Source organism: Orcinus orca, chromosome 17 (assembly GCF_937001465.1).
Source record: "Orcinus orca chromosome 17, mOrcOrc1.1, whole genome shotgun sequence".
NCBI lineage: Eukaryota > Metazoa > Chordata > Mammalia > Artiodactyla > Delphinidae > Orcinus > Orcinus orca.
The window spans coordinates 39,692,027-39,836,205 of NC_064575.1; the positions used below are offsets into that span (position 1 = coordinate 39,692,027).

The 144,179-nt window shown below is 38.6% G+C and overlaps 1 protein-coding gene and 1 long non-coding RNA gene across 6 annotated transcripts; one reads left to right on the top strand and one right to left on the bottom strand.

The window, feature by feature from the left end:
* Window positions 1-14,497: 14,497 nt before the first annotated feature.
* Window positions 14,498-101,585, bottom strand: LOC125960276 (uncharacterized). 5 transcript variants are annotated; one of them, XR_007472581.1, is made up of 8 exons: window positions 101,286-101,573; window positions 53,080-53,206; window positions 42,954-43,007; window positions 40,418-40,553; window positions 40,058-40,163; window positions 29,946-30,418; window positions 25,409-25,509; window positions 14,498-15,887 (listed from the first exon to the last, which is right to left on the bottom strand). It is a non-coding gene; the product is annotated as an uncharacterized LOC125960276 (long non-coding RNA). The 5 variants fall into 5 exon arrangements; XR_007472580.1 differs by lacking the exon at window positions 25,409-25,509 and having other exon boundaries at window positions 101,286-101,567; XR_007472582.1 differs by lacking the exon at window positions 25,409-25,509 and having other exon boundaries at window positions 14,498-15,803; window positions 101,286-101,566.
* Window positions 101,586-136,333: 34,748 nt separating this feature from the next.
* LOC125961632 (DPEP2 neighbor protein-like) lies at window positions 136,334-137,779 on the top strand. The gene is made up of 2 exons (XM_049700424.1): window positions 136,334-136,400; window positions 137,517-137,779. Exons 1-2 carry the CDS (start codon window positions 136,334-136,336, stop codon window positions 137,777-137,779), a joined length of 330 nt encoding a protein of 109 aa, XP_049556381.1.
* The last annotated feature ends 6,400 nt before the right edge of the window (window positions 137,780-144,179 follow it).

Consider the following 144,179-nt stretch of genomic DNA (forward strand, 5'->3'; position numbering starts at 1 on the left):
GTTGCTTAGCAGACCCAGGTGGGCTGGGGGTACTGTGTTCCTGCCGGGAGCAGGGTGCCCACGCTAGCCTCCTAGGTGTCCAGAAAACTGTGCTGCCGTGGAAGTTACCCAGAGCAGAGGCCACCGCCTCACGAAAACTGCTGCAGGCCTCCGCTTCTGCACGGCAGGTCAGGGCCTTACTTCCAGGCATCTGTTCATGCTGGGTGTGCCGTTAGCGATATCGCACGGTAAGATGCTGACTTTCTCCTCGAGCAGAGGGACTTCGGGTACGAGGTCCTCGAAGTATTCAAAGCACACTGTTTTCTCATGGCAGCTCACACAAGGGCCGTGACAAAGTCGGACTCACCAGAAATGTTGTCCTGAGTCTGTTCCAGGACTCTGGATATGTAGCTCTCCTCAAGGAATGTACAGTGTGTTGCCCATCTCTCGACCGGCACAGAGGGCATCCGAGGCATTAGCCAACGTGTCTCGAAGTGGCTCAGCCGGCCCACGGGCGTCTGGAGGTACTCAGTGAACTTGGAGGGAAAGTGATGCATACCCGAATGGCCTAGGAGTCCTCCAAAGTGTACTTGCTTTCACATCAAGCATATAAGCGACTAAGAACTCATGGAAACAACTGCCCGCTTCCCTTCTGCACGGCTACTGGGGGCCTAACCTGGAGGCAAGTTTTCACGTTGAGATTCCCTTTACCTCTAGAGCCTGTCAGGCGGACCACAACTGCAGCCACGGAAGCATCTGGTTCAGACAGAATAGACTCATACTTTTCCGTGAAGCATTCTTACAGGGTTGACAGGCCTGTCAAGAGCAGGGAATGTCAGGTAGCTTCAAGGCAGCATGAAAGCATCCTTCAAAGGTGAAAGAAAGGCTAGTTCTAGCAGGCCCCCGTTTCCATGGGCACACTCAGCATACACCCCTATGGTTTCTACCAAGTCTAAAGGCACACAGGTTACCCTGTGTTTCCTCCCCTGAATCAACTTCTCAAAGTAGGGTGTTCTGCATCAAGCGAACTGCCTCAACCAAGGAAGGCCGCAGCTGCTCCTCTGGGCCTGTGGCTATTCCAAAGCCTGCAGTGTCACAGGAAGAGCAGGACTTACTTAAATGGCAGTAAGAACGCACGCACACTATCTCTGGGAGGAACGGTGATTTCAGGCAGGAGCTCCTAGATGGAATGCGAAGCCGAGAGTTACTCTGAGTTCAGCTCAGACTCGGGCAATGCGTCAGACTTCGACGCCATGACGGACGTGCCACAACGGTGTTCGTGAACGTGTGCGAGTGCTGAGGAAATTAAGCTGCTCCCAAATGGAGTGCAGTGCGTTTCCCTACGCTCGGCATACACAGAGGGGCTCTAAAGGGCTACGGGCCCGGATGTTGCTTAGCAGACCCAGGTGGGCCTGGGGGTACTCAGAGTTCCTGCCGGGAACAGGGTGCCCACGCTAGCCTCTAGGTGTCCAGGAAACAGTGCTGCCGTGGAAGTTACACAGAGCAGAGGCCACCGCCTCACGGAAACTGCTGCACGCCTCCGCTTCTGCACGGCAAATCAGGGCCTTACTTCCAGGCATCTGTTCATGCTGGGTGTGCCGTTAGCGACACCGCATGGTGAGATGCTGACTTTCTCCTCAGGCAGAGTCACTTCGGGTACGAGGTCCTCGAAGGATTCAAAGCACACTCTTTTCTCATGGCAGCTCACACAGGGCCATGACAAAGTCGGACTCACCGGAAATGTTGTCCTGAGGCTGTTGCAGGACTCTGGACATGTAGCTCTCCTCAAGGAACGTACAGTGTGTTGCCCATCACTCGGCCGGCACAGAGGGACTCCGAGGGATCAAGCAACGGGTCTCGAAGTGGCTCAGCCGGCCCACGGGGGTCTGGAGGTACTCAGTGAACTTGGAGGGAAAGTGATGCATACCCGAGAGGCCTAGGAGTCCTCAAAAGTGTACTTGCTTTCACATCAAGCATATAAGCGACTAAGAACTCACGGAAACAGCTGCCCGCTTCCCTTTCTGCACGGCTACAAGGGGCCTAAACTGGAGTTAACTTTTCACGTTGAGATTCCCTTTAGCTCTAGAGCTTGTCAGGCGGACCACAACCGCGGCCAGGGAAGCAGCTGGTTTAGACAGAACAGACTCATAATTTTCCCCGTAGCATTCTTACAGGGTTGACAGACCTGTCAAGAGCAGGGAATGTCAGGTAGCTTCAAGGCAGCATGAAAGAAAGCATCCTTCAAATGGGAAAGCAAGGCTAGTTCCAGCAGGCCCCCGTTTCCATGGGCACACTCAGCATACACCCCTGTGGTTTCTACCAAGTCTAAAGACACACAGGTTACCCTGTGTTTCCTCCCCTGAATCAACTTCTCAAAGTAGGGTGTTCTGCATCAAGCGAACTGCCTCAACCAAGGAAGGCCGCAGCTGCTCCTCTGGGCCTGTGGCTATTCCAAAGCCTGCAGTGTCACAGGAAGAGCAGGACTGTCTTAAATGGCAGGAAGGACGCACGCCGACTATCTCTGGGAGGCACGGTGACTTCAGGCAGGAGCTCCTAGATGGAATGCGAAGTCGAGGGTTACTCTGAGTTCAGCTCAGACCAGGGCAATGCGTCAGACTTCAACACCATGAGGGACGTGCCACAACGGTGTTCGTGAACGTGTGCGAGTGCTGAGGAAATTAAGCTGCTCCCAAAGAGAGTGCAGTGCGTTACCCTACGCTCGGCATACACAGAGGGTCTCTAAAGGGCTACGGGCCCGGATGTTGCTTAGCAGACCCAGGTGGGCCTGGGGGTACTCAGGGTTCCTGCCGGGAGCAGGGTGCCCTCGCTAGCCTCCTAGGTGTCCAGAAAACTGTGCTGCCGTGGAAGTTACCCAGAGCAGAGGCCACCGCCTCATGGAAACTGCTGCACGCCTCCGCTTCTGCACGGCAAATCAGGGCCTTACTTTCAGGCATCTGTTCACGCTGGGTGTGCCGATAGCGACACCGCACGGTAAGATGCTGACTTTCTCCTCGAGCAGAGGGACTTCGGGTACGAGGTCCTCGAAGTATTCAAAGCACACTGTTTCTCATGGAAGCTCACACAAGGGAGATGACAAAGTCGGACTCACCGGAAATGTTGTCTTGAGGCTGTTCGAGGACTCTGGAAATGTAGCTCTCCTCAAGGAACGTACAGTGTGCTGCCCATCACTCGGCACGCACAGAGGGCCTCCGAGGGTTCAACCAATGGGTCTCGAAGTGTCTCAGCCGGCCCACGGGGTCTGGAGGTACTCAGTGAACTTGCAGGGAAAGTGATGCATACCCGAGAGTCCTAGGAGTCCTCCAAAATGTACTTCCGTTCAAATCAAGCACATAAGCGACTAAGAACTCATGGAAACAGCTGCCCGCTTCCCTTTCTGCACGGCTACTAGGGGCCTAACCTGGAGCCAAGTTTTCACGTTGAGATTCCCTTTAGCTCTAGAGCTTGTCAGGCAGACCACAACCGCGGCCACGGAAGCACCTGGTAAGAAAAAGAATTTCATTCTTTTACATGTACCTGTCCAGTTTTCCCAGCAGCACATATTGAAGAGGCTGTCTTATCTCCATTGTATATTCTCACCTCCTTTATCAAAAATAAGTTGACCATATGTATGTGCGTTTATCTCTGGGCTTTCTATGCTGTTCCATTGATCTATATTTCTGTTTTTGTGCCAGTACCACACTCTCTTGATTATGGTAGCTTTGTAGTATGATCTGAAGTCCGGGAGCCTGATTCCTCCATCTTCATTTTTCTTTATCAAGATTGCTTTGGCTCTTCGGGGTCTTTTGTGTTTCTGTACATACTGTGAATTTTTTTGTTCTAGTTCAGTGGAAAATGCCATTGACAGTTTCATAGGGATTGCATTGAATTGTATATTGCTTTGGGCAGTATCGTCATTTTCACAATGTTCATTCTTCCACTCCAAGAACGTGGTATATCTCTCCATCACTCAGCTTTAATTTCTTTCACCAGTGTCTTATAGTTTTCTGCATACAGGTCTTTTGTCTCCTTAGGTAAGTTTATTCCTAGGTATTTTATTCTTTTTGTTGCAATGGTAAATGGGAGTGTTTCCTTAATTTCTCTTTCAGATTTTTCATCATTAGAGGCTAGGAATGCAAGAGATTTCTGTGCATTAAATTTGTAACCTGCTAATTTACCAAATTCATTGATTAGCTCTAGTAGTTTTCTGGTAGCATCTTTAGGATTCTCTATGTATAATATCATGTCATCTGCAAACAGTGCAAGCTTTACTTCTTCTTTTCCTATTTGGATTCCTTTCATTTATTTTTCCTCTCTGATTGCTGTGGCTAAAACTTCCAAAAGTATGTTGAATAATAGTGGTAATAGTGGACAATCTTGTCTTGTGTCTGATCTTAGTGGAAATGGTTTCACTTTTTCACCATTGAGAATGATGTTGGCTGTGGGTTTGTCATATGTGGCCTTTATTATGTTCAGGTAAGGTCCCTCTATGCCTACTTTCTGGAGGGTTTTTATCATAAATAGGTTTTGAATTTTTTCAAAAGTTTTTTTTGCATCTATTAAGATGATCATATGGCTTTTCTCCTTCAATTTGTTAACGTGGTTTATCACTGGTTGATTTGTATATATTGAAGAATCCTTGCATTCCTGGGATAAACCCTACTTGATCATAGTGTATGATCCTTTTGATGGGCTGTTGGATTCTGTTTGCTAATATTTTGTTATGTTTTTTGCATCTATGTTCATCAGTGATATTGGCCTTTAGTTTTCTTTGTGACATCTTTATCTGGTTTTCATATCAGTGTGATGGTGACATTCTAGAATGGGTTTGGGAGTGTTCCTCCCTCTGCTATATTTTGGAAGAGTTTGAGAAGGATAGGTGTTAGCTCTTCTCTAAATGTTTGATAGTATTTGCCTAGGAAGCCATCTGGCCCTGGGCTTTTGTTTGTTGGAAGATTTTTAATCACAGTCTCCAATTCAGTGCTTGTGATTGGTCTGTTTATATTTCCTATTTCTTTGTGGTTCAGTCTCGGAAGGTGGTGCTTTTCCAAGAATTTCGAAGTCCATTTCTTCCAGGTTGTCTAATTTATTGTCATATAGTTGCTTGTAGCAATCTCTCATGATCCTTTGTATTTCTGCAGTGTCAGTTGTTACTTCTTCATTTTCATTTCTAATTCTATTGATTTGAGTCTTCTTTTTTTTCTTGTTGAGTCTGGCTAATGGTTTATCAATTTTGTTTATCTTCTCAAAGAAGCAACTTTTAGTTTTATTGATCTTTGCTACTGTTTCCTTCATTTCTTTAACATTTATTTCTGATCTGATCTTTATGATTTCTTTCTTCCTGCTAACTTTGGGACTTTTTTGTTCCTCTTTCTCTAATTGCTTTAGGTGTAAGGTTAGGTTGTTTATTTGAGATGTTTCTTGTTCTTTGAGATAGCACTGTATTGCTATAAACTTCCCTCTTAAAACTGCTCTTGCGGCATCCCATAGGTTTTGGGTCTTCATGTTTTCATTGTCATTTGTTTCTAGGTATTTTTTTATTTCCTGTTTGGTTTCTTCAGTGATCTCTTGGTTATTAAGTAGTGTATTGTTTAGCCTCCATGTTTTTGCATTTTTTACAAATTTTTTCCTGAAATTGATATCTAGTCTCATAGTGTTGTGGTCGGAAAAGATACTTGATACGATTTCAATTTTCTTAAATTTATCAAGGCTTGATTTGTGACCCAAGATATGATCTGTCCTGGAGAATGTTCCATGAGGCTTGAGAAAAATATGTATTCTGTTGTTTTTGGATGGAATGTCCTATAAATATCAATTAAGTCCATCTTGTTTAATGTATCATTTAAAGCTTGTGTTTCCTTACTTATTTTCATTTTGGAATATCTGTCCATTGGTGAAAGTGGGGTGTTAAATTCCCCTACTCTGATTGTGTTACTGTTGATTTCCCCTTTTATGACTGTTAGTGTTTGCCTTATGTATTGAGGTGCTCTTATGTTGGGTGCAAAAATATTTACAGTTGTTATATTTTCTTTTTGGATTGATCCCTTGATCATTATGTAATGTCCTTCTTTATCTCTTGTAATTGTCTTTATTTTAAAGTCTATTTTGTCTGATACAAGAATTGCTACTCCTGCTTTCTTTTGATTTCCATTTGCATGGAATATCTTTTTCCATGCCCTCACTTTCAGTCTTTATGTGTCCCTAGGCCTGAAGTGGGTCTCTTGTAGACAGCATATATATGGGTCTTGTTTTTGTATCCATTCAGCCAGTCCATGTCTTTTGGTTGGAGCATTTAATCTATTTACATTTAAGGTAATTATAGATATGTATATTCGTATTCCCATTTTCTAAATTGTTTTGGGTTTGTCATTGTAGGTCTTTCCTTCTCTTGTGTTTCCTACATAGAGAAGTTCCTTTAGCATTCATTGCAAAGCTGGTTTTGTGGTGCTGTGTTCTCTTAGCTTTTACTTGTCTGTAAAGATTTTAGTTTCTCCATTGAATCTGAATGAGATCCGTGCTGGGTAGACTAAACTTGGTTGTAGTTTTTTCCATTTCATCACTTTAAGTATGTCCTGCCACTCCATTCTGGCTTGTAGAGTTTCTGCTGAAAGATCAGCTGTTAACCTTATGGGGATTCCCTTGTATGTTATTTGTTGTTTTTCCCTTGATGCTTTTTTTTTTTTAACATCTTTATTGGGGTATAATTGCTTTACAATGGTGTGTTACTTTCTGCTTTATAAAAAAGTGAATCAGTTATACATATACATATGTTCCCATATCTCTTCCCTCTTGCATCTCCCTCCCTCCCACCCTCCCTATCACACCCCTCCAGGCAGTCACAAAGCACCGAGCCGATATCCCTGTGCCATGCGGCTGCTTCCCACTAGCTATCTACCTTACGTTTGTTAGTGTGTATATGTCCATGACTCTCTTTCGCCCTGTCACAGCTCACCCTTCCCCTCCCCATATCCTCAAGTTCGTTCTCCAGTAGGTCTGTGTCTTTATTCCTGTCTTACCCCTGGGTTCTTCATGACATTTTTTTTTCTTCTTAAATTCCATATATATATGTGTTAGCATACAGTATTTGTCTTTCTCTTTCTGACTTACTTCACTCTGTATGACAGACTCTAGGTCTATCCACCTCATTACAAATAGCTCAATTTCGTTTCTTTTTATGGCTGAGTAATATTCCATTGTATATATGTGCCACATCTTCTTTATCCATTCATCCAATGATGGGCACTTAGGTTGTTTCCATCTCTGGGCTATTGTAAATAGAGCTGCAATGAACATTTTGGTACATGACTCTTTTTGAATTTTGGTTTTCTCAGGGTATATGCCCAGTAGTGGGATTGCTGAGTCATATGGTAGTTCTATTTGTAGTTTTTTAAGGAACCTCCATACTGTTCTCCATAGTGGCTGAACCAATTCACATTCCCACCAGCAGTGCAAGAGTGTTCCCTTTTCTCCACACCCTCTCCAGCATTTATTGTTTCTAGATTTTTTTCATGATGGCCATTCTGACTGGTGTGAGATGATATCTCATTGCAGTTTTGATTTGCATTTCTCTAATGATTAATGATGTTGAGCATTCTTTCATGTGTTTATTGGCAGTTTTCCCTTGATGCTTTTAATATTTTCTCTTTGCATTTAATTTTTGATAGTTTGAATCATGTGTGTCTTGTATTTCTCCTTGGATTTATCTTGTATGGGACTCTCTGCACTTCCTGGACTTGACTAACTATTTCCTTTCCCATATTAGGGAAATTTTCAGCTATAATCTCTTCAAATATTTTCTCAGTCCCTTTCTTTTTCTCTACTTCTTCTGGAACCCCTATAATTCGAATGTTGGTGCCTTTAATGTTGTCCCAGAGGTCTCTGAGACTGTCCTCAGTTCTTTTCATTCTTTTTTCTTTATTCTTCTCTGCGGTTGTTATTTCCACTATTTTATCTCCCAGGTCACTTATCCATTCTTCTGCCTCATTTATTTCACTATTGATTCCTTCTAGAGCATTTTTAATTTCATTTATTGTGTTGTTCATCATTGTTTGTTCTTCTTTAGTTCTTCTAGGTCCTTGTTGAACATTTTTTGAATTTTCTCCATTGTATTTCCAAGATTTTGGATCATCTTTACTATCATTACTCTGAATTCTTTTTCAAGTAGACTGCCTATTTCCTCTTCATTTGTTTGGTCTGATGGGTTTTTACCTTGCTCCTTCATCTGCTGTGTGTTTCTCTGTCTTCTCAGTTTGCTTAACTTATTGTGTTCGGGGTCTCTTTTTTGCAGGCTGCAGGTTTGGAGTTCCCATGGGTTTTGGTGTCTGCCCCCAGTGACCAAGGTTGGTTTAGTGAGTTTTGTAGGCTTCCTGGTGGAGGGGACTGGTGCCTGTGTTCTGTTGGATGAGGCTGGATCTTGTCTTTCTGGTGGGTAGGTCTGTGCCTGGTGGTGTGTTTTGGGGTGTCTGTAACATTATTATAATTTTAGGCTGCCTTTCTCTAATGGGTGGGGTTGTGTTCCTCTATTGCTAGTTGTTTGCATAGGGTGTCCAGCACTGTAGCTTGCTGGTCGTTGAGTGGAGCTGGGTCATAGCATTGAGATGGAGATCTCTGGGAAAGCTTTCGCCATTTGTTATTATGTGGAGCTGGGAGGTCTCTGGTGGCCCAATGTCCTGAAATTGGCTCCCCTACCTCAGAGGCACAGGCCTGACACGCTGCCAGAGCATGATGACCCTGTCAGCCACACAGCTCAGAAGGGAGAAAAAAGGAAGAAGGAAAGAAAGAAAGAAAAATAGAAAAACAAGAAAGAAAGAGAGAAAGATAAAATAAAAAATAAAATAAAATAAAATAATTAAAAAGTAATAAGAAAAAGAATGAAAGAAGAGAGCAACCAAACCAGCAATGATAACAAGTGCTAAAAATTAAATTAAAAGAAAAAAAACAAGAAATGGTCAGACAGAACCCTAGGACAAATCATAAAAGCAAAGCTATACAGACAAAATCACAGAAAGAAGCATACACATACAAACTCACAGACAAAACACACAAAGCAGCATACACATATACACTCAGAAAAACAGATACAGAAATACACACACACACATACAGACACACACACACACACACACACATATATATATAATAAAGGCAGAGAGCAGCCTAATCAATAATCAAATCTACATACTATAATAAATTTTAAATACTAAACTAAGATGAACATAATACCAGAAACAAATTAGATGCAGAAAATAAACCCCAATTCTACAGTGGCTCTCCAAGTCCACCTCCTCAATTTGGAATTGTTTGTTTATTCATGTATTCCACAGATGCAGGGTACATCAAGTTGATTGTGGAGATTTAATCCACTGCTCCTGAGGCTGCTGGGAGAGATTTCCCTTTCTCTTCTTTGTTCACACAGCTCCTTGTGTTCAGCTTTGGATTTGGCCCCGCCTCTGTGTGTAGGTCGCCTGAGGGCGTCTTTCGGGAAGTCTGAGGTCTTATGCCAGCATTCAGTAGGTGTTCTGTAGGAGCTGTTCCACATGTAGATGTATTTCTGATGTATTTGTAGGGAGGAAGGTGATCTCCACGTCTTACTCCTCCACCATCTTGGAAGTCCTCTTCTATCTTATTTTTTTGTCTAGTTGAATGGTTGCAAGTAAAAAAAGTATTAATTTCTGACAAAAGGGTTATTTATATAAATCTGTCTTTTTTTCTAATTGACTCTTTATGTAAAACATGGAGTCATTACTATTATGCATTTATTAGTACCTACAACTTTTTATTATGAAGTTATTCACTTAATTTTATCTAATAAATTGTGCTTTGTATTTTTACATTTTAGACAACATTTTTGTCACTCATTCCTAATTTTGTAGTTGTTCCTTTTATCTTTCTCAAGAAAAATTCCTGAATTTCTCTCAAACAAAAGATGTATACTAGTCAGTGTTCTCCAGAGAAACAGGACCAATATATGTCACTTCTCTCTATATTAATCTAAAGGTGGAAGACGGAAAAAAAACCTTTACAGACACACCCATAAATAGTATTTAATTAGCTATGTGTGCATCCCTTGGCCCAGACAAGTTGACACAAAATTAACCATCATAGACGTACTGTGAGCATATATGTGCATTGAAATCCAAAATGGAAATCCTTTACAGCAGAGGTTCACAGGGGTTTTCTGTAAAACTACAAAAAAAAAACAACCCCAAAACAAACCACTTTTTTTTCTGTTCAGTATTTAAGGTTTTGCAGAAAGAATTCAAAATTGAAGATGATATTTATGTATTTATGTAAGAGAGAAAATAAATTTCCTCAAAATTTAATAAAAGTTGAATAAAATTGTGTAATACAAGTTTACTAATGAGAAGAGTTCTTTTCTGAGGGGATAGCATTCCTTGAATTTGGACTCAGAGTTAACGATCCCTATCATCAAAATCATTTGCAAACTGCAAAATTTAATGATGATCTTTTATAAGATTTTACACCTTTCATCTTCGAATATATGTGTCCTGTCACACATCATGCCTAAAAACACTAAGTTTTAACTGCACCTCATCAATTTGCAGTGCACCAAGCATCAGTGCAAAGCGATGCAATCAACACACACACACACAAACACACACAAAGTCTCTGAGGCAAATATTCAACCAATGTAGCATAGAAACAACCATAGACAATCCATAAACAAATGGGTATGCCTATGTTCTAATAACTTCATTTATGGACACTGAAATTGGAATTTTATATATTTTAATTCATGACTAAATATTATTATTTTGATTTTTAAATTATTAAAACTGCAAAAAAATTACTTATTTGTGAGTAGTACAAAAAAAGGGGGATGGCTGTATGTGGCCAGTGGGCTGTAGGTTACTGACCCCTGCTTTAGAAATAGAGGAATTTCTAATGAATGCCTAATTTTTAAAATCTCTTGTGGGTCATTTGCTATTTTTCTCATATCTCTGCTTCTCTCTGATTTTCATTTCCTGATTCTGTCTACTTATCCAACTCCTCATCCCCTCCTCAAAATATCTTTTCCCTTTCCCTCCACTTCCTTCTTAATTTCCTGATTTCCTGTCCTTCATGTTACCTATGCAGTGTACGTTTCATTATGACCTTGCCCCTACTCTTCTTCATAGAACCTTTTTAGCTTTATTGCCCCATTAACTCATTTTTTTCTAGGTCAATATACCAAGAGAGAGAATTTGATTGATCTCATTCATGATTTCATCATACCCATGTCATTCATAAGCCACACATTTGCCTGAGAACTGATTGCCCTTGGATCTAGAATACATCCTCAATTCAACCAGACATGCGGAAATGGTGATGGGGGTCCTGCACCCCTAAATATGTCCATTTCTTGAACATGGACATGTGCTGGACATGTCTGCTTAGAAGGAACCTCATAGTGAGACACACATTTTGAAGCTTGATTTGTCCTAAGAGCCTTTTTGTTTCTTTATACTTGCATGTTAAATCTGAGTATGTACTTTCATTTTAAATGATCTACATCACTTTGATTTTAAGTGGGATTTTTCAAATATTTGATGGCTTAATTCAATCTTAGTATCTTTGTCTTTTAATGGATTTTCTGACTTGAGTCTTAGGTCTATTATTTACTCTTGCAGACGAATTTTATAATCATTTTGTTAACTCTCATGAAATTTCATACTGTGATTTTAATTGTAATTGTTTTTAATGTTTTTAGAGTAATTTAGAGAGAAGTGAAATTTCTTACGAAATTTTATCTTCTCATCCGGAAACATAATAGAACTTTTTATTAAAGGCTTTTAAAATACATTTCACCAAAACTTTGTATTTTTTTATATTGGGTACGATTCTGTGGTTTATTTTGATTGTTATTTCTATTTTAAACATGAGGTTTTAACTATAATTTTCAAAATTATTTACAAATTATATATATGAATTGCCATATACATATATGTATGGATTTATATTTTTTCTAGTCATAATAGTCTAAGACCTCCAGAGTAACATGTAATAATAGTAATGTAACATGCCTCTTATATTTTTTTCACTTTAATAGGAATGCTTTTTATGTTCATTCATTTTTTTATTATTATTCAACAAAAACTTTTGATGTTTGCTATATACTAGAAAATGTCCAAGATTCTTGGGATATATCAGTGAACAATACAGACAAACAGCTTTGAGCTTTTTTTTTTTTTTTTTTTTTGCTGTACGCGGGCCTCTCACTGTTGTGGCCTCTCCCGTTGCAGAGCACAGGCTCTGGACGTGCAGGCTCAGCGGCCATGGCTCACGGGCCCAGCCGCTCCATGGCACGTGGGATCCTCTCGGACAGGAGCACGAACCCACGTCTCCCGCATCAGCAGGTGGACTCTCAACCACTGTGCCACCAGGGAAGCCCTAGCTTTGAGCTTTTGATACTACACTCTAGTGAGGGAGACAGTCAACAACAAGCATAATAAATAGGTAAGCAGTATAGTATCTTAGACATTGATAAATACTGCTGAAGAGAATTAAAAGTAGGGCAAGGTCTAGGGGTTTGAGAAAGAGGAAATGAGTAGAGGGGCTACAGTTTTAAATAGTGGTCACAGTAGATCTGGTGGAGAAGGAGAGATTTTAGTAGAGGCATAAAGTACAATTTCTAACATATTTTCTATAGTCATTGGTCTATTCTGGTTTCTCAATTTGACCTAATTTGATTTCAGCATTTATGTGTGTCTGAAATTTTTTTCATATAATATTATCTTTCAAATTTATTCACAGCAGATTATAATTAGTAGCCGCATGGTTTCTCAGTCTCTTTCAAATCGCAAAACTAATAGCCTTTATAAAAACCTGGTTTACATAGAATGTATCTTTGGTCCCTTTAAAGCACTGGATTTAGTTTTCTTATATTGTTTCTTATATATATCATTCTCAATTATAAATATTTTATATTTGGTTAATTGTTATCTTTATTATTAATTACTTTAAACAATTTTCATGCCTGTCATTTTTTTCCAGCTACTTGAATGGTTTACGTAGTTTACTTTTTCTAAAATATTTATTTAAATATAGAGTAGAAGCTCTTAATAATCAATATGAGAACAAAACTAATATGATAGCATTGGATTTTACCCTTTAGAATAAAATATATATCCATGAGTCCATACTGATATAAATTATCAAATAAGAAATTCACACATATTTTCCAAGAAGTATCATTTGGCCACATCTCTCAGGTTTACATATAAAAATATCTCTTATTGTTCTTTAGTTTTGTTTTTCTTTTTTTTTGAAACTGAAACTCTGAAAATATTGCTAGATTTATTTGGCTAAAATGTTTTTCTGTAGCTATTTTCATTTTAGTTTAACTGAAAGTTTGTCTTCTTAGAGTTCTCTTCCCTTATAACCAGGCTTTATTTTCAGGCTCTATAAGTCTTTGGGAAAAGTCCAGATCTTTTCTGACCACTTTATGCAAGGCATATTACCGAATTCATAATCATTTTTTTATGGTCCCAATCCCCTGCTGCAACCAGTGACATAAGTTTAAACTGATATTTCTCTCACATCACTGAAGAACAGAATTGGCTCTAAATGCTGACATATCCTGTATAAGAAAAAAAGAAGTAAGCAAGTAGAATCCCAGAAGGAAGAAATAATTAAAACCCATAGACCTACATAGTAAGTTACTTCAGTCACAACAACAATTTACTGTGTTTCTTTCCGTTTTTTTGTTCACATGTTCGCGTGTGAACAGAGTAGAAGGCCACCCATTTCTGCTGCACCACATTTACTCACAGCTTAACTGAAGGCAAGGTTAATTCTGTAGCAAGGTGGTGATATCACCATTAACAGAAGGTACAAAAATTCTTTAAACACTATAACAAAAATATCAATAAATACTAGTGTCTGAGGCATGTAGGACTGAACAGATTTGTCAAAAAAACAGAAAAAAATGATAAATAATTTTTCTCAATTTTTACAGACTATTTTCATCAACAACTATGAGGGCAAAGTGGCCAGAAAATTCACTAAAATAAACTGAAAATTAACTGGGAATCAAATGTGTTGTTAGAATACGTGTAAACAATAGAAAGATTAGTTAAATAACTCTGTGAGACATTTTGTAAACGTGTGAGACAGTTTGTAAATTTAGTCTTAATATTCACAGGGGTCTTCAATAAACATTTTTTGTTGTTATTAAATTAGGGCAAATAACCAAGTCATCAAGAAAGTAGAGAAGGCATTATACTAAGTGAAATAAATCAGAGAAAGACAAACAGTGTATGGCCTCAATTAAATGGAATCTGAAAAGAAAAAACTCATAAAAAGGCATCAAATCAGTGGTTGCCACATGTGGGAGCTGGGGTGTAGGGGAAATAGTTGAAGGTGGTCAAAGGGCACAAACTTTTAATTATAAAATAAAAAGTCTTAGGGATGTAATGCACAGCATAATGATTAAAGTTAACAATACTGTTTTGTATATTTGAAAATTGCTAAGAGAGTAAATCTTAAAAGTTCTCTTCACAAAAAAAATGTTGCAACTATGTGAGGTGACAGATGTTAACTAAATTTATTGTGGTAATCATTTCACATTATATGCATGTATCAAATCATTATGTTGTACTCTTTAAACTTATACGATGTTATAGTCAACCACAACTCAGTAAAATTGGGGAGGGAGGGAGTAAAGAAAATACAGAAGCTATCACACTATACCCCCCCAAGAATCAGTGATACAATTAAAAAAGGATTGAGACATTCATTCCCTCTATTCTCTTTTTGGATGGCTTTTTTTTCCTTTAAATTATATGCAGGAAATGTAAGAAAACATAAGATATCCACTTAACAGAGTTGTATATGAAACAGAAAAAAGATGATCCTTCTCCCATGAATGCATGTTAAATGTGCTTGAGACAAATGCAGATTTTTAGGTCCAAAAATTATCTTATGATCAATTTTCCTTAAGAAATAGTGATATCTAATTTGTCAGAGTTTTACATTGTTAGGGATAGTAATGATTCTGCATTTGTACAAGCTGGGGGTTAATCCATGCATTTTAATTGTTAGGACAAATAAAAATTTGTATTTATTACACTCATTTCAGAAAACAAATTAACAGTTGAAACAAAATGAAATATTTTAAGCAAAGGATTTACTTACATCAACTAGAGAAACGCAATTATATTTAAACAATAATAGAATTAATGTGAAAATAGTGCTAAAGAAGTATCTTTGCAACTAATCTAGGTAGGTTTGAGTACTGTAATCACTGCAACTGTGTGTCCTTGTGTCTTTGGAGCCCTTCTAGAATGTAGACTTCCACCAGTGCGGGCTTGGCTTCATTCTGACTGGCCCACACGCTTGAGATCTTTCTGTATACACAGGATAGATTCAAAAGAAGTTGTACCAAGAGGAAAACACACTGTGGAAAACCTCTACTTGCAATTGTTAATGTACTAAAGTGACAGAAGTACAAAGGAGAAACAGTTCATAGATTGACACGTAATTCGGTAGGAATGGAGAACATGATGTGAAAAGAAGTAAGCATCTAATATATGCAAATGGAGCCCTTGAAATGTTTCAAGGAGAATGTAGAATACAATGGCACATTTTGAGATGAAAAACAATCTCCGCGTATACCTCCCTCTTTTCAACCCCACTTCTTTGCTCTCTGCTTCATGATCCTCTGTCGGATGCCTTCTCTGCACCATCAGGTCTCTTTCAGGGGTTCATCCGCATTCCTATGATTCTCCCAGGAGCACCCTGAGATCCCAGAGCTGGCAGGTGGCAGGGGACTGAAGCCAGAACTGTTCCACATGCAGCTAGCTGGAAAAGGGGTTAGCATTCATCTCCTGTGTTAAGGGAAACAGAAGGCCAACAGCTAAATACGGTCTGGGTTTGCCTAAGCCTGTGATCACCTGTGGCAAGGAAACAGTCTGAAAAGGCAAAAAACAGTGAGGTTCATCACTACTTGGCCTAACAATGTACATATTCATAATAAAATCAATTTAAAATTCAATGCTCCTTGATAAAGTTTCACGCATACTAAAATTTAACCAGTGCTGGATAGCACTTTACAGTTTTACAAACACATTCACTTATTTTATGGGTCATCATTATTAACCTACTTAAAGATGTAAGTGAAGTTCAGCCCCAGGCAGTAAACCACAATGTACTTGAGAAGCAGTCATTCAGCTTCCTTGTCACCTCACTTCTCGTGTGATTTGTTACCTGCTTACCATGTAATGGTCCTCTGCCACATGCAAGGAATTCAGGGACAGATAAAACACAGCCCTTTTTCCTTGAAGAGTTTACAGTGCCCCAGGGAAAAGAAGAGACGTTGACAGTACTTTAGAATACTGTGTAATATGAAGCTGGCCCAGACAGAGGGGAAGGAAGCTCAGGCACTATCAGAGGACAGATGTTACTCATAGCAGAGTGCATGTGTCTCCAGGGGCAAGGCTTCAATGAAGAAGTGTTACTTGACCTGAATCTTAAAAGGCGATTAAAAATTAATAGGTGTGGGCTTCCCTGGTGGTGCAGTGTTTGAGAGTCCGCCTGCCGATGCAGGGGACACGGGTTCGTGCACCGGTCTGGGAAGATCCCACATGCCACGGAGTGGCTAGGCCTGTGATCCATGGCCGCTGAGCCTGTGCGTCCGGAGCCTGTGCTCCGCAACGGGAGAAACCACAACAGTGAGAGGCCCACGTACCGCAAAAAAAAAAAAAAAAAAGAATTAATAGGTGAATGAGAAGGATTGACAGGACAGGGAGATGATGAACCTATAAACATATGCACTGGTGTGTGCTGTAAGACACCCAATTCCTGGTCACAAGAGCACAATAGCAATTGTAGGTTTGGGATGAAGTTGGAAGGAAGGAACAGGTAAGATCAAAGAGGGTCCTATCACAGCTAGCAAGGATTTCAGGTTCGAATCAATATGAACAGACTACTTCTCATTTTAGAAAGACACCTTATATTTTATTTATTTATTTTTTTAGTACTCAGTACTTAATTTTTTTATTTTTCAAAATTTTTATTGAAGCTGATTTGCCATGTTGTGTTAGTTCCAGGTATACAGTAAAGTGATTCAGTGATAAATATTTATACATATATTCTTTTCCATTATAGGTTATTACAAGATATTGAGGATGGTTCCCTGTGCTATACAGTAGGTCCTTGTTGTTTATATATTTTATATACAGTAATGTGTATCTGTTAATCCCAAACTCCTAATTTATTCCAACTCTCTCATTTTCCTTTGGTAACCATAAATTGGTTTTATGTCTGTGAGTCTATTCCTGTTTTGTAAATGAGTTCATTTGTAGCATCTTTTTAGATTCCACATATAAGCTATATCATATAATATTTCTCTTTGTCTGACTTGCTTCACTTAGTATGATAATATCTAGGTCCATCTGTGTTGCTGCAAATGACATTATTTCACTCTGTTTTTACGGCTGAGTAATATTCCACTGTATATATGTACCACATCTCCTTATAATTTAAAAGAAGGATGGCTTTTAGTGAGATAAGACTCCTCATAGTCTTACAATGAAAGTTAGCATTAAAAGGACTACAGGGGTTAAAAGAAGACATATCCTTTGGTCCCAAGCAATTTACATTTGATTTAAAAAGCAATTTATGTATTTGTACATGCAAGCACACAATCTAGAACAAGAGCAAAAGTAGTATTAAATCTATTAAGTGCTATTAAACTTGTCTGAAATCATTAAAGAAAGCTTCAGAGAGGAGTTCAGCTATAAATATTGCTAGGATTGTCACTGAAGAGACGAGAGAAAGAATATTTCAGAGGGCAGTATAGACTATAAAAAGCATAGAGTGGAAAATAGAAATTAGATACTTGTAACAAAAGCCCAGGACCAGATGGCTTCACAGGAGAATTCTATCAAACATTTAGAGAAGAGCTAACACCTATCCTTCTCAAACTCTTCCAAAATAGAGCAGAGGGCAGACCATTCCCAAACTCATTCTATGAGTCCACCATCACCCTGATACCAAAATCAGACAAAGATATCACAAAAAAAGAAAACTACAGGCCAATATCACTGATGAATATAGGTGCAAAACTCATCAACAAAATACTAGCAATCAGAATCCAACAGCACATTAAAAGGATCATACAACATGATCAAGTAGGGTTTATCCCAGGAATGCAAGGATTCTTCAATATATGCAAATCAATCAATGTGATAAACCATATTAACAAATTGAAGGAGAAAAACCATATGTTCATCTGGATAGATGCAGAAAAAGCTTTTGACAAAATTCAACACCAATTTATGATAAAAACCCTCCAGGAATCCAAATCGGAAAAGAAGAAGTAAAGCTGTCACTGTTTGCAGAGGACATGATACTATACATAGAGAATTCTAAAGATGCTACCAGAAAACTACTAGAGCTAATCAATGAATTTGGTAAAGTTGCAGGATACAAAATTAATGCACAGAAATCTCTGGCATTCCTATACACTAATGATGAAACATCTGAAAGTGAAATCAAGAAAACACTCCCATTGACCATTGCAACAAAAAGAATAAAATATCTAGGAATAATCCTACCTAAGGAGACAAAAGACCTGTATGCAGAAAATTATAAGACACTGATGAAAGAAATTAAAGACGATACAAATAGATGGAGAGATATACCATGTTCTTGGATTGGAAGAATCAACATTGTGAAAATGACTCTACTATCTAAAGCAATCTACAGATTCAATGCAATCCCTATCAAACTACCACTGGCATTTTTCACAGAACTAGAACTAAAAATTTCACAATTTGTATGGAAACACAAAAGACCCCAAATACCCAAAGCAATCTTGAGAACGAAAAACGGAGCTGGAGGAATCAGGCTCCCTGACTTCAGACTATACTACAAAGCTACAGTAATCAAGACAGTATGGTACTGGCACAAAAACAGAAAGATAGATCAATGGAACAGGATAGAAAACCCAGAAACAAACCCATTTCCATAGGGTCACCTTATCTTTGATAAAGGAGGCAGGAATGTACAGTGGAGAAAGGACAGCCTCTTCAATAAGTGGTGCCGGGAAAACTGGACAGGTACATGTCAAAGTATGAGACTAGATCACTCCCTAACACCATGCACAAAAATAAGCTCAAAATGGATTAAAGACCTAAATGTAAGGCCAGAAACTATCAAACTCTTGAGGAAAACATAGGAAGAACACTCTATGACATAAATCACAGCAAGATCCTTTTTGACCTACCTCCTAGAGAAATGGAAATAAAAACAAAAATAAACAAATGGGACCTAATGAAACTTCAAAGCTTTTGCACAGCAAAGGAAACCATAAACAAGACCAAAAGACAACCGTCAGAATGGGAGAAAATATTTGCAAATGAAGCAACTGACAAAGAATTAACCTCCAAAATTTACAAGCAGCTCATGCAGCTCAATAACAAAAAAACAAAACAACCCAATCCGAAAATGGTCAGAAGACCTAAATAGACATTTCTCCAAAGAAGATATACAGAGTGCCAACAAAAACATGAAAGAATGCTCAACATCATTAATCATTAGAGAAATGCAAATCAAAACTACAATGAGGTATCATCTCACACCAGTCAGAATGGCCATCATGAAAAAATCTAGAAACAATAAATGCTGGAGAGGGTGTGGAGAAAAGGAAACCCTCTTGCACTGCTGGTGGGAGTGTAAATTGATACAGCCACTATGGAGAACAGTATGGAGGGTCCTTCAAAAAACTAAAAATAGTACTACCATATGACCCAGCAATCCCACTACTGGGCATATACCCTGAGAAAACCATAATTCAAAAAGAGTCATGTACCACAATGTTCATTGCAGCTCTATTTACAGTAGCCAGGACATGGAAGCAAACTAAGTGTCCATTGACAGATGAATGGATAAAGAAGATGTGGCACATGTATACAATGGAATATTACTGGGCCATAAAAAGAAATGAAATTGAGTTATTTGTAGTGAGGTAGATGGACCTAGAGTCTGTCATACAGAGTGAAGCAAGTCAGAAGGAGAATAACAAATAGCGTATGCTAACACATATATATGGAATCTAAAAAAAAAAAATGGTTTTGACGAACTTAGGGGCAGGACAGGAATAAAGTCGCAGATGTAGAGAATGGACTTGAGGACACGGGGAGGGGGAAGAGTAAGCTGGGATGAAGTGAGAGAGTGGCATGGACATATATACACTACCAAATGTAAAATAGATAACTAGTGGGAAACAGCCACATAGCACAGGGAGATAGTTCAGTTCGGTGCTTTTTGTCTACCTACAGGGTGGGATAGGGAGTGTGGGAGGGAGATGCAAGAGGGAGGAGATATGCGGATATATGTATATGTATAGCTGCTTCACTTTGTTGTAAAGCAGAAATTAACACACCATTGTAAAACAATTGTACTCCAATAAAGATGTTTAAAAAAATACATTGTTGTGCTTGCAACCATGAGAAAATCATTGCAGCTGGAAAGATAAGCGACAGATAGGTGCAAACCCTGCTTGGTTGTCATAATAGGACCCCAAATTTCTCACCAACAGGAACTGCAATGTTAGCCTGTCTGTGAGAAAGACATGTATTTCTTCAATATTTCATGAAAATATTATCGATATTTTTAGGCATGATCATTACAGTCAAAATTAAATTCAAAAAAAAGAGAGAAAGATAAGGATAAAGATTAAAAAAATTACGAACGCTTTTTATTTTAGAGTGGACGTGACGTACAAAGCAGGTACTATAGCAGTTAACTGATACTTATAACTCTAAGACCATTCAGGATATATGAGGAATGATGGGAAATAGGCATAGGCAAATGTTTGGCAAAGATGTTTCTTCAAATTCTCTGCCTCCAAACTGATGATTCCTCCCCTGTGAAGACATTGTTTACATGCAAAGCCAGAGGTCATAACAAAGGTCAACCGTGTGCCGTGCAGTTATTCAGATTTTATATTCTTTCTCGCTCAGTAGCAATACCACTGGCTGGATATAGGGATAGAAATGTGCCTGAGGTTTTGATTGACAGGTTTGGAGCTTGGTTTCCCTTGAGGAATTCTCTTCCTATAAGTCTTTGTTTTCCTGGCATTTTACACATTATACCATAATGCTCATCAGAAAATTCATATCAGATCTAACTACTGGCACTTGACTGTAAAGTTTTATATTTAAAAGATGCTGTTTGGCTGTTTACAATATACAAATGCCAGTTTATTTCTCTGGGAAGGGTCACAGAGAAAAAAACAGCAATTTTCTTTCACTGACATCAGGGGAAACTGCTTCCTGCTAGATCAATGCATAAAAATTCAGTTTTAATGACTTTGTAGTACCTTAGCCTTGACATCTGTATATTTAGAAATGAGTGTGCAAAACCTTCAGCATTTTATAAATGAAAAGAAAAAAGTGATTTAATTATGAGTAGTGTATACAATATTATGATTATTATTGCTAGAGATAATAACACCAAGAGATGGTCCAAAGACAAATGAATACATATTTTTCCAATTTTTATGTTAATAAGGTAATTTAAGTAAATTCAAACCTGGTATTCTCTGCAGAGCAGTACATTATTCTCTATACACACAAATAATTATGAAAGGATTAGTCAGTTGTAGGAATTTACTACGTATAGTATTCTGCCTTGATTTATCATTCAATGAAGTATTAAAAGGCAGCTTATGGAGAAAGGAATATTTCAAATTATGGACTTATAAATACTCTGCAAACCATTGCTTTTGATGAACTGATTTCCTGATCAGAGCAATCTTGTATAAATTTTGATCATTTTATATTTTTTCCATCTGTATTTCTTTCAAGTTCAAGTCTGGATAGCTTGAGTTTGTTGCTTGTCCCCCATTAAATTGCCTGAACTCTATCTCAAAGCCCGAACCATGCTTATGTTACATAACACCCAAGGGGAAATGTGTTTCCTGTGGGGACTCAGTTAAAAAGATGCCTTTTCCACATAAAGATCTTTAATATTTCTGAAATCACATTTTCCCTGAATGTGAAAATCTGCTTTCCATTACACTCTAATGGTAAAAGTTTTTGCATGGGCATCTGTGGTCCAAAGGTTGCCTCAGCAGGGTCACATACAGTCTCTCAAAGTAAACCTGAGGAGCCGCTCACGAGGCCGGCCCACCAAGCCACCCTCCGCAGAGGCAGTAGCAAGCTGGGCTGATCAACCACCGGCACAGATCAAACCACCAGCATAGGAGTTCTCACTGCGCTGCAGCACTTCTTAGCAAATGGTTTGTAAGTAAGTCCACATTCCCAAAGACAACACATTGAAAAATGTATATGTTTAGGAGTGAAAGGTGAAGAAAAGAAAGCCAGTACATGAGGTACCTAGAGCTGTCAAATGCATAGAGCAGAAGGAAGGAGAGTGGTTTGCAGAGGTTGGAATCAGGAGGGAAGAAGGGAGAAATATTGTTGACCGGGTACAAGACGGGACGCTGAAAAGAAATCTGGAGATGGATAGTGGTGACATGCACAACCATGTGCAAACTTTATGTTATATACATCTCGCCACAATTTTTTTTAAAGACTTGTTAAAAACAACAAAAAAGAAGAAAGCAAATAAGAGATAGTCATAATGATTGCACTCGATCAACTGCTTAATTTGTATCTTACCCAAATCTAAAATGTTATTCTTTTGTTTTTCATAATTGTCCAAGTTGGTTCCCCTTCTGAGGTGAGAAAAATAGTGAATTTGCTAATGATTTCTCTCATAGGCATCTATATCTTCTGCATTTTTGAGAACATTTTACAAGTCCCTAAGTTGCTCGCACAACCCTCAGACACTGTGATGCTTCAGGCCCTAGAGAAGGATGTTAAGTGTCTACCATGTTTGCGGTCTCAAGGTACCATTCCTTATAAAAGCTCAGGAAATAGCTAGGTGGCTTGCAGAACTAACCACCATGACGGTTCTCTCTGGTTGAGGGGTTGGCACTTTAATTTCCTATGGTGACAGTTTCCTTTGCTGAGAGCTGCAAGGTGTCAGGACCTATGGTTTCTAAAACCTGGAGGACTGGGCTATGGCATATGCAGTGGAAATGCTGCTCCACAATCCAGATAAGTAGACCCACTTCTTCCTGAGTGACGTTAGCTGTCTACACCACAAATGGAGCCATTGAAAAAGTTAGATATTATCTGAACTCATTAATATTGTGCTATGAAGTTTGTTACTAGGCAATTATGATTAAAACAGACAAATCTTCAGTCTCTTGAAAACTATGCTTAATGACACTTGCAAGTAGAAATTTGTTTCTTCTATTTATGGACAAATATTAAAACCAGACCTTCTGATTTTCAAAGAAAATCAGCCATAATGCAATCACACATATGTAAATATTAAACATATACATAAACCAGAAAGACAATTCATGTTTGATTGTGGCAGGAATGGATTATGATTCTTTTGTAATCTTTCCTTGGAAAAAATGATTATCCAAAGAATAAATTCACAAGTTCTAATTTTAGTTCCTCTTCATCATCAAGAGAAAAGGTGATTAACTATTTAGCATTCAGAGCTCCCTATGGCGTAGTTATCATGCCCATTACTAAATGAGGAAAAATCACTCAGAAGGATTAAATAAAATTGCCTAAGCACAGCTAGACAGGAGCACAAACAGGATTCACGCTTGTGTCCGACTTAAAACATATTCTCTTTTACTTCCTTATGTTTCCTCTCAATCAATAATTATTAAGATTGTATTATATGAAGGATACTGTAAAGGGCCTTCATAGGCTAGAAACAAACATAAGCTCCTGTCTTTCTGTGGATTAACTGATAGAGCAAATGTACTGATATAGTGATGCAGTCTTTATATATGTAGAAGAGGCCTGATCATTAAGACTAGAATGTTCCAGGGAAGTCTTCAAGTGAAACTAGGAAAGGAGCAGGTGAATAACTCCTGACTGGAGAGAGCATGTTCATAGCTGAGCAGGTCAGAGAGCTGCTGCCTTGCATCCTTCAGAATCATCACAGACACAAGAAACACAATCTTACATGGAGTGGATAATAAGTAGATAGTTATTGAATTAATGGACAAGAGGACTAATTAATAAAGTCATTTGGCTGGAGTAAAAGCTTTATGTAGAAAAATAAAAGCAAAGATAAAATTAGGAGGATAAAGAAAGGGAGCATGTAGAATGGTTTCACGGCAAGAATATGGGCTTTGAACTCTATCCTCTAGAAAATGGGAGAGGTCACATAAATGGGATGATAAAAGACAGAGTGGATATGTTGTCTAGGAAGAATTGGAAGGGGAGAGATTGGTGAGAAATAGACAATAGCCCAGGTGTGAGATAATGAGAACCTGGGCTGGGGGGATGGGCAGTGGGGAATGGACAGGATTATCTTTACTTGTGAATAATGGAAACCTATTTCAAGAATAAGTATGGCAAATATATTCCAACAAAATGGATAAATCACTGTTAACAAATTTCTCTTACAATTGAAGATAAAAAAAAAATACTGGTGTGAATAAATTTATTTAAATTTTAAGATGTATATTTTAAAGCAGTTTCATTATTTGACTGATATTTACCATTCAAATAATTAGTTGTCCATATCATTTTGCCTATACAATAACTCATACCCAATCTGCTGACAAAAGCTTATGGAGTCTACACTGAAAAACTGCATCAGCCTTTTCAATTAATTTAATAAGGCACTTGCTCTTCACATTTTAAAGAAAAAAATATAACAAAACCCTAGCCCAAGAAAATAATCTTTTGCTTGGGCATTTGTAAAATAAAAATTAAAAAAAAATAATGAACATCTTTTGGCTTTCTCTAACTCTTTTTTACTTTGAAAGAGAACAATAAGAAAAGTCCAGAATTGTAAGTTCATCCATTATTTGGACTGAATATAATTTCATCCTTAAGTGAGTATTGTTATTAATCCTGGCCTCCTACTATAATCAAAATAAAGCATATTGGTTACCTGCTAGGAGTCAAGTCTGACGCCACAGTACAAGTGCACTGGATTGTTCTTTGGGGCACCCAGGGTAAACTAACACCCAAAAGTCATCCCAAGTTGCCCTTCAAAATCACTTGCAGCTATTCGTTATTTAATCCCCACAGCAATGCTTTGGGACAAAGGTCAGGATCTCTTTGTAGGCAACCAGGTGGCTGAGGCAAGTGACACAAATGTCAGAGTTTTAGGGCTTCATCCAGCAGCTCAATTTTCATCTCTCTGTTTATTAGACCAAAGTAATAAGGCTTAACCCAACTATGTATTCAAAATGCATCATCTTAAAAGATAGATGTCTTGACTGCAATAAATTTTTTTAAAACCAAAAAATAAATAAAGTGATGTTTCATACAGCTGGGGAGTTTGAGTTTATAGAAAAGTATTTGTTAACACAATAGCGATCTTAGCATTAAGAGCTTATATTTCTTAAAAGCTCTTCAGAGCTTAGAATACTCACCAATACACTGGGACGGATCGCGTATAAACGAGCCTACTTCCTACTTTGTTCATCTTTTGTTTTAAATGTTAATCCACAAAAGAAGCAGAGTGAAGTGTTTTCTATGAGAAAAGTATAAAAGCTGAGTTTATGAATATAAAAAATAAAGACTAGTATAACAACCAGCCCTGAAATAATGGGAAATGGACTGCTGTCAAAAGAACAAGAAAAAAATTAGGAGAAAAGACTGGATTTTTCTACTTTTGATGTCAAAAGGAAAGGGCTGCTTATTTTCATCTGTTTACCCCTGGACTCACCTCTCCCCAGATACGTCGATTCTGAGTTTGAATATTAAATGTCTATCAATGTAGTAGAAATAATGAGATCTATTTGTCTATCTATTTATCTGTCTGTACATATACATTTATATTCAAAACATACTATCATTTGATACAATCATTTTTTGAAATGTCAGTGTTTCATTTTATATAAAAAGAGATACAAAAAATTAAGTGAGTAAATTAAAGAAGGGTCAGAAATAATGTGACACAATAATAGTGACACAAAGGACCCCTGGGAGCCATAAAGAACCTTTATCTGTTTCTAAGAAGCCTGCGGCTTGGTTATTTAAGATAAATACTTGTCTCTGCTCTCTTGATCTGCACGTTCACAAAGCAATAGACTGGGAAGCAACACGCCAACTATCAAGTTCTTTCTTTGCTGCTTAGTAACAGTATACCTTTTGCACAGCCATTGAAATTTTCTGTACCTCAGTTTAGTCATAGGGAAAATCATGCTATAAACTTTCATTTGTCTTCTATCTTTAAGAGTAAGGGAGAATAAACTAAAATTAAAGAGATTTTTCTTTTCTTAAGTTGAATTCAGGAATTTTTCTCATAGCTAATAAATATATTTTCAAGCACAAAGGCCAAACTCCAATGGCAAACACATTATCTAACCTTGTATGCATTGTCAGATATTTCCAAGGAGACATGCAAGCATGTGTGTCTACTGTGTGTGTGTGTGTGTGAGCGTGCATCTGTGGTATTTGTCCACACCGACATATACCTGTGAATACAAACTAATATTACAGCATATTGAATACTACAGGAGTAAAAAAATCTATACTTCTCATATAAATATTAAGTGTCTTAATTCTATGGGATATTCTATTGGGCTTATAAAATGTATAAGATGTAAATCACAGAATTTCTCGAAATGCAATAGTTCTAATTTGAAAGTGGTTAAAGTCAAAACTTTACAAATGGGCCTGGTCTTACTCTACAACAAATGGATTACGCAAAGACATTTAAGCTCATAGCCTAAGGGTATAATCATCCTATTGAGAATAATATCTTTTTAAAGTTAACTGTCCATGACTTGATCTATTTAGCATTGGGAGGAGAGATAAATTAGGAGTTTGGGATTAATATATACACACTACTATATGTAAAATAGATTACCAAAAAGGATCTACTGTATAACACAGGAAACTCTACTCAATATTTTGTAATAACCTATAAGGGAAAAGAATCTAAAATATATATAGATAGATAGATATAGATATAGATATAGATATATGTATAACTGAATCACTTTGCTGTACACCTGAAACTAACACAACATTGTAAATCAAATGTACTTCAATAAGAAAAAAAGATATAGAGGTGTCTGTCCCATCACATATTGTGAGTTTTACAGCGTTACAGAATCCTGGGTGGTGCCAGGGCCTAGCGGGCAGAGTCACAATAATTTCCGAATTACTTAGATTTGAAAGTCCAGAAATTCTATTAAGTCAAATTCTATTAAGTCATTGAAACTAAGCCTGCTTGCCTTAGTTTCAATGCCAACTCTGACACTTTCTGACCAAGTGCCTTGGACAAGTTATTTAATATTTCTGTACCTTGGAAGTCCTTGGTCACTATTGAAAAGGAGATGACGGTAGTCTTTACCTCATAAAGTTTGAATCTTCTATGTGTTCAGGAAAAAAAATCACTAGCACAGAGGAAGCGTGTGAAGAATGTCTGATGTCTGTTTTTCCACTGAGTGTCCTTCAACAGCCTCTGGACAGTCCTGAGAACAAATAGCTAAAGCTCTTCTCTTTGATGTTGTGTTGTATGGACACTACTTTCTACCTCTTTAGTCTGTAGTTTTCTGTGACAAGCTGAGACTTGATAAGATTTCCAGGGCTTTATTTTTCTCCACTTGTGATGAGGGAATTAACTCATTTGATAAAAGTTTACTGAATAAATACTATGTGCCTGAAACTATGGTAGGTACTGTGGATGTATGAATGCTGTATCAGGTGAAGTTACATGCTACAAAGAAAAACTGCAAAAGTTAGGGAGTGTCAGTTTTCCAATGAGTTAACATTTGAGAAGAGACCTACAGGAAGAGAGTGAATAATCCATGGGCGTATTTGAGCCCTGAGTGTTTGAAGGAAAAATAACAGTAAGTGCAAATACCCTGTAGCAAAGTCATGCTTGGTGTGTAGGGCATTGCAGAAGCCAGTATGTCTAGAGCAAAATGAGGAAAGAAGAATGATTGTGAAGCTCCAAGACATGGGATCATGCAGGCTTTTGTAAGAAATGTGGCTTTTACTCTCAGCGCATTGAGAGCATTGAAGAACTGGAGTAGAGAAATATCATCAAACATGGTTTACAAAAAGTGTCTTTGATGTGTTGCAAATAGATTGAAAGAGGGCAAGAGCCAATGCAATTAGAAGGCTGTTGCAATAATCCAGGCAAGAAATGATAATATCTTGGATGAGGATAGCAATGATTAAGATGGTAAAAGAATTTGTATTCTGAGTATACAGTCCTTAGGGACAGAAACAAGGGTGTTTGTTCATAGACAGGATATGGGTTTGAGAGAAACAAGGAGGTTATGGACAACTGCAGTGTTTTTGGTATGAGTATAAGGGAGGATGGAGTTGACTTTAATGAGCTGGCAAAATTGTGGGATGGGTGGGGTTTGGGGAATCAGAGAGAATCAGAAATCTCACTGTGAATTTGTTTAAATGTGAGATGACTATTAGATACTTAGTGGGAGTATCAAGGAAGCAGTGAGGTACACTGTCAAGATTTGGTTACTCTGGGAATAAGATCCAAGGGGTAGACTCATCATTGTCATGATGTTTTGGATGTGCCCATGACTTTCATACATTGACAACATACTGCTGGTCATTTGTCTCGTACAAGTTAGCATGATGATAAATAACAGAAATACCTTTATGTCCACCCCATCCAACAAGGCATCAATAGAGTTATAAGAGATCATCTCTGAAAGTATGATGGGCAGCTGCATGGTGTGAAGCAAAGGGACAGCCTTACCAATTCTTGGTACCACTTTCCACCACCTCTCCACATTTAGACATTGTTTGCCTTACATTGTATCTCTGAATCCACAGCTCATTGAATTTCAATCTCAAACACAATAAGATGTATGGAGTGATTACTGACTCCAAGCAGAAGGAAAAAAATGACAAGTTTTGACTATTCAGTTTAGTTAGAATAGTAAGTGAAGTATGAATGAAGTATTTTAAACTACATACTACAAGATGAAGTATTTTAAACTACATACATTTTGTCCGTCTAAATGTGTTTCTTCCATTACCAGTTCTTACTTTTTTCCTCTGACCTACCTTTGCTTTTAATGTTTTTCTAGTATGTTTTAAGTACATTTAACTATATGGGAATGGAACTGTGTTTCCTCCTGAGAATTCTGATGCCTCATTAGCTGGGTTGATTTCATACACTGCATTAATGTGCTTGTTATTACAAACTATAAGATAAAAGCATGTTTTCGTTTTTATTTAAAAGTTCTTTCTAAATATATACACACATTCATATGCAGCACCTGCAAGCATTAGAATTGCTACACTTCGTATTTCATACATTTTCCTTTTTTCTGGTGTACCTGTTCTTTGTCTCATTTCATTCTATACCATTTATTTTTAATTAAGGATTCCTCTTTCTACTCTAGATGGCTGACTCTAAATTCTTCAACTTTTCAAAACCCACTGAACATTTACTAGTACACTGGGATCCATTCTTTGGAATGTTTCTAAAACAAGGCATGTTCTATGCACCAAATCAAAATACGCATGCCACTGTCCCTGTACCTCCAAACCTGTTTCTGATTACTGATCAAAATTCCCCTGTTCTTCATTAAAGGCTGAGATTCTTTTTAAATGCTTATTTATGGCTGCCTGGTCCACAGGGGCAGACTATGGATTTAATTGCCTACAGCACCAAATCTCTTTTAACATTTGGCCAACTGAGCATTAGGTACCTTGTTGGCTGGGGGGCAACAGGTTCCTACTTAGTGTTTGGAGAAGGTAGCCTCAATCCAATATTCTTCATTTATTTCCAAGAACTATTAACGCTAATGAGCATTACATCCACACATCAAGAAAAGATACAAAATAGAGTCACTGCTTCTCAGACTTCATTAAGCTCGGTATTGCTTTATTCAAGGGGCAGGTGTCTAATTTTACAATGTTCCGTAAAGACAGATGAAAACAAATACACTGTAATTATTAAAAAGTATTGCTTACCTCTTTAGTTGGTAGCCCCTATTCAGATACAGCTGTGAGTTTGAAAAGATACTTCTTGGGGTTACAGGAAGAGATAATTAAGTGTGCTACAACAGAAAGCAATTCATTAAATGACAATTAATTTTATTTTCTCCTGATACAAGTAAAACAAGCAGGTGTCCACATTAATTTTGTATCTTCTTTTGTGACTGCAACATACCACACAAGGTTTTCACTTAAATTTAACTTTTGTTACATGATTCATATTATATTGCTTGCTGTATGTGTTTAAATGCTTTAAGCTCTGCATCTACAATATAAAACTTAAAAAAAGCTTTTCCTCTTGGAAATGTCAGAGTTTTTTTTCCCCCCTAAATCCAGAGTATGTTTTCAAGGTCTCTTCTAAAATGATAACCTTCATATGAGTCACAGGAAGCTAAGAACATCTCTAGATTAGTCTGGCTTCAGTGAGGTTAAACGCAGCAACAGTATGCCTACGAAGAGATACGATAAGCAGTTATAATGGGTATCACTGAATACAGCACCAAATATAAATCAAAACTAACAAATGCCCTCCCCCACAAACGCTCTCAAGTTCAGTTCCTTGAATTTAATTATTATAGCAAATGGTAATATAACAAGAGTGTCTACTGTCAGGAAAAAAAAATGTTTAAAACAGATGTGAACCATACAAAGCATATGTAAAACACATGTGATCCACAGCGAGGTCACAGGACCCACTGACAGAACACATGTGGAGTATGTGAACCACATATGGACACATGTTGCAAAATCACGTTTCTGTTCAATGCCGAGACTCATATCGTATTCTAAAGAAATCAGGGGCTCTTAAATAAACTTTGTACTTCTTAAGGTAAATGGATACATTTTTGTTTAAAATCCCTTAGTGTAGGCAGACAAGGGTCCTCAAATCTAATACTGGGCTTGAAAGTACTCAAATCCTTGTTTCACTCCTGTTTTCCTATCCCAGGGTGATTCAGTTGATTATTCTCAGGGAATGAAGATTTCTTCCTTGCGCACAGCTAATTCTTTGAGGATGCCATAGCTTATAATGAAACCTAAGCAAACAGAGCCTAAGTGTGTGAACTAGGAGGAACTGTGGTTTGAATGGGCTTTTTCTTTCCTAAAACACTCAAACTAGCAAGGCATTGCTGCCTTATCTTATGTATCTGGAATAGAATTAAAATCTTCTATACTTACAAAAAATCATCAGCATAAAAATTCCAGAATAACATTTATTTTATATTATAATTTGGGGGAATAAAATATTAACCATATAATTTAAAGTGAATATGAAAAGTCTCATATATACATGGAAATAAGCACAAGTATATCATTTTCTAATGTGAAAACAGTAACAGTGCCTTATGCATAGGCATTAATTTAATTAGACTCAATATATTATTTCATTTGGTCCTCCTCACAGCCCTGAAGAAATGTAGTGCAACTAGAATTCAGTAAGGCAACTACATGGTATTTAAAAAGAACCTAAGAGAGTGGCATGAACATATATACACCACCAAATGTAAAATAGATAGCTAGTGGGAAGCAGCCGCATAGCACAGGAAGATCAGCTCGGTGCTTTGTGACCACCTAGAGGGTGGGATAGGGAGGGTGGGAGGGAGAGGCAAGATCCCCGGGGATATATGTATATGTATAGCTGATCCACTTTGTTATACAGCAGAAACTAACACACCATTGTAAAGCAATTATACTCCAATAAAGATGTTAAAAAAAAAAGAACCTAAGATATAAGAACAAATGAGAGAAGTAAAAATTCTTCTCCCTGAGCTGTTAAACTGTGGCTTCCAACAAGTGATACACTTTTTTTGAGGTTCAGTTTTTAATACAGAAACATGGGGATTATACAATTGCTAACTTAATATGCTTGTTGTAAATTACCCAACTATTATATGCAAAATCATATTGTAAATGCAAAGATATTACATGTATAGGTGTTAGCTATTTCCGCTGACAATTTACATATGAGAAACACTGAGATTCAGAAAGGTAAGCTGATTGTCACATGACTAGTAATTAGTAGGCCTAAGATAAGAAAATAGATAGTTTTGCTTAAGAGTCCCCCATTCTCTTCCAAAAGGCAAAGCTAAGCAGAATATATTTCTCATTAACAGGACATTCATTCTACTTCTACCTCAATAGACAAGCATTGATATCACAGATAATCATTATTATAATAATGCCACATTCACATTTATAGCATTTTACATTTTCAATGTAAAGCATGATCCAGTGAGCATTTGTCTCTTCCATTTCAGGGAAATTACCTCCTTTCTAAACATTACTAAATTAAGGTTCTAAGAACACAGTAAATAGGTTGCTTGAATTTGTATGCTTGTTAAGAAACAACATTAAGAATCTAATTCAAGAGATGAAATTCGAAGTCCAGTAATTATTTTCCATTAAACTAAAATTTTAAATATATAATTGGCAGGCTCTCAATATTGTGTTTTTATATAATTATATCCAAAACAGTGTTTCTATTGATGCTGCTATTAAAAATGAGTGTATGATGGAAGAAAATCATGGCATTAAGGAGGAGAAATTTTACCACTGAATGAAATGAAAGATTTTACTTTCTTATTGATTTTGGCAAAATGCAGTAGACTATCCAGCATGGCCTGAAAAGACAGAGCTCCAAGTTGCTTACTGATTTCAGATGTATCCGTTACCTACTGTTTATCGTTGTTTTTGAAAGTGTCATTCTATTATACCTTAAGATTTTAAAAATATGTTTCTTAGTTACATTTTTTAGCTGTAATTTCTTTGTTAGCATGACTTTCCCCTTTAAACCTGGCTCACTGCCATCCACACTTCAAGACAGAATTCTGATATCACTTCTGTGAACCCTTCCTGGAGGATCCTAGACAGAATTGTTTCCATCTTTCCATTGTACTTGCTGCATTGTGTTACAGTCTATTGTTTGCATGTCTATGTTTTATCTCTGCTAGTCTGAAAATTCCTCAAGAGTGGAGTCATTATTTTTATTAACTTTGTATCCACAGTGCTTTGTAAAGCTATTTAAAATGGCAATTCTGAGGAAGTAGAAAATAAGTGAATGAATGAATGAATAATATATTGCTGCTTTTCCTTTTTGGAATTAGTTGACTTAGAGGCTTACACACTCAGTTCAGGTGCAATGTCTTGGCCAGCCACATACCGTACTAAACTATTTCCACCCTAAAAGAAAATATTATAATTCAAATAGCCACTGGAGTTTTGTTCATTCCTATTAAATTGTCTATTTATGAAACATCCCTTCAAATAATCAGCGAAGTAGTGTGCCTCTTCTTTTAGATGATTCTATATTACACGTATTATAATTTTTCATGAGACACTCCCCCTGACACTAGAAAGAATCTTTATGTCAGACTAACATAGAGAATTGTAGACAATATCACTAAACTGGGTCTGGAATTATTTTTCTGGATTTTGACACTAGATTATACACACACTTTTATCATACGCTGCATCTCCATTGGAAATACAAAAAAAAGGGGTAATCTTTTGTCATTCCAATTTGCCACCAGCCATTGACATTTCTCTATTAGAGATGTGGAGCTGAAAATGTGAGTCTCACCCCTTTTTGTCTTATCTTAATGAACCACAAGGAATGAGAATCACTCAATATTTTGGCTGTACACTCTCTACCATGTGCAAGGCAGACACAGTGTCAGCCAGCCCTCCAAAGGGTATGCAGATCTCGCATGCTTTCACATTTGATCAATACAAATCTGACAGTCTGCTACTTAGTTTCTTTCAAGGCTGAGTCTCACACATGAAAACAGGAGTAAGGTTCTCAACTCAATCAAAACTGATTGTTCTATTCCTCTCTTCCCATCTAATCCTCTACCCATCTACGCACATCCACGAGACACAAATATGACAAATATGTTTTAAAACCCTTTCTTGTATGTAAGGTGAGGTCCAAACTACTTTTGTACACAGACATGGTTTGTTCAATCTAGACTCTTACCTATCTCATCATGGTTACCTTTAACCACTTTTTTTCTGCCCCTTGTTATTCACCTTTATTCTCCAGCCACATGAAGTTCTTACAGCTTTTGAAACGTGATATCTACGTGATTTGCCTGACTTGTCCTATCTCTACCTCTGCTTGTAAAAATTCTTACTGATCCTTCAAAAATCAACTGAAATATCATAGAATATCTTCCTTTTCATGCTTTCAGAGGACCTTTTACTACTCCTCTGGAAGAAATTGTCACTTTGTAATAAAATTATTTGCTTATGCACCCTATTTTGCACAAGATTGGTGAATTTATGAAGGTAATATCATATGCATATTTCCTATACCTCTACATTCACCCACTGGTTAAAATAGTATATGGTAAGAGCTTGAAAGATTAAAAGAAGCAATGGAGGGGAGGGAGTAGATGATCTTATTTCAAAAGGAGCCATTAATGCACACATCTCAAAACAGGCTTCGAAATCAAATATAGAATTTGTCCTTCTTAATCTTTAGGGATTCTTTTTTAGATAAGGATGCACCTGAAGACAAGGAATATACTGTGGATTCTGAATGTCTGTTTCCATCTTATAAAGCAGCTGCTTATAGAGCATCTTATAGAGCAGTTTCCCCTTATAGAGGGGTTTTAGGTACCCCGGTTACTGCAACAGTTAATGATTCTTAACTTCTATTTTTATTATGACATGATCAGCTCCCAATATTAGACCAACTACTAAAGCCAATAATACTTGTGTTTATCATTTTTCTTTGTGTTCTTTATTATCAAAGCTGATTTATCACTGAATTTTGGTTTCCTTATGCAATCAGGAGGGTGGACCCCATGAACACATCTTGGGATGATATCAGCCAAATGTAGCATAACATGCAGTCACATCACGTATCTAATAAAAAAAGAAAAATCAGGGGCTTCCCTGGTGGCGCAGTGGTTGAGAGTCTGCCTGTCTATGCAGGGGACACGGGTTTGTGCCCCGGTCCGTGAAGACCCCACATGCTGCGGAGCGGCTGGGCCCGTGAGCCATGGCCGCTGAGCCTGCGCGTCCAGAGCCTGTGCTCCGCAACGGGAGACGCCACAACAGTGAGAGGCCCGTGTACCACAAAAAAAAAAAAAAAAAAGAAAAATCAATACTGAGCACGTGAAATATACAAGTTGCCCTGGAAAAGAGTAACTGTCGGAACAACTGTGAGATCTTAATTAGTATAAGGAAATCTTGAAGAACACTTACGAATAGTTAAAGATTTATTTGTGTTATGGTTTTCTAATGATGTGGATGCAAAATATAGTGTGAATGTGAAACAGTTTTGATCTCTGAGGACCTCGCAAAGATAGGACTATCCTCCTAAAGAGACAGAATAGTGTGTAATCTCCATACTGCGTGTTACATCTCAAGAGAACTTTCCAATGTGCCCAAAATAACACATGCATACATACATACACACATACACACACACACAAACACACACACACACACATATACACACTCACTTGGACACTCCCTTTATTTCTGAAAGTCACTTTGAGGTTTTAGTTTAAGCCAAATAGGCTAAGTGCATTTCTTAAAATCTCAAAAGCCCAGAGGAGAAGTGACCTTTAGTCCCTGGAAGGATGAATGAATTTATGTTTCAGAGACAATTCTGCTTAGGGAGCAGGGCTGAGAAAGGGCATAACAGGGATGGAGGAAGAACAGGTGAGTGGCAACTCCGTGTACCTCTATGTAGACCAGGTGGCACGTCACCTTTGTCACAGTTTTGTCGTTGGTAGAAGGAGCACTCTCCTCTATTTAGAATTATCAACCCTGAGAATAACAGGAGAATAGAAAATATCACAGTCAAAAAGTCTTTTCTCCAAATCTTCCCAGCAAGAAGCTGGGGGATAATGATTTTCATACAAGTCCTATAGGTGTTACAGAATTAAATCTTCTTTCAATGTGTCATTCTTTCTCTTATGGTGACTAACTGCCCTCTTTCTTGACTGAAAACAAATATTTATGGCCCTTCCATTACTAACAGAAATATTTTTAAATTACAAATACAGCTCTACTAATGGTCTGTTGAAGGCCATACCACATGCCAGTATAATAAAATTTCCATTTTAAGTCAAATAAGACTTGTTAGAATGTGAGAAAGTTGTATTTCTCATGATGGCATACAAAACAATTTATTATTAATCATCAGTTGCTACAGAACGAAGATCACAGAAGAAAATGATTTATTATAGGGGTAATATATTTGGTTTTATTTTTTTCTTCTTGTTAGTTTTTCTGATGGCGCCCCTTACCAAGGGGCATCTAAAAATGTCTTTTCACTACTGAGAGTGGTACTATTCTTATTTACTTATTAACAATTTTACAAAGTTAAGTGAACATGGGAAAGTATTGTTTTAAAGCAATTTGTGACAGAAACTTTTGTCCTTACACTATTCAATGAGCTTAATCCATTTGGTTTATCTCTCTCAAAAGAAAATGCATGTCTTTGGGTATTTGGAAACTGTGTCTAGAAATTGCCTTGTGTTTAATTTTTTTTATTTTCTTTTAAAACTATCTATAAAACTTATCATGTGATTTAATTTCACTGGAATTTATTTGTGAAGAAATACCAGACTTCTTAAAACAAACCTGAACTCCCTTTTCTCCAACACACACACACACAGAAACACACACATTTGATAATATAAACTTTTTGATTTTGAAATCTACTCTGTTATAAATCAAAGTACACTGAATAGTGCACAGAGTGAAGTAGGTCAGAAAGAGAAAAACAAATACCGTATGCTAACATATATATGGAATCTAAAAAAAAAAAAAAGGTTCTGAAAAACCTAGGGGCAGGACAGGAAGAAGACACAGATGTAGAGAATGGACTTGAGGACGCGGGGAGGGGGAAGGGTAAGCTGGGATGAAGTGAGAGAGTGGCATTTACATACATGCACTACCAAATGTAAAATAGATAGCTAGTGGGAAGCAGCCGCATAGCACAGGGAGATCAGCTAGGCGCTTTGTGACCACCTAGAGGGGTGGGATAGGGAGTGTGGGAGGGAGAAGCAAGAAGGAGGGGATATGGGGATATAAATATACACATCGCTGATCCACTTTGTTATGCAGCAGAAACTAATACCACAATGTAAAGTAATTATACTCCAATAAAGATGTTAAAAAAAAAACTACATGTGCATTTAATTGTGCCTCAAATGTGAGACTTGTCCCCCACACACACACCTAAGTCTGCTGCCCTATATTGTGAAATACATAAACAAAAGATTTAAATCACTTAGACTATATCTGGCCTTGTATCTACATTGTTGCACAACACATTCCTAAAACCAGGAAACACTAGTTTGTGAAAACACCGCTTGTTGTAGTATTGTTGCCTTTTAATAACCTCGGCAGTCTTCAAAGGATGTTCATTGGGTCTAAAATTAAAATTGATTCACTTGGCTAAAGTCTGTTCTCTTGGAACACACTGGAGTGTTCCTGATGCCTGTGTGTATATCTAAACCTATTTATAATGTAAGAGGATGAGCACGCAGCAACAGAAGTTTTATCTTGATATCATTTGATGCTACCATGGTTTGTTCAAAAGTATTCTCATAAAAGAAGTTGCAAGAATTATTTTCAGGACCGTGCATGGAAATGAGGCACATAATTCTGACTACAGTAGTGGGAGTGGTGTGTTTAATTCCACCCACACACCCTTATTAACTGAAAGCATTATTTCCAAGCTGCAAGACTTCAAAATCCTGGTTCCAGCAGCTATGCTGTCTGCCAGTATCCCAAAAAACTTTATTTCCCTAAGGTTTCCACAGTATGACATATTTGGATCATGTTCAGTTCTTACCTTCCCCTGTGTACATTTGTTTCGTGTATTTTAATTGTTCTCTTATCTGCACATAGATATTAATTCCAGAATGTACAAATAGGCACCATTGTGATTTCCCCACCACACTTTATATGATAACATCACTTATGAATGCTATTTACAAGTTTCCAGGCAGACGTGGGGTTGATCTAAACTTGTGGGACAACAGCATGCAGATATCTGCTTTCAGTTTGTGTGCATGTTTCCCCCTGTTATTTTCCCTTTTTTATGACTGTATTAATTGTTAGCAGAAGTCTCTATGCAATGACTGAGCAATCCAGCAATGGAATGTAGCAGGTGAGAAATTATTGTTTTGCTTCATCTGAGAAACCTGTCGATACAGCCTAATTCTTATGTCTTGGGACATTTGTGTAGTGATTCGCCACTTAATTCTCAGCATGTGGGCACTAGCTGACCACCGGGACATGAACTGTCCTAACATTGATGTTTTATCGACCCATTTGACACGATACTTGCAGAAATGATGAATCAAAAACTAACCCATCACTAAGGGAAACGGGACATGTGGGAATTGGTATGTTGCACCTCACTGAGTCTTAAGGCATTAAGGCTAAGGATTAATCCAAAGAGGCCGTGAAGGGCATCAAAGCCATACCCTAGCCTCATGCCTCAGTGAGTTAGCAGCAGAATGGGCCCTGCGGTCTAATCCAGAGCATTGACTTACTATTTGGTCAGGTTTATTTCCATAAATTTCTTTTGACACACAATGCGATACTTCTTTCATTGAAAAAGAGAAGTTTAAAAAAGTATAAATAAAATTACTAACCACTTAAGAATATGGTTTCAAAGGATATGAATAAAAGCCATAATTTTTAAAGCCTGTAACCATGAGTAATCTAGGCTGAAAGACCCTGACAGAGTTACAGTGAGACCAACACTGAGGCTTTGAATGTAGTCAATTAAAGGAGATGGCATGGGTCTTTAGACTGAGATAAAGTGTAACGTGAACTAGTCGATGAAGAAATAACATGACAAGGAAATGCCTCTGAACCCTTCCTAGTGCAACATAATTGCTACTGTCACCTCTGCAAACAGTTCAGGTGAATATACAACTTTCCACTGATCTAGAAAATGGATGGAATATTCAGTTTCTCTCTCTCTCTCTCTTTCTCTCTCTCTCCCTCTCTCTCTCTCTCTCTTTTACATGTTACCAATTGTTTTAATCCTAATTGCATTTTAGAAACATCCAAGAAAGTTTTAAAAATACTAATGCCTAGACTCATCCAGAGAAATTGAGGCAGAGTCTCTAGAGGTGTGGTTGAGGCATGGGTATTTTTAAAACTCCCCATGTGACACCAATGAGTATCCAAACTTGAGAGAATTTTGGAGGTTCTAATCAATAGCTTACTCAGTGTAAACAGCAGCGTGAGATACATGAGTATGTTATGTATCTATGAACAAATTCCCAGAGTAGATTACAAGCTCCCCCCAAATAATTTGTTCCGTAGTAATATTAAACAGTCACTGCAAACTGCTTAGTAACTGTTTGGGGTTTTTATTTTGCCTTCTTTCGTTTTCCTTTTCTTCTCAACCAAATCAGAGGGAAAATCCCTTATGCTTTCTAAAAACAAGAAAAAACCAGATTGATTGACAATACTACACTTATGTGTACATTTATTTATAGGGAAATGTTTCTGCATTATGCTACTAAGTGACAAATGATTGTCCACACGGGTCAATCTTCTTTCCTTTATAGAATACAACTCTCAGCATCCATCTATAGAGTCAACTGCTATCTTCACTCACTGTTAAAATAAAGAGTCCTTCTTTTTCTTGCCTCTGTCCATACAGGCTGGCTACATTTACTTAGTACAAAAGATGAAAATATAGTAATGTAGCAAGAGCAATAAATGATGGCTGCTAATCTTTGGCCTCATGCACACTCCCACAAATGTTCACTCAGAAAGTGTTTAAGAAATGTTTCCTGAGTGCCATCAGGTGCATAAGAGAAGATCATGTTGGATTCCCTGGAGCTGCTCCATAAATTTATACTCTGAGTAATTTTGCATTTGTGGAAAGCAGATGGTAAGAAGGGATCAGACTTGCAAGAGATCTGTTAACACCTAGGAGCTTGAGAAAGAAAGGAGAACCTTCAAAACATGATGTAGATCTGATATCCATGGAAGGACAGAGGAAAGGAAGGTAGAATGAATAAGAAGAGTCTCAGACTACATTGCAGTTCCAAGAAAGGTTTGGCAAAGCCAATGGGGCATCCTAGAGCCAAACTCACCTGTTGGGGCAGTCTTGTATTCACAGGAATGGCCCGCTTTCTTGGCCACACCAGGCTCTGTCCTGTGCTGGTAATAGTAACTGGAGCCATCAGTCAATCATGATCCCTGTAATAGGAGATCTGAGTGTCATGTTTCTAAGGTTACCCCAGTCCATCCCTGTGCTACATATATCTATTTCTCCATGATGCTTGGTGGCTCAGCTCCACCATGGTTCCTATGGGCTTATCTTCCCAAAGAGAACCTTAAAAGCGGAAGGTTAGTGAGATGAATAACAGTCCCTCTCTTTGCAAGTGGTCTCAGGGCTACAACTGGTACTCATCCTTGCCCTTTCTCCAGTACCAGTTCTAAATACAACTGACCTGATAAAATGGACCAGAGATCATCTGAATGTGCAGAAGTTGCACTACAGGAAAGGAACTTTGAAAGGATGAGACTTGGAGCTTATGTAGGGTGGCTGGCACTTCTGATGTTCCTCCTCTCTGAGAGGTGGAGCAACTGAGAGAGAGAGAGAAAGAGATGAGAGACTTGGACTGTACAGCATAAACAAGTCCCCTTTATGCTGCTTCTAACTTTAATCAAATGGCTCTGCTCTGGGGGAGATAAAAAAGTGGAGTCCAGATTTATTACATTAGAATGCAAGCAAATGGCACTTGAGCAATGCATAATCTGTAATTCCCAAAGCCTGTTTACCATCCAATTATCCTTCCAGTGATCCCCAACCTTTTTGGCACTAGGGACCGGTTTCGTGGAGGGCCATTTTTCCACGGATGGGGGGGGGGGGTCAGGCAGTAATGCGAGCGATGGGGAGATGGGGAGATGGGAAGAGCAGATGAAGCTTCGCTCCTGCTGTGAGGCCTGGTTCCTAACAGCTGCGGACCAATACCAGTCCATGGCCCGGGGGTTGGAGACCCCTGCTTTACACAGATTTCTAGTAATCTTTGCTTGGAAAGCTGTGACACTGCAGAAAAATGGAACTATTCACAAAGCCTTGTTTCGCACCATCACTTCATCTTGACAAGGTGACTCAAACTTTCATTTCTGAGGTTCTGAGCTCTTGTCAATTAGACAGCTCTTAGGCCAAGTCTTCAGAGTATGTTTGGACACTATTACCATGGGTCCAGGGAGTATCAAGGGGTGTTCAAGTATGTCACCTGTGTTCCATATGGTTTCCTCCTTGACTGCATATTGTAAAAACAGCCCTAATCCCTCTTACTGATCAAGATTGATTACTCCTACCATTATGGTGACTTTTCTGTACACCTACTGATCGTCCCAATTTTCCTGGAACTACTGGGGACATGGTGCCATATAAAGCATGTGCTCTGATTTAGTGCAAACACTACATCTGGAAGGACAGCATTCTGTCCATTCAGAGTTTGCCTCCAAGGTGGTGATTTATCCATGTCTTTAGAAAGCCATTCTAAAGCCAGAAATTGTGTTTCCAAGTCAATGGGTCATGACTTAGCCAGTCTTAAACTCCAGACTCCTTGATCAACACCATTAAAATCCAATTCCAGGGTTGCTTCCTTGACTCCTTCTTGTACTCACTAGCTATTTTTGCAATTTCTCCAATATGTAATCTCTTTTCTCTTTTATCAGACCTTGTACATCCTTAGCCAAGTTATGCTGAGATTTAAACTAGTCCTCAGCTTGTGGGCCAGCAAAAGTGGTATTGGAAGCTACTGAAAGGTCACAAGTCCCTTATGGTAGACAAGCTTTTGCAACGTCTTCCAAAAGGAGAAGTGCTAGCTTTGGATGAAAAAATGTGGGACATCTCTTTAAACTCATAGTGTTCAGGAGTCTGCAGAGTCATATTCTCAGACATTCCTCCAGAAGTTCCATCCCTACTTTCAGGTTCAAAGGTGTTAAGATCTGCCTTGTCAGGGTATTCAAATATCTCTTGATCTCCACTCTGACAGATCTTTGGTATACTGCTCAGCCTTTACTGTTGGAGGTAAGGGCTGTTTTGTAAGTTACTAAAGAGGTCTCTAACTGCTTGCTAATTGCCCTTTGTTTCTCATTATCCCTCCACAAAGAGTCAATACAGATTAGCAGTAACAAACAACTCTGCTCTATTTATAGTCATAGTTCCCACCATATCTTACAAACGCCAGAATCACTTATAACTTCAAGGATATTTCCCTCCACAAGTTTATTTCCCTGCATCTTAAACAGGGAAATATTTAGTTAGTGGGTAATAATCTTGTGTTTGGAACTGTCTATGCCCCAAAACTAGTCAGAATGATGTACTTTTCACCAGCACAGTAGATAGTGAATCAATCTCAAATCCTCACTTTACCACCAGTTTTCTTGAACTATATTTTCCATTTACATTAGTGTGGGTTCTCCAAGATGCTGAAGTCAATATGGGATTAGAGATGAAAGTGGGATGGAGGGGCAGCAGAAGAAAGGGGAAAGAATCTTCAGCTTATGATATAAATATCAATCTCGTGTAAGAAAATGGTGATTGGAATGAAGGTTATTGTAGGACATGTCGCAGATTACAGTACAATTTGAAGAATGCTGGGGTTGGGTAGCTGAGTGCTCTCAAGACAAAGTTGTGTCTTGGAAGAGCCCTGCTTTTCACTGAAATGGGTCCACCTTAGGACTTCCTCTGTGCTCGGTCATTGGCTAGGAACAGGACATAGAATATATGGTCTCAGTGTTAGTGCAGTGGTGAATCCACAGGGGCAGCAACTAGTATCATTGGACAGTTATGTTCCTCAGAGCATGAGATCTGACTGGTCTATTTTCATAAACACCTCTACATGTAAGTCTAAGTAAATTGTATTCAGGTAGGTTCCTGTTACCAAAACCAAAGAAGGAAATTCAAAAGGTGCCAAGTAGACCCTAATATTGATTTATACAGGAGAACTCCATGGGAAATCAACTTACCTCTTGCACTGAGAAGAATCAACACCATCTCTTGGTGAGACTTCTGGGATCACACTTAAAAAAGAGAGAGAAAGAGAAGAATTTCACTTGACACATATTGGGTTCAAGGTACTGGTGGGAATCTGAAAAATATTGAAAATGTCCAAAAGAGTTGGGAAAGTAGAATGCAAGCTGGATAGACAATTTAGGAAAAGTAATTTCAATTTTTATCCTCTAGGTGCTTTAGTGGAATGCATAGTAGATATAAAGACACAGAAGAATGATGTAAATATAGTGTGTGTGTGTGTGTGTGTGTGTGTGTGTGTGTGTGTTTAAGGCATGATTTAGCATCACTAATTTAATCTCATGAATGCCAATAAATTAAAAGTTGAGATGCAGAAAGTGGCTTGAGAATACAAAAATAACACTATAGTTTATTTTTTAGTTCCATGAATTGCTTATATGTGGAATCCTAAAATAAACTGTGTTTTCAAGATGCCCTCAGGCTACATCCCTCAATGAACATATTTTCAAAGAGAACAGATACAGAAGTATCACTTTTAAATTCTGATCTTGACAAAACATTGTGAGTAAACATAGGTAAAACATACCCAGTATTTCTGTTTTAAGACAGCAAATTCTCTTTATAAGACATGGACACACATATATGCAGATATAGATTTATCTAGATCTCTCTATATATATATAAGAAATTATTAAATAAAATTATACATTTGAAATAAGAGCATTAATTCATGAAAATCATGCCAAATACATGAATACAAAGCTTTTCAAAACTTTTTCAGTCTTAGAGCAAATGTAAACTTCAAAAGTTTCAGGTATATAAATGAAAACAGCCAAGCTAAAAGGAAAAAAAAAGAAGCCGGTTAAAAGTATCTTCTCAAACATTCTAGGGTGCCCCAGGATGAACCATTTAGAAAGCCAAGATCAGAGCAGATCTCTGAATGTAGATCAAGTTTTATCAAAGCCAACTACTTGGTCTGCAAGTGGAACAAAAGACATAGTTTAACAAATGCAGAAATAATGAGGGTTTCAGATTTCTAACCGAGGCTCCAAAAGATATACTCCAGTCTAAAATATCAAAGCATGGGAGGTCACAACTGAAACTACTATTGCCACATAGAATTTCTGCATACCATAGGCAGAATTTATAAAAGCAAAAATTTCAGTCACTTCCTCTTTGTATTTCTCGAATGAGAAGAAAATATATGCTAGATCTAGCCTACAAGAAATTTGCAAATTTCAGTATTTATGTTGGTTGACCAAAGAAATCTGTTGATTCTATGGAAAATTAAAGTCATTACTCTCCCACAGATTCTCAAGATGCTAAATTTCAAAATATTGGCACCAGTCACCAAAAGACCATATTTCAAGGTTGCAAATTTGAAGTTGTGTCTTGGGTGATGGTAATACGTTACAATGAAATATAAAAATGCATATAAATAATAAGGATAACTTAATTAATTATGCAAAACTTTTTTTTGAGATCTCAAAATAACTTCAATCACTTTCTTGTCCATCTGGTTCCAAGCATATGAAATAGAATCAGATCTATATCATCATGAATTCATGTGCTTGATCTTCTATTTGTTATCTAGGTGAGTTAATTCATATAAATCTCAATTTCCACATATTAACATTGAGAATACTATTATTACTCACCTTGTAGTTAAGATGCAATAATAAAACTAAACAACAGTGGCTTATTGGATGCCTTAAAAATGTAGTCAGTACTATATTGTTATTAATACCTTCACATTAAGTATGTAACAATTTGAATGTTCAAATAATTATATAATTACTTCTTTATTAAATAAATATGCATTTTCAATGTATTTCCATTATGTTGTCTTTTGATTGCTGAATTTTTCTTTTTTAACAATTAAAGCAATAGTTGCCCAGATTGGTTCCAGATGGTGGAGTAGAAGGACATGCACTCACTCCCTCTTGCAAGAGCACCAAAATCACAACTAAATGCTGAACAGTCATCAACAGGAAGACACTGGAACTCACCAAAAAAGACACCCCACATCCAAAGACAAAGGAGAAGCTGCAGTGAGACGGTAGGATGGGCACAATGACAATAAAATCAAATCCCATAACTGCTGGGTGAGTGACTCACAAACTGGAGAACAATTATACCACAGAAGTCAACCCACTGGAATGAGGGTTCTGAGCCCCATGTGAGGCTTCCCAAACTGGGGGTCTGGCAATGGGAGGAGGAGTTCCCAAAATATCAGACTTTGAAGTCTAGAGGGATTTGATTGCAGACTTCAACAGGACTGAGAGAAACAGTGGCTCCACTCTTGGAGGGCACACACAAAGTAGTGTGTGCATCAGGACCCAGGGGGAAGGAGTAGTGACCCTATAGGAGACTGAACCAGACCTACTTGCTAGTGTTGGAGGGTTTCCTGCAGAGGCAGGGGTGGCTGTGGCTCACCACGGGGACAAGGACACTGGCAGCAGAAGTTCTGGGAAGTACTCCTTGGCATGAGCCCTCCCGGAGTCCACCATTAGCCCAACCAAAGAGCGTGTAGCCTCCAGCACTAGGTCACCTGAAGCCAGAAACCCAACAGGGAGGGAACTCAGCCCGATCCAACAGCAGACAAGCAGATTAAAGTTTTACTGAGCCCTGCCCATCAGAGAACAACCAGCTATACCCACCACCAGTCTCTCACAACAGGAAGCTTCCACAAGCCTCTTAGATAGCCTTGTCCACCAGAGGGCAGACACCAGAAGCAAGAAGAACTACAATCTTTCAGCCTGTGGAACGAAAACCACACTCACAGAAAGACAGACAAAATGAAAAGGCAGAGAACTAAGTACCAGATGAAGGAACAAAATGAAACCCGAGAAAAACAACTAAATGAAGTGGAGCTAGGCAACTTCCAGAAAAAGATTTCAGAATAACGATAGTGAAGATGATCCAGGACCTCAAAAAGAATGGAGGCAAAGATCAAGAAGATGCAAGAATTGTTGAAAAAAGACCTAGAAGAATTAAAGTACAAACACCTAGAATAATTAAAGAACAAAAAAACAGATGGACAATACAATAACTGAAATGAAAAATACACTAGAAGGAATCAATAGCAGAATAACTGAGTCAGAGGCATGGATAAGTGACCTGGAACACAGAATGGTGGAATTCACAGCAATGGAACAGAATAAAGAAAAAACAATGAAAAGAAATTAAGACAGCCTAAGAGACCACTGGGACAACATTAAATGTACCAACATTCTCATTATAGGGGTCCCAGAAGGAGAAGAGAGAGAAAGGACCCGAGAAAATATTTGAAGAGATTATAGTCAAAAAATACCCTAACATGGGAAAGGAAATAACTATCCAAATACAGGAAGTGAAGAGAGTCCCAGGCAGGATAAACCCAAGGAGAAACATGCTGAGACACACAGTAATCAAACTGACAAAAATTAAAGACAAAGGAAAGTTATTAAAAGTAACAAGAGAAAAACAACAAATAACATACAAGGGAACTTCCATAAGGTTAACAGCTGATTTCTCAGCAGAGACTCTAGAATCTAGAAGGGAATGGCATGATATATTTAAAGTGATGAAAGGGAAGAACCTACAACCAAGATTACTCTACCAGCAAGGATCTCATTCAGATTCGATGGAGAAATCAAAAACTTTACACACAAGCAAAAGCTAAGAAAATTCAGCACCACCAAACCAGCCCTACAACAAATGCTAAAGGAACTTCTCTAAGTGGGAAACACACAGAAAAAAAGGACCTACAAAAGCAAACCAAAAACAATTAAGAAAATTGTAATAGGAACATACGTATCAATAATTACCTTAAATGTGAATGGATTAAATGCTCCAACCAAAAGACACAGTCTCGCTGAATGGATACAAAAACAAGACCCATATATATGCTGTCTACAAGAGACCCATTTAAGACCTAAGGACACATACAGACTGAAAGTGAGGGGATGGAAAAAGATATTTCATGCAAATGGAAATCAAAAGAAACCTGGAGTAGCAATACTCATATCAGACAAAACAGACTTTAAAATAAAGAATGTTACAAGAGATAAGGAAGGACACTATGTAATGATCAAGGGATCAATCCAAGAAGAAGATATTACAATTATAAATATATATGCACCTAACATAGAAGCAGGTCAATACATAAGGCAAATGCTAACAGCCATAAAAGAGGAAATCGACAGTAACACAATAATAGTGGGTGACTTTAACACTTCACTTACAGGAATGGACAGATCTTCCAGACAGAAAATTAATAAAGAAACACAAGCTTTAAATGACACAATAGATCAGAAAGATTTAATTGATATTTATAGGACATTCCATCCCAAAACAGCAGATTAAATTCTTCTCAAGTGTACATGGAACATTCTCCGGGATAGATTACATCTTGGGTCACAAATCAAGCCTCAGTAAATTTAAGAAAATTGCAATCATATCAAGCATCTTTTCTGATCAAAACACTATGAGATTAGAAATAAATAACAGGGGAAAAAAGTAAAAAAACACAAACACTTGGAGGCTAAACAATATGTTACTAAATAACCAAGAAATAACTGAAAAAATCAAAGAGGAAATCAAAAAATACCTAGAGACAAATCACAACAAAAACATGATGATCTAAAACCTAGAGGATGCAGCAAAAACAGTTCTAAGAGGGAAGTTTGTAACAATACAATCCTACCTCAAGGAACAAGAAAAATCTCAAATAAAAAACCTAAACTTACATCAAAAGGAACTGAAGAAATAAATGCAATAGAAACAGAGAAAACAATAGCAAAGATAATAAAACAAAAAGCTGGTTCTTTGAGAGGACAAACAAAATTGATAAACCTTTAGCCAGATGCATCAAGAAAAAGAGGGAGAGGACCCAAATCAATGAAATTAGAAATGAAAAAGGAAAAGTTACAATGGACACTGCAGAAATACAAAACATCATAAGAGACTACTACAAGCAATTTTATGCCAAGGACAACCTGGAAGAAATAGACAAATTCTTAGAAAGGTATAACCTTCCAAGACTGAACCAGGAAGAAATAGAAAACATGAACAGACCAAACACAAGTGCTGAAATTGAAAATGTGACTACAAATCTTCCAACAAACCAAAGTCCACGACCAGATGGCTTCACAGGTGAATTCTACCCAACATTTAGAGAAGAGCTAACACCTATATTTCTCAAACTCTTCCAAAAACTTGCAGAGGAAGAAGCACTCCCAAACTCATTCTACGAGGCCACCATCAACCTGATACCAAAACCAGACAAACATACTACAGAAAAAGAAAATTACAGACCAATATCACTGATGAACATAGATGCAAAAATCTTCAACAATATACTAGCAAACAGAATCAAACAACACATTAAAAGGATCATACACCATGATCAAGTGGGAGTGGGATTTATCCAAGGGATACAAGAATTATTCAAAATATGCAAATCAACCAATGTGATATACCATGTTAACAAGTTGAAGAATAAAAACCATATGATCATCTCAATAGATGCAGAAAAAGCTTTTGACAAAATTCAACACCAATTTATGATGAAAAACTCTCTGGAAAGTGGGCATAGAGGGAACCTACCTCAACATAATAAAGGCCATATATAACAAACCCACAGCAAACATCATTCTCAATGGTGAAAAACTGAAAACATTTCCTCTAAGATCAGGAACAAGACAAGGATGACCACTCTTGCCACTATTATTCAACATAGTTTTGGAAGTCCTAGCCAGAGCCATCAGAGAAGAAAAACAAATAAAAGGAATACAAATTTGGCAAGAAGTAAAAGTGTCACTGTTTGCAGGTGACATGATACTATACATAGATAATCCTAAAGATGCCACCAGAAAACTAATAGAGCTAATCAATGAATTTGGTAAAGTAGCAGGATACAAAATTAATGCACAGAAATCTCTTGTATTCCTGCACACTAACAATGAAAGAACAAAAAGAGAAATTAAGGAGCAATTCCATTCACTATTGCAACAAAAAGAATAAAATACCTAGGAATAAACCTACCTAAGAAGGTAAAAGACCTGTGCTCAGAAAACTATAAGACACTGATGAAAGAAATCAACGATGACACAAACAGATGGAGAGATATACCATGTTCTCAGATTGGAAGAATCAATATTGTGAAAATGACTATACTACCCAAAGCAATCTACAGATTCAATGCAATCCCTATCAAATTACCAACGGCAGTTTTCAAAGAACTAGAATAATAAATCTTAAAATTTGTATGGAGACACAAAAGACCCCGAATAGCCAAAGCAATCTTGAGGGAAAAAACGGAGCTGGAGGAATCAGGCTGGCTGACTTCAGACTATACTACAAAGCTAGAGTAATCAAGACAGTATGGTACTGGCACAAAAACATAAATATAGATCAGTGGAACAGGATAGAAAGCCAAGAGATAAACCCACGCACGTGTGGTCAACTAATCTATGACAAAGGAGGCAAGGATATACAATGGAGAAAAGACAGTCTCTTCAATAAGTGGTGCTGGGATAACTGAACAGCAGCTACATGTAAAAGGATGAAATTAGAACACTCCCTAACACCGTACACAAAAATAAACTGAAAATGGTTAAAAGACCTAAATGTAAGACTGGATACTATAAAACTCTTAGAAGAAAACATAGGCAGAGCACTCTTTGACATAAATCACAGCAAGATCTTTTTTGTCCTACCTCGTAGAGTAATGGAAATTAAAACAAAAAATAAACAAATGGGACCTAATGAAACTTAAAAGCTTTTGCACAGTAAAGGAAACTGTAAAGAAGACAAAAAGACAACCCACAGAATGGGAGAAATATCTGCAAATGAATCAATGGACAAAGGATTATTCTCCAAAATATATAAACAACTCATGCAGCTCAATATTAAAAAAAAGAAACAATCCAATCCCAAAATGGGCAGAAGACCTAAATAGACATTTCTGCAAAGAAGACATACTGATGGCCAAGAGGCACATGAAAAGCTGCTCAACATCATTAATTATTAGAGAAATGCAGATCAAGACTACAATGAGCAATCACCGCACACCAGTCAGAATGGCCATCATAAAAAAATCTACAAACAATAAATGCTGGAGAGCGTGTGGAGAAAAGGGAACCCTTGTACACTGTTAATGGGAACGTAAGTTGATACAGCCACTATGGAAAACAGTATGGAGGTTCCTTAAAAAACTAAAAATAGATCTATCATATGACCCAGCAATCCCACTACTGGGTGTTTACCTAGAGAAAACTATAATTCAAAAAGACACATGCACCCCAATGTTCCTGGCAGCACGGTTTACAATAGCCAGGTCATGGAAGCAATGTAAATGCCCATCAACAGATGAATGGATAAAGAAGATGTGGTACAATGGAATATTACTAGTCATAAAAAGCAATGAAATTGGGTCATTTGTAGGGATGTGGATGGACCTAGAGACTGTCAGACAGGGTGAAGTAAGCCAGAAAGAGAAAAACAAATATTGAATATTAACACATATATGTGGAATCTAGAAAATAGTACAGATGAACCAGTTTGCAAGGCAGAAGTAGAGCCATATATGTAGAGAATAAAATGTAAGGACACCAAGGAGGGTGGGTGGGATGAACTGGGAGACTGGGATTGACATATATACACTAATATGTATAAAATAGATAAATAATTAAAAGCTGCTGTATAAAAAAATAAAATTCAAAAATTCAAATTAAAAAAAGATGAAGAAATCCTTTAAAATAAATAAATAAAGCAATAGTTGCCCAATATTAATGTGAGTAAGAGCTTGTAAAAACATGGATTTTGCATCTGTGAACCTGCATTTTAATGAAGCACCACAGATAATTTTATATAGGTTCATTTTGGACAATACTGACATAATGATTTCTAGGAATAATTTACATGTAGTGCTATAAGTGGTGTTCAATTTCAAATGAAAAGCTTTTTGGATTTTGCAATAAAATAAATCTGTTAAGGAAAGAATGTTTGTATCCCCCCCGAATTCATATGTTGAAGCACTAACCTCCAACACGATGGTATTAAATGGTAGGGTCTTTGGAAGGTAATTAGCTCTATATGAAGTCATAAGGATGGAGCCCCCATGATAGGATTAATGCTCTTCTAGAAATTGGACAGGCACAGAGCTTCCACAGTGTGAGGACACACTGTGAGAATTTGGTTATCTGTAAGCCAGGAAGATGGTCATCACCAGAACCCAACCATACTGGCACCATGATCTCAGACTTTCAGCCTCAAGAAGTGTGAGAAATTAAATTCATGTTTTTTAAGTCTCCTAGGATGTAGTATTTTGTTATGACAACAAACTGAATAATACAAACCCAAATCATCCCAAGCATTTATTTGACTTAAAACATGCCCTCACAATGAGATATTACTTCACACTTGTCCCAACAGCTAATCATCAAAAAGTCTACAAACAACAAATGTTGGTGAGGATGTGGAGAAAAGGGAACCCTCTTACACTGTTGGTGGGAATGTAAACTGGTGCAGCCACTATGGAAAACAGTATGGAGGTCCACAAAAAACTAAAAATGGAAGTACCATATGATCCAGCAATTCAACTGCTGGATATATATCTGAAGAAAAAAAAAATACTAATTCAAAAAGATACATACATCCCAAAGTTCATGACAGCATTATTTACAATAGTTAAGATATGAAAGCAAAATAAGTGTCCATCAACTGATGAGTGGATAAAGAAGATGTGGTGTATGTATAAAATGGAATACTACTCAGTCATGAAAACAGAATGTAATTCTGCCATTTGCAACAATGTTAATGGACCTAGAGGGTATTATGCTTAGTAAAATAAATCAGACAGAGAGAGACAAATACTGTATGTTGACACTTATATGTGGACTCTAAAAAATAAAACAAATGAATATGTATAAAAGAAAATAGAAACGTATTCACAGATATAGATAAACTAGTAGATACCAGTGGGGAGAAGGAAGGAGGGAGGGGAAAGATAAAGGTATGGATTTAAGAGCTACAAACTACTACATATAAAGTAAATGTGCATCAAGGATATATTGTACAGCACAGGAAAATATAGCTATTATTTTGTAATAACTTTAAATGGAGTATAATCTATAAAATATTGAATCTCTATGTTGTACACCTGAAATTAATGTAATCATCTATACTTAAATAAAAAATAATAAAAAAGGATGTGACAATATATAAAACATGAAATACTTATGACAGAATAATATAAAATGTATACTCACCATATTAATTTGGTTTATCTGTCTCCATATCTTTACTGCATGTTTTTTTTTCATTTTTTTTTTTGCGTTACGCGGGCCTCTCACTTCTGTGGTCTCTCCCATTGTGGAGCATAGGCTCTGGACGCACAGGCCCAGCGGCCACAGCTCACGGGCCTAGCCGCTGCACGGCATGTGGGATCTTCCTGGACCGTGGCAGTAACCCATGTCCCCTGCATCGGCAGGCAGACTCTCAACCACTGTGCCACCAGGGAAGCCCTACCCTAAGATTTTATCACAAATTGCTAATGAAAATAAAGCTGTTAGTGGAGTTTCAACATGCATAGGTAAATGAGAACACAGAACTCCCCTTTCGCATGCCCCATTCTCCTCCTTCTAACTCCCTATGTGAACTCACTTTGTGCCAAGACCAAGAAGCTGTGCCCCAATAAGAACCAAGCTGATTTCCTCACACTGACTGGGGCTATTGCTCACTTAGAAGACTTGATGCTTAATTTTGATAAGCAACTAGAAGACCATGGAGACAACGTATAAAAATGATTTGTCTTGGGAGAAAATACTAAAGAGGGTTAATGTGCTGTTCCACATGTCTAACCTCCTGGGATTAAACCACAGACACCAAGATCACCAAGTGTACTTGGCAACAATGCGCTAAAAATGAAAAAAAAGAAGCATCATACTGTTATTGTATTCATTTTCCCCCAAGGCACTCTCTGAGAAACACCACACCCTCTAAGGGAATTGAGAACAGCTTCCTTGTGGGGTAGGTTATATAATATATATGCATCTTTTTCCAAGCAGTTAAACCATATCCAGCTATCAGCACACCTTACTTAAGATGATTGTAATGTATGAGATTAAATGTTCCTACCTGATTGGAAACCTTCTTGTCCTCAATTCATTGGCTATACTGGAGTTTTTTTCTTGGGTCAGACCTTCAGACTTCTACCAGAAATCATTCCTTTGGGGAAACCAGGCCTTCCCAGAAACTCAGGAAACTGAAATGGTGACAAGCAAGAGAGAAGGAAATTATTTGGACACATAGACCTCAATTGTTTGGTTTTAAGTAAATGTCCAAGCAAACATCTTCTAAATGGTATAATAACTTTAGGGAAATTCACGGTTTATAAGTTTGTGTGCTCATAAACTGAACATATTATGATAAGAGTACAGGTTGCATTTTGTGTCTTCAACTCAAGCAAAGACTTCAAAAAAGGCCCAGTTATCCTTTGTTCATTAAGACACAAAGAGAGGGCAAAAAGGGCAAGTTTCTAAGTCTTTTTCTTTACAATTTACTTCCTTTCTTCAGTCTTCATCAAGATCTTCAGGAAATTAACTTTACTAAAGTTAATTATTCATAAAATAAACATAGGAACCTGCAGAAGACTATTTCACAGAGACCTGTAATGTACAATATCCATTGCATACATGCACCATGAGCTTGTCTTTTCTAGCACTGGCATACACAAAACTCTGTGTGTGTGTGTGTGTGTGTGTGTGTGTGTGTGTGCGCGTGCGCGCACATGTGTGTCTTTTTTTGTGATGGAGCCATAGGGAGAAAATAAATCTATTGGCTGCAATTCAGTGATGTAGAAAGATTTAAGGGTAAAGGAAAAGGCTACATCAAGTGAAACAATAAAGTCATGAGGTTGTGGTTCCATAATAATAACAATAGCAGTCTTCTGTAACCAAGGGAGCAGGCTCCTCAAATTATAGTCACACCTGTTAGACCATCTGCCCATAAATTACACACTATCATTAATGGAAAGCAAATGGCACTGTCTCTCCTTCCCTTTATCCATTGGCCATCCTCATATAAACTCTTTTTCTCTTCAAAGTCATGCTCTTTCCTATCTGTTTAAAAATATTAGGATTTAGGAGGAGTGATACGTAATGTGCCGTGCCTTGGTACTTGTACCAGTGACGGCTCTGTAAGGAGCACTGGGTCGTTAGGAGGCTATCAATTGAATTCCCCTAGAAGCAGAACCTGAGGAAATAATTTGAATGCAAACTGTTCATCTGGGAGGTGCTTCCAGAAAACTCAGAAGTGGAGTGGGAACTGAATATGGAGGCATGGAAGGAAGCCAACAGAGGTGCATTACTGAATAAATTACTCCTGCAGGGAACTGCTGCCAGTACTTCAGGGGAGTTCTGTGAAACTCTACAGAACATGTCTCAGAGTTATCCCAAGAATCGGTGAGAAACTTGAAGTACTTATCTTCCAGTCCCCTCTGTCCTTGGTTGAAAGCTACACCCAGATACATTAACTCCTGCACACTTCTGGCCTGCCCTAAGGTGGATAATTGCAGGTGGCAGCATGATCCTATCAGCATATACTGGAATGATGAGTGCTGGGGAGATATGAGTGGAGCATTGAAACCATCTAATACAGTCAGGGCAGGAGATATTAATTATTGGCTTGAAAGTCCAAATGGATAACCTTAAATTCCTGGGTTTATGGTTTTACTTTGAGGTATTTAAGCATGATGTATGAGTAAAAATTTCCTCTATTAAATCAAGTTTAAGATCCTAAGTCCCTAATCTTCTGGAAAACTGTGGGTATCTTGTAACGGATTTTTGAAAAGTAACATGATTAAGAGTTCAAATTGACCATTCATTCATTCAAACATTCATTCATTCAACAAACATTTATTGAACACCTGAAGTATGTTATGGGTTAAACTAGGCACCAGTGTTACTGTTACTAAAATCATTATCGTGCCACCTAGAATTCAATGTATTGTGACACTCACATAAGAAAATCCATAGTTACTGTAAAAATTATTACAGAGTGCTATAGGAAGACACGGTAAGACCTTAATTCATGCTGTGGACAGTAGTATATGGGCGATATCAGTAGGGCTTCCTGTAGAAGGCAATTGAAATGGATATGTAATATGAATGAAGGGTGAATTTTTGAGGAAAAGAGAAGATAAATTCATGGTTGCCAGAAAATGAATGGTTAAGGATCAGTGCAGAAAGGAGTTCCATTCATAATCAGTATAAGAAATGCTCACTGGGGCTTACCTGGTGGCCCAGTGGTTGAGAGTAAACCTGCCGATGCAGGGGACACGGGTTCGTGCCCTGGTCCGGGAAGATCCCACATGCCGCGGAGCAGCTAGGCCCCGTGAGCCATGGCTGCTGAGCCTGCGCGTCCGGAGCCTGTGCTCCGCAACGGGAGAGGCCACAACAGTGAGAGGCCCGCGTACCACAAAAAAAAAAAGAAAAAAAAAAGGAAATGCTCACTGGATTGTAAGAAAAGAAGACAATGGAGAGGGTGGTAGAAGCCAGATCATGCATGGTCCATGTATGTATAGTGAGTTCTATGGTCTAGTCTTTGTGTTCCCCTCCAAATTCATACGTTGAAATCTTAATTTCCGTAGCTGATAGTATTAGTAGGTGGGGCCTTTTGGAAATGATTTTGGTATTAGTGCTCTTATTAAAGAGACCCCACAGAGCTCCCTAAGCTCTTCTGCCATGTGAGGATACAATGAGAAGTCTGTGATTCAGAAGAGGGCCCTCATCTGACCATACTGGCACCCTATTCTTGAACTTGCAACCTCCGGAACCGTGAGAAAAAAAATTCCTGTTGTTTATGAGCCACCCAACCTGCAGGATAATCTTACAGCAGCCCAAAAGGACAAAGAGAGTTTGGATGGGAGATTTTACTCCAAGAAAGATGGGAATCCATTGAAGGATTTTACCTGGTAACTTAGAAGAGAGAAAAGTTTCATAACACAATCAGGTATTTTTATAAGAAAAATTTGTTTCTTTTTCAGAAAGATCACTCTGGAAATACAGTGACTCGATTTTTGGAGAAGTGTGATGGCAGGCCCGGATATAGAAAGATGAGTTAGTAGTCCATTAATATAAGTCAAACAAGAAAGTGGATATAAAAAGTGTGAATTTGTGGCTGAGAGTTCTTTTCTTTTAGTACTTGAAAAATGTTATGTCAATGCTTCTGACTCCATAGTTTTAGACAAGAAATATGCTGTCATTGGAATTGGTTTCTCAATAAGTGATGCATTGTTTCTGCCTGTGCACTTTCGAGATTTTTTTTGTCTCTACTTTTCAGAAGTTTAATTATGACGCGTCTTGACAAGGATACCTTTGTGTTATTCCTCTTTGGGTTTGCTCAGATTCTTGAATTTGTGCTTATGTCTTCTAAAATATTGGGAACTTTTTAGTCATTATTTCTTTGAATACTTTGTCAGTCCTACTTGCTCTCTTCTTTCATTCTGGAACTTTGATGATATGAATGTTAGTGCTTTTGTTACTGTTTACAGGTTCTTGAGATCCTGTTTTTTCTCCCATCTCTACCTCTCAGTCTATTTTTCTCTGTACATTTGGGACATTTTATTGATCTCTTCTAAGTTCATGATTCTATGCTTTGTAATCTCCACTCTACTCTTGAGCAAAGTTTTTTGATTGTTGTATTTTTCAGTTCTACTGTTCTCATTTGTTTTTATTCTTATAACTTCTAGTTCTTTGTTTACATTTTCTATTTTTCCCATTTCTGTCAAGGAACACATAATTGCTAATTGAAGCATTTATGTGACAGCTTATTTAAAATCCTTGTCTGATAATTTCAATAGATGTTTTATCTCAGTGCTGGTGTAGGTTTATTGTCTTTTCTCATTTATTCTGTGACTTCCTGGTTCTTGGTGCCATGAGTATATTTCAATTGTATTCTAAACATTGTGAGTTATTATATGACTCTGTATCCCATTTAATTTATTATTACTTTTTAGAAGGAAGTCATCCTACTGGAGGTGTAGTATGAGGACTGAGGGGTTACACACAGATTTCCATTGGGCCCTACTGTCAATACCCCAGCAAAAGTGGGCACTTACATTGCCTCACTGAAGACAGATCAAGTAGAAGTTCAGCTATCCTATTGGCCCTTCTGACACCTTCCCCCCAAAAGTGGGAACATTAATATCATTGTGTTGCCTTTTAGTAGGAGTGGAAGTTCATCTCCCCAGTACATTTCTTGACACCAGGGGAGGGGAGAAGTGAAGTGTTTGCTGTCCTTCCTCCCACTTCATTCCTTCTTGTTGATGCCGGATGTGGGTAGAGGGTCAGCTACCTGCTGGCCCCACTGACACCAGGGTAAGAGGAAGAGAACTGCCAACTAGCCCTGCTTGTGCCATCTCATTCTGTCTTACTGCCTCAGGACGGTTATGGGGATTCAGCACCCCATTGGGTCTCACTGACACCATGTGTTGGGGGTTAGTGGGGTGCCTACTCCCTCCAACCTGTAACATCCTATTCTTATTGATGTCGGGGAGAGACAGAGGCTAAGTCCCACCATTGGACCCCACGACTGTGTGAGGGCAGCCCAGTGTTAACTAGCCTGTCAGGCACCACCTTTGAAAGTCTCTTTGCTAAGGCAAAGGGGTGGAGGCTCAGCTCACCATTGCATCACACTGAAACAGCCCTGGTGGCGAATCAGAGCGCTGCCTCTTCTGGAGGGCAGGAGTGGGGTAGTGTGGAAGATCAAATCCTAGCTTGGCCCAACTGAAACCACAGGACATAGGGGACGGGTGCAATATTCCACTGGCACTTGGCTCGAGTAGTGTGTATATTATTGCCCAAATGGTTTTCTGTCTTTGGCAACCCCTTTCCTCATACCTTGGCTAGGGGGAACGGGGGTTTTGTGTTTTCTTTTTTGAAGCTTTCTTGTCTGTTGTTCTGTTGGTGGTTATTGATTGGGGGTTCCTGTAATACCCTCTCCAGGATGTATGGGAAGCAACAGGAAACACAGGGGACTCATCACCATGTTATTCCTCAAGTCCCAAAGTCCCTAGTTAAGTCTGCCTTCTCATTTCCACCTTTCAGTGTCTTCCTATGTTTGTTTGTTGTTATGTTCAGGGTTTTAGTTTTAAGTGGAAGAACCTGGGAGAAATGGGCTACTTCATCTTCTTGGAAGCAGAGGTCTGGAGGCCTACTGATGTTACAAAGCACTGCTGACTGTAAATTAAAATTTGATGATATACACCTTGCCCTTTAAGAATTATTCTGCTAGATGATGTGGCTTCCCAAAGTAGCTACAATTTGATTTTCATACTTCTAAAAGTCAAGTGTTTTGCTGGAGTTGAAAGTTAAAGATAAGCAAGAGATGAGGCTAAGATGATCTATGTGGTAACAGATTAAAGTTGGAAACATCAATATACATTCATGTTTAGCTTAATATTGCTTCATATTACCTTAATACACATGGTTATGTAGAGAGATACTTATAGATATGTGCATATACATGGGTAATGTACACACATACTATCTCTTTGCTCTGTCAGCTGAGAAGACCTAGAAGCAATGACATCCGGGCAGCAATTAGCACACCCCACACCCAGATCCTGCTGTCTAATACTGTTCTCCACTGAAAAGACCTAGTTATCCTTGAAGAAATAGCTGATTCTAGGACTGGGGCAGTAAATATACAAGATTTATATACAAGACCATCTTATAGTGTCAGAAAATTAGGAAGTTCCAAAAAAATATATAGGATGGGGATACCTCAGAGTGGCACACGAGCCACTGAACTGAAAAGAGTTCACAAGGGTCAGGACTAGAGCAATTTGAGGAACAAAGTAACTAATGTAGAATTAGATTATAACCCAAAGTATGAAATAAAAATCCATGAGTTCTTCTGATATAAATAAATAATTGGATACATAAATAAATGCGGGAGAATAGATAAATCTCCAGCGCAAAAGAATTCCAAATAGTTTATGTAGTACTCCATCTTAAGCATAACTCTCTATTCCTTAGTTGTGGGCTGAGCATATTGACTTCCTTCCAAAAAGTACAATATGGAGAAGGGAAAACAGTCATTTTACAATGGAGAAACCTGAAAAACACTACCTCAGCCTGGTGATCAAGGTCGACCTCAGCATTCATAATGCATATTGATACTTTGTACACTTGATGTGATCTGACAAAATAACCCTTCTACTCTTGTGGTTTTCCTCCCCAAAACACATAATCCCAATATTATCATGAAAAAGGCATCAAACAAATTCTAGTAGTGGGCATCCTACACAAACCTAACTATTCAAAATTGCCAAGGTCATGCAAGGAAAATCTGAGAAGCTATCAAACCCAAGAGGAGCCTAAGAAAACATGGCAACTAAATGCAATATGATGTTTTGGATGAAATCCTGGAATAGAAAAAGGACATTAGGTGAAAACTAAGGAACTGGACTAATGTATGGACTATAGTAAACAATAATGTATCAATATTTGTTCATTGATTGTAACAATGTAACATACTAATATAAGTTGATCATCATAGAGGGAAATGGGTATAGGGTATATAGAAACACTTTATACTATCTTCTCAATTTTTCTGTAAAATTAAAACACTTCTAAAAAATAAAGTCTACAAAAATGTTGTATTTTCTTGTTTTATGATTATGTGCCTGTATTTCCTAATAAATATGTAAATTTGCTTTGCCTTCCTTGATACTGATATTAAAGAAAATACTAAGTAACTCTGAAAGAATTTGTAACTCCAATTTAACAAGCAATAATTCTTGGTATTAACTTTTTAGGAGAACCCACTGAATAAATCAAAGCAAATTGTCTTTAAAGGCTGAATTTCTTTTCAGTGTTTAATCTTTTATATGATTAATGCATACCACAAGCATGGTTCTGTTTCAAAGGGCAGAAAACATTGATTGTAGACAATGTCTAAAATACAGTGAAATATTAATGTATGATGCTATAACAACTTTAATGTATTTTATGTTTTCAAAATGATGAATTGTTATTTCAGTCAATAAAGTATTCACTTTTATACATTTCCTACCCACCTTTTCCCAGAACACCCACAAGGAAATGATACTATCATCTGATATTAGGTTCATCAATTTAAATTGGAGTTTTTGGTAGCTGTGGTTGCCAATGGTACTGGAACGTGTGATATTTTTACAAATCCTCTCCATGGCAAAATCTGATCTTCACAAGGTAAATCACAGTAGATGCCTAAAGCCAAATGACATATAGCTTTGTAGCTAGATTACCATGCACTTTACTTAGAGGCACAAGAGAATGTAGAAAAGGCCATTTCTCCTTCTGTCTTTTTCTGCTCAAAGGTCACTCACCATCTTACTTTTTTTCAGCCATCTCAGAAGTTTTCCATAAATTTAGACTATATAATGTCACTTAATGTGAATGTAGCTCAACATTCTGTTTTAGTACAGCTAATCTCACATTATTTTATTGGTCCTAAATATGTAAATCATCAGCAAATTTTTGTAGTTAACTTTTTTTTTTTTATGTGGACCACTTTTTAAAGTCTTTATTGAATTTGTTACAATACTGCTTCTGTTTTATGTTTTGGTTTTTTGGCTGTGAGGCATGTGGGACCATAGCTCCCCGACTGGGGATTGAACCCACACCTCCTGCATTGGAAGGCGAAGTCTTAACCACTGGACCGCCAGGGAAGTCCCTGTACTTAACTTTTAAAAATAATTAAAATAAGCTATTCAACACATTTTTCCTTAAAAAAAAAAAAAAATTCTTCTTAGGCTGGCCCTGGGCACATACATGACTTTGACATTTTTTCCATGGACTATTTTCTTATCTGTTCTACTGTGTCACATTTGTTCTACCTTCTCAAAAAGAAGCATTTAAAAATTCATCTACGTGCTCATGCATTGATACATTTATTAAATAAATCTATTGAACACCTACATACGGCACAGAAGAAAAGGCAGAAAACTAATCTGGGTTGCACAGAAAGTAATGAACTCAGTTAAACTTTTTTGTGAAAACAGGTGTTACTCAATCTACTGGAAATTACATTTCATTATGGGGACTCACAGACTCAAGGAAAACCAAGACCTAAATAATAATAAAGTAATAAAAGCACTAGCCATTTACTTAGTGCCTGCTTGTACCTGACTCTGAAACTCTAAAATCATTACGGATGTTTTGAGGATTGTCTGATATAATTGTAATCTCTACTTTACAGATGAAAATAACAAGGTTCAGAGACATTAGGTTACTTGCCTAAAGTGAGGTGGCCCAGACACTACAGAATTGGAAATTGAACCTTAGACTTCATGATGCCAAAGTCTGTGCTTTTAATCACAATGTGTGTGTGTGTGTGTGTGTGTGTGTGTGTGTGTGAGAGAGAGAGAGAGAGAGAGAGAGAGAGAGAGAATGTGTTTAATAGAGAACTTCTGAGAAATGGCAAGAAAACTGCCAGGTATCCATAAAACAATAATTTAGGAGCTTCTTACTATACAAATAATTGTTAATCATATGGCTGAACTAAGGATCTCTCTCACTTTTGAACTAAGAAATCAAAAGCTTCCAGAAGTTGAGTCTAAATTTTACACTTACATAAGATACTTCATACAGAATGCTAAAGTATAATAACAAAAGAGCTCTGAAAATACTGGAAGCATTCATATTAGTATGATTTCATAATGTGGATAATAGAGGATTTAAGAAATTGGCAGATACAACTGCAGACTCATTTGTTATCATTCCTGTGAAGGGCAAGATAAATGAATAAAATGAGAAAAATGAAAAAAGAATGGCTAGCAATTTTAGGTAGTTTGCTTAATCTCCATACTAGGAAAGACTAAGCAAAAAAAAAAAAAATCTCGAAATTTTATTTTGAAAGCACCTACAAGTGTATATGGTCTTTTTATACCAAATAACTTGGAATTATGAACTGTCAAATAAGTCTAATCTTCTCTGATGATAAAATTGCTGAGTTTATTTGAAACTATGAAATGAAAAATGAGGTAATAATCAGAAATTCTTAAGAAAAGGAGTAGACAAAACAAAATTATAAGAGTTATGTTAAAAAATATTTTGAAACAAACATTACATCCCCATTACTGGTACAGAGCTTTTAAAACCTTATTTTGGTTTTAAGTTTTAATAAATATTGATATGTTTACATAATTACTGTCATAAGGAAGACACAATTTTAGGTCAGCTTTCTTCATCCTTTCTTTATTAAGCATTATTCTATTTTGCTCCATCATCTTGTAATTATAATATAGTAACTGTGTAATTTTCTACTAAGTGGATATAATTTCCTAAACTGTTTTCCTACTGTTAACAATTAAAGGTGTTTCCAATTTTTTGTTATTACAAATGACATGACAATGAGCATTTTTATATAATAATTTTCTGGATTATAAATTATTTATCGGCATAAGCTTCCAGAATTAGAATTAATGTGTAAAAAGCTATTAACATTTTTATCTTGCTAGACATTGCCAAATTACTTGTCAAAAGATGGAACCAAATTATATTGCAAAAATCTTTGCCAACAGAAGACATTATATATATAATTTTTGATTTTGCTAAATTAATAAGTTGGAAACTTATGTTCCATTTCTTTGAGTTCTTTGATAACAGAGTGCTGCTGGAGGCTGGGAGGGCAGCCATGTCCATGAAGGCTCCCCAGAGTTGGAGCAGGGAAGTGGAAAAAGGTAAAAAAAATACTAATTGTATTTCCTTGATTGTTATCTCTCACTCTTTCCTGCCTCTGTGTAACTTATACCCAGGTAGCTGGAGAAAAATCATGTGGCAGGGCAAATTGGTATTCCAATAAATTAATAATCACCAACTTCAAATGGATTTTCAAGACTGGAAATATTGCTCTGACTTACAGTAAGTTCTTTCTAATTCTCCTTAAGGACTATTTTCTTAGAAGCTTTACCTACCCTCCTCAAATTTTCCTCCATCCTCTCTACTTCCTTCACTCTGAGCTGGTGAGGTGCTTCATAACTCATTAAGAACACAGAAGTCAGTAAATAGTCCACTGCCAAATCCGTTAATTCATTAGCATTTGCATTGATCTTTGTATTCCCTTTCACTACAGGAGTTAAAGTTAAAAGGCCACGTGCACTACAGATAGCATTTCATTTTCTCTCATCTTCTCAAGTACTTCACAGCACTGCATTTTCTACAACCCATCTACTCCTTATGAATGATTCTTGCCAAAATTCAACCTCATTCTAGACTAGTAACTCCAACTTAAAATGTTAAAAACTATACGTGTAACATGAAAGCCTCCCTCCTCCCCTAATCCCTGCATATCTTCTTTAGCCAATTCATGTCTGAACTTTTCAAAATTGTTATCTTCATATATTGTTTCCATTTCCTCACGTCCCATTTACTCTCTAATTTACCTCCACCTGACTTCTCTCACCATAATCTCTCTGCCCACTGTCCTGAAATTTTACTTATGAAGGTCACCAGCGATCTCCATGTCAGCATAGCCAATGAATAGTTTTTGTCCTATTTCTAGGCTCTTTCCTTCTTTAAAAAAGAAAAAGAAAAACAAAAACCCTTTTTTTTCTTCTATGCTTTTACACTCGCATCAACTTCTGTCCTGGTATATTTTACTGGCTTTCTGTGTTTAATCTGATTTCTAACATTCTATGAGTTTCCTTTATCTTCAGTGGAATAAACCACTATATGAAGGATTATTCTCAACAGTTAGTTCTCATAATAACAGTACTAGTAGCAGCAGTCAATACTTCTATAATGCTTATCATGTGCCAGACACTATTCTAAGACACTGTTTAAATACATATATATAGACACACACACACACACACACACACACACACGCACACACACACATACATATATAGTTTTCCTCCTCATAGGTGTATGAAATAAGCCTATTATTATACCATGTTACAAATGAGAAAACTGAGGCAATGAGAGGCCAAGGTCACATGATCAGTACTTGGTGAAGCCCCGCCTGAGTTAATGCTGGAACTTTAGAGTAGACAAGTTAAATAATGTCTCACAGATTGGCCTTAAAACTGAGCAACATTTAGTTAATGACTTGTGAAGTATCAGAAAAAAAATGGAACATTTTAAATTGAATGGGAACTACTAAGTTATATATCAGTAACTAAGAATGGCTCTTATTAAATGAAATTATTTTTCATTATTCTTTTGAAAGAAGAATATTCTTGTGTTAGTGTTTTACAGTTTTTTTCATTCACATATTTATTCATTTATTAGATACAGACTTCCTACACACCTTCTATGTGCCAGTGTCTGCTGCAAGCCTTGGAAGTTTCAGTGGTGAGCAAAAAATTACAAAGTCCTTGCTCTTAAGCAAATGTCCACTGGTGGAGGAAAACAGAGTAAACATGTACATAAATTTTGTACAGTGACAGAAATACGACTGGACAATGGGATGGAGAGGCACTGAGGAGGCAGGTCTCTTTGGTCAAGATACTAGTGGCGGCGTTTGAACCGAGACCTTAATGAACAGAGGGAAATTGGTCTGGGTAGAAGGATTAGCCAATCTAAAGCTGGGAGAGCAAGAAATAGAGATTGTTGCATCCGAGGGACTGAAAAAGACAACTGTGCCTCGAACCCCATGAAGGTCAGGGAAAGATGTAGCAAGTGACCAGAACACATGGCCCCTGTGAGCCTGGCTAAGTAGTTGAAAACTTAATCTCTTTACAATAGATAGCCTTTAGAGGTTAGAAGCAGTGCAATAATAGCATCGGATTTGTGCTTTTTAAAAGACTACTTTGACTGTTGAGTGTCCTACAAAAGCAAAATACTTGTGTCTCTGTGAAGTGCAGATAGTAAATTTTCAAAAGCCCAATGAGCTCATAAGCAGTTGGTTTACTAACTGTAATCATTTATCTTAACTAGACTTCATTAATATAAGCTTGGTGACCTTGAGGTACTGGGACATATTAGATTAGGGCAACCCAACTATTTTCAAATAGTGTGATTTGAAAAATTCTTGAAATTGTTGGGGTTCAGGAAGATTATTTTATTGCTGGGGCTGGATGGGAAGTTTAGAATAAGAAAAGAAAGTATGATGGCTGGCTTCCATCTATTCTCCCTTTCTGTGGGAGAAATGATGGTGGGGTGACTACTTTGCTGTTGACCCAATGCTTAAATTTCAGAGCTAGTTCAATCCAGTAAATATTTGCTGAACAACTATTATATGTTAGGCACCTAGCTGGAACTGGGAATATAAAGAGAATAATTAATAATAAAAGCAGGTATTACTAACAAGACACAGGCACTGTGCTAATGCTTAACATGCACCATCTCAAGTTACATTAAGTTACACACTAACCATATGGGGTAGGTGCATTTATTATACCATTTTCTGGGTGAGAAATCTAATCCCTTTAAGGGGCTTAAGTTATTCTCCAAGGTTACACAGCTAGTTAGGGGCATAGGCAGTACTTGGACTCAGGTCTGGTATCAGCACCAATTCTCTTAGCCATTATGCTCTCTAAGGACCTTACTTGAGAAGTTCAGGATTATACATATATAGGTACAACCAACCCTAAGACCATCTGGCAAAACTGGCTGCTTGAGAAGTCCTGGATTTATGTAAGATGCTCTTGGAATGGAGAAGATCGTGAAGGAGGGTCCCCAAAATACACTCTCTATACTAAGGGGCAACAGAAGAGAGAAAGAATTAGCCTACAGCAGTATGATATTGAGGACCAAGAAACAGTGTTTCTCTCTTTTGTGAATAGTTATTAAATTATTTCTACTTCAAAATATCAGAAAGAAATCACAGGACTATGGACAGTTTGCAAGCCACCCTATCTTAGAGTGAATCCTGGCAGGTGTAGAGCTCATAGTATGACCCTGGCACCTAAGTGTAGTTAAGTAAGCTTTTATTTTTCTTCAACCTTAAAGCAAAGTAGCTTTCTGATGGGTATAATTTAGGAAAGTCTTCAAAGAAAATATTTAAAGTCCACTATCTCAGAGAAAAGCAATTTTGCAAAAGCTCTATCAGCAAAAGCAAGGCCAAACACAGCAATTATTTAGTGAGACTTGTATTGTTATGTCATTGCTCATGTTGTTTCTTTATGCATTTACCTGGAAGAAGGCTTTTAATGTTCAACAATTGTCAAAGAGATAAAGACCCACACTGATGTGTCAGAAAGAGCTTTGCCCTGGAATTAGATCAGTTTAGGTTTGGCTACTTACTAGAATTAGGTAACATTCTTAATCTTTCTGAGCCTGTTTCCTATCTGCAAATAGGGATAACACTATCTATTACAGAGGGATGTGGTTAAATTAAATGACACATGTAAGTGAAATATATCCTTCCAGACTGAGAACATACCTAGTAAATGTTAAGTGATCTGCAAATATTCTGCTTTCTTGAAATGGATGAAACCTGTTATCATGATTTTAACCAATGGTCTAAATATCAACACAATATTTAGTTAAAAGTTATATTTGTTCTTTCACTGTCCATCTGCATTTTAACATATTCTCTTTGATAAATTGTGTCAATATTAGTAACATTTGTCATTTAGGCTATTACTGTTCGTATGTTTAAAATATTTCAATGTGATATAAGTCATTACTCAAAGGGATGCCTAGCTGGCTTTGCCAAAGATTTATTTTAAGTAAAAAGAAAAGACACATTTTTCATTTTCACCAAGTTTTATTGAACAGTGTATTCATTAGCTGTATGAACTTTCTGGCCAACCCAATACAGTAGCCAAGACATGGAAACAACCTCAGTGTTTTTTTGTGGATGAATGGATGAAGAAAATGGGGTGCATACAACCTACTATTATTCAGCCATGATAAAGAAGGAAATCTAGCTATTTGTGACGACATGGGTGGATCTGGGGGGCATTATGCTAAATGAAATGTCAGACAGAGAAAGATAAATACGTTATGATCTCATATGTGAAATCTAAAATACTGAACTCATGATAGAAAGAATGGAATGATGGTTGCCAGAGCTGGGCGTTGGAGGTGAGGAAAATGAGGGAAGACGATCGAAAGGTAAGAACTTCTAGTTGTAAGACAAGTGAGTAATGGTGATGTAATGTACAGCTTGGTCACTACAGTTAACAATACCGTATTTTATGTTCGAAAGTTGCTAAGAGAGTAGATCTTCAAAGTTCTCATCACAAAGATAACATTTGTAATTATGTAAATTAAGGTTAACTAAACTTATTGTGGTAATCATTTCACACACTATATATATAACAATCATCACATTGTACACCTTGGACAGATACAATATTATATATCAATTAAATCTCAATAAAACTGGAAAAATTTCATTTATATTTTAGCATAAATATATCAAATTGGGTTTCTTGACAAGATGAGTAATAACTATAGATAAAAGGAAATAAGATATTGTTGTTGCTGTTGTTTGCTTTTCCAGAGTGCAAAACACTAAAAACGGGGGAGGTGAGTATGGGCTTGCAAATGCTGCTCCATGGGCCCTAATGCTGTGATACAGACATTTAGTCCAGATCTGAAAGAGAACTTGAGTCATTTCAAAAAATCTGCAGAACAGTCATGTTCAAACATGAAGAGATGAATAGATATCAGTAAATTCTTTTCCACACTGCAAGCAATCTGCCTTCAGCTTTCAGCAAAACCTCAGTTTTCGGGTTATGAGGGTAACAGTTCTGAAGCAACCAGTATGATGCTTAAACACCAGTGTTTTCTCCCCACGATGAATAAGTTTTCAGTCTCCCCACCAGTGCCCATCCCTTCTCCCCTTAATGTCTTGGCCAACATTCAACCATCAGCCCAGAAAACCCTTTCCCAGTTTCATTGCCTGTACATGACCACGTTATTTCAATCACCTTGGCACATTTATACTCCCTACTTCCTAAGGTAGGTATTATATATATGAGATTTTAAATAAAAGAATGCCTGTAAAGTACTTAATGCTCAACTCCTAGCACAATATGAATATTCCGTAACTGCTGACTAGCATTATTATTATATCATTTACATTAAAACTAATCTGTACTTTCTTTCACACACCCATGTTCTTTGTCTCCAACTGGGGTAAAGGAAATAAATGAACACTTATTATCTACAGTGAGAGCATAGAATGAATGCAGTGTAGGCTATAGAATTAGTGGTGTTCAAGCCTGAAACTGACCTGGATTTGAATTCCAGACCTCTCACTTACTTAGACTTTACTACGCCTCAGTTCCCTTACTGATAATTAGCGATAATAGACATTTCAGGGACCACGGTAAGGATTGAAAATATTATAATGTTTGGATCCAGAAAGGTCATTCATTACCTCATTTAATGGAAACTGTTAGATAATCTGATTGAGTTTTGAGAATCTGATAACGGCTCTGCATCCTTTTGCTAAAAATAGATAGGTAGATAACTATTCATAGCATTTTGCATATAATTCCAGGGCTTTGCTAATATGAAAATCAAAGGCTTTAGTTGGCACAAAGAACTCAGAGAAATTGTTATGGGGCAAGAATTATAATTCTTCTTGAAATATAGACTATCATCCTGGAGAAGAAAGAACAACATTTTAATGTGGTCAAATTTGGGTCAAAACTATGCACTTCCATAATGGTGTTTCTACCAGGTCTTGATTTGACTGGGATTGAAATTTCTGATGTTACTGTCCCCATCACAGACTTGAAGACCTGGCAGACAATCAAGTGCAACCTATAGTTAAAGGTCGCTCATCTAAAAAAATGGGTATGTTACTACCATTCTGACAAGAGCATTATGAAGATTAAGAAAAATCACAAATAAACTCTCCTAACACTTGACAGCCAAGTAATACATCTTTCAGCTCTTTCAATTCTTTTTCCTTCTTACCTTATTTCCTTCCCTGCTCTGAGTTCTCACTGTGTTTCATGTCCCACAATGCTGAAGTCATTGTAATGCTTTTACTCAGAAATCTCATTTAACATTTAGCATAGTAAATAAGAAAGCCTAAGAAGTGATTCAGGTAAACTGCCATTATTACATCATTCTGGTAACCTGATTTGTCCAGAAATGTAACTATGTGATTCTCCTTTACTTCTAGTTGCTCACCATTCATGGGCACAAATTGAGTGTATATCAGATATATTAAATTCCTGGAAAATTATCTGTGGTGTGATTTGGGGTTCTATTTGTGTACTATAGCTTTCCTAAAACTAAACTATTATCATTTCTACCCCTCTTCTGTCTGAAAATCCTCAAAACATAATTTCTAATTAATAGCTATACTAATTGGCATTATAGTCATTCTTTTCTGCTTTTTCTCTGATTATAAGTATCTTCTGACTCTTAAGTCAATCAAATGGGTTCTCTACATATGAGGAAGTTCAAAGAGGAAAATAGGAGGAGTAGGGTAAGAAGACATTCACACATAGAATCAGTGGAAGCCTTAGCAGTAACAGAACTAGTGAACTTAGAGCTAATTAATTAGCAGTCAGGAAAATTTTGTCATGTGTTGTCATTAATTGGTCAACTAGGGTAATTAGGTTTACAAACAATAGAAAGCAGAGTGGAAAATCTATTGGTTCTGCCAGCTTCTCCTGCTTGTTATCAGCGCAATTTTCTCCTAGTTTATGAAACGATAACAGTTCGCTATTAGAATTTAAATGCCATCAATATAAGATATGGAGATATGTGAAGCCTACTACACTTTCTTCGTAAACTAGTACTATAACATCATAAATTCCACAGTACAATGATTTAGTTGAAAGATAAAATTCATGCAGAGTACACTATTTGTTTAAACTTCAAAAAAATCAAAAAGGATTGCTATATCTTGGCACACTCTTCTTTGTAGAATACGTTAGAGCCGGCCTTTTTTGATTAAGAGCTACTGTTCTGTAGAGAACACTTTTTTCATATTCATAATCATCAGGCAAATCAAGGATCTGACTTCCTTAGAATCAGTGTTTTTTTCCTCACTTCTTAACAAAGAACAGAACAGCTGATAAGAAAACTAAAATCTCTTTTTTATTGATGTATAGATGATTTACGATATTATATTAGTTTCAGGTGTACAACATAGTGATTCAATATTTTTATAGATTATACTACATTTAAGTATCATAAAATGATGGCTATATTTCCCTGTGCTGAACAATAAAATCCATCTTTTGTTAAAAAAATAGCAAATGATGGAATGTTAGAAAATTAATTTATTTCCCATGAATAATGATCAATAACTATGGGACACTGGCCCATGGAAGTTAAGAGGCTTCTTTTTCCATGTGATTCTGAATACAAAATGTATCCATATTCAGGAATCGTTTTCAAAGTGAATTTTTTTGGTACCTTAATAATCATAATGGGTAGTAAGAGCAATTTGTTTTAACACTTATGTAGATAAGTGTTAAATATAAAATGATAAAACATAGGGTCTTTTCATTTTTTAATTTTAACTCTGTATATGAGACAAAGAAAACTAACTGCTTTCTATCATACTGTAGTTTTTGCTCAACTACTACTACCAAAATTCTTGAAAGATAGTATTACCTGTTTGTGTCCTTTCAGAACAACCCCCTTGCATACCAGTGCCATAAAAAAATCAATAACCTTGAGAGACCTTTCAAGGAAATCATTGTTATTGATTCATCCCTCAAATATGACCTAATTTAGCAACAAAAGTATGCTGAAGTTTATCGTTTCTTCTCAGTGAATTAATAACTCTGGAAGATTTAAATGTCTTTTCCTAGATGACAGAGGTGGCTTCTATACACATACACAATGGACACATACACACAAATAACATCCTGATATCCATTTTACATCTGTAATTCCACTCTGAATTCTCCCTGCCGTTAACCAACTCAAATGCCACATTACTCAACTCCTTTCCCTTGCTGGATGGATTGGGTTCAGGAAACAGGAAGCAATTTTAATGTCCTCTTTAGTAAACCTACACCCTATTTATGAACTAAGAAGAAATAGCTTTGGTTTCTATTTTCTGGTATCTTGAGCCTTTCATATGATTGCATGTCTCCAACTATATAGCTTGCAGAATTAGTATTATGATTAGAGATGCAGAAAAGTTTTGATGCCTAAAAATGTCTTCTCATCTACTAACTCATGGTTGGCACTCAACTCTCATCCCTTTATCTCTGAATCTCATCCCTTTACCTTAGATCTTTTTTTCCCATTAAAATTCAAATACTGGTTGTGCTTTAAGATCATAGTCATTTTTACCTCAGCCTGAATGATCCAAAAGCAAGTTTTGATGATGTGTAAGAGGGAAGAGAACTTGAGGGCATAAGTGTTGTGCAGAGGGTATTAGGGAATAGAGAAGACAGAGCAATAAACAGACTCACAGGGGAAACTCAGAAAGTGGAGCTTGATGAAACAAGCAAACATCACGGCTTTGCTAAGGTCTATTCTAATTAGTTATTATTCGTGTGTAAAAGTCTGCCTAAAAAGCATAACCTATGAGTGATCTGTGCCCCTGCATATTACGGATGTATAATATAATTCAAACAGTGCAAGGAACACACTGATTACCACATGGCCTCAGCCATGCTCCATTTTGTAGTCTGCCCACTTTGAGCATCAGAAAATGGATTGTAGAAATCTGGTTCATCTTATTTTAAACTTCTCATTCCCCAAATTTGAAATAGTATTTATTTAAAAACTAGGCTCTTTAAAAAGATCGCAAAAACACTATAAAGTACTCATTGAAAAGAACCTAACATTTACAACTGTAGTACATTATGTACAATTTATTGACTATTTCTCCTGAATACACATTTATGTATTTCATAATCTAACATTTATATTAAGTATAACTATAATATGATTCTGGTGTCAACCTTGACAAAGCTGGTGAAATCCTTTGCTACAAAAATATGTCTCTGCCTTATATTTTTGTTTCAGTATTAGTTTCCACATTTGCCAGCAAGATAGTTTTCATCCTACTAAACTAATAGGCCACTTACTTGAATACTGGATAAAATACAAATTGCAGAGAATTCTCCATTTCTGTCTATAATTTTAAAAAACTTCAACTAAAAGTGCAAAGATTTTATCAATTTCTGTAACTTGCTCTCTTCCTAAACCTACTTGCTTCTTACATCAATATTTCAGTTTCTGGTTTTAAATAACTGTGACTCTCCTTCAATGTGTTCTCTGTTAAAGGCTTTCTCTCCCTTTAGAATTGTTAGTAGGAGAAGTGGTTGTTTTTTTGTTTTGTTTTGTTTTTTGCGGTACACGGGCCTCTCACTGTTGTGGCCTCTCCCGTTGCAGGGCACAGGGTCCAGACGCGCAGGCTCAGCGACCGTGGCTCACGGGCCTAGCCGCTCCGCGGCATGTGGGATCTTCCCGGACCGGGGCACGAACCCGTGTCCCCTGCATTGGCAGGCGGACTCTCGACCACTGCGCCACCAGGGAAGCCCAGAAGTGGTATTTCTGTGGGAAGAAAACAGCATCTTCTCTACTACTCAGCTGTCAGGACTACAGAGCTACATCCTCAGTTGTATAATCAAAAACCTGGCCTGGCATCAACCAGTGGGATTGAAAACCACTTTTTCAATTCCTTGCAATTAAAATATTTACATCAACTTCTCTTTGTTTTAACAATAGCATATAGAACCCAGTGTGGGTGTGGCTCATGATTCTGCTTCTCTCACTCACGATCTTAGACTTCTTGCTTCCAACTTCTTCATGAATGTGCCTTTAGCAATTGCTGTGGGCCAGGTTTGTTTACTGCTACTGGTTTCCAACAGTTCAATGCCCTGAGGCATCTCTTGAAAGTATTTCTTTGCTACAAAGTATTTCTCTCCCCTGCCCTCACCCCACTCTCGGATTCTGTTGCTTATTTAAGGTTTGCATCTGTAAATAGTCCTTTGGGTTTGTTTCCTTGGTGGGCTGGCTGTCTTCCAAGATTTTGTTGTTAATCTTGTCTGACATTTTAAAGATGACCTTTTGGTGTTGTTATAAAACTTCTCAAGAAAAGGAAAACAGAAGCGCTCATCTAACCCTCTTCTAAAGACTATGCAAAAAAGCCAGTTGTTTTAAAACATTATGCCTGGTGATATAAATGGCTGCAGCATATTATATCTGCACCTGCATGTTTTTAACTTCCAGAAACTAAAAATCAGCTCTGCAACATGGAATCAGACATGAAGAAAAAGCAAAGAAAAAGCCAGTATTGAAAATTTGCTGCCTGATACGTGAATGTATTGGCGAACAAGCCTGCTACTTCTCATATTTACATAAAGACAGTAGTCAAATGCCCAATGCAGTAAAAGAAACAATTCTTCTATGAGAAAAAAGAGTGATGCTACTTAGAGTTATGAACATGAACTTTAGGAAGTTTAGAGCTGAAAATAATCTTGGAGGCCTCCTTTTATAGATGAGGAATATGAGGTCTATTGTGGTTAAGTGAATTGTCCAAGCCAGAGATGGGACTAGGGTCAAAGTTGAGGTCTTCTGCCAGGGTGTTCAGCTTACTCTTTGAACCTGCTGGGTGTTTACATATCAAGAGAGCCCATACGTACTGGATTTTCTTCCATTTACTAATAGAAGCAAGTTAGTGCCTTTACAGGTATTGTAGTATCAAATCAGCCCATTTAGTCAAACTAGTAAAAATTACTCAATCTAGGAGTCCCAAAGTGACAATGCTTTGTAGGCTTTTTCTTTTCTTTTTTTTCCACTGGAAATGGGAATTAGATAGATAATGCATGTTTGTGTGTATGTATGTATACATATATATATATACTTATATCTTGTTCAAATTTAAAAGAATACAATTTTTTATAGTCTAATTATGTATGACATAAAAATAGAACATGTCGTTAATCAAATATATTTGTAGTATTTATTTTTGTAAGTAACTTCCTTTATATATCTATACAGTTTTAAAGATAATGGGACGACACAGAAATATTATTCATTTTCAAGCTAACACTGATAATGTTTTGTAAGTGCCCTAAATTATGTAAAGACTAAAAGTTCCATTGTTCTATCTATTCTATGGAAAGTGGTTGATGTTTAGCTATGAAATAATGTATCAATCTCAGGAAACAATTCTTAGGTTAAAAAACTCATTTTCCCCATGATGTCTTTTCACAAAGATTTAATTCAAAGAATTTGCCTTTGTAAGATCTCAATCACTTTTCACCATTGTTCCCATGCATGTTCCTGTTAAGGGTGCCTGATTCTGCTGCGAAGCAACCTTGCAGTCTGGTTGGGGCATGATGATGAACTAATAATTATTTTCAATATGTCTGTTTGGATAGGGTCTTTGTAAGAATATCGTGATACTTTTGTCTAAGAGGCTGTGTAAGAGGGTTCTTCATTTCAGCTTACAGTTCTACAGGAATATAAGTGATAGAATGATGTTTTCCAGAAGAGTTGGAAGAATGTCAGGAGTACACTAGAAAAGCACTAGGTCTTACTTCCTCCCGGTATGTTTTTCTAGAAAAGGGTAAAAATCAGTCAGATGACAAGTCAAGAAATTTACCAAAGGATTTCAAAGAAATATGAGGAACATCAGTATTCCTTTTATTGACTAGATTAAATTACTGATTTTTCCTTCTCATCCCAAATTCTTAAGAAAAATCGTCAAGCCATATTATGTTGAAAAATAAGTCCCATGTAAGCGAGACACGGGTATTTGAATTTTATCAGGCTTCCAGATAAAACTAAATTGTTGATTAAATCCTCTCCATCCTGCTTGCTCTTGTCCCAGACATCCCTCTCCAGTTCAGGAATATCCTCCTTTAAATAGCTTATTTAACCATATGGGGCTGATGCCAGAAGCCTTAATATTTTCTGTACGGTATACTGGGATATATAAGGGGACTACCATCATATCTCTAGCATGTAGTGAGAGTTAGTAAATAGCATTCCCAGTGTGTATCTGGAAAAACAGAAAGGTTGTTCCTTTAAACAATCTTTTTTGGTGATAAAGCAAAGAATCAAAGGTATTTCATTACTAAAGAATCAGAGAATGTCTTAACTCTAAGAGAAGAGCACTTCTAATGTCATCTCAATATCCATCCAATCCAGAAGCAGAGCTGATGGCGCTACCAAGAGACAGAGTCTCCTTGTGGTGACACCACCTTCAAAAGTTTTGGAAGTTACCCCCAAACATCACCAGTTTTCTTTACAACCTTGCTTGTCTCTAGTATTTAAAGATACATCTGATACTTATTGATTCTATTTATATTTTGAGGGTGATCCCTTCTTAGGGATATCATCTCATATGCAAAGTTAAAAGTATTGATCATTGTTCTCTCCTAAACTTAAACTATTATAATTTATGTTCAAGGCAGCCAAGTTTAATAGCTTTATGACTTGGGGCCATAAAGGTGAGTGTTTAAATCTTGGTTCACTGTTTGGTAGGTGGTATATGGCCACTCCAGCTATGTTTTCTTACTTATAAAATAGGGTTTGCAGTGCTTTCTTCACACATAAAGGATTAAATTTGATATGCTAACATAGTGTCTACCATATGGTGTACATTAAATGTGAGCCCTCTTTCCTTTCTCCACTGGGTGTGGCCAACTTCTAGTTTTCTAGGATTTACTAGAAAATTTCATACCTTCTAGGAATATATGGCTTCTGATCATATTCCCTTACCATCTTCATTTTACTAAACTAAAGACTCTTCATTTTTTTGTAATTCCCACATTCTTATTTCCTATCTCAGCTACTTTTCTGTTAATTTTTTAGAATTCAGTTTATTTTAGCAGGCATTAATTGAAGTAAGGGGAATTACAGTAGGTCCTGTGGTTACAAATGTAAACAGGACCCCTGTTCTCAGGCACCTTATAGTCTAGTGTCAAGAGTAGTAAACAGACAAAAAATTGCAATTTGACCTGATAAATTCTGTGATATTGGTAAGCCTGTGACAACACAAGTGAAATATCTAAATCAGATTAGGGAGGATGGGAGATTAAAGGTAAAGGAGCTTGCCATACTTGTAGGCCTTTCTCTAGAGTTGGCAAACATCTGTAGCTGTGTTCAAGGTTTAGATTGACCAAGACAGCCTTAACATTCCTTTCAGCTTAATAAAACTTTAGACAGGTTTCTTCCTGACTTATAGGCCCTTGACCTCCCCTTATTTAGAACATTTACTCTAAAAAACATACAAATTCTTTTTTCACCCCTTTGACACATAAATCTTCTTCTAGTAATCTTGCCAGATTTACAACCCAGGAATGTCTTTCTCAAGGACATGGGAGCCATTTTTCAAAATGTAATCATCAAGAAAGATAGCACCGCATCCTCTGTGGGAGGGCAAGAGTCTAACTTCAATAAGTGCTGATTAGCAAACACAGATGGCCTAATCACATTAACCAGTCTCCTCCTAATGTCCTCCAGTACCAGTCCACTAGCTCACTCCAGAACTGATAAACTCTCCCACGTTTTGTTTCAGCAGAGTTTAGTCTAATCTCTCTCTCCAATTGCAATAGTTTTGAATAAACTTTCCCTTGCCTGTTTAAGTCTGTCCTTGGACAGGATGCATCCAGGTTTTGTACAAGGGGAAAAAACTGATTTTTGCCCAATAATCTACTCACTGATGCCTGGCACTTGGTCAACTTTTGTAATTGCTGATTAAAATAAGTCCATCATGTCAAGGTCTAGGGGGAAATGTTTTCAATGGCTCTAAACACTTTGAGCAGTGATAAATGAAATCTCTGAGTTCACCATCTTCTAACTGGAACTAGAATTATTTTTCCAAAAATATATTTCTTTACACTTATGCACAAAATGAGCCTCTGCCTCAAAGAGACTGTGAGTAGGCTCAAGTATCCATTCGTCCTAAAAGCTTTATACTCATTCTTTTGGTATTTCAATTATCTCAAGTGTTCAGAATCATGAATAAAGTTGGGAGCAATTCATGAGGATGTTAATCAACTATAAATTACTCAACAAGGGCTCCCCTTATTATACTCTCCATGAAGCTCTCTAGAGGATCAGCTCAGGTACTGGCCTCATGCGCAGTCTAGATTGAGAGAGGATTTCAAATAATTGATGGTTTTAGCCAAAATTTTGAATTCTAAAAATGGATGGAAATTTGGAAATTCTAAATCAATCATAACAAATTACAAATTATCATCAAGAAAGACTGCATAATAAAAATTTCTAAAGGTTACTGTAGAAATGAAGCTTAAATTCAAATTTAATTCTAAGGTAAATAAAAATATGTATTCCATTTTCATTTTTTTCATTATAAAATGTATAAAACCAGAATTTTCCTTCTAATGTGCACATTTGGTGTACTTGCTTTTTCTTTCGAAAAAAAGGTTTCACTAACTTAAGGTCATATACAACATATGGCACCTTAGAATTAAGGAAATATGGGAGAATGATTTTGATTACCTCCTCATGCTACATGAAAATTCATTACTTCAAACTTTCTTGGACAGTTTTTAAAAAGATGCCGGTTATCTAACTCATACAAACACCCATATACATATGTACATCTTTCTTGTTGGGGAACAGACTTATATTAGTGTAAATAAGTGGTAATTAAAGTTAATGTGTTCATTTCATATACTTATAATTTAAGATATAGTAGAAATTGGTTTGAACATGATATATACCTTTTTAAAATGTATTGGAGACTTATATAACCACCTCACAGTGCCTATATTTGTCCATTATGAGGTTTAGAATATACTTTACTACTTAAATGAGTTGAGTATGATATTTTGTAATTATACCTTTGCTTTTATCATATATTGTGGATGTAGAGTCTTTGGTCAGAAACATACCGTCTATATTATAAAAAAAATTTCTATAGTTTCATTATAGAAAAATGCAGTATTCTTTTAATATATAATTTAACATGAAACTAGGACAGATTTTCAGCAAAAGAAGGGAGCTGCATATATTTGGCTTTTACTGGCAGGCCTGTTTCTGCCCAGTAATTACCCAGTCTTTACATACATGTTACAGTTCAGGGCTTTTAAGGAAATCCAGCTTTCTTTGCTCTCTGATCTTTTCTTCTCACAAAATACTTAGCAAACACATAGCTATTAGCTCCATATGAAGTGGCTGTATACATCAGGTATTTTTCACAAGCCCACTTAACCAAGGTGCCAAGTAATTTGACTAGAATCCAAACCAAATCAGTTGAAGAGCTAAGTGTGCAAAAATTCGTGTAACACACTAGATTCCAATGAGCCAGTTTTATTAACACTGCATCACTTAGCAAACTCAGATGGGGTCTTTGGGTCTTTATGTTGAGTTTCTTTAATTGGCAAATGCTTAAGAGCACACTTTATTTATTTATTTATTTATTAAAGAATCATCTTTTTTTTAAATTTATTTATTTTTGGCTGCGTTGGGTCTTCATTGCTGCAAGCGGACTTTCCCTAGTTGCGGGGAGCGGGGGCTACTCTTCGTTGCGGTGTGCGGGCTTCTCATTGTGGTGCCTTCTCTTGTTGCAGAGCACCGGCTCTAGGTGCGTGGGATTCAGTAGTTGTGGCACACGGGCTCAGTAGTTGTGGCTCGTGGGCTCTAGAGAGCGCAGGCTCAATAATTGTGGCGCACGGGCTTAGCTACTCCGCGGCATGTGGGATCCTCCCAGACCAGGGCTCGAGCCCGTGTCCCCTGCATTGGCAGGCGGATTCTTAACCACTCGCCACCAGGGAAGTCCCTAAGAGCACACTCTAAATGCAGTTACACAATGAGATCATGATAAGAAATGCTATAAGAATATAGGCATAGAAAAAAAAAATAAATCATCACTCACATATGCCCTGAGCATTTTCTGCTGAAGAGAGAATCTGAACTCCATAATGAGGGTACTAATATATTACATGCTTCTGATAGTAAGTTCTTATCACTTGAGAAATATCATTAAACATTATATCTGTGCAGCTTAATCCTTCTTAACTTGAAATACCTTTAGAAATAATACTTTAACAGTTTGAGAAAATTCAGCTATTACATAGCTATTTATCTAAATATTTATGTGAGATAATTATGAAAGCATTCTATTAATAATTTTATGAAGACATTGTAATAACAATTTAGTCTTAGAATTTTAGGGAAAAAAAAGACGAATAATGGTACTTCTAGTTCAAATTGTACAAATGAAAATTCTGAAGCTAAGTAAATTGGGCAAAGTATGTTGCTCTTTCATAAGTTAATTAAAGTAAATTTATTTATTAAATTTTTAGTTTTTTATATTTTCATGGGTTTATAACACATAAGTTTCATGTGTATAATATTATATTTTGACATTTATGTACACTATGGTGTGCTCACCACCAAAAGGTTAGTTGTCATCTGTCACCATATTGTTGACCCCTTTACTCATCTTGTCCTCCCTCCACCCCCTTCTCCTCTGGTAACCACTACTCTGTTCTCTGTATCTATTTGTTTCAGTTTGGTTTGTTCATTCATTTTGTTTTGCTTGTTTTTATATGCCACATATGAGTTAAATCATATGGTATTGGTCTTTCTCTATCTGATTTATTTCACTTAACATAATACCCACAAGGTCCACCCATGTTGTCCCAAATGCCAAGATTTCATCTTTTTATGGCTATTATTCCATTGTAAGTGTGTGTGTATCTTCTTTATCCATTCATCCATTAGTGGACACTTAGGCTGTCTCCATATCTTGTCTATTCTAAATAATGCTGTGATGAACACAGGGGTGCATATATCTTTTCAGATTAGTGTTTTTGTATTCCTTGGATAAATACCCACAAGGGGAATAGCTAGATCATATGATGGTTCTATTCTTAATTTTTTGAGGTATCTCCATCTCATTTACCATAGTGGCTGCACTAATTTACATTCCCACCAAAAGTGCACAAGGGTTCCACTTTCTTCACTTCCTCTCCAGCACTTGTTATTTCTTGTCTTTTTGATAATAGCTATTCTAATGGGTGTGAAGTGATATCGCCCTGTGTTTTTAATTTACATTTCCCTGATAATTAGTGATGTTGAACATTTTTCACATGCTTGTTGGACATCTATATACCTTCTTTGGAAAAATATCTATTCAGTTTGTCTGCTCATTTTTTTATTGGATTGTTAGCTTTTCTGTTGTTGAGTTGCATGAATTCTTTATATATTTTGGATATTAAATACATGATTTGCAAATATCTTCTCCCATTTGGTAGGTTTTCATTTTGTTGATGTTTCCTTTGTTGTACAGAAGTTTTTTAGCTTGATAATAGTCCCATTTGTTTAGCTATGCTTTTGTCTCCTTGCCTGAGGAGACATATGCAGAAAGATATTGCTAAAACCAAAGTCAAAGTGAATACTGCCTATGTTTTCTTCTAGGAGTTTTATTGTTTCAGGTCTTACATTGGAGTCTCTAATCCATTTTGAGTTGATATCTATGTATGGTATAAGATAGTGGTCTAGTCTCATTCTTTTGCATGTGGCTATCCACAGAAACTAAATTTAGATGCTCTCCATCCTTTCATCACATTTTAAACTCATTCAGATTAATCTGCAAAACTTCATCAAGAGGTTTGAAGGTAGACAACTTTTTACTGTCTAGCTGATTTTTAAGAGTGATTAGGGCAGAGTTATAAATCAAATTACTGCAAAAAACGTCCTGGCTAGTCCATGTCAGTCACTTTCCTAAATTTCAAGGTTATTGACTGATCAACTTACCTTATGACTTTAAATTTGAAAGCCTCAAATTAGCAACAAGTTTTCATATGGTTCAAAGCAGTAGGGGTTTTACAGAATGATTCTGTTAAATTAACATTTTCCTCATTTGAAACACAGATGATTAAGATACATATTAATTTATTCAGAAAAGTCATACATTTTTTCAATGGAAAAAGTCTTCCCTTTTGTGCTCCCTAGGGCTATTTGTGTGCAAAATTTAACAAATATTGGTTCAAATCTTTTTTTTTTCTGATTCAAAACTTCAGCATGAATGATGATTAGTTGGATGGCTACCCAGACAGTAATCTCCTCAAACATTTTTTAACCCACTTGTACGTTCTACATGAAGCAGCAGCTCAGTAAATGTTGAATGAACGAGTGGACAGATTCCACTTACACAGAAGACTGAATTCCTCTTTTAAGAATCTGAGGTTTAATTTTGTGGTCAAATGTTCAGAAATGTAAATAGAACTCAAAGTTCCATTTGACTTATAACATGACTTCTGTCCTCATCAGATGGTTAAAAAGGTTAGTTCTACCAGTGGCTTCAAAAAACATCAAAAGGTGTTAGCAGAAACATGATATTTATGGTATATATTTGATTGTTTCAAGAACTGAGTGAACAGGTATTACTTGTAAGGGCAATGAGGTGCCAGTTTCAATGATAAGGCCTGAACTGCAGGGGTTTCACACTCAGCCCTGCTACTTGTTAATTCTGGCTTAACTCATTATGCTTCCTGATGCTGCCACACAGCTCCTTATTTTGAGGTAACAGGTGATTTGACTACGCTTTTTTGTTTGTTTGTTTTTCTAATGTTACACAGAAAGCTAGAGTCAAAAATTTGTGTGTAGTCTGAGAATGATACTTTGGATATATTGTTATTTTTGATAAGCCCAGATTTACATGTTTACCTCGAACTGGAAAAAAATTGCTAACTAGAATTTCCCCCATAAAAGTAATTACTGACAACGTCTTCCTCCTTAACCACATGGACCTATATCAAGGCTGCTTATTTGTGCAAGATACCAAAGTTGTTACCACAGGACTATGCTATCAGAAGTAGATTTTCTGCCAGTGGGCTGGGCCAGCTTTTGCAAACTACAGGAAACCTGGGTTCATAAAATAACCTAAGGGACACTCCTGATCTAAACTCAAACAGAATGGGGTTAATACATAAATCCTTGCAGGAAGTTTGGACACTGAAAAGATCTGTCACTTAGGATGGTGATTCAGCTTAACAAATGAGGCAATGAGACTGATGGAATACGCCCTTTCCAAGGAAAGAGTTACAATGATTTCTATTGATACTATCAGTATTTCCACAGTCCTCTGTTTCCAGGAGGTTATATATAGTATCACAGAAGAACCCTGAGAACAGATAATCAAGCCTTTATAAAGAATCAGAGAAATATATTAAATGTCTCTTAACAAGGAGAATTGAACTTTTTTACTTATAATAACCATTATTATCATTATAGAATATTATATTGTTCTTAATATTTTATTATTAAATAAATAATTATTATCTGCAGGGAAGGCAGATTGGCATCACATAAGTGTTACGTCACTGAAAACTAATCAATACACACACACAAAAAAATGTGTTAAGGCTACACTAGGGAGTCTCACTTCTGATCTCAAGGTTATGCCAGTTTATCCCAATTTCTCAACAAAACTCTTTATCAAACTTATTGTATCTTATCCCTCACTCTATCAGAACTGTTTCAAAAGGGATCTTGTTAGTCATTTTCCTTAAAAAAAAAAACAACAGAGAAATCCAAGTCATGCCTTTTCTATGAAATCTTTGGAGGTTGCTATGACAAGGTTATTTGTAGCTCAGCCCACAATTCATATTCTTCAGCTTTTACCCAAAGTAACCTGGTTCTGCTTGCTAGGTATCATCTTCTAAGACTCCAAGAGATATTGCCAAAGTTTTCTCCAGAGACTGGGATTGGAAAAATGATGGCATTAGTAAATGCTGAACTTTAAAAAAATCATTTCTATTCTGAGCACCCTAACATAGTTATCTTCATTTTGCATAATACTTTTTTTTAAACAAGGATGTACATTTTTACATGGTTGCAATTATAGGAAACACAGGGTTTTGTGTTATTCCTTCACTATTTCCAATAACGAAAGCATTATTCATGTATTACGATTAGGGGATTATTTTCATGTTAAAGAATACATGATATTTAATGGATACAATCTACATTTAATTTAGTCGGATCCCTATTACTAGCTATTTGTCTTCATTCTTTTCCTTATTACAGACAGATTCACAAAAAACATTATTACGAATATTTTTTTTCCTCTACAGAATTGTTCCTTTAGAATGAGACAGGGGTTATGGTTTGTTTGGTTTGTGTCGACAGTATTTATAAAAGTGTAAATCTGAATGTGTTTAGGTGAGGCAAGTACAGTAACCTGTATTCCCCATTGCCTTCCCCCAGGCCAACATTGCACATTTAGATTACTTGCTTGACCCTCAAAGCATTTGAATTTTTGACTCCTGGATTACTGGGTCAAAGGTGTAAGTATCTTTATGACTTTCAATAACAATTATCATTTAACTCTTCTAAACCAGTTATACATGTATTTCAATGTCACCAACTTTCATTTATTGGAGTACTTTCCAAACGTTAGGTGCTGTATAGGCATTGGGGACACAATGATGAAGTAAGACAATGCACAGGGAGTTACAATGCAGTGTGAATTAATAGAGCTTAGAATAGGGTACTAAGGGAACCCATAAGAGGGGCAGAAACAAGTCTTCTCCAAATCGGGTCATTACATGGGGAAGTGGTGGCAAGTAGAAGAACGGAGGAAGGAGAGAACTCCAGGCAAAGAGAGTACCACATGCAATGGCCTGGAAAACATAATGCAAGCATATTTTAAGTATTATCAGGATGTAGAGGGTAAGGTTAGTGTTGAAAGACATAAATATATATTAAAAAGCATATACATATGTGATTTTATGACATAGTCATCATTAGGTATCATTTAATAATTTTTTGTCAAATTTATTAACTATATAAGCATGTTATACATGTAAAGTAGATTTAATATGCATTGCATCTAAAAAAATCCAATTCCTGACGTAATCAGCAGAATGAAAAGTGACACAGAGATTAGAAAACTCCCCAGCACTTGAGAGAAGAGAGGTTTGTGCAGTTTGATGGCAGCACAGGCCCATGCGTAGGATAAGGGGAGGTGATGGAGCCACAGTGATAGGTTAGAACAGTTAAAGTGCCTGGAGGGCCAGGCCAAGGAGTTCACTTTGTATTAATTCAATGGTCAATGAAATTACATAACAATTTTAGAGGAAACAAAATTATAATTAAAACTGTAGAGGAAACACTAATTCCTTTCACTAAAGCAAAATTCAGAACATCCTGGTGTCAGCACTGGAAAACAATCTCCAGGTAATTGAAGCAGGAAAACCACATCCATTTAGGGGTTCTCTCATTTTCATTATGACTGCTACCACCATAACAGCCTCTAGGCTTCCATTCTAACACTTTTGTCCAGGTATGGAGCAATCAGAAACATCTTGCTTTGTTTCGCTTTAGTACAAATGATATAGAAAAGACATCAAAAGAATTTATTAAGTGATAAGAGAGAATAACTGGGAAACAGAGTGTGTATGAAATATATAAACAGTCTAGTTTACAAAGAACTACTTTATTCTTTATAGAACATTATTAGCCCATAGTCCATGTTATTCTACATTGGACACCAAGTATCTGTTAACCCTGTGAAATAATATGTAAGACATTATGTGCATTTATATAGTCTTTGTATAAAGGATGTGATGGAAGAGGACCTCTACGAATAGATAGAAAAGAAATTCTTGTAATTGTCTCTTATGCAAGCCAAAAGCGGATGGGGTAATTTGCCAGAAATAATACTATAAGGAATATAAGTAATTTGGTCCAAGTACACAGCTCTCTGGGTTGCAATATTCAAGAGTAAATTTTAGAATGTCTGGAAGCAGAGGTCTTACCCAGTGTTCAAGACATATGAGGTGTCTGAGAATTTCTCTGAAATCACACTGCACATCTTGTGTACATGCATGTGTGTGTGTATATTTCCTGGAGAGTCTTTAAAAGGCTCATAAGCTCTTTTATGGCACTTCTTCATTTCACTTCTGTGCTGGGCCTCCCCATTTATGAAAGCAGAAGTTTCAGCCTCTGAGACTTTGGGCACAAGTCAGCAGGTGGTGACAGTTTTCTCTTCCAACACTGCATCTTTTAAGCATTCTTAAGAAAGCAAGCAGCCATCAGTAATGAACATCATTCAAGTGACGTTCCGTATGTATGAACTGTATTTGAGACTAAAAGATGGGGAAGAGATGGGAAGTGAGTAGACACGAGACTGTTATAGGGCTGAGGAGAAAAGTGGCAGAATCTAATTATGATGGGATGAGTGGGAATACACAAATGAGGATGGGCAGAGGATGCATATCTTGGTATTTGGTATATACCACAGGCTTTTTTTCACCAAGTTGTCATTCTGTGTTTGGAAAACAAAATGGGGGGAAAAATGAAATCAAAGAGTAAGTCAGTGCTTGGCATATAATAGGAATGTAATAAATTTTGGAAAGACTCACACTACCATGGTGAAACTTTTCGTATTAAACATATATTTAGTATTAAACATATATTCATTTGCAGAACAGACAATAGTTGGACTTTTATATTACTAATGCTTACAATATTTCAACTTCTGGTCATCTTATACAAGTTCATTAGACCACTGATCGTTGTTGCAATAGAGTTCTGAAAGTTTAATTTTGAGATGTGAATGAGAAATGAGGTCATGGCACAGATGAAGACAGGCAATGAAACTATAAAATTGGTAAGCTTGGTCTATGAGAACCTATATGAGCAAAGAATCTGAAAAAGAATAGATATATGTATATGTATAACTGAATCACTCTGCTGTACACGTAAAACTAACACACTGTAAATCAACTATACTTCAATAAAATTAATTATTTTAAAATTAATTAATTAAAATTAAAAAATGGTAAGCTTGGTGAACTGTAGTTGACCTCGTTCAGCAAAGTATAAGTGGGCACTGGTTCTGGAGGATACAGGAGTGGTTTGAATAGAGAGAGGGCCAACTTTACTTCCTAACAGTAAGTTAAAATTAGGAGAATACAGAGATTATAGAATAATAATCAGAAAGTGGCATAAATGTAAGAAGCAGGCTGGCTCTTCTTACACTAGAGAAAGAGAAAGCTAAATTTGTGGTGGAGATGGTAAGGGAATCATTTGAAACAATCGAGATTTCAGTTGAAGTGAAGAGGTCAGAAAATATTAAGGATAAATAAAGCTTAGTTTATTCATTAGGAACATGGAAGTTAGAGTTAGTAAAAACCAGTCTCAAAATGGTAATTCTCTAATTTGATAATTCTGAACTAATCAGAAAAAAATATGAACTATAGTGCACATTAAGTCAATGTTGAGGAATAATGATGTATTTATTTGAGTACAATTCAGTTGTTACTTTACAATGCTTTAACAAAAGTACACATTAAATACATAGAATTTTATATGTACTATACTATATCTATAAGTATACTTTTTAGCATAGACTATTACAAAATTATCTAATCACTTAAAAGAAAATAGTATTTTCCTTCTCACAAAGTTCTGAAATTAAAGAAAAATATTATGAAGATATAAACTATTCACTGAAGTTTCTGAAATAATCAGAAAGCTTGAATCAAAGAGAGATTACATTTAAGAAGGATGTGTTATTGTTTAATTCAATGGTTAAAGAAATAGAAAAATTAAATGGGAACACTTTTCTGTTAAACTTTCCCCTCTGGCGGCTGGTATAAATAAGGGAGCTGGTATCGGACCCTCCATTTCCCTTGAACAGGTGTTAACTTCTTCCCAGAGTTTAACTTCACGGTTAAGAGCATGGCCTCTGGGCTCAAATCTTTTGTGCCTGAATCCTAGACATGTCACTTGTTAAGTGTGCAACTTTTGGCAAGTTTCTTACTTTCTCTAAGTCTCAATATTTACCTGTGTAATGTGGATAATATGTGTGAGGGTTAAATGCCACTGACAAACGGTAATTGGTGTACATTTAAGCGCTCAATAAATTTGGCTATCAGGAGGAGTTTGGACATAGAGGGAGATGGTAGATAGATTAGGAAGGGAAATGTGAGAATTCGTTTAGAATGAACAGTTTCGAGGAAGATAACAACTGAAGGGGGGGGTCTTCCTTCCCATTCAGCTGCTAGAAAAAGAGGTGTGTTTAACAGGACAGAGAAAACAGGTTGAAAACTGGTGGCCCTGTGGCCATTGGAGTAGGGGAAGCATGTTAGAAGTGTTTCACTCACAGACCGAAGAAGCTAAATACTACACATCCAACAGAGCTGTGGATATCTATTTAAGTATGTCTGTGGGTCTATCTGTACAAAGTTTCTCTTGAAAAGTCAGCAAGCGCTGTGAAGCTAGAGCTCCAATCCTCTCTGACAGTTGTTTAGGGGAGGGGCAGCAGCAGAGAAATCTCAGAGTGTAAGACAATCTACAAATACCTGCAGGGACATACATTACTACTTTCCACTTTCCTCCTGGTATCAGAGCTCTCAAAGTAGTTTATACCCTTTCATTGCCTTATTCATTCCCTTCATGCATCTTCCACAATCAGGCTTCTGTTTCACATTTTTTACTTCATTTTCCTCTGTAATGTTGTAATTGCAAAAATGAAGTGAACTTGCCTCAATCCTCTTCCTTCTTGTCCTCAATGAACTATAAACTGGTAAATATATATCTTTCTCTTATCTAGAAATCCACCCTTTAGGGTGTGAAATCCTACAATGTGTAAGACAAAATTGTTCTCTTATAATTAACTGTGTATATATAAACCTTCGCATTCAGTATATACATTTATTATATTCAGTTGTTATTCATAATATATTTATTCATATATATAATATATATTATATATATTCATATAATATATTCATAATATATTTATTCATATATATATAATGAATGTGAATATCAACTTTGTCCCCTTAAATTTAAGCCCTCCAGGTAATAAATATTTTTGTCTTTATGACCTACATAGGTCTCGAACACATATTCTTCCTTTTTTTCTTTTTCTTTTCTTACAACCTTTTCAAAATGCAGTAACCATTCTTAGCCCAAGAATAGATTTGACCTGTAGGCCATAGTTTGCTTACTGATGCTTTAAAATAAATAACTCTGAATTTGAGAAAAATACAACAAAACTCAATATTATCAGTTATTGATGTTGGATATGGTACACTCTAATGCAAGTGAGTGACAACAAGTACTATGGTGAGAATATGCTTATCAGTTCCCAACAAATCTGAGGAGTGAAGGTAAGTTGTGTGAAAGGAAAACAGAAATGGAGTCATTATTGGTAGGGAGCGCTCTCTCAAATGGAGCCTCTGAGGAAGCCACTGCGGAAGTGACTTAGGCACATCTCAGCCGAGATGGAATCTGAACTTTGACTACCTATTGCTTTGACACAGGCATCCAGAGCATCTGCCCACGTTCCAGAAACTCAAGATACTTATCGGACCCTTACCCTAAAATAACTTGTGACAGAGAATCCCTTAAGGACAAATATTTCCTTTCCTGCATCAGAGTCAATCATAATGCCTGCCAGACAGCTTTAACAACCTTGTACCTTTCATCTTTATAAGTCCCTGACTCTTTCTCTTCCATAAAACATCTTTGGGTTTTACCTGAATCTGTGTGTCCAGGATTGCAATTATTAAGACCCCAAATACAACTTTGTTCTCTGCAGCCTCGATACTGATTATTGTTCGACAAGTGGGCCCCATAGTTTACGAATAAGGGAGACAAGTTCTTACCTCTTGGTTCATGCCTCTGATCTCCTCTTTTTTGTTCAAATTAAATGTTATTTCCTAAGAATGACTGCCTCCTTATATGGAGATAAAGTTCTAATTTTCACCTTAGACCTAGTCATGTGACCGAGGAATTACTTTATTCCTCGGTCACATGACAAAGGAATGAGAAAATATACTCATTTTCTCAATCTCTTATGGACTGCTTTCACTTTGATCTGGCAAAAATGTTACTGTTGAGAAAATTGTTTCTTTTGCCTGTTAATTTGATCCCCTCAACCTTTTCTTGTACATTTTCTATGCTACATTTAATCAATTTAAATTACTCACAGTTGATTTCCAGGCCTACCAATATACACTTCTGCCTTTCAATACTCACTCACCTTGTTTCTTTGCATTTCTCTTTTCTGTCATTTTTGCTCCAAATTGCTCATATTTAAAAAGTCCTCTTGCAATATCATGCATAATTCACATATGTGAGGAGGAACAGCTGTAAAATCTTTCTGCCAAGGCATACACTCATTCACAATGCCCAGTGGTTTCTCAGTTGTGTGTAGGATTTTTCTGCTGGGATGGGTCTTTTATCATCTTCAAACATTCATGACTCAGCCACACATACTAGCTTCACAGAGTCTTCCCAGCTATAAAGTTTAGAACAAGCTTCGAGTCCCAAGTATCTGCTATGGTCTGAATGTTTTATACATTGAATTCCTATGTTGAAATTCCTATGTTGAAACCCTAATGCCCAATGTGATAATATTAGTAGGTGAACCTTTGGGAAGTGCTTGAGTCGTAACAGTGGAACCATCATGAATGAAATTAATGCCTTATAAAAGAGGCTCCAGAGAGATCCCCTGCCCTTTCTACCATGTGAGGACACAGGGAGTTGGTGTCAGCTTATGAACCAGGAAGAAGGTCCTCACCAGAAGGCAAACATGCTAGCACCTCAGTCTTGGACTTCCCAGCCTCCAGAACTGTGAGCAATAATTGCTGTTCTTATAATCTACCCAGTTGGTGGTATTTTGTTATAGCAACACGATTGGAGTAACATAGCATCTTTCTACCCTAGAGGAATAATTCCTAGACTAATTACCTAGTAAAATTTCTGCATTACCTCAACATACACCAAGTGATGCTGGATGAGGTGAAATCCAGAAACAAGGTTGCTGAAGAGTTTTGTCCTGATCTACTATCACATACTATCACATACCTCAGAGATACTACATATTTACTCGTGTTAGGAGCTTCACATGGCAGTGGTTTTCTTCATGGCAGTGTGAACACCAGCATCACTGCTACTTGCTACTCCTAAAGAAGCTTGAATGCCTCACTCCTCTTCCTTGTTTGAGAGCTATTCCAGTTTTCACTTGGCTGATCTTCAAGCTATGTATCATAAGTGCCCATTCTCTTGATTTTCAGGAACACTCATTACTATTATATCCCTCAGGGCAAGTTTAGAAGTTTAAAGCAATGAAGGGTAGCTTCTTATGATAAGAAAAAAGAATAAGGTGGATTGTTGTTCATTTATTGATCATTTATGAGTAGCTGTCATATGCCAGGCATTGGGGCATTGTGCTTTTGATGTCAGAAGCAGTCCCTGCTTTCAAGTGGTCTCTGGTAAAGCTGGGAGGGGTTTCAACTGGACAGAATAGTATAACATAATGAGTAGATATGTGCCAGGATAGGGTGCCAGGGTGGGAAGGAGGACACAGAGAAAGAACGAGTTTATCATGAAATATTTTTGAAGAACAGGACACCTGATTTGTGTTTTGAAGGAAATGTAGAAGTGTGAAAGACAACAAAAAGGTTTCAGAAATGAACATTCTAGGCAGAGGCTACAGCAAGATTTAAAAAGTAAGAGGGCACAAACCACAGAGCTGATCTCCCTGTGCTATGTGGCTGCTTCCCACTAGCTATCTATTTCACATTTGGTAGTGAGTGTATATATGTCCTGTGACCACCTAGAGGGGTGGGATAGGGAGGGTGGGAGGGAGACGCAAGAGGGAAGAGATATGGGGATATATGCATATGTATAGCTGATTCACTTTGTTATAAAGCAGAAACTAACACACCATTGTAAACCAATTATACTCCAATAAAGATGTTAAAAAAATAAAATTAAATTTTAAAAAAGACAAGAGGGCATAAAGAGCAATGGTGGTTCTAAAGAACTGCCAATAGGTAAGTATGACTGGAGTATAAGATCATTTGAGCAAGTAATGCAAAAGATACCAAAATTTGCACTGGATAATCTAACGTAAGGATATATCACCTTTCTCTTTTTCACTCTAGAAATATTTACTGAGCGACTCTTATGTGTCAATGATGGTTGTAGGTTCTGCAGGGAAAAAACCATGACTCTACCTGCACGGAATTTGCATTCTACCTAGGGAAGAGACAGAAAATAAACCAATACCAAAATACTGATGTATTGTTTGGCAGATGGGAACAAACATATGGAGAAAAATATATCAGAGATGGAATAGAGCATGTGTAGGTTAATGTGTGCACCTGCATGGGGATGCACAACAGTTGTTTTTTATAGGATGATCAAGGTCTCACTGATGTGGTGACATTTGACCAGAAACTGGAAGGTAGTCATATCCTATCTATTCTCATAACCTCTAGTATCATATTCTATTTATATGTGTATGGACTACTTTTCTAGAACATTTCCAGAAGATGAAATCGTAAATGCAAGGGCCTTTGGATGGGAGAACATTGAGTGTTGAAAGTACAAGGTAAGAGGCTGGTGTTGCTGGTGTGGAAAGAGTGAGAAGAGCGGTGGATAAACTGGAGAGCTGGTGGTGGTGAAGGGGGTGCAGAATAGATAGGGCTTTTTAGAGTCTCTTTAAGTACTTGTTCCCTTGTGGCTCCCCACCTCTTAGACAGAATCAAGGAAATGTCTAGCCCCAGGCAGTGGAGAATAGGCATTTGGGAGTTTTCACTAAAGAGTTAAGCTTAAAAGCCTAAAATCTTTATGGACAGAGAGAAATTTTGCTAAATTTCTTCTTTACTACATCAGAGAAATAGATGGATAAATCCAAAGAATTTTCCACAAAGGGAAATCACCATCAGGATTTGCATTTTTGTTTTGTCTTGTTTTTTAACGAGAGAAGGGAAATTACTGTTACTATTTTGAATCTGAGAAAGACTGGGGTAAAGAGAGGTTAAATGGCTCATTCACTGCAAAGCTGGGCTTAAGAGTAGGACAGTCAAGAGTGTTCTACGTGATGCCCTCGGCCAATCACTTCCTCAGAGGAGGGCCAATTACTTTTTTTCTTAATTAAATTAAATGAATTTATTTATTTATACAGCAAGTTCTTATTAGTTATCTATTTTATACATATTACTGTATACATGTCAATCCCAATCTCCCAATTCATCCCACCACCACCACCCTTGCCCTGCTTTCCCCCGGTGGTGTCCATACGTTTCTTCTCTACATCTATGTCTCTATTTCTGCCTTGAAAACCGGTTCATCTGTAACATTTTTCTAGATTCTACATATATGTGTTAATATACGATATTTGTTTTTCTCTTTCTGACTTACTTCACTCTGTATGACAGTCTCTAGGTCCATCCACGTCTCTACAAATGACCCAAGTTCATTCCATTTTATGTATGTACTACGTCTTTTTTATCCATTCGTCTGTCAATGGGCATTTACGTTGCTTCCGTGACCTGGCTATTGTAAATAGTGCTGCAATGAACATTGGGGTGCATGTGTCTTTTTGAATTATGGTTTTCTCTGGGTATGTGCCAGTAGTGGGATTGCTGGGTCATATGTTAATTCTACTTTAGTTTTTTAAGGAACCTCCATACTGTTCTCCATAGTGGTTGTATCAATTTACATTCCCACCAACAGTGCAAGAGGGTTCCCTTTTCTCCACACCCTCTCCAACATTTGTTGCTTGTAGATTTTCTGATGATGCCCATTCTAATTGGTGTGACTTTCAATACGCTTCCCTGGGGCACTAGTGATGATCTTCCCAATAGCTTGGGCAGCTTGGTGAAGAAGATCAGAGGCTGACTTCATTCAGCTTTTCATAGCTCTCCATCTTTCTACTTCCTAAATTCCCATTCCTTTTACTTGAGCAGTGGTTCATCAAATAAGTAACAGCAGCAGAAGTTTCTCCTAGAAACTTGTTGGAAATGCAAATTCCCAGCTGAGGCTCCGGAAATCATTGTTTTGACAAGCCTTCTGATTCTCGCTAAAGCTTCAGACCCATTGCTCTCCTGATCTGAGACAGAGGGAGAGGGGGAAAGATAGAGAAAGCCCAGGAAAGAATGCTGGAAAGTAAATTCAGATAGCTTTTTACATGGGGTTTTTACTGTGGTAACTTACAAATGGTTGAAAAACACCCACAAATTGAAACATGTAGCTACTTTAAGGACTCTAGCAGAAATCAATCTTATTCCCCATCTATTACTTAATAGGTCATTTCCTCATAGGGATGACTAACAACAATTCAACAGAAAATGCTTTTTATATTTAAATAACACTTTCTGTTCCAAGATGTCAAAATGTTTGACAAGTGGTCAAAATGCAGCTCACTAATATTCTCAACCCCATGGTAGTAAATAACCCACCTCTACCATCACTGCTGTTTACTGGTGATTTCTTGTCTGGGGAAGTTGAAGCGCCTTCGCTATCTCTGTAGAAAGTCAATGACTAAAGGAGGAAACGTCCTTCATCCTGGTTCCCATAGGAAACCAAATTGATAAATTACTCAGTGACTTCTATTATTGCATCTCAAGGATAGTTAACAATGCTCATCAAGGAAAAATCCCAAAGAACATTCTTGCCCTATCTCTGATTAAGCCTGATTTTGGAAAATCATCTGGCTCTATCTACATTTAATTACAATATGAATGCTACTTAATTCCCTATTACTTCTGATTACACAGGATCAATGCCACTTGAAGAGTAAGAAGCAAAGATTCACTACATTGGGGTCTCCTTGACAGCCAAGCCTGTGTCTTAGTCATTTTGACTCCCTAGTGACCAGCCTGGTATCTGGAATAGTATATGCGATCAGTAATTATTTCTTGAATGTATGATGTATGAATGAGTCAAGATATTTTTAGAGTTGGAGTCATGGATCAAGAGGAGACAACGTGGTTTTAAAAAAAAACTACTGGGGTGGGATAGGGAGGGTGGGAGGGAGGGAGACGCAACAGGGAAGACATATGGGAACATATGTTTATGTATGACTGATTCACTTTGTTATAAAGCAGAAACTAACACACCATTGTAAAGCAATTATACCCCAATAAAGATGTTAAAAAAAAAAAAAAAAACTACTACATTCTCAGAAGCCGGTGCTGCAATGAATGCTAATAACCACCTGACAATATCCTCTGTCATTGCAAATAATGTGATACCAACATCTACTAATCAATGAAAAAAAGACTTTCAGAATTCAAATTTGGATAGGATTTTGAGCTGGGGATTCCTCTCACCCACCTTTTCCTATGATAAAACTTGGAACTGTAGTGTCAACAGATAATATGCCAGTTTTTCATTTAAAATTGGAAAATATAATTTCGGAAGCATGAAATAAAACTGATGGGCAATTATCAGAATTTCCATCAATGTAAAAGCTTAATTTCTAAAATGCTGAAGGTTAGTTTATCAAAATACTGAAATTGCCTCATATCATAAGTCAAAGCACCCTCTCTTTACTAAAATAAGGAGCTATAAAGTTGCACAATTACTGTCAATAATTTTTTTACTTGGTTTGAAAAAAGTTGCTTGTTTTAAATAAAACAAAGTTCAACTGAAGTGACTATATATCATCAGTCTTGTAAAACTCCTTGTGTTAGACTTCTTCTGTCCCCAAGATGCCAACCATGCATATTAAACTGACTCTTGTTTTTTGCGTATGATTTCTGTACATCTTTCGTCTTTGAATTTTAATGTTAAGTACCCTTTCTTAGAGTGTGGATTGTAACCACTCTGTTTAAAACTCTATCACCAGTACCTAGAACAGTGCCTGCCACATAAGAAACACTTAATAAAGTTTCTAAATTATCTTGATTAAAATCCGTACTCATCCTAGCTTTAAGCACATGAAGACAGAAATAGGTTCCAACTGCATAAGAACACGTGAATAATCGAGAGTAAATGTTAACTAAAAGTACAAATTATCTGTTGATTAAAATACAGAACATGTCTGAGATTTGGAATTACTTCCTAATAACCCTGAGTCAGAGCTGTGGTAAAGGCTTACTGGGGGCATGTTACCATTTTCTGAGTACATACTCAGAAAAGGAAGAAGTTGATGAGAGAGCATGCAAGATTTTCCAGGCTCAAAATGGAACTTGACTCATCTGCATGGAAACATCCAGCGAAACACAGAAGAGCTCACTCTTCTGCTGGATTAAGCTCACCCTGGTGAATGGAATGGAACAGAAACAAGAGACTGAGGTCTAGGTTTTGAGGATCTTCACTCCACTTACCTGCTTTCACAGAACCAGGCAACGGACAAGAAGAAATGTGGAACTGTTGCTGTGTACCTCTAAACAAATACAGTCACCCTATGTAATAGAATGTGTCATAAATCTGACCAATCAGAATAATTCCTCCTTTCTTGGTGGTGTAGCTCTAATAGAAATGGACAGAGCTGGGCTCTCAGGGTGGGAAGGGGGGGGTTTCCTTCTGTTACAGGCTCTAAACTTTCTTCAATTTTCCTATGATTTAAGCCTAACTAAAATTTATGGACTTTTGAAAAAGAGTAGGTACTAAAATTAAATAAGCCGAGAGTGTTGAGGATGAAAAAAATGATAACAAATTTAAGAAAATGTAGAATTATTACTATGAGAATTACCAGAACTGTGTTTGTTCCAAATATGAGCCTGATATAGCATTTTAATTGTGAATAGAATTAAACAGAAATTCACTTGCTGTCTCCATCTGATAATATTACCAGAGACTTCCCTTAAGGAAATTTAAAATTATTTATTCCAGGTAAATCTCTACAAGTCCTTAATTTCAACCTTATTATAAGAAATAACACACAGTATCAACAAACTGGCAGAATTTTGACAATTCTCCTGCCTCCCTCCATTCCACCTTCTTTTCCTCTTTCCTTCCCTCCCTTTCCCTCCTCTTCCCTCACTCCCTTTCTTTCCACAAAGCAAGTAAATGGGTATATAGCAAATAGTAGGGATCACACGCTTTCATTACAGGGGTTGGGAATGTGGACTCTCACAAAAACAGACTTGATTTTAAATATTGTATTTGTGCCTTACTAGCTGTGTGACCATGAATAATTTAATCATTCTGTGCCTCAGTTTGTCCGGCTGTAAAATAGGTGCAAAGAGTACCTACATCTTAGGATTGTTGTGAGGGGGGATTCCAATTGGTTTTAAAACAGTATTTAGCACAGAGGAAGCATAATAATTATTATTTTTCACTTCTCTGAATATATAAAACATTTAGTATTGGGATTCATAGTCTCAAAATCTAACACTCACTGATGTGAATATCTGATTAGCTAAATGAAGAAAAAATTGTTATAGTAATTATTTCTTTAGTTTCTCGTTTTGTTTTTTTAACTGAAAACCAGAATCACAATTTCTTGGTATTATCTGTTATCAATGAACAGTAATAAGACTATAATATTATTTTTGATAAGGCACTGAATATTTGAAATGAAGAAAACTAAGAAATAGTAGTAAATAAACCTTTTCTTTTACTAATCCCAAGTGAAAGATGAAATTAATGATGATATATATGTGAAAACTCTGGAGAAGTCATACAGAAAGAACCTCCACTACTTGAGACACACTTGAAATTCAAATGACACTAAATGACTAATTCGTAAATCAAGAACCCTTCACTAAAATTAAAAACACAAATGCTTTCTTTTTCTTGATTTCTTGTAGGAAGTGAAAGAGTACTCGGTAGGTGTCAGACTATTTTAAAAAGCAGGTTATAGAAATGATATTTCAGGAGTGTAAAAATACTAAGGCAGATCTCATAAATGATTGGTATATTATTTAATTCAGGTTAGCATCAGAATTGTCAATGTTTGTTTATTAAGCAATGCAACCCTTTAGGTAGGAAGCATGGTTCTTTGGAGTAGTTGATAGACACAAAATACACAAACTGGAACATGGTGAAAAAACAGACAGTATAGATATTTTAAAATTAAACCTAGGAATTATTTAACATGGCCATTTCTTTGGGTTGAAGAAAGAAATTCATATAGATTTTCCTGGCTCAGGCTCCAGTGAGGACTATAGGCAAATTTGTAACTAAAGCAAGATTCAGACCTATTTCCATTTTTGTGCTTACCTCTTAAATATGTCCAGTTCCTACAGCATAGAGGAAAGCACTAGATTGGCCATGGCATGAAACAGGTTAGAATTCTGGCCCTGCCACTTAATAACTGTGCACGGCTTAAATGGGCAATTTGCTAAACTTCATGAATTTCAATTCCCACCCTCAAACTCCCCACCCTGGGCAAAATGAGTATAATCCTTTTTCTACCAACTCTAGAGAGTTAGGATGGTCTGAGGAGAAAATGTATACAAAAATGCTTTGAAAATTATTTAATGCTTTAAAAATATTATTTATCATTATTATTTCAAGATGGGAAAACTCCCCCTCCTCTAATATATTCAGTTTTTTATGGCCAGCTAGATCTTCCAGAAAGCTACATAAAACCTGAATATTTTAACAACACTCGGCAATGTTTAGATGTTAAAAAAAAAATTATCCAAACTGGCACATTTCTTCTTAAACAGTTCTAAAAGTAGTACATACATATTGCAATGAATTTGGGAATACAGAATAAGAACAGGAGAAAGTAAAGGTCACCCTGATCTGACTCTCTTATTTCTTGAGTTAACCATTGATAAGTAATTTTTAAATTTTCTTTGGGTCTTTTTTCTCTATGTGTGTGATATTCAAAACCAAGTTGTGAATATGCTGTATTTATTATTTAACGTTCTTCTCTTCTCACTTGACATTTTACAAAAAACAATTTTAATTTGTTAGTTTCTGTATTGTTTCCGATTCTAAGCATCATAAAATACTTAATAGTGAAGGTTACCTATGAGCTGTTATGTAAAAAGTAGTTCAGCATATATAACCTAAATAAATATATTAGAAATTCATATGCTTGAAAGCAGTGATCCCCAACAGTTCTGGAGCTAGGGGCCGGTTTCGTGGAAGACAATTTTTCCACCAACAGGGTGAGCGGGGGAGGATAGTTGGTTCAGGCTGTAATGCCAGCGATGGCGAACCATGGGGAGCAGCAAATGAAACTTTGCTAGCTCGCCCGCTGCCCACCTCCTGCTGGTCGGCCGGGTTCCTAACACAGCCAGGGGGTTGTGGACCCCTGCTTTAAAGGATATCCCTATGTTTTTATGTGATTGACCATTTCAAAAGTTTCATAGACAATTCCAATATTTATATTTAATTAAAGACCATGAAACTTTTTTTAATATTTTTAAATATTTTTAGTATTTTTAAATTTTAAATAAATTTTTTTTAGTATTTTTAAATAGTATTTTAAATTTTAAAATAAAAATATTTTAGTATTTTTAAATAAATAGTTAAAGATTACTTCATTTAAAAGCTGATAACAAACCTCTAGAACACTTCCTTCTGCTTAAGTGAGGTGTTAGATAAAAAATGCACTATAGAAATATAGATTATACTTGAGTTTAAATAAAAATCTGAATAAATACTATAGAATTGTGATCTCCCCTTTATTCTGTTAATAATTGGTAATAGGAATATTATGGAGAATGATTGAAGCTTGATAGTCATATGTCAATTACCAAGATCACATTTGTGTGGTGCAATGAATTTGCAAAGGTAGACTATCAAATATATTTTATTGTCAAAGGTGGTCTGCCAACTGGCAAGTCATTTCATAAGTTATGCTCTAAAATATATCATTTACTGATACCCAAGAGACATCTCAGTATGTCATTAATAGTGCAGAAAGCCAGGGATATTTTTGTCTTTATAATTAATTTGAGACAGCAGCTAATAAAAACCAGAATAATAACACTAATAACCTTCAAATTCATTTTGACCCTAAGCTATAGCAATCTCAACAGAAGTTAGTATGTTTACATGCCAAATTAAAATTCCTAAACTAGTATTACAATTGATGCAGTGTTTTTTATGAAATACTACCTGTATAATATTTCATTAAAATAATAAACTGAGAACAATATAGAAATGTCATAAATATTTGTGTCCTACAAAGGATTTAGAGGGAATTTCTGGTAGTATAAATTAATACATGATTAATCATATTACTTTTATTTATATAGCATCCAAACATACACATCCGTAATCTTATATGCCTTTACCATCAAAAGAAATATATTCCAGAATTAATTTTAAAAACACTGCTTTTACTGTGCTTATGTTTTCTAGTTGAGAAGTCTGGACTTTAAGCATTTTTAAATTATAGAACTAATCAGAAAGCAGGAGGAAACCAACAATACAACTGATGGCATTTGTTAATATAAGCCTTTGTGTAAAATTGTTATGAAACTAAGAATGGAAAAAGAATAGAATCATTAATCAACAAATGGCTATTTTAAAAAATCTAGTTAATAGTATACTACCTGGGTTATTCTCTTACTTGAAAAAATTACAGTATATTAGGTTGTCCTCATTTGGAACTATGTAGCTGCCACACTCATGTTTCTAGTTTTACTAGAAGAGTGCATTTTTTTGGTATAAGCGTAAGAAAACAAAAAAAACTGGAAAGTTCCATAGGGCAGTTTCCTTCCTCCCTCTCTCCAACAGAAAAAATAAGAAATACTGTACCTAACCAACAGATCTGATGATTCCAAAAGGGAAAAGTCTCTATTCTGAGACACAATTCAAGTCAGAACATTCCAAATTAGGATTTTGTAAGACACTGGAAAATTATGGCATGAAAAATAGAAGACTATTTCTAATGCACTATAAAATGTATTCCTCAAAGCAAAAGAGCTAATGGAAGGCCAGAGCACTTAATGGATAAAATATAATCAAATGAAACAGAAGCATGTTCCAAGCTGAAAGGCAACAATATCACTATTCTCACATAATTGGATAGTAGTTATAACCCAGTAAGATCAGGTTTAAAAACATTTAAATATATATAAATACACATATGTATAAATCACATATATAGTGCCTGAAGTAAATACATATTCGTATTCATATATTAAAGAATCACTTTGAAATTTTAAAAATATTTTTTTAACTATTGGAAAATAAACACCTAGTGAAAAACTAAGTTTTCTTTGCAAAAGTTGATTCTGGAAACACAGATTCTTCAAATGCTTCTCCAAGAACTTGTCTGTTTATTTTAAATATAATCAAATAAAAAAATAAAAATAAATAAATATAATCAAATATTTGAAATAGAAGGCAAATGTTCATGAAAACAGACATATATACATGCATATATATGCATATATATATTTACACACATAATTGGCTAAATATAATTAATACATATAATACACATAAAGTACAGATCTTCCTTAACTTACTCTGGCATTGCATCCTGATAAACCCAACATCAATTGAAAATATCATAAATTGTAAATGCTTATACTACACCCAATCTACCAACCGTCATAGTTTAGCCTAGTCTACCTTAAAGGTGCTCAGGACACTCACATTAGCCTAAAGTTGGGCAAAATCATCTAACATAAAGCCTATTTTATAATAATCTGTTGACTATCTCATTTGTTTTATTGAATACTGTACTGAAAGTGAAAACCAGAACGGCTGTTAAGTGTGTCAGTTGTGATCCAGTCGCTAAGTGGGAGGCGTGGCTTGCTGCTGCTGCCCAGCATCACAAGAGAGCATCATGCTGCTTATCAGTAGTCTGGGAAAAGTATAGTTTCTACTCTAAATTCGAAGTATACTTTGAAAAAATTCAAACTATACTTTCTACTAAACGAGTATCACTTTCGCACCATGGTAAAGATGAAAAATCGGTAAGTCGAACCGTTGTAATTCGGGGAATGTCTGTATATAAATTTTTGCGTAATATACGTGTATGCACATGTATATTTAAAACAGGAATTTAGACTGTTTGCTACAACTCATCTTAGAAGCAGACTATGCCCAAAATCTATGCCTCAAGCCTTTGGTGAATAGCTAATGAATTCAGTATTCAAACAGGGATTAAAAATATTGATTTGGAAATTAGGACAAACTTACTACTAAAAATGTTTTACACTTTTTACTTAAAAGAACATAGTTAGGTACACATGATTAGACTCTACCAACTGAAATAAATTATTGCCGATTTGGCTAGAGTTGTTGATTACCACAAAATTCTCTCTTGTGGACAACTATGGCTTACATATTAAATGGAAGGCTCTAGGCAGTTTTTGTACTTTTTTCCTTAGACCTAAATGGTCCACATAATGATAAAAAGTCAAATAAGAAAAAAATGTAAAATTATGTGCTTTTAAAGCCCAACAAAATGGTTATCATACTAAAGCTCCTCTGTATACTAACAGTGTAGTTTTTAGAGGCAGGTGTTTCTGGTACTAAAGTTTTCACGTTAATTGAGGCTCTATTTTTGCTTTCAGTTTAAAGGTGTTGCTAGTGATTGAATCTACTCAGTAGTGCACATTTATGAATAAGACTCTGAATATTAATATTCTTACATGTACTCTCTAAATTCATTGAGATTCAGTAAAATAGAAAGATATCATATACCAAGAAGATTCCTTTGTATATGGTGTACAATGGAGTAACAGATTAATTTTCCTTTTTGGACAACTTAATGATATTGATTAACATTAAAAAACTTCAACAGTTACACATGAAAAAAAAAGATTGGGGTACAAGGCAGATAATTAGTAGTATTACCTTCAAAGGCTTTTGTTAGAGGAAGTGAATGTTAACGACTCTTTATAAATTAAAGTTGCCCTCTCCCAGGAACTTCAACACTGTATCAGAAAAAAATAAAATAAAATTGTCAACTATTGCTTTTAAGAAAGGGAACAATTCCCATTTTCTATAACATTACTTCTGAAATCAACACCCTAATTCAACAACCTTCATATCATTTCTGATAATGAGTCAGTGAAAAGAGTGATTAGACAAATGGTACAATTCAGAAAGAAAATAAGACGCAGAAAGAAATTCAGAAAGAAAATAAGATGCCAACTGAGTTTTCCCAGGTCATCAATCAACTCCTTGCAGAGTTAAAAATAGAAGCTAAGACTAATTCCCACAGCTACTGCCAGATCAGAGCCTGACAACTTTGCATTGTGGTAGCTTCAACCTCTCCTGCTACTGGGATTACCTGCATTGAGACATCTTCCTATGAGGTTCAGTCATTTCAAGGTTTGGTTTAAAATGGAGAGGGGTAGGAAAAGGTTCATAATTTTAGGGAAAATCTGTGGTAATGAGATCTCATTGTAAACTGCTCACGAGAATTAGAAAGATAAAAATTGGAAATATTTACTAACCCTTACTATGTCTCAAACACTGCAGTAAGTTCCCTTTTATGTTATCTTCTTTCATCTTCGCAACAACCCTGTGATTTCCCTGTTTTAAATATCCAGAAACAATTCACAGTGGTTAAGTAACTTACCCTAAGTCATAGAGATAGAAAACAATAGAGGTAGGATTCAAACTAGGTGAGGTTCAAAGTTCAAATTCACTTCCTGAAAAACATGATTAGAACATAAATGGTAGCCAAAACTCCCCAAAATAAATTTAAAAATTAAAAGAAAGAGAGAAAGGAGGTGGGGAGGGCCTAGTGATCTGCATACCTTAAAAATAATGTTTAGAACTTTTTGATTGATCTTAAAAATGACCAAAAGCTAGCTGCCTTGGAGCTCTAAGAATAAAATTATTAACAAACTAAACAAAAAACATTGATTTTTATACTCACTCACTCTGAGATCAACCCAATTGCTTTCCTTTCATAACACTGTACTGCCATTTGATTTCATTTTCTAGTATATTTATTACGGGATAATTTAAAGACAAGTATTTTGCCTAACAGGTTAATGATTTTTTTTTCTTCTAAACGATGACCAAATGCCAATCCTCCTCCCCTTATTCAATGGACTAATTAGTGTCAGATCATTTTAGTGTCATATTTAATTTCTGTGGTGAAATAGTGATTTCACAAACCCTGTGAAGATGTTACACATCCACTCTAATATGCATGCAGGTGGAAAAAATTTTCAACTGATGTAGATTTTGCTTTCTCTATGATTGTATTCTTCACAATCAATGAGATAGAAAAAGACATAGAGATAAGAGAACTGTTGCCTAATATTTTCTTATTAAAATCTGTATCTTGGGCTTCACTGGTGGCGCAGTGGTTAAGAATCCGCCTGCCAATGCAGGAGACACGGGTTCGAACCCTGGTCTGGGAAGATCCCACATGCCACAAAGCAACTAAGCCCATGCGCCGCAACTACTGAGCCTACACTCTAGAGCCCGCGAGCCACAACTACTGAGCCCGTGCACCGAAACTACTGAAGCCGGCATGCCCTAGAGCCTGTGCTCTGCAACAAGAGAAGACACCGCAATGAGAAGCCTGCGCGCCACAACGAAGAGTAGCCCCCGCTCCCCGCAACTAGACAAAGCCCATGCACAGCAACGAAGAAACAACGCCGCCAGAAATAAATAAATAAATAAATAAATAACTTAAAAAAAATAAAATCTGTATCTTGCATTTTCAATTTTCTAAAAGTTCAAATCCATTGTGGTTGAAAAAATAAGAGTAATATCATATGTTTTCTTGTCCTGGGTAAATGGACTGTGCTTGGTTGAGTGTCTTTTTTTTTTTTTTTTTTAGTGCCAAAATTTCTTTTTTATTATTTTTATATCTACTAGTACTTATTTGAATTCTACTCACTGTTGTTGTTGTTTTTCATCTTTATTGGAATACAATTGCTTTACAATGGTGTGTTAGTTTCTGCTTTATAACAAAGTGGATCAGTTATACATATACATATGTTCCCATATCTCTTCCCTCGTGTCTCCCTCCCTCCCACCCTCCCTCATCCACCCCTCTAGGTGGTCACAAAGCACCGAGCTGATCTCCCAGTGCTATGCGGCTGCTTCCCACTAGCTATCTATTTTGCATTTGGTAGTGTATATATGTCCATGCCACTCTCTCACTTTGTCACAGCTTACCCTTCTCCCTCCCCATATCCTCAAGTCCATTCTCTAGTAGGTCTGTGTCTTTATTCCCGTCTTAACCCTAGGTTCTTCATGACATTTTCTTTTTTTCTTAGATTCCATGTATATGTGTTAGCATACGGTATTTGTCTTTCTCTTTCTGACTTACTGGTTGAGTGTCTTGAACTGCTCAAACTTTAAGGTCCATCACCTCTAATTTCCACCTTACCAAAACCTCAGACAAGAAACAGGAGAAAGGGTAGTGCCATCCATAATTCATTCCCACCACACCTACAAAAATAATCACAAGGAGCTTGTGTAGAATACCAATTCTTTTGTATTAGGAAGGCAGTTTTCAAAATTAAATGGTATTGGTTCATTTGGTTGTTTAATAAATATCTTGCAAATGCCTGTAATAAAGCCAAATACTAAACTGACCATTTAAGTTGCAGAGATTTTTACGTTCTTGATATTTTACTATTTTAAAGTAACAGTTTACATTTGAGTGCTTACCATAATATATGATACCAATAAGCTCCCTAGAAATCTAAACATTTATAAAATACACCAAATGCTACCGTTCCATGTCTTGCTTTGCAATCCTGGATTGCTTTCTAATATGGAGATGATGTAAGAAATATAATCTAGATATCTCTTCTACGGGATCACCAGCCATGTCTCAACTAACTTTTATCAGTGGAGACTCTCAGGACATACATATTTATTTATTATAAAACTCTTCGGTACTGATCATTAGGTAATTCTGGTAAATGTGGGCGCGTAATAATAGTTAAGAATGTCAGCTCCATTTCATTTCAGCTTGATCCACTGCAGGAAAGCACAAATTAGATGAAAGCAATTTCGCCAAGAACAACTCACTTCCTTGAAATGAGAGATAAACTTGGATGAACAATGATTTGTCACAATTTATTTTTGAGGGTAGTGGTTTAAAAAAAGTGCTAATGTAATCTTTTCAGAATGAATCCTTTTAAAAATGCATTAATTCTCCAGTGAATATAGCTTATAATTAAAAATCTATACATATAATTTTACTTTTCTAAATTTTTACATATGACCATATATAACAAATAATGAAATCTTAACATCTTCGTAATCTTTAAAATTTGACGCCTTTAAATCTGAATTTGGATTTGCTGAGTCTGACGGATTATTCTTAGTGACTCTATTGGGTACCACCAATTCAGATTCAACATTATTTCTGCAAGTCTCAGAAGCATTAAGTTTTGTGAATGGATAGAGGGTATTAGCATCCTGGTTGTTTTTCACTACATTGAGATTACCAGAGAACCTGAGTGTCAAAGATCATGGAGAGGAGTGTAAGAAATGGCACTAAAGGTATCACTGACTTCTCTCTATTTACTCAGATTCTGCAGTATACAACAGAAGGAACAAAACAGGTTGTGTTGCCGCTACTGTTGCAATGACCAAGGATCCTCAGTCTCATAGCCATTGCAGTCTATTGTTTAAGATGTGAGCTTGTTGTTGCTTATTCAGGCAAAAGTCAGAATGCTTATTTGTTTTATGTCTGCTTTTTAATTGAGGGTTTGATTAGACAGCAATAAAGACAAAAGAAAATAGGAGAAATGTTTATTAATAGGTCCCTCCATCCCTATCAACCAAAGAAAAGGCATACCTTAAAATATTGTTGTGAAATGTCTAGGGTGTGTCTGTCTGTGTTCTTGCAACCCTTCACCTTTAAGTAGCTTTTCAAAAATATGTTATAAACATGTTGCTTCACCCTTGCCCTTTTAGCCTGTTAATGTCTAATTTAAGTAAAGCAGGATGCAATCCCCAGCAAGTTATCTCTTTCTGCTTTTTGGGACCATGCAAATCAAAACAGTCTTCTTCTAAGGAGGGTAGTGAAAAGTTTTGCCAATTGTGTTCATACTTCAGCTATTCCAACATTCTTTAGTTTAGCTGAAATGAGACATTCTCATCTTTGGGCTCAAATTATTCTGTTTCAAAATAAATTTTAAAAGATACTCTAAAGAGAAACTAAGAAATAAAATAAAATAAAATATTTACCATAATGCAGGTACATAAATATTAACTAAAAATAGTTTTAGATTAAAAATTAATCTTTTTTATTTTAAAAATTAATTGAATTAAAATTTCAGATTAGGCTGGATGGAAATGATCCATTGCTGAAGCTTAAAAAAAAAACTAGCTATAAATGTTACTAGTTTTCTACAGTGTTGTTACAAGATTTGACTGACATCCGTGATGTACTCTGTAACATTTTTGAAATGATGAAATGTGTGATCCAGAGACTTGAAATATTTCAATACTTGTGTATAGGAATTTTCTTCCATGAACTAGAAATGAAAAAAGTGAGAATGTTTCCTTGCTCAAATCACATTAAATGGATTCCCTTATATTACTTGCATTCATTTTTAAGATAGTCATAAATGGTTACATAAAATACAGGAATACTATCTGTTGAAGAAGTTTATGGTTTTTATAGTCAATGTATGTATTCCAATTATAAATGTTTCTGCATAATCTCTGACCCAACAATACCATTCCACACCACTCCAAGAATTCTTCCATCAAAAGTAAAAGCTCCAGCACATAAAGACATGAACCTCTATGTCCATTACCACATTTCTTGAAATCATAAAACTGTTTGGAATTTAATAAATGTTTATCAATGGGTTTTGACTGAATGAAATTATGGCTCACTCATAGTACACATAACTGAGCATCTACTAAAGGTAATATGGTAGTGATATATGCTAGATATCATTAATATAATAGAAACACAATGTACTAAGTGTTTTGCAACTAAAAACCACTATACATTGTGTGGTTTTACAAAGCAATGAAATGCTGATACATGCTATAACATGGATGGACTTTGAAAACATTATGTTAAGTGAAAGAAGCCAGACACAAAAGGACAAATATTGTATGATTCCACTTATATGAGGTAGTCAGAATAGGCAAATTATAAACCCAGAAAATAGAATAGAGTTAACCAGAGGCTAAGGGGAGGGGAGAAATAAGGGGTTATTGTTTAGTGAGTACAGTTTCTGCTTGGGATAATAAGAAAGGTCTTAAAATGGATAATGGTAATGGTTGCTCAACATTGTGAATGTACTTAATACCAATAAATGATACACTTAAAATGGATAAAATGGTAAATTTTATGTTATGGGACATTTTACCAAAATAAAAATATACTATAAAATAAAGTAAAAATTTACCTCTTACTAGGCGTATTATGAAGTTTGCATAAAATTGCACTTATTTTAGGAGCTTATATGGTTATTACCATATTTGGGGACATGTAAAGAAATCAACAGCTTAAGTAGTCCTCTTGAGTTCTTTCTCTCCATCTTTCCAACCCGGTTTTTTCTAGATTAATGGTTTTGTCACGCCTCTCTTTGAATACTAGCATCAGTAGGAATGCTAGCTAGTGCTGGTTTCCTTAAGTATCAGCTAAAAATTTTAATGTATTTTTATGCTGGTAATTGTTTTAGAACCTGGGAGTGATGTCATTGTTTTCTTAACTTGGCAAAAACAAATATATTACTGTAGACAGCATTACTAGAAAGAAATAGTAACTTTGAAGTAGACATATGTCCATCCTAAGAAAACTGAATATATTTCACAATAGACCACACCACTCAACTGCTGGCAATGTTCTTCTACATACTTGGCAGTATAGTACTCTAAGTCTGAGAACTGTTTCTTTTTTGTAAAAATGGTTTTGATTGGAAAACCCTGAATAAATCATTTGGCATGTGTAACGTTTAGAGCTCCTTCTGGGATTCCTTTTCCATGAATCAACGTTCTTTGATTCACTCTTCTCCTTGGCACTTGCTTCCTAGTCATCTCAGCAGCCTTTGTGCCAGTGCTAATGAAGACCTCCCATTTTAGGTCCAAAAGCAGGGAGAACAATAAAAGGAGAACCTCATTTCAAGTACCAGAAATGTCTGGGCTATAAAGGACACACATATTGTCAAAGTAAGCCCTGAGTGGGGTGACATCACCAAGGTCATTCCTGGCTCCGCACCCCCCCCCCAAGGAGGAACAACTAACAATTATTTGGAAACAGGACACTATTTGAGAGGATCCTAGAACATGGAGGTGAGGCTGAAGCACCCCCGTGCACTACAGAGACCAAGACAGACTGCATTAGAAGGGTGAGAGAAGGAGCTACACGTTGACCACATTGCCCCTCCCCCAGGCCAGTGGAGCACCATGGGTGAGGTCTCCCCTGAACCTCTGGTTCCTCCAGTAGGAGAAGAGAACTGGGGGACAGCAAGCACCACCACTAGCATTGGGGTTGCTTTGTGGGAGCCACTGCTCTAATCTGCTCCACTGGGATTGCAGGGAAACCTGCAGGGTTTGACCACTAAAAGTTGGACTGTGATGAAGGGGGAAGGGGCATGCAACAGCCTGCACATGGATTGTGACAGATGGAATTCATACCTGCAGTGCCCAAGTAGTGATCACAGCTGGCATCTTTGCTTATCTACAGAGCCAGGTTGGCAGGGCACTACAACCAGGGAACTCAGCAGGGTACAGATCCACCTGATATGCATCTGGCCCTTGAGCCTGGTTTGCCCATACCCAGGGAAAGAGCAGAGTCACAGCCCACCCACTGTGGAGAGTGTCTTCTGGCCATCTGACCGAAAGGGCTGGCAATAAATCCTGGAAGCTATTTGGCCCGGTCGTGGTCCAGCCGCTCCAGCCAAGTGGCAGGCAGCCAGAGCTCATCACTGGCTCTGGTACAAAGCAGAGCCAGTACCAGGTGTGGAGGGATCATGTATCATGCACAGGCAGGGAGATTAATTCATATCCAAGGCTGAGAGTAGCTCCCAGCTCCTCCCAACTGGGGAGCCTGTTTGAGAAATTAAGAGTAGCCTGCAGTGGCCCCTCCTCATCCCACCCAGGCAAAGGAACTGGGACTAGCCCCATCCCATCTGCTGTGGATGTGCTGCGGCCCATCTGACTAGAAGGATTGGTGACAACTCCTAGAAACTGTGCGGCCCAGCAGTGCTCAAGCCTAGAGAAGGGTAGGCAGAGCTGATAGTCTGCAAAGCAAAGCCAGTGGCCTTGTTCAGCCACAGAACGTGGGGTGTGGATCAGCTTGAGTTAAGACAACAAAGAGCTTTACTGGCTTTAGAGCTGCTTCTCCTGCTGCACCCAGGCAGGAAATCTAATTCATAGCCCTACTCATCACTGAATACAGCCTTCAGCATGTCCAACTGGGGAACCTAACCAGAGAGCATGGGAAGCTGTACAGCCCATTAAACAGCCCTAGATACAGTGGCACTTGAACAGACAGCACAGCCTGTGGCCTCCCCCATCTGCAGGGCAAAACCAGTGTCCTCACCTGACCAGGGAATTAAGTGCACACTCTGGCCTGATATGGGTTCCCAAACAATGAACTATACAGGCTCTGGGTCCTGGCCAGAGCCAGGTCCTATACAGGCTCTGATTCTCTGCCACGAAACTAATTCGTAGCCCCATCTACTACTACTACTGAATATAATACCCAGTAAAGTCTGGAGGAAGAGCCCAATTACTCAAATATGCAGATACCAATGTAGAATCAAGGATCACAAAAATTAGGCAAATATGACACCACCAAAGGAAAGTCATAAAACTCCAATACCTGACCTTAAAAAAATGAAGATCTATGAACTATCAAAGAATTCAGAATAATCCTCCTAAGGAAGGTTAGTGAACTACAAGAAAGCGCAGACAACTAAGTGAAATTAGGAAAACAATGCATGAACAAGACAAGAAGTTTGACAAGGAAATAGCAACATCAAAAAAACAGGAACACTAGATTTTAAAAATACAATAACTGAACTGAAGAATTCAATAGAAAGTTTCAAAGGTGGATTCGACCATGCAGAAGAAAGAATCAGCAAACTGGAGGATAGGACATTAGAAACTACCCAGTGAAAGGAACAAAAAGGAAAAGAATAAAAAGAGTGAAGAAAGCCTATGGAAATTATGGCACACAATAAACTAAACAATGTTCATGTTATGGGAATTCCAGAAGAAGAAAAGAGAGAGAGAAAGGGAAAAAAAGTATATTTAAAGCAATAATGGATGAAACCTTCCCAAACCTAGGATGAGAAATGGACATCCAGATCCATGAAGCCCAATCAAGCCCAAATAGGTTGAACTCAAATAGGGTTGCACTGAGACACATTGCAATTAAATCATCAAAAGTCAAAAACAAAGAAAGAATTTTAAGACCAGCAAGAGAAAAGAGAGAAGTTACATACAAGGGAACCCTGGGATGCTTGGATACTCACATGTAAAAGAATGACATTGGACCAATATCTTATACCACTCACAAAACTAACTTGAATTGGATTAAAGACTCAAATGTAAGACCTGAAACTATGCAACTGCCAGAAGAAAACATAGGAATAAAGCTCATTACATGGCTTTGGTAATGACTTTTTGGATATGACACTGAAAACACAAACGACAAAATAAAAAATAAACAAATGGAACTACATCAAACTAAAAAGCTTCTGCACAGCAAAGAAAAACAAAAACAAAATCAACAAAGTGATTGAAAAGACAACCTATAGAATGGGAAAAAAATATTTGTAAACCATATATCTGATAAGGGTTAATATCCACAATAAATTAAATATTCAAACAAATCAACAGCAAAAAAAAAATACCCAATTAAAAAATGAGCAAAGGACTTGAATAGACATTTCTCCAAAGAAGACACACAAAAAGCCAACAGGTAAATGAAAAGATGCTCATTACCACTAGTCATTAGGGAAATGCACATTGAAACCACACTGAGATATTACCTCACACTTGTTAGAACAGTCATCCTCAAAAAGTCAATAGATAACAAATGCTCGTGCGGATGTGGAGAAAAGGGAATGCTTGTGCTGTTGGTGGGATTGTAAACTGGTAAAGCCAATATGGAAATCAGTATGGAGGATCCTCAAAAATTAATACTAGAACTACATATATCTAGCAACTCCACTTCTGGGAATATATCCAAAGAAAATGAAAACACTAACTCAAAAAATATCTGCACCCCCGTGTTCATAGCAGCATTATTTATAATAGCTAAGACATGGAAACAACCTAAGTGCCCATTGATGGACAAATGGGTAAAGAGGTTGTTTTATATATTTATAGATATATACATATCATATGTACATACACACACACACACTGAAATATTATTCATCTATAAGAAAACAAAGAAATGCTACCATTTGAGACAACAGAAATGGACCTTGAAGGCTTTATGCTAAGTTAAATAAGTCAGAGAAAGAAAGACAAACACTATATGATCTCACTTATATGTGGAACCTAAAAAAAAAAGAAAACAATCGTAGAAAAAGAGATCAGACCTGTGGTTACAGGAGACAGAGGGTCAGGGGAGGGGAAATTGTAGGAAGATGGTCAAAGGTACAAGCTTCCAATTGTAAGATAAATACATACTATGGACATAATGTACAACACGATGACTATAGCTAACACTGACGTGTGATATATATAGAAAAATCGTTAAGAATAAATTCTAAGCATTCTCTTCACAAAAAAGTATTATTTGATCTCATTTATATAAATTTTTATATTTGTGTGAGACAGAAGAACAGAATACAAAAATGCAAAAAGAAAAGTTGTAAAGTACGAAGCTGCTTAGGTTTATATCTCAATCTATAACAGATAACAATTTGTTTAATTTTAATAGGTACAAAAATAAATATTAAGCATAGAACAAGCAAAAAGAAAAACTGAGCCCAGCGTAGATGTCCTTAAAGCATTTGCAAAGGAGGGCTTTATTAGGTCTGTAAACACCTGCACTTACAGGCAAAATTCTATGTGTGTGTGTTTTGTATGTACTAGGGGAGTGGATGCATAGCCTTTATTGAATTATTCAAGGGGATGTTAAGACCCAAAAGTTTAAAAAGTGCTGGAAAGCCTGATCACAAAACAATTTTAAACTACTCTGATTATGTTTTTATAGTTTTCCTTCACTCGTTAACACTTCAAAGAACAGCATGTTAATGTGGAAAGAATCTCTGCCATTTAGGTAAGATCTCTGAGTCTCAGTGTAAAATTAGCATATAGTAGAAGGATGAAATTATATACCATAGATGAAAGTACCTAGCAGAGTGCTTTAAAACTAGTACTTATTTATGCAAGACATCTTCCCCTGCTTACTTGTTTTCAGTAGAATGAAAGCATACTGAAAGCTGGTACAATGTCTTCTTTAATGTTTTGTTTTGTAATGCTTACTATGCTGTTTGATGCGGATGAGCCAATATCCACTTAAGGGCATGTAAGCTCACAATAACTTTTGTTGAACATAACTGTTTGAATGTACTTTCACTATATTATTATATAGGGATTTAAAACTAAAATGTACTTGCACACATTATTTAGAGCCTAACTTGGATATTAGAGTAGGTGGATATACACCCCCGGAAAATAATAGCTAATTTCTTCACTAAAATCAAATTGCTGAACAACTACTTGGAACATACAGAGCTAGGCACTGTATTATGAGTTGCAGGTAATAAAAAGTTGTTAGTCAAAGACTCTGCTCTCTAGGGTTATTTTAGAACAGCAAATCATGTTCAAACTAAAGGACAGACCAAAATAGAAAGTGCCATAGGAATTTAGACAAGGGAGAAACACATCTGAAATGAGAAAGAAGGTGGGTATGGGGAAGGGCTCATGGAAGAGGCAGTGTATGATGTGAGCAAGGTTTCAACGTGCAGCAGGGTGACTGAAAGGAACAAATGAAGACATATAGTCGTGATATCATGAGGCACAAACTACAAATAAATATCACTTGTTCTAGGCTGGTCATGAGGTAATTTAAGGGGATTAGTGAGAAACTAGATAAAGAGATATCTCTTTATATATTACTTATTATAATACTTTTGAACACAAGTATTTAATTAAAAAAAAAAGAACAGTATAGGGATAGGAGATTAGGAGGTACAAACTATTATTATAAAATGAGCTATAAGGATATATTGCATAGCACAGAAAATATAGCCAATATTTTATAATAACTATAAATGGAGTATAACCTTTAAAAATTGAGTCACTATATTTTACACCTGTAACATATAATATTACACATCAACTATACTTCAATTAAAAATGCTATTTTAGTGAATAAAACACTAAGCAGTAAAATTTTTAAAGCAGAACTTAGAAGAGAACTTAAAAATAAAGACATAAAAAACAGGTTGAGGGCTTCCCTGGTGGCGCAGTGGTTGGGGGTCCGCCTGCCGAGGCAGGGGGCGCGGGTTCGTGCCCCGGTCCGGGGGGATCCCACGTGCCGTGGAGCGGCTGGGCCCGTGAACCGTGGCCGGTGGGCCTGCGCGTCCGGGGCCTGTGCTCCGTGGCGGGAGGGGCCTCAGCAGTGAGAGGCCCACGTGCCGCAAAAAAAAAAACAAACAATAAAAACAGTTTGAAACAGCGCAGAAATCTGGCAATTAAGAGGCCATTGATAACTTTCAAAATAGCACTTTTTCTACCCATTCTCAGTGGAGGCAAAGCCTTATTAATCCTACTATTTCTTTTTCTGTTTTTCAAAATCTCAGGATAAGTCTCTTTCAATTGTAGCTAATGGCAGTAATGCAGCACCAGAAAATGCCTTTTGTAAGGAGAGGGCAACTTTGAATCCTAAATCGGTACTCAAGTCTTAAATTACTGATAACACTGACCACCCACCAGACTAAATGTTGTTTTTTACGTGATTGGAAAGCAACAGATTGATTTCAATTCTGTCTTGTGAAATCGACAAAAAAGTTCCTACAGTTCATTTAGCATCTAATAGCGTACATCCTTCTATTTGGTATTACTCCTCCTTAACACGGGGCAATTAATTTTTCCTTTCTCTGGGAAATGTTTTTAAAAAAGGAAATAGAGTCATAAACCAGTTTCGGTTAGGAAATCAACTATTTCTACCTAGGGCTTTGAATTTAGAAACTTTCCTCAGAAATTGTTTAAATATAAGGAAGTCCAAATTCGAAATACCTTAAATTTAATTATCTTAGTTGCACTAAAATAACAAATTATATTTTCTATCTTGTTTTCTTTCTTCCCCAGAAGGTTTCTCCAACCCTAATCCATAACTTAATGCATCCATCTCACCTATAAAATCACTGGCAGGTATGATGCCAGCTTTGGCGGCTCCAGTCCCTTAATCCTGTCCCATTTCTTGCCAAAGAATTCAGTTTCTTCAGAAACCAACTAACAGACATTTCAGTTTCTAACCATCATTAGTATATTTTCATGTACTAATACTCAACATAAAAACACCTTTTAAAATTACAGAAATTTTTACTGTACTTAAGATCAATTGCGCTAACCTGTATTTCATAAACCTTGGGCTACTTTCTTAAAAATGAATTATTTTAATATGTTTTTCACTTATTATTCAGAATAATTATTCATATAATTAAATATTTTACAATTAGGTAAGAAAGGTGGAAAATAGTCTTGCTATTCTTGTTCTTTGTTCTCTCTTCTAGTTGGTGTGCCTGAGTCAAAATTTTAGAATACTGAAAATTCAATATTTCAAACCCAAACCACATTTAAAGATAATAAAAAGAACCAGCCAAAAAAATTTCGGTCCAGAGGTTTGCATGGTCCGGGGAACAGTTCTTTGAGTGGGCCATTTGGAGTGGGATTTGCCCACCCCCCTCCACTCCTTCTGCCTCATGTACTGAAGATAGAGACAAAGAAACCAACTCAAATCTTTCCAAAGTGTATTTATAAATATAGAATTTATAATCAGAAAAACAATAATGATATATAATAGAAGTAACATGATTTTTCAGAACCAGTATCTTGTCCTAAAAGCAATATTTAAAAAAGAAGGTAAGGGGCTTCCCTGGTGGCGCAGTGGTTGAGAATCTGCCTGCTAATGCAGGGGACACAGGTTCGAGTCCTGGTCTGGGAGGACCCCACATGCCGCGGAGCTACTAGGCCTGTGAGCCACAACTACTGAGCCTGCGCATCTGGAGCCTGTGCTCCGCAACAAGAGAGGCCGCCAATAGTGAGAGGCCTGCGCACTGCGATGAAGAGTGGCCCCCACTTGCCACAACTAGAGAAAGCCCTTGCACAGAAATGAAGACCCAACACAGCCTAAAATAAATAAATAAATAAATAAAAAGAAGGTAAGAAGGTTAGCTATAAACCCTGGCCCTCTTTTTCATTGATCTCCTATTTTAATTTGTTAAAATAAAATCCATGGCCTTTTGAGTCAAACTGTATCTTTAATTTCAGATTTAAAGATAACAAATCTCTTTTTAAATGGAATATTGGCACACAGACACCACGCAGTCTGGCTTATTGCAACTGTTCTCTGTTGGTGAAGTGGCACATTTGCTATCCCCACCATAGCAATCTTCACCATTACACAGAATATCATTCAATTGTACATCCCTAGGTGGGCAACAAGAATGGGCACTTGAGCTCAGCAGCAAGGTGTTTGTGGGGAAATCCTAGGTCAGAACCCCTAAAAGGGGAGACTAACATGAGGATGCCCAAATAACCTGAGGTTTACCTTGGCCACCTGCCCTGGCTTTCTGACTGTCTGTGGGAAAAGCCTCTCTGGAAACTCTTTTGAGGTTATTGGGGGAATCCTAGGACAAACACACTGCTTGCTTTTGCAGGAGGACTTGCCCCATACCCTACCCAGCTAGGTATCTCACCTGAAACTAACACAATATTGTAAATCAACAATAAATAAAAATAAACAAATACTAATTAATAAATACCTTGTGCTAAGTGAAATAAGCCAGCCACAAAAGGACAAATATTGTATGACTCCACCGAGATGAGGTACCTAGACTAGTCAAATTCACAAAGACAGAAAGCAGAATAGAGGTCACCAAGGACTGAGGGGAGGGGAGAATGGGAAATTGTTATTTAATGGGTTTCTGTTTGGAATGATAAAAAAGTTCTGAAAAGGATTAGTGGTTATGGCTACACAACACTGTACAAATTGTGAGTTACTTAATGCCACTGAATCGTACACTTAGAAATGATTTAAATGGCAAATTTTATGTTGTCTGTATTTTACCACAATTAAAAGAAGCATTAAGCTATACAGAAAATCTCTGCCCATTCAAAATCAAATAGCAAAATCTGAAAAGGGTCAGGCGACTAGATAGAAGAGAATCTATTCATTTAGCCAGAAGGATAGAAGAAAAAAAAATATTTAGGCAACAAACGGTCAGCAAAAATTGGTAAATCTTCAGGACACACGAACAAAGCTTTAAAACGAAAAAAAGCAAAGAGCCTAGAAAAGAAACTTTCAGAAAGAATTAAATACAATAATGTTTACCTATTAGATATATGCTCACAAAGACATGTGCCAGGATAATAAAATAAATGTTCAAAATTTCAGCGACCAAAGCAGTGGAGAAATGAAGTTAAAATGCCCTGGTTTCACATGGATCTGAATGCAGAATAGAGCCTGAACATTTTAATTACAGCCAAAGTCTATCCAGGGAAACTGCAATGTCCTTGGGAGCTTTCAATCCTTTCCAAAGGGCTAACACAAAAATTTTTAAATATAAGTCTGCCATAAAACTATCCATTAGAGACCAGCATATTTTAATAAAATGAGCTGCGAACTCCATAACTGCAAAGCAAGGTCATGGGATTGTACATTACTCTGCAATCCTCTGTCTTCGACTGGAGCATTTTGGGTTCTCCCAAACCTTTAACTTGGCCCACATTGGGTAAATGGGGGCTGGGGAGTCATAACACTACAGGAATATTGGTTTATTTAAGAGGAGACTAGATTCAACCCCAGGATGTGCCATTAAGTTACTGGGTGACATTGGGCAAGTCACTCAATGTCCCTAAGCACCAATTTCATTTGTGTGAAATAAAGAGACTGGACAAAATAACCTCTGAATTCTCTTTAACACACTATGAGTCACATTTTTTAGGATAATTTTTTATTCAATTTATTTAAACTAAAAAAAGAAAGGACAAAAAACAATATGAGTCATCTTCTGTTCCATCTTTTCTCTTGGTGACATCTTTTTGCTTCTCTTTTCTAAATACGTCAGTATCCAAATTGAAAGCTGCAGTGTTTCATAAACTTCTCATAAAAATGTTATTCATTCAATCCCTCTAAACTTACTCTCCTTATCTCCCAGTTGTCTGCACCCAAAGATGATTAGAGAAACCTCTCTTCATTGTATTTATTTGTACACATCACTTCAATCTGCAAGAATTTGCACCTAATTTCATTTGCTTCTAAAAATTTCAAAATTCTCTTGTATGAATACTGTGCATAATCTTATTTTAAGACTAAATCCTTTTCGCCAAAAAAAATGCACGCTTTAAAGTGTTTACTAGTTTTATTTTTTCCATTAAAACAGGAAAGTGACATATGGATAAAGAAGGATGCTAAATGAATGCAGATTTGATACGGATGATTTCCAGCCAACTGCTGCCCTTTCTCTCCTGGCTTGATGGCTAAACACCAAAATACATTTCAGAGCTGTTCTCTTTCCTCATATATTTCATTTGAGAATGAATTCATTTCTGTTTCAAATGGTCCCATTTGGGAAAACCTAGATCCCATCAACAACAGCTTGAGAACAGAATCAAGGAGTAGAAAGGCAAGAAACAAGAGAGGCATGGACATATATACACTAACAAACGTAAGGTAGATAGCTAGTGGGAAGCAGCCTCATGGCACAGGGATATTGGCTCGGTGCTTTGTGACCGCCTGGAGGGGTGGGATAGGGAGGGTGGGAAGGAGGGAGACGCAAGAGGGAAGAGATATGGGAACATATGTATATGTATAACTGATTCACTTTGTTATAAAGCAGAAACTAACACACCATTGTAAAGCAATTATACCCCAATAAAGATGTTAAAAGAAAGAAGAAGTTTTAAAAATTAAAATAATCTTTCTTCAGTCTGTGTAGAGAAAGGAAACTCTGGCTCTCAGTGTGCAGTCAGTCTATACAGGGAAGATTCTATTCTTCTTTTGTATTAAGTAATCAAACAGTTTAATAACATTTATTAGTCTTTAGTCAGGACTAAACTTCACAACTGACCTCCTTCCCCTGGTGTAACCACAAGCGGTGGCTGAGTTGTTAATACAGTCCTGCTCTGACATGCACATAATAGACCTGCCATGCCTGGAATTTTCTCAATATAGCTAGAAATTGTGTTTAGCAGAATTTTAAAAACAGAAAGACCCCAGCTTTTAATTATATAGGCAACTATATTTATACCAGCATCTGTATTTTATATGAAATTTCTTAAATTATTATTACAATAACATTTTAAATAATGAAGACTATAAAGCTAGATCTATGGAAATACTATATGAACCAATCCAGGCTCGAACCAAAGTGGAACTCAAGTGTCAAAATAAATCCCACTAATTTGATTCATTCATTTATTCATCAAACACAGATTGAGCAACATCTTTTTGCAACTATTCTAGGCATTGTGGGGGACCTATAAAGCTTACATCATCACATCCCATGGCAAAATGTAAAAAGTGCTTCTGGGAGGCATAAAGACAGTTCCTTCCCTGCTGCCCCTGAGAAGCCCCTTACAAAGATTCTGATGACCTGGGAAACAGAGGTGAGGTCGTAGCTTCCTCCAGACTCTAACAAGCCTGTGCCAAGAAGGCATTATGACACCTTTGACCCAAAGATGGACGTCAACATGGATATACGGCTGGAGGGGAAAGCTGAGCTCACCTCAGGACAGACAGGACCTCTGCATGTAGAGCCAGTCCCTCAGCTGTTCGGCCCTGACCTCCCCTGGAATCCCAGAAGTTGAGAGAAATGAGACACCTCTGAGAAGCCATTACGAGAATAGAGAAGACTAGAAAGGCAAGAAAGAAGCCCTACCAATAAAATTAATCTTTCCTCAGCCTAAATCAAGACAGGATGATCTGCCTCTCAAGAGCTCATTCCATCCAAGAAGCAGAGAGAAGATGAAACACAAACTAACTCTGAGCTAAAAGAAAGAGGAGTAATGCTCTCTGAGGGGTGGCAGAAGAGGAAGGAGTAACAAAACGAGCCCACATTCCAGAAAATCCTGGTTTGAACTGTGGGAAGAAATAACACATCGGAGGGAAAAACAGAACAGCCCAAGCTGCCAATGAGTGACCAAGAGATTAAACAGCCTGAGGAACTGATGACAAGTAGATTTCCAATTACAGCAGTGATATAATTGAGCACACAGGATCACTCATCCCCAAAGACTAGAAAAGACTCAACTCAGTCTGAAGGCAAGTTTTTACTTTAGAACTCACAAGTTGCTCTTGCAAAAAATTCTGCCCCACCGTTTCTTCTCCAGCCAGATCAGATATGTGCCCCACAGACAGCCAGGAGGTGAAACGAGTGTCAGCAAGTACTGATGAGTGGCTTGAAAATCCAGCTTTTAGAACCTCTAAGTACAGAAGTCTCACACTCAAGAGAGGAAGATTAAAAGAAGTTGGGAGTGAAAGGACTCACCAGTTGTCTGTTTGGGCTGGTAATAGAAAGACACTGAAGAGCTGGAAGAGCAGAGAGAAGCCAGGAGTAGAAGTCCCAATGTTGGGCAGAATTATCATTGGCAATGGAAGGCAAGGCTGTGAAACACCGTGAGTCATAGCCTTAAAGTTAGAAGAGCCAAATCCACCCCACACCCCAAAATCTGCATTGCTCAGCTAGACCCAGCAAACAGACCCATGATCATCTTGTCTAGAAAAGCATATGATAGCACTCCCTGTGGGACATAATCCCTTTACTGATACTAGCTTTGACCCAATTCCATCCTCCCTTGGGTTTCCAGTAAAATCTTCTGAAACTGTAATTTTCAAAAAGTGAAAAACATGACTCTCATCCAAATATCAAATGAACATGTGTCAAAGATGTTATCCAACTTGTTAATTAATGAGGGAAACATTAAGATGGTAAAGCTCCTTCAAAGAGCATTTTCAGGATCTAGATTTTCATAAGCATGTGGAACAACATTTGAACAAGATCACGATGTTAAATACAAAACTGGCTAATGACCTAGAGAGCAATAAGCCATAACCTTTGGGGTTATCTATTATATTGGACAGAAATTATTTGCCAAATCTACATGTTAACATGTGACTTCACTGAGTCTGGAAATTTTAATGAAAAATAATGGTTGGGATGAACAAAGCATATTCTCCTGCCTAAATACCCCTCAGGTGGAGCTGCTAAACTATGTCCCTAGATGATGTTAAAAGGACATATTACCTATCTTTCTGTCTTACTTCCAAGTTTTAAATAAGTTTTAAATAACTCCTTGGTGCTTTACTTTATAATAGAGCGTAGGCAAATCTCATTAACCACAGAAGCTAGAGAACCTCCCCTCCTCAAATTTTTTAAAACTGGACTGTCCATAGAAAATGTTGACCTTGGCCTTGACTGACTGGAAAGAGGAATGGTGTATGAGGAAAGAGAAGAAACTCCTGATTTGAAAGGTCACTCAGATGGCAATGGGAAACAACTAACCCCTGCTAATCTTAGCCATCTGCCGGCCTACCAGACCTTACTGACTATGTCACTCTTAAGTCTGGAATTCAGAAGGGGAAGTTGTTCACCTTCCTCTGTGCTGATCAACCACCTGAGTATAGTTCCCTCAAGATGGAACCACTGCAGTTAGAAATCCAAAGGTATCCTCTGCAGAAGCAGCACTTCTCAGGTGGATGAGGTACAGACTACCCTTTGAGTGTGGTACAAAAAGCAACTCCAAGGATCCCTCAAAGAGATCAAGTGTTTAAATCAGTTGGTGTGGATCTCCAGACGTCTGTCCAAGAAGATGCTCTTGGTGCACCCAACTCCACATAGGACCAGGAGTAATTAACTATCTCACCTAGAACTTATACCAGAGAAAAGAACCCAGTATCTTTCAGTGAATATTGACCAAAACCAAAACACTTCCCTCCTTGACTCTTGGCTTTCATACCCTGTTTTGCATATGATTTTTTTAAAGTATTTTCTGTTAGGACAAACAAAGGGTCAGTAAAAGACATTTCACACAAAGACACAGAGTTGTACCCTAGGAACAAGATTGAGACAGGTGTGAAAGTAAGTGCCAGGTATACAGAAGAGATTGGTGGTTCAAATGAATTTTGCCAAAGGATTTGCCTGGCATCTATTAGTTCTTGTACTGGCTTGAAGTGGTGGTAATATGAAAGGTACCTTGTTACTTCCTAAAAGTAAGACTCAAAACCACAATGAGGGACTTCCCTGGTGGTCCAGTGGTTAAGACTCCACGCGGGTTCAATCCCTTGTCGGAGAACTAAGATCCCGCATGCTGCATGGCAAGGCCAAAAAAAAGAAAAGAAAAGGAACCAAAACCACAATGAGATACCACTTCATATCCACTAGGATGGCTGTAATCAAAAAAACAGAAAGTAACAAGCATGATGAGGATGTGGAGAAAATGGAACCCTCATACATTGCTGGCGGGCATATAAAATGGTGCAGTGGCTGAGAAAAAAAGGCAGTTTCTCAAAAAGTTAAACGTAGAATTACCATAGCAGTTCTACTCCTAGGTATATACCCCAAAAAGTTGAAAACAGGTACTCAAACAAATACTTGTACACGTATGTTCACAGCAGCACCATTCACAATAGCTAAACAACAGAAACAAACCAAATATCTATCAACCAATAAATGGATAGACAAATTGTGATATATACATACAACGGAATGCAACGGTATTCAGCCATAACAAGGAATGAAGTATTGATACATGCTACAATGTCGATGAACTTCAAAAATATTATGCCAAGTGAAAGAAGTCAGTCACAAAAGATCACATGTATGGTTCCATTTATATGAAATATCCAGAAAAGGTAGATCCATAGGGAAGGAGAGCAGAACCATAGTTGCCTTAGTAGGGGAGAAAGGAATGGGGACTAACTACTTCCTGGATATGGGATATTTCATTTGGGGCAAGGAAAATGTTTTGGAACTAGATAAAAGTGTTGTTTGTACAACACTGTGAATGTGCTTAATGACACATAATTGTACACTTGAAAATGATTGATTTTATGTTATTTGAATTTCACCGCAGTTTAAAAAAAGAGAGGAAATATCAACAATTATAAAAATAGTGTAGATTTCAAACAGAAAAGAGCAAGTTTACACAATGGCCTTCAAAACGTAAAAATACCCAGAGTAGGGTTTCCCTGGTGGTGCAGTGGTTAAGAATCTGTCTGCCAATGCAGGGGACACAGGTTTGATCCCCGGTCCGGAAGATCCCACATGCCGCGAAGCAACTAAGCCTGTGCGCCACAGCTACTGAGCCTGTGCTCTAGATCCCGCGAGCCACAACTACTGAGCTCACGTGCCACAACTACTGAAGACCGTGTGCCTAGAGCCTGTGCTCCGCAACAAGAGAATCCACCACAATGAGAAGCCTGTGCACAGCAACAAAGACCCAACAAAGCCAAAAATAAATAAATTAAATTTTTTTAAAAAAAGAAAATACCCAGAGTAAACTAGAGTTTGGACAGAAGAGGGAGCAAGAAACACACAGACATACAGAATTTACATGAAAGAAAAGTTCTGAAAATACAATGATTTTTTTTTTCCCCAGGATCATGTCACTACTCTCCTCCTTGGATGAATTGTTATATCTTCTAAAAATAGAATTTAAAAATAAATAAACTCTTCAATACCGAGAAAGAAATAGTGAACACTCATCGAATTTACAGCTTGAAGGGTTGGCCTGAGAGGTCATTCAGTCCAGTTGTCCTTATTATACAAACGGGAAAGCAAGAGAGACTCAGAGAAACTGCCTAAATGCCTTTCCCAAGGTCGCACAGCAGAGCTGGCGCTAGCAGCAGCCCACGGTTGGTTGGAGACCATGCTTTCCAAGATAGAAGCTCCAATTATGTTCTCTGTGGTTTTATTTTTTTCTCTTGAATCACATATCTAAAATGTTTCTAGGCCTATAGCAAGTCAGTGTCAGCCACTCCCTCCTCAGCTTGCCAGTATTCACATCCAAGGACAATCAGGTTAAAATTAACATCGCTAGAGCAGCGTTACATGGAAAAGGCCCAAACACGCAGCCTAGCGTGTGTAAGATGTCAGCAGAGTACGCCAGCGCACTCTGGCCTTATTCCTAGGGAGGGGATGGGGGATTGAGAGACTGTATGTATGTGCAGCCTACCTGTCAACTAGGGTCAACACATCCTTTGAGAGTCAGTCCAAAGGGCTTGACCTCCTCTCTCAGATCCTGTCATCCAGATCATTCCTTCCAACCCTTGCCTTCTGCACTAGAGGGCTGATGAAGCAATTTTCCCAAACATTGACCATTCTCTCCCAAGCCCAGCTGTCTAAATAACGTTGCTGGGTTTTTTTCCCAACTGCATATATGTCCTGGGACTTCTTTTGAACTTGCTGGTGCATTCCCTTCCTCCCCTCCCTACACCAGTTACCAGAATGGGTCACTTCTTTATGGGGCCTCCACAGAAAGCAGAGTCTGCAGTAAACAGATATTTTGACTCAAGGTTATAATGCAGATAAGGAACGGTCACAGCCAAAGCATAACTTGAAAGTTTCCTACCCCAAGAGGGCTACCACAAACTGGATACCAGTGCCTCAAACACTGCTATTTAACTTTGCTAAAAGGGGCCATTTGTCTTCATTAAATTTTCAAACTTTTAGCTCCTGAAATACAGGTTTCTTATTAAATATGGATTTATGTCAGTGCCACGAGGAGCACCTAATCCAGCATAATGTCGTGCCAGAAAGGCCTCTCTCCCCTAATTATTTAATTTCGAATAAAAGTGGGATTTTATTTTGGGATTAAGAGTGGGCTCTGGAATTAGAATATTCATGTTCAGATTTTGGCATCACTTATATCTATGTGGTCTTAGGCACCATACATAACCTCCTATGACCTCAGTTTGCTCATGTATAAGATGACATAACAATGAGCACCTACCTCTTCAAGCCACTTTGAGAAAATAAAAAGTTTGCAGTACATATATGAGTGCCTGGCACATTCTAAGAGCTCAGTAACTGTTATCTATTGTTATCCTTCCCTAGGCGGGGCATGGTAATTACCCTTCAGTCAGGGAGAAGAACCCGCCTGCAGTCAGGAGTACTCTACTGCTAATATTTTTTGGGCAACTGATCTTCGGGAACAGTTCATACACTAACCTGTCTGTTCTGAATTTCCACAGGCTCCAAAAAGATTCATGAGTTGGAGAGCCAGATCTACAGCTCTATGCAGATCTTATTCCCTTTCTAACATCCCAGAAAACCTCTGCTTGAATATCTCCAGCAAAAGGAAACTGCCCCTTGGCTGTCCATGTGACTTGTGGATGGCCTACTGTTTCTAATTTTGTCCTGTGGGTCCACCCAGCAGAAGGTACTTAGCCCTTCAAACATGTAAATACATTATCAAGTTTCTAGGCTGAATAACCCCATGTTCCTAAAGTGTTATCCCAGGGCCTGATTGATACAGTCCCTTCTACAGGAACTCCTGCTTGTTAATACATTTCAGAGCCACCCAATTCCTGGAAGGGAGGCTGCCCAGCTCTAAGGTGAGGCCAAGCTGGGGAGAGGATTGTAAAGAAAGCCAGGGGACCAGATCTTCTTCATCATTCTACCCACTAACGCGCACCCCCATCACTCTACGCTTCTGAGAATCTTCAGAGATATGGCATCAGCTTTTTTCAAACATTTCCTGAGTTGGATGAGATGTCAGTGATCTTGCAGTGGGGTACGCTAACTAAGCAACTTATCCTTTCCACATAACTTTAGGAAGGGAGGAGAAAGGAAATACAGAGTGTTCAGTGAATATTATGTGTCAAGCTCCATGCTGAATTTTTTTAAATTGTATTTATTTTCTCTATTTATTTATTTTTGGCTGCGTTGGGTCTTCGTTGCTGCACATGGACTTTCTCTAGTTGCGGCAAGCAGGAGCTACTCTTTGTTGTGGTGCACAGGCTTCTCATTGCGGTGGCTTCTCGTTGCAGAGCACGGGCTCTAGGTGCGTGGGCTTCAGTAGTTGTAGCACGCGGGCTCAGTAGTTGTGGCGCACGGGCTTCACTGCTCCGTGGCATGTGGGATTTTCTCAGACCAGGGCTCGAACCCGTGTCCCCTGCATTGGCAGGCGGATTCTTAACCACTGCACCACCAGGGAAGCCCCATGCTGAATATTTTTCATATGTTACTTCATTTAAATAAACAACAAACATAAGGGGCATTCTAATTACATTCCCCATTTTAAAGATGAGGAAACCGAGACTCAGGAAAGTCTAAAGCTTGCCCTCAATCACAGAGTGCTTAAGCAAGGGTATGAACTCAGGCCACCCAATATAAAGTCCCTTGTGCTTTCCTCTCTACCAGACCTGTCTTCCAGGGCTCATCTCAACTTGCTCAAGGACTCAGCTACTACACAAACTACTCACTTACACTGAGCCTGCAATTGCTGGCCTTGACTGGGCTCCACCATGCTACCATAGTACTGAAGTATCCCTCTAGACCAGGGCTCAGCAAAGCACAGCCTGTGGGCGAAACCTCACCATTGCCTCTTTTTGTAAATAAAGATTTAGTGGAACATAGCCACGCCCATTTATTTTCATACTGTCTATGGCTGTTTTCACACTGCAATGGCAGAGACTGTATGGTCTGCAAAATCTAAAATATTAATGAGGTAGCCCTTTCTTTGCAGACAAAGTTTGTCAACCCTGCCCCAGACCCACATTATATTGGCAAATATCTCATTATCCCATGGACAATCGTAAAACCACAAGCAAGAGGAACAATGGAATCATAACCCTTTGTTATTTCTCTCATGGATCTTTCTTACATATATGTCTATAAGCTGGTACTTTTTCCACATTAACCATAATCTACTTTTCTAGGATAGGCTACACCACCTCAGAACTATTGTAACACCTGTTTCAATCTCTATTTTCATGTGGTAATTTCTCATTTGCCATAAGAGGTGGTGTGTGGACAGTGGTTTCTATTTTTCCAGCATCCAGGCAGTTACCTTTCCCACCGTGTGCAGCTTTGGTAGGACTTTCAGTCAAGGTGCCCTGCCCTCCTCTAACCAAAGATAGGCTTGAGACCCAGTGGCCCATTAGGACTCCTTTCCCACAATTTCACATCTGGAATATCATGACTCATGGACAGAAATTTAGTGAGTTGTTTTGTACCTGCATCAGTGCCCTTCCAAGACTCTTCATTCCTGCTGCTCTGCAAATTGTCCTTCCCAAGCCTGGTTCTTCAGATGTAAATTCCTTTTTAAATTAAGTTGGCCAGATCAGTGTGTCACTTGTAACCAGACCCAGCTGATACAATAGGTCCATAAAAACCTGCAGGGTAGGAGAATTTGTCTCTAAGGAATCTGATTCCTTCTGAAGAAAATAGTACTAGGGGAGAAAGGTCTTGATTTGAATTTATAAAACCTTAGAAGAGGGCTTCCCTGGTGGTGCAGTGGTTGAGAGTCCGCCTGCCAATGCAGGGGATACGGGTTCGTGCCCCAGTCCAGGAAGATCCCACATGCCATGGAGCAGCTGGGCCCGTGAGCCATGGCCGCTGAGCCTGCACATCCGGAGCCTGTGCTCCGCAACGGGAGAGGCCACAGCAGTGAGAGGCCAGCGTACCGCAAAAAAAAAAAAAAAAGATATTTTTAATTCAATTATCAAATACAGAAACATATAAAGGAATATGAACACCATTTCACAGATATTAAATTAGTCCCAATAGTTAATGACAGTGATTTCCTATTGCTGATGTAATTTTAATTCTTTAGGACTAGCAGCTGATTTCTTTGTGACAACATAGTACACCATTAGTATTAAGCATCAGAGACTACCTCTCCATGGCTTCCCATTGGGGACATCTGCTCATCTGTGATGGCAAAGGCACAGGTGAGGGTTTTTAATGCCTTTAACATGTAACTGACAAGATAACAAAGCAGAGCTCACTACATCTGATTCTTGACATTCACACCAGAGGGTGTTTGGGGATGCTAGGAAGGTCCCCAAAGGAGAGAAGAAATGAAAATTTCCTCTGCGAAGGCAATTCCTGCATCACTTGAACTGTAGGAAAGAACTCTCCAGATCACTTAGCCCACCGACTATCTAAGGAAGGAATCCCCTTCAGAAAATCCCCTGAAAAATCACGTGTCACTAGAGCTGTCCAGGTGAATACCATCAATGATGGTGAGCTCATTACCTTTAAGGCAGCTTGATTGATTTTTAGATAGCACAAATTGTTAGAAACTTCTAACAACTCTGAATTGAATAAAACCACACACACAGAAAACGCTACTCCCTCTTCCTTGTGGCCATCCTTCACACCTACCTTGATCATACTTTTCATAGCCCACTAAATCTTCTCAACTCCTAACCTCACACCACAGAAGCTCCAAATCATTTTTAATGTGGATGCATTGAGTTTTTACTTTCCTACCTGTAGAGGTCAATCAGGTCCTGTCAGGAAAGGTATGGCTCACTGAAATTTAGTAACTTGAGGACAGTTTAACAAAGGGACCATTTACAAAAGTGTGAGCACAGGGTAGGGAAACTAAAAGGGATTGTACAATACCCCAGGGTATTACTACCCCAGGGTATTACCACTCCAGGCTTGAACGAACAAGGAAAGCAGTTAGCAGAACTGGATACAGGGCCAGCCAAGTAAAGAGGATTGCCTGGCAGGAGCTGTAACCTTCAGCTTCAGAGGGCAGCCTCACAGGGCAGGGCTTGGTGGAATAAATACCCCTCCCTCACTCTTCTCCTTGACTCTAATCTCCTGCCAGAGGTTTTCACTGGCTAAACGTAATTGGAAACTTGAGGGAAAGGGAGCGCATCAAAGCACTTTATACAAGTTAGATTCCTGGGGCACAGAGCAGAGCGGTGAGCAGACCTGAGGGGCAAATGGAAAATATCTAGCACAGAAGACATCTCATGTCTTGTCTGCCCAACATGCATTCACTTTTATTCTGGTAACAATACCTCAATTTTCTTCTAGGGAACCACTTCCCACCCACTCTCCTGTCACATGATTTAAGCCCAGTTGATCACACCTCGAACAGCAGGAGAGGTCATGTGACTCAGGACTCAGGCCTGTCCAATCAGCATCACAACCCTCTTAATAATAGTGATTGACTCAGAGATAAACATTAACTCAATTAAGGACAATGCGAAGCAAACACTGTTCTTCTGCAGGAGAGGAATGTTCTCCTTTCCCCCAGATTGGTGGATATTAGCCTGGAGCTACTGGAAGCCACAGTGCCCCCCAAAAGAAGAGCCTGGATAAAGAGAAAGTTAACTCAGAGGAAGGCAGAGCCAAGAGAGAGCAAGACTCAGCCCTGATAACATTGTTTGAGTTCCTGAATCCAATTGTGCCTGAAATCTACCCTGACTATCCCAGCCTGAAATTTAAATGATATTGAAAAGAAAAGTTCCTATAGTATAAAGAGCACTGTTGGGACATAAGTTCAAAGTCTGGCTCCATCACCTTCTAGCTAGGCGACATTGGGAAAACACTTCACTTTATGATCTTCAAGTTCCTTGACTTTAAAACAGGAAATTATAACGCCCTGCCACCCTCCTAGGCTTATTGTGAGTACTAAACAAGACCACAGATTTAAAGGTCCCTTGTAAACTGCACGGCACTGTACAAATGTCACAGATTCTTCTTCAGGTCACCCCCACCTTCAGATGTGCCACACTCGGGACCTTGGTAATGCCGTGTTCCAGTCAGGGGCACACAACATTCTAAAATTACTTCCAAGGCTGAGTAATGACATATTGGAAAGCAGCTGTCAAGAGCAGTGGCAATCTCCACATTGCCAAATAGAAAAAAAGAAAGAAAGAAAGAAAGAAAGAAATTAACAGAATCGGCTTTATTTTAAAGAGACAGACTGGAATCAGCAACTAAGAAATAAAATAATGAGAAAAATTCCACCAAATTAAAAACTATGTCTGAAACAATGTCAGGGCAGAGAAGATGAGAAACAGGTAAACTGAAGAAAAGTGGTCCATGCTCTGGGGTGCTGTGATTCAAGCTGCAATAGTCACAGCTGGGTAGCAACAGAGTCAAAATCAAAAACCATGGAACAGACAAGACGGAGTGCTTCCCTGAGGACAGAGAACTGTTGAAAGGAAAAGCCCATACATTACAACTATAAAATACTGGGAAAGAAATAAAGCCAGAGGCCAGCAAGTGTGGCAGTAAACCCAAGCTCAGAAAAACAGAAAGATATCAAAGGTCTCACTGCTGAAGCCAACCTGATGGTGAGCAGGGAAGCTGAGAGCACTTCACCAAGTGGCTAAACCCCATGTGGAAATTTCAAAACTGAAATGGGAAAAATCCAAAGCACAGCTAGGAAAATGTGTTACCACAGAGGCAAAAGAGAAAAACATATGTGCAAAATGCTTCAATGTGCTTCTCAGGAGCTCACCTCACAAATACAAATACCAGGCTTGGATAAAGCACTTGGATTTTTGCTGGTCCAGCAGCTCGATTCTACTGTAGACTAAAAGCAAAGAGCAGAGGAAAAATTAACTTGAATTTATAATCCATATGCCACGTGCACCATAGTTTACCAATGGACTAGAAACTGAAAGAAGGGTTAAGTCCAAAGGAAAGTAAAATCTTTCTTGTCCAACTGAAGAAACATAAAGTGCTCAAAAAAAAATGATTTTCAGCATCTGAGCAAAGGACTGTGCTAAGTGCTACATAGGACAGGAGATGAAAGCAACATAGTCCTTCCCCCTGCCCCGCCTCACCCCCAAACAGCTAGTAATCCAGTTGAGAAGGAAAATCCCACTAGACAAGACAGAATGTAGAATGGAACACAGTGAGTAAGACAAACCAGACTTAGGTGGCTATAGAGCAGGTTTCTGCTCAGTGAAAATCATGAAAAAAGAGACTCACATGACAATTTTCTTCCCTTGTTTGAGTGGGCAGAGGAAGTGAATAAATCAGCTTGAAAGCATTGGTTGATACTTTCCTCTGCCTCCCAACTACCCCTCCCCCAAACACAGCATCATCAAGTCCTGCCCCTTCCACATCCAGACTGTACCTCGAGTCCTTCTTCCCTCAATCCCTGTTGCTCCTACCCTTGTTCAGGCCACTGTACTCTCTTGCTCGGACCACCCAGATTATCAGCTTATTCCCATTCTCTTTCCCTTATTATCAGTCTTCTACCCAGCATCCAGAGTAATGTTTTTAAATGTAAACTAGAGCAAAACCCTTCCATGGCTGCCAAGACTACAATGAAATATCAACTCCTTCAAGACCCTGTATCTTCCAGCCTCTGACCACTCCTTCAGGTTCATTTCCTCACTCACTCCAGCTTCACTGACTGCTCAGTTCTCTGAATGCCCCACACTCTTTACCACCAAAATACTTTACATATGCTGTTCGCTGTCTGTGATGCTGTTCCCTCCCACTCTTCCCATAAGTCTTATTTGCCTGGAAGTCTCAATATAAAAGTCACTCCCTCAGACAAGTCTTTCTGAGCCCCCACCATAAACTAGGTCTCAGAGCACCATGTACTTTTCTTTATCATAGTTGGTAATTATGTATTTATTCTGTGTCTGACTCCTCACAATACTAAAAAGCGAGGAAATTTTCTTCTTGCTCCCCACTATACACCCAGGTCCTAGAATAGTTTGTGGCACCCAGCAGGGGACCAGAAAATATTTGCTGAATGAACATACATGCTCAGCACTAACATGGTGTACAAGAGTAGAAAATATGTCCTCTTTATTCAAAGTGATTCCAATCTAATATATGCAAAACAAATGGAGGCAGAAAAAAATAGAAGAAAATCACATGGAGATCAGATTATATGGAAAGTGCCACAGAGGTGCATAGGCAGTCCATGTATCTTTTTTTTTTTTTTTTACGGTACGCGGGCCTCTCACTGTTGTGGCCTCTCCCATTGCGGAGCACAGGCTCTGGACACGCAGGCTCAGCAGCCATGGCTCATGGGCCCAGCCGCTCCGCAGCATGTGGGATCTTCCCGGACCGGGGCACCAACCCGTGTCCCCTGCATCGGCAGGCGGACTCTCAACCACTGCACCACCAGGGAAGCCCCCATGTATCTTAGAAAACAGAAAACACTAAATAAAGAAAAGGTATTCTTTTAGGTCATTTCTATCTTCAGGGAAATCCCCATGGAGTCATTGGTAACCACAATTTTCTACAAAGGTAGAACCAAAAATAAAGAAAAACAAAAAGCAAAATAAAACCCACCTACCTGTCCATAAGCAGAGACCAAAGGATCTCGGCTTACTAACCCAGGATTGCAACACACGGATAGCCAACTGTGCCAGCAGCACTGAAGCTGTGCTGGCCGCCAGTGCAGGTCCCAAATTTGCACCACCTGAGCAGTACAGAAATTAGAAGAAGAAAGTAACGCCAAAATTGGTTCCACTTGGAGACATAGCATTGGAAAGCATCACACCCACACTTACAACAAGGAACAAGCTAGACAAACGGCAAATTAACAATTTTTCATGAACTCATCAGAAAGCGGAGGTCACGGAGCCAATAACCAACCCAGAATCTGAGGAAAAACAGGCATCCACAGGAAGAAACAGGACCCAGGCCTTTGCCTGGCTGGGACAAACACCTCTGGATACCATATAAGCCATTAGGAAGAATTGAGCTAGAAATGTTTAACAAATTGCTGAAGGCCAATCGTAGGCTTGCTAAGGGCTGCAGTAATAGGAAAAGCTGGGTGAACAGTATGTGGGAGCTTCCTGTACTATCTTTGCAACTCTTCTGTTAAGTCTAAAATTATTTAAAACAAAAACTGATGGGAGACTCATGAACACTACTGAGCGTGGACAGAGGCAAACAGAAAAAAACATCTCATGGGAGGTCTCGCATCCCAGGCATGCATGGTACTCTCAAAAGAATATCCATGTAGATGACCTCACTCACCAAAACTATGAAAAAAAAAAAACAGGAATTCTAATGACTCAGCCCACAGAACCAACAACTAGAAGTTCTTCACCCCTGAAAAACTACAGATGTATTTATTTTGCATTCCTAGAAATTATAATAAAGGTTCACATCACATTAATGGAAATAAATTCAGAAGGGAGGTATGGGATGCATGCAGCAACGGGACGCAAAAAATCAGAACACCCGTTGGTAAATTTGAGTAAGAACTGACTATAAAAATAATGAGGATGGGGGCAAGGGGTATATGAGAACTCTCAATACTTTCCACTCAATTTTGCCATGAACCTAAAACGGCTCTAAAACATAGTCTACTTTTTAAAAAAATACATAAATGATAACTTTTTTGTACTGAAAAACAAAATGGAATTAAAATACTAGATAAAAATGGCACAGAAGATGGAAAAGCCTCTCACAGCAGACCATGGGAAGACTATTTAAACGAAGTTAAAGCATTCTAAAAATACTAATCTTCTTCAGGAGGAAGACAGAAATATTGATTTACTATAGACTTTGTTAAAAAATATATGATTAAGTACTTCTGTTTAAAACTCAGGTTCAAGATGGCAACACACACACTGAATCTACAAATACAAATAGAACAACTTCCTCTGAAAAAAACTAAAAACTGAGCAACTTCTATAAATGGGGCCAAGGAGAAGGCCCACAGGCAGCACGTGGGAAGGGCTGGGACTCAGTCTCGGCATAAACGCCACCCCTACTCCTCCCCCCGCCCCCCCCCCCCGCCCCAGTCAGGAGGGAACTCAACAGCCAGAGTGTCTCCGAGGAGCAAAGGATCTGAACCCCACACCAGGCACCCCAACTTCCAAGACCTGCACCTGAGAGGCGAGCCCCCAAAACATCTAGCTTTGAAAACCAAGGGGCTCTTATGCCCAAGACCCACAAGGCTGTAGCGACGTGAGAAACAGCTTTTCCGGGCCTGGCGCTGGGACTCACCTGCTCCAGGGCCCCGTGCGGAGCAGCCGCTGGACGCCCAGACTTTGTGGTCGGGAGGCTCGTCTGCTTGTCCTGCAGCTTCGGCCTGAGGTCAGGCCTCTGATTTGACACACATCTGGGGCCTTATGGGAGTGCTCTCTGCCTGGGAGACTGGCGGGCGCTATATCCGGACCCGTCCTCCGCCTAGCCCAGCCGGACACCAGCTTAGCGCCACCGAACATCCACCGCCTCCCAGAAGGGAGCTCCTACGCGCCTCTGCTGCCCAGGGCGGTCTTTGCAGCGGCGGCCAAAAGATGCCCCGTGATCACCTGGCTCTGGGAGCAATTCCCCATTGGTCAGAAAAGAAGCCAGAGCTTAGAAAGGTACGAAGCCTGCCAGGTCTCAGAGTTCGTAATGGTGGACAGTGGTGGAAACTCAGGACGCCAGAGCTCAGGCTTCCCTAGGTAGATACTAGCTTTCTGCATTTGTCAGCTTGAGTGAAAGGCCCTGCATGCTTTTTGCTTTGCAAACTTTCCCTCATCTCTCAAGTTGCACCCCTTCAAGAAGTGTTCCCTGGCCCCTCAGTCTGGGCTTCCACAGGACACAAGGCACACCTGAATCTTAGTCCTTTACCACACTGGATGTGTTACTTTACCTGATTCCCAATTAGACTGAAAGATCCCTGAGGGCAGAGGCTAATTCTTTTTTTTTTTTTCTGTTTTTAACTTATAGTTGATTTATAAGTTTCAGGTGTACAACATAGTAATTCACAATTTTTAAAGGTTGTAATCCATTTATAGTTACTGCAAAATATTGGCTATATTCCCTGTGCTGTATAATATATTCTGTAGCTTATTTATTTTATAAAGAGTAGTTTGTACCTCTTAATCCTCTACCCTAGCTTATGCCTCCCCCCAACCCTCTCCCAACTGGTAACCACTAGTTTGTTCTCTGTGAGTCTGTTTTATTTTTTAGACTCCACACATAAGTGATATCTTACAGTATTTATCTTTCTCTGTCCAACTTATTCCACTAAGTGAGATACCCTCCAAGTCCATCTATGTTGTTGCAAATGGCAGAATTTCATTTTCTTTATGGCTGAGTAATATTCCATTGTGTATATATACCACCTCTTCTTTATCCATTCATCAGTTGATGGACACTTAGGTTGTTACCACCATATCTTGGCTATTGTAAACAATGCCACTATGAATGTTGGGATGCATATGTCATTTTGAATTAATGTTTTTGTTTTCTTCAGATATACAACCAGGAGTGGAATTGCTAGGTCATATGGCAGTTCTATTTTTAGATTTTTGAGAAACTACCATACTGTTTTGCACAGTGGCTGCACCAATTTACATTCCCACCAACAGTGTAGAAGAATTCCCTTTTCTCCACATCCTCACTCATATTTGTTATCTGTGGTCGTTTTGATGATAGCTATTCTGACAAGTGGGAGGTGATACCTCATTGTGATTTTGATTTGCATTTCTCTGATGATTAGTGATTTTGAGCATCTTTTCATGTGCCTGTTAGCCATCTGTATGTCTTCTTTAGAAAAATGTCTATTCAGTTCTTCTGTCCATTTTTTAATCAGGTTGTTTTTGTTTTTGTTTTTTGATGTTGAGTTGTATGAACTCTTAGTATATTTTGGATATTAACCCCTTAAGGGTCATATTATTTGCAAATATTTACCTCCAAGCAGTAGGTCGTCTTTTTGTTATGTTGATGGTTTCCTTTGCTGTGCAAAAGCTTTTAAGTTTAAGTAGGCCCCATTTGTTTATTTTTGCTTTTGTTTCCTTTGCCTTAGTCAACATATCCACAAAAATATTGCTACAATTTATGCAGAGGCTAATCCTTAATAGACTTTTTATTCCCAGGTCCTGGCACAGCTTGTTTGTGAATGAAAAAGAATTAGACACTCCTTATGAATCAACAGATGATAACTCTATTTCTCAATAAGGCTCTGCACCCAATTTGTGTGGGATTGTTCCCCACGCCAAGCAGTCCTCCAACACCAGCTGGGTGTCCTACAACTTAGCTGTTTTCCCTGGCAACGGTGAAGAGACTTGCTCATCTGCTACAGCCCTAGGCTCTAGGGATTGCTTTTGCAGCCAGTGTCCCTTCTCTAGGGACTCATACAGGTGATGAGCCAAGGCTGTGTTTTGCACGTTAAGTAGATTAAACGTCTTCAGCTAGAAACAGAGAAAAATGGCAGAGGTCCATTCTGGCAGGAGACTGTGCACAGCAGATGTGACTGATCAGTTCTGATTTTCTTTGCAGCAGCAGTTGCTCCCGTTTCTCCTCCTACACCTGGTCACTACCATGTCCTCTACCGAGGGTGTGGAAAAACGCAGTTGGGCCGGCATGAGGAGACATACTGCCTAGTTGGTGGCTACGGGGCCTATGGGGATGTTCCTTTGGCCAAGCCAGCAAAGGTGGAAGCAGAGACGCCAGTCTCCAGACGTTGTCCCAAGAGAAAGCACAATCCGGAAAAGTCGGACAAAGACCTGGGTTGCTCCAGAACCAAAACCCAGCGATTGCAGCATTCAAGCAGCTCAGGAATACAAGGTGCTTTGATTCTAAAGCACGGTGGCCCAACCTCTGGTCACATCCCCTCTGCAACAACCCCAGTGAACGAGTGTCCCATCTTTGCTTTTTCAAGGTCGGCAACAGGGAGTCCCCTCCTAAAGAAGGTTCTCTCTCATTGCCACCCTATGAAAGGCTGCCCCAAAGGTGGTTCCTTCCTGTGGGTCTGATCAGGCTAAGGGCAGAGTTGTCTCTTTCCTTCTCTGAGTCGGACCAAATCGTCTCAGTAACACCTCTTCGCACTGTTGACCATGTTTTTCAAAGGGGCCTGAGCTGAGCGTTCATCTCATCCTTTCATGGTGCAGGGAGAGAGGATTCTAATGATTTTTACGTCTAGGGGAGAGGGCAGTGGAATGATGACGTTGTCATCCTGTACTATGTCGCTTTTTTCATGAATTTGTTTTCCATTTCATGTTAAAATGGGCCCACCGTTCCCTCTCTGTGTGGTCATTCAGCAACCAAGTTTTGCACCTTTAACAGCTCTGTCATTGTCACTTGGAAATGTTTGAAATGGCATGAGCTTGTCATCACATTCCTATCAACTGTATATCGGGAGCCCCGACATGAACATAACCATTGAGCAGAACACCTCTCCAATACCCGTGTAACACTGGGTAGGCCCCTTAACCTCTTGGTTTTTTTAAGTCCTCAGTTGTAAAAATGTGAGGGTGCTATGAATTAATATTTGGGGCAGGACAAGGTCGAGAAGTGTGTCTTTGCTTTTATTCTTCCAAACTGGAATATCTTCCGTCTCTTCCCCGTGGGTCCAAATCTCACATGTCCTTCGGGCCCACTGCCATGGAGCCTTCCCTGATTCGCCAGTCCACACAAAGCTCTGCCTCTTAGGGTCAGTGCCATACAAGCAAGCTGTCTCTTACGTTAATCTTGCGTCTCAAGCAAATCTCAGAATGTGGGTCTCTCTTGCCCTCCTGGGGCCCTTGGGGCTGGGCCAGCCCACCGGCATTCCCGACGTGGGCTGTCTACTAGACTAGGGCATGGGTGGGAGGGCCCAGGTGTGAGGGGCCCGGCAGAGTACCTCTGCCTCCACCCTTCTCTCCTCTACAAGACTGCCCCTCCTCCTGAAGCCTGCCCCTCAAGACACAGTTTCCTCATATGACCTCACTGGGTAGTGATGCCCTCACAGGCCTTCTCACAGTTACCTTGGCAGGGTAACTATGCAAACTTGCTGCCCTCAGAGAAACTTCCCTACCCTGGAGGGAACTTCTTTCCTTGGAGAAAGTTCTCCACCAGATACAAATCTCTTTGGTTGTCTGAGAGAGAATGTCTGACCATATCTTCTATATTTACTCAAACCTGTCCTCTGTTCCCTGGGAGGGCAGTGCAACAGGTACACCGAGTCCGGCCACCTGTACAAGAGGCATGGTGTACACACAACCTGCCCTGGCTGCCACATTTTCCTGTGGGGTTTGCCCACCACATACACCTAAGCACTTTCCCAGCTCTAAGTAATACCAGTGACCAGGGACACCTTCAGAGACCCACAGTGCTCACTGCTGAGGAGAAGTGAAAGGTCATCCCAGGACAAGTGTGCAGGAAGTCTCTGATTTTTATAATTGTAGCCTTCCCATGTGGGCTAGAGGATGCTTCCATTCAGACCCTTTACTTATTGGCCTCTTAGCAAAAGACAAGTGCATTTTTGTTGGCAAATGGTAAAAGGAGCAGTTTGAGGAAGAGGGCCACTCTTGAACCGCACCTGCCAACGCAGGCACATCTGTGCTGTCATGTAGGCGTCTCTATCGGTCCCCTCAGACACATCCCATCCTGAGTTGCTGAGTACTAGGGGAGAGGGTGGTGCCATATTGATGGGAAGACCAAAAGAACGAAGAGGGGTTGATGCAGTACTAATGAGACTGGAGGGCTGAGGAGATGGTGTCCCAGGAGGCTGGGTTGATGTGAGCCTAGAGCTGGGACCCAGAACCCGGTTCTGAGTCTCCTGCTCACTCTGCCTCAGGATTTGGCCTTGTTCTAATCTACATAAAAGTATCAGAGGGCTAGAGTTCAGTGTGGTTGAAACAGGCAGTATAAATTGGACCCAAGAGGGGTTGCCAAGGTGGGCTGGGTTCTTAACCAATATATATTGGATTATTTTTTTCAAAACTTGAAAGACATTTCCATGAAAGCCTCAGAAGTGACAGACTGCAAGAAAGGTTTTCTCTGTTGTGGAAGGGAGAGATGGAGAGGATCATGATTGCAATTACTTTCGGGTTCTACTGTTTTCCCTGGAAACGATGAAGAGACTTCCTCATCTGCTGAAGCCGTAGGCTCTTTTGTAGCCTGTGTCCCTCCTTAAGGACTCATAGAGGTGATGGGCCATGGCTGTGTTTTGGACGTCAAGTAGATTAAACGTCTTCAGCTAGAAACTGGGAGAGACCTTAGAGAGGGAAGTTCTGGCAGGAGAATGTGCACAGGAGAAGTGACTGATCAGTTCTGATTTTCTTTGCAGCAGCAGTTGCTCCCGGTTCTCCTCCTACACCTGGTCTCTACCATGTCCTCTATCGAGGGTGTGGAGAAAAGCAGTTGGGCCGGCATGTGGAGACATACTGCCTGGTTGGTGGTTACCGGGTCTACGGAGATGTACCTCTGGCCACGCCAGCAAATGTGGAAGCAGAGAAGCCAGTTGCCAGACGTGCTCCCAAGGGAAAGCACGCTCCAAAAAGGTCGGATTGCGACCTGCGTTTCTCCAGACCCACAGTCCGGCGATTGTAGCTTGGTGCCAGGAGGCGGACCCCTCAGAATCTTGCAGGTGAGCCATCCTGAAGAGAGTGCGACGGTTTAACTGCCTAAGCCAGCGAATGCCTCTTCCTGCAGTGACCCTGCCCCCCCCCACAACTGCCCACTGCCACAGATTAGAACCTGTGTCATTTTGTCTGTGCCTTCCCCAGCCAGGAGCCTCCTTCTACACTAAATGTCCATAAGCCAGGAGCCTCAGAAACTGAGGTTTGTTTTGAGAGTCTGCCCTGAACATCCGAGGGCTAAAGCTGGCCTGGAAGAAAACCTGCCGTTCCTCTGCTCAGTCCTCAGGGGCCCCTTTGTGAGCTGAAGAAAGAAAAGTCTACACTCTTCGAGCCAAGGAGGATGCAGGAGCAGAGACAGGGTGCAGAGAAGCCTTAGCAGTCTACCACATGTGCTCCTGCCCTGAGCCTTTGTCAGCGGCCACCACCACAAACCAGGGGGGAGCTGGGATTTTTGAAACGGAAAGCAGCAATCTGTGGCTTCCCAAAGAGCCTCCTGCCTGGGGTGTCAGGAGGCAGGATAGAGAGACCCAGGAAGACCTGCTCCCTGAAACAAGAACAGGATGGAGAATCAAGCAGCACGCACCCTGCCCCGAGGTTCACATGCTCCCTTATTGCCAGCCCTTTCTGTCTCCAGTGGGGTCCCTTAATGCTCAATAAAATGTTTTTGTGTAACAGATTTTTAGGGTCGCCAGTGCTCAGACTTAGGTCACTACCCCTGCGCTAGGCACTCCTGCCATGCGGGAAAGGTTCCAAAGGTGGAACAGCTCCAGGGGGTGCCAGGGATCAGAGGAAAAACTTGAGAGGCTGGGGATGAAGGAGTTTGGGCGCAGCCCCTAAAGCATCTCAGTGGTTGAGCTTCTGTGAGAAGGCACATCCCCAGTGTGTGTGTGTGTGTGTGTGTGTGTGTGTGTGTGTGTGTGTGTGTGTGTGTGTGTGCGCGCGCGCTGGTGGGAGGGGGTCCCTAGAGGAGGCAGCTGGGGGAGGGCCTGAGGCTGGAAATGGGGAATGGCGTGCGGCCTCTGAGCAAGCGCAGGCACTTAGCCCTTGAGGTTTCTGGGAAAGCTAGAGCCAAAAGGGCCACGAGATAAGGCAAGTGTAGCAGCAGAACCCAGGTGCCAGGTCTTCCTCAGAACCTATACTTCTCCACGAGGCCGGGCCTTCCACGCTGAGGTAGAAGGGATCCTGGCCAGAAGGTCAGCCAGCAGCTCTGGGAGGAAGGTTGCTGCGGTGGGGGCTCTGCTGCCATGGAAACGACTTCATTTCCTTCCACTCAAATAGCCTGCTGACTTCCTGCTCTGTTGAGTAAAAGGGTCGCTGACTCTCCCCAGAAGGTTGTTCAGTTCACATCCCAGAAGTCCCTCTATTCAGGCCCTGGGGAGGTGTAGTGACTCCTGAGGGCGCTCTTTCCTGAGGCTGGGTGACAGAAGTGGGGGGGGGTTCCTGATAGTTCCCAGGTGCTGGTTGAAGTGCCCAGAGAATGGTCATGCAGGTTGGGGAGTCAAGTAGGTGGAGAGAGAAGGTCGGGGGCAGAGGGCCCCTTCCTGAATCCAGAGCTCACAACGTTACCCCCCCCCCCATTTCCAGAAACTATCTCTTCCCCCACACCAGCCCCCATGGCCCAGTACCGGGAAACCGGGAGCCCAGAGCACTTGTGGCCACAGAGACACTCGCACGCAGCCCTCGGGGTGGGCGGGGCCGGCTGCAGGCAGATGGGGACGAGGTGTGCTCCCGGGAGGCCTCAGGCTGAAGGTGGCCCCAGCTTGGACAGGAAGGTTAGAGGTGGGGAGAGCAACCTAGGGCGCCCCCTCGGAGCAGTGGGAGTGGGAAGAGGGGCGGGGGCGGAGGGAACCCGCGATGGGAGGCGAGTGGGCTCTCAGCAGAGGCCAGGTTAGCCCGCTGGAGCTGCCTCTGAGCAGGCGGCGGGAGGGCAGTGCCTCCCTGTGGCTGCCGGGCTTCGCGGATCGCGGCTCTCCGCACACGGGTCGCAGGGTCCTGTGACGCTGTATCCCCTCCTTCACCCCGCCCCCCTCGCGAGGCCGCGCCGCTGGGTGGCCTGAGTCCACGGGCAGAACCCCATCGCCCGCCCCTCTCAGACCCGCCTCTGCCCGCCTGCCTGGCCCTGCGCAGCTTGCGGCCCGGGGACCTCGAAGGTCCCCGCGCACTCAGTCAGCGGCCTCTGCTGTGTCTGCTGCTCCTGCTGGGTCTGCTGCTGCGGCTGGTAACCCGTGCAGACCACACCGGGCACCTCCAGCACCCCAAGTCCGCGGGAGCGCACGAGGGCCCTGATGCGGGACTTCCCGCTTGTGGAGGGGTGGCTGCAGTGTGTGCGGGCTGCTGGGGGCCGGTGGGGGCCTAGCCTGGCCCTGGGCAGAGGAGGAGGTCCGGAGCATGCAGAGCTAGTGGGGAGGCTCCCTCACACCACCGCTGGATGTCCTGTCCATCATCTACAGATGCCCTTCCCCTTCTCTGTCATCCCCTCCCTGGTGGGAACCCCTCAGCCCAGGCCGCAGCTGCTCCATAGTCTGTGTGACAGTGTGAGGTGGGGACACCCAGGCTGGCCCAGGCCTGGCAATGTGTCCTGCCTGATCTCAAGACCTAAGGAGCCCACCCATTTGCCTTGACCTCCCTCCAGCCACAACGAGATGCCCCTGGTCCTGAGGCAGTTTTACCACAGTGGGCTACAGGATGTTAATCTGCGCAATCTCAGCCATGGTCAGACCAGCTTGGACAGGCTGAACGATGGTCTCAGAGGTGCCCAGGTACCAAAGGGACACACAAGGTGCCACCATGGCTGCTGGGGAATGTGGGGCCCTTTGGGGGCCTCAGAGACCACAGGTTAGTCACATTGGAACTAAGTTACCACAGTGACCTAGAAAGTGCCATGCCATGGATGCTGGGGGCTACAGGGGTCACAGTGAGCCAGCCTGACGGGCATCCAAGTACCACAGAGAAAGCAACGCATTACATGTGACTTCTGGGCACAGTGAGTGCTGTGCCAGCTGAGCCCCAAGGAGTTCCAAAGCCCAAACTAAGCCCTGGCCTTCCCTCAGTTCTGGTCAGCCTACGTCCCATGCCAGACCCACGAACGGGATGCTGTGCGCCTCACCCTGGAGCAAATTCACCTCATCCGCCTCATGTGTGCTTCCTATTCTGAGCTGGAGCTTGTGACCTCAGTTAAAGGTAGAAGGGGGACTTCCCTGGTAATCCAGAGGTTAAGACTCCACGCTTCCACTGCAGGGGGCTCGGGTTTGATCCCTTGTGGGGGAACTTAGAGCCCTCATGCTGCGCGGCACGGCCAAAAAAACAAACAAAAAAAGGTAAACAGACTGGTGGTGGTAGGTGTTAGGGACTTCAGTAAGCTTCCCCTGCCTCTGAAAATGATCATCTGACCTACCTGCCCTCAGCTCTCAACAATAGCCGGAAGTGGGCTTGCCTCATTGGTGTGGAGGACGGCCACTCACTGGACAGTAGCCTCTCCATCTTGCGTACCTTCTATGCGCTGGGTGTGCACTACGTGACACTCACCCACACCTGCAACGTGCCCTGGTAAACACAGTGCAGATGGTGAGGGCCCAGTGAGGCAGGGATCTGCCCAAGATCACGCTGGGGCCCAAAGCAAGTTTACCCCTGGGATCCGGCCCTGAACCTGGGTGGGGAGGGGAATGGAGGTTTGCAGAAGAAGACTGAATCCCCAGAAGGGCCCTGCTACTGCCAGGCACAGCCCAGTTTGGGTCCCTCCTCTTGCACCAGGTAGTTGCAGGTGTAGACAGTTCGACAGAACCTCTTTCTAGGCTCTTGTAGCCAAGTCACAGCCACCAGTCAGACTGCCTCCTGGGCATCCTGCAGGACGCAGAACTCAGCAAAGGGTATCCACCCCTTCTCCAGCAATGTCAGTCGGCTGACATGCTTTGGCGAGGTAAGGACCCGGGTTTCATACCCTGCCCCACATGAATGTACAGCCCCGCCTGTTCCCTACAGATAAATGCACACAAGGTAAATGCAGCCCTGATGCCCTCTCCCCATCCTGTCCCTGCAGAAGGTGGTGGCAGAAATGAACCGCCTGGGCATGATGGTGGACTTGTCCCATGTCTCGGATGCTGTGGCACGGCGAGCCCTAGAAGTGTCACAGGCACCTGTCATCTTCTCCAACTCAGCTGCCCAGGGTATGTGCAAGAACACTCGGAATGTTCCTGATGATATCCGGCAGCTTCTGGTGAGAGACTGCCCTGGCCCTCAAACCTAGAGCGAGAAATTCAAACCAGGAGCCCTTGAACCTGAGTCTCTTCTCCCTCAATTTCCTCAAATGCCAGGTTAAATATCTTCTGCCCCCAAAACCCACGGTACACAGCCCCTGAACCCTTGAGCCCTAGGTGGGGGTCTAGGTGGTAAGATACGCCTCCAAACCCGGAAACCCAGGGCCAAGACACCACCCAGACCAGGGCTGCGGCTCCTCCATTCACACGAACCCAGAGAGGAGACGACTCTGACCTCAAAGCCGGGGCTGAACACCTTCCTCACAGGGGCCAAGAGAGTGAACAGGCAGGTGACTGTGCTGGGGGCCAAGCTGACGGTCCACCGGTTCGCCCCTGCAGAAGAAGAACGGTGGCATCGTGATGCTGTCTTTGTCCGTGCGGGTGCTGCAGTGCAACCCGTTAGCCAACGTGTCTACTGTGGCAAGTGAGCCTCACCCTGGGCTCTCTGAAAACTCTGATTTGGAGCTGAAGCTGGGTCTAAATTTAGGGAGGACTTCAGAAGAGCCCCAGTGGTTTGACCCACTTGTTGGCAATAGGTACATCTCCCAAAAACCCAATAATGGACAGTACACAGCACCTTGGTGCCATGTAGAACTGGAGCCACAGAATCAAAACTGCGATACCGATGGGTATCAGGGAGGCTGTCAGACACTGCTTTATGTCAGAAACAGAAAGAAAATATCCACTATCAGAACTGTTTGACTTTTTTTCACATCTTTCTGACAAAATTCGTGAAGTTGTGAGTACCACAAGCATCATTACACTTCTGTTCAAGATGTAATCTCTGGCTCACAATCACTGTTTAGCTTCTGTATACTGCAGTGTACATGAAGGTCTGTATTAGTCTGGTTGGGCTGTTATAGCGAAACACTATCGACTGAATGACTTAAACAGAAGAAATTTATTTTCTCACAGTTCTAGAGGGTGGAAGTCCAAGGTTAAGGTATTGAATACCATAAGAATTGGTTTGTGGTGAGAACAATCTTCCTGGCTTGCTGATGGCTGTCTTCTTGCGGTGTCCTCACACGGCCTTTCCTCTATGAGCAGAGGGAGAGAGATCTCTGGAATCTATTCCTCTTCTTATAAGGACACCATCAGTCCCTGTCAGATTATTACCCCACCCTTATGACTTCATTTAACTTCAGTTACCTCCCTAAAGGACCTATCTCCTATCTTCTACAGTAAAATTGAGAGGGGCTTCAACATATATTTTTTGTGGGGACACAATTCAGTCCATAACAACATCTTAAGATAGCTTTCTCTGATTTTCATCTCTCACTAATACCTTCCTCTTTGTCTAGGAATTATTCAAGTTTCCTTAATTAATTTTTAAAAAAATTTTCTTACATTATCCCTTCCCTTTAAATGCTCTCTTCACTTCTTAACTGGCATTTCTTGGAAATGAAGGCACCTTTCCTCACAATGTATTGATTACTCTCCCCACTGTAACACAGCGTCTTCTCCCATGACTTTCCTGAAATGGTTCCATTTTTTTCATAAAAGTTTAGTCATCAAATCACATGGTTTATTTTCAGTTCCTATAGGATTTTCCCTTTGGGAAACAACTGACTCCTTTAAATGGTGCTTCTTTTAAAACTACCTTCCTTTATGTTTTATAGCAATCTTATGATTTCTGTTGACATACCACCTAGCTTCTTTCTGATCATTCTTTTTATTTTTTTTTCAGTTGTTTCTCTCCTCACTCCTTAGCGCTAGATACTACATACAGTTGGTTTTCTTCTCATCTCTTATATACTCTCTCTGTTACTCCAGCAGCTTTGTTTACCATTAAATATATTATCTGCCAGGCACCTTCCATATGTTGCCAACATCTCTCCCTCTGTCTTTGTCATTTCAGTCTTCGCTATGCTCTCTGAGCTCTCACAGGGAGATCTATTTAACACAGGAATCTCAGTGGAAAATACTAGTAAGTTATTTCTCTACTAAGTAAAGCCCTTACAGATCACATGGTCCTGATCCATCTTGCAGCCACATCATCTGGACTATGTGACCTCCGATGTCACAATAGCAGAGGACCAGACCAGAGGGACATTGGCTCCTAATGACCTCAGCTCAGAAGTGATACACTTTATTCTGCTTCTATGCCACTGGCCACAA

Excerpts from the sequence above, each read along its gene's own strand:
- LOC125961632 (XM_049700424.1), top strand. The coding sequence starts at position 136,334 with ATGTCTGACCATATCTTCTATATTTACTCAAACCTGTCCTCTGTTCCC. Across the intron at positions 136,401-137,516 it reads CTGGGAGGGCAGTGCAACAG|CAGCAGTTGCTCCCGGTTCT; the intron begins GTACACCGAGTC and ends TTTTCTTTGCAG.